At 46.3% G+C, this 141,196-nt stretch overlaps 5 protein-coding genes and 2 pseudogenes across 13 annotated transcripts; 4 read left to right on the top strand and 3 right to left on the bottom strand.

Annotated features, from left to right (window-relative positions):
• The first annotated feature begins 9,412 nt into the window (after positions 1-9,412).
• On the top strand, positions 9,413-55,510 carry WDR62 (WD repeat domain 62). 6 transcript variants are annotated; one of them, XM_036440314.1, is made up of 32 exons: positions 9,413-9,834; positions 11,839-11,930; positions 12,834-12,896; positions 17,266-17,323; positions 17,558-17,728; positions 18,743-18,880; positions 19,274-19,456; positions 21,453-21,613; positions 23,189-23,378; positions 31,808-31,945; positions 33,895-34,073; positions 35,196-35,287; positions 37,450-37,575; positions 41,311-41,378; positions 41,461-41,582; positions 42,400-42,475; positions 43,127-43,238; positions 43,328-43,391; positions 44,112-44,240; positions 45,282-45,415; positions 47,156-47,208; positions 48,935-49,153; positions 50,951-51,021; positions 51,362-51,465; positions 51,824-51,934; positions 52,208-52,342; positions 52,610-52,721; positions 52,831-52,963; positions 53,044-53,104; positions 53,290-53,958; positions 54,930-55,087; positions 55,182-55,510. In XM_036440314.1, the coding sequence occupies exons 1-32, from the start codon at positions 9,697-9,699 to the stop codon at positions 55,443-55,445; spliced, it is 4,524 nt and encodes a 1,507-aa protein (XP_036296207.1). In that variant the 5' UTR covers positions 9,413-9,696; the 3' UTR covers positions 55,446-55,510. The 6 variants fall into 6 exon arrangements, with proteins under 6 accessions (XP_036296207.1, XP_036296208.1, XP_036296206.1 ...); XM_036440315.1 differs by having other exon boundaries at positions 50,897-51,021; positions 53,419-53,958; XM_036440313.1 differs by having other exon boundaries at positions 50,897-51,021; positions 53,335-53,958.
• Positions 55,511-74,015: 18,505 nt separating this feature from the next.
• On the top strand, positions 74,016-77,070 carry LOC118720850 (annotated as a pseudogene).
• Positions 77,071-89,173: 12,103 nt separating this feature from the next.
• Positions 89,174-90,656, bottom strand: POLR2I (RNA polymerase II subunit I). 2 transcript variants are annotated; one of them, XM_045582500.1, is made up of 7 exons: positions 90,511-90,656; positions 90,288-90,427; positions 90,158-90,212; positions 89,820-89,893; positions 89,665-89,739; positions 89,505-89,556; positions 89,174-89,277 (listed from the first exon to the last, which is right to left on the bottom strand). In XM_045582500.1, exons 2-7 carry the CDS (start codon positions 90,344-90,346, stop codon positions 89,215-89,217), a joined length of 378 nt encoding a protein of 125 aa, XP_045438456.1. In that variant the 5' UTR covers positions 90,347-90,427; positions 90,511-90,656; the 3' UTR covers positions 89,174-89,214. The 2 variants fall into 2 exon arrangements, with proteins under 2 accessions (XP_045438456.1, XP_036296256.1); XM_036440363.2 differs by lacking the exon at positions 90,511-90,656 and having other exon boundaries at positions 90,288-90,498.
• Positions 90,657-90,866: 210 nt separating this feature from the next.
• TBCB (tubulin folding cofactor B) lies at positions 90,867-106,795 on the top strand. 3 transcript variants are annotated; one of them, XM_036440356.2, is made up of 7 exons: positions 90,867-91,097; positions 91,474-91,617; positions 95,768-95,864; positions 96,478-96,669; positions 100,862-100,934; positions 105,237-105,253; positions 106,677-106,783. In XM_036440356.2, exons 1-7 carry the CDS (start codon positions 90,984-90,986, stop codon positions 106,748-106,750), a joined length of 711 nt encoding a protein of 236 aa, XP_036296249.1. In that variant the 5' UTR covers positions 90,867-90,983; the 3' UTR covers positions 106,751-106,783. The 3 variants fall into 3 exon arrangements, with proteins under 3 accessions (XP_036296249.1, XP_036296250.1, XP_036296248.1); XM_036440357.2 differs by lacking the exon at positions 100,862-100,934 and having other exon boundaries at positions 106,677-106,795; XM_036440355.2 differs by lacking the exons at positions 105,237-105,253; positions 106,677-106,783 and adding an exon at positions 101,106-101,386.
• A 1,165-nt stretch (positions 106,796-107,960) lies between these two features.
• LOC118720451 lies at positions 107,961-108,436 on the bottom strand (annotated as a pseudogene).
• A 14,569-nt stretch (positions 108,437-123,005) lies between these two features.
• On the top strand, positions 123,006-132,492 carry CAPNS1 (calpain small subunit 1). The gene is made up of 11 exons (XM_036440354.2): positions 123,006-123,248; positions 123,792-124,006; positions 124,908-124,941; positions 125,207-125,296; positions 125,448-125,505; positions 125,589-125,653; positions 129,656-129,724; positions 129,824-129,902; positions 130,040-130,156; positions 131,759-131,817; positions 131,975-132,492. Exons 2-11 carry the CDS (start codon positions 123,810-123,812, stop codon positions 131,999-132,001), a joined length of 795 nt encoding a protein of 264 aa, XP_036296247.1. The 5' UTR covers positions 123,006-123,248; positions 123,792-123,809; the 3' UTR covers positions 132,002-132,492.
• Positions 132,493-133,150: 658 nt separating this feature from the next.
• Positions 133,151-134,671, bottom strand: LOC118720453 (cytochrome c oxidase subunit 7A1, mitochondrial). The gene is made up of 4 exons (XM_036440364.2): positions 134,565-134,671; positions 133,859-133,945; positions 133,677-133,761; positions 133,151-133,274 (listed from the first exon to the last, which is right to left on the bottom strand). The coding sequence occupies exons 1-4, from the start codon at positions 134,577-134,579 to the stop codon at positions 133,219-133,221; spliced, it is 243 nt and encodes an 80-aa protein (XP_036296257.1). The 5' UTR covers positions 134,580-134,671; the 3' UTR covers positions 133,151-133,218.
• Positions 134,672-141,196: the final 6,525 nt, after the last annotated feature.

Genomic DNA, 141,196 nt, shown 5'->3' with positions numbered 1-141,196 from the left:
TACTGCCAAACTGGTCATTAAAAAATTGAACAGCTTTCTTACACCTTATACCAAATAGCTGTTGCCCTTAAAACCCTTCCTCAGCCCTCACCTTAGGTCTGCCTTCACAGTTCACCCAGTTTAGGTTCTGATTGGTCAGTTTCTATGCCAGTCAGTATCAAAAGTTCTGCTTCCTAGGCAGCCTTTGACTCCTCGCAGTTCACCCAGATTTGGTTCTGATTGGTTGGTTTCTATGCCAGTCAGCATCTCCAGGCCTAATCAGAGAGGCGGGGCTGATCAGCAGCCCCTGCGGAGGTCCGGAGAGAAACAGAGGTGTTGCTGCTGGCGAAGCCTGGAGAGAAAGAGAGAAGCAAGGCCTGATCAACAGGGGCTGCCACAGAGGCTGTGGCTCAGACCCTGCCTTATCTACAACCCCCTCAGCAGTCAGGTAGCCACAGCAATCCAGTACTGACTGTAGGACTGACTTCCAGTGTTCAGTTGAACCTTCGGTCATTACAGACCCTGGGTTTTTACATATTAGATTTTAGTCTTGTTGGTCATCTTATCTAGAGCATGGAATAGCACACACTATAGAAACTCTTCTTTTCTTCCTTACTAACTCATAATTTCTTCAGGGCTATTAAATGTCCAACTAAAAGACTACATTTTCCAGCCTCCTCTGCAGTTGGGGGCAACAAATGATAAAGAACCCAACACTGGGGAGGCTTCTGTGAAGATTTTGTAAAGGGGGCTCTCAGTTTAAAGTTGAGTCCTTTTTGCTTGACCTCCCTTCCTTTTTTTCCTACTAGGAATGGTAGAGAATGATGGCTGGGGCACTGCAGCCATCTTGGATGGAAGTTATGTGCTAAGGATGGCAGAAAGGCCCTTCATTCATAATGAATGTGGAAGCATCCACACCAGTATGCCAATCTCTGTACTTGTTTTATATGAGAGAGAAATAAATCCTGAGGTAGACTGTATTATTGTTTAAAAGTATTTGCTGCCCTTCCCTACATGATTTCCACTCCATTCACCTGAGGCTTGCCATAAACTTGTTTTGACCAAAGGAGTGAAGTGGCATGGGCCACTTCTAAATATACAATTTAACAGGAGCCACTGGGTGGTTCTCCCCACTTTCCTTTTCCCCTCCCAGAAGACCAGCAATATTCTACATAGGGGTAGTTTCTTTAATACCCTTGTAATTAGCTAGTTACTAATAATAGAAAAGAAGAAGGGTAACCTGGTGAGGTTTCGGCTTTGCACTTCCTGGAAACACTGGAGGACGGAGATGGGTCAGAGGAAAGATAGACACATGCCCAGTAAAGTTGGGGTGACAGAGGGAAGGTACTTGCCTATCAATCACACCTAACAGAGATCACTGGCCAGAATGGGTGTGGCCACTGCAAGTGTGCGAAAATTTGGGAATACATAATCTCCTAAACAAAGGTGTCTTGACTCTTGGTTCCTCTTTGCTTGTGGGGCTCTTTTGTTTTGCTCCTGCCCATATTTCCTCCACAGCATTGGGGCCCTGCAGACCCTACATGCAATGGAATAATTAACTGCAGCAGGAAAACACAAGCTAATGTTAGCCTGATGCTGGTTTGGACCCAGCTTCAACAAGGAAAGAAAACTGGGCACTGGCCCTGATTTTAGCTCTGCTGAAGCCCCACCTATACTTCTATGACTGGACTAAGGGAAATGGGACTTTGGAAATCTAGGAGTGTAATTCCATGGAAATAAAGCTTTCTACCATATTTCATCCTCCTATGTGGCCTCTAGAAATACTTATTCCAGCAGTATCCCAAAAACACCATTTCCACTGCAACCAGGGAAGACCAGGCCCTCTTCTGTCCTATAACACCTTTATCCTGAGTCCCCAATTAAGATAGTTTGGAGTAGCGTCCTGACTGGTAAGGTTCAGTCGGTTGGGCATAGTCCTATGCATGGAAAGGCTGCTGGTGATTCCTGGTCAGGGCACAGGCCAGGTTGCAGATTCGATCTGTGGTACAGGAGGCAGGCGATTGATGTTTTACTCTCATCTCTCTCCCCCTCCATCTTCAGAGATTCTTCTCTCTAAAAATTAATAATATAAAAAATAAATAAATAAAAGCATAATATATATGCTGTATCGGTTGTCCATTCAACCAATTAAAACGTAATATACTAGTGATATACTAGTATATCACTAGCATATGACCTGTAAAAGACATAGTGTGAGCAAGAGATAAACCTCTGGCCTGGTCTGTGTGGCTCAGTGGTTGAGCATCAACCTATGAACCAGGAGGTCACTGTTTGATTTCTAATCAGGGCTCATGCCCAGGTTGTGGGCTCGATCCCCACTGGGGCGTGCAGAAGGCAGCCAATCAATTATTCTCTCCCTTGCCCTTCCTCTCTGAAATCAATTTAAAAAAATATATTAAAAAAAGAAACTGATTCTCACCCAACTCTTAGCTATATGGCTTCTGCAAGACTGACTCAGGGTTGGGCTTTGAGGTAGAAATGGACTGGTCTGTGAGAGGAATGGCGTAGCAGCCATAACGGCCTGTGGGACTTAAACAACACAGACATAAACTGATTTTTATAGTCACTTGGCTGCTGGGTACAGTTGCCATATTCTCCTCACGGTTATATGTGAAACATTTAGAACAGTGTCTGGCATATAGCTAGTGCTAAGTAAGTCATTATTGTTGCTGCTGTAAGGGGAAGCAACAGTGGAAGCAGGGAGACCAGCAAGTAGCTACCGCAGCATTTCCTTAAGAGATGATGGTAGCCTGGATTAAACTGTGACAGAAATGATCAGACTGAGAACACGGTGTTTTGTTTTTTTGTTATTCCTACTATTTTAGTTAGGATTTCTCCATTTGCATTTATAACAAAATTAGAGGTCCGGTGCACTGAAGGGGGGTCCCTCAGCCCGGTCTGTGCCCTCTCACCAGGAGCCCTCAGCGGATATCCAACTGTCTTAGAGGTGGGAGAGGCTTCTGCCACTGCTGCCGCACTCTACAGCCGTGAGCCAGACTTCTGGCTGAGCAGCATTCCCTGAGTGTACTGACCACCAGGGGGCAGCTCCTGCATTGAGTATCTGCTCCCTGGTGGTCAGAGCGCATCCTAGTAATCGGTCATTCCGCTGCAGGCTAAAACCAACTCTTTGACATTCCTCATGGTGTCCCGGATTGTAAGAGGGTGCAGGCCAAGCTGAGGGTCCCCACTGGTGCATCATCGGGGCCAGGGAAGGACGTAGGAGGGTGGCCAGCAGAGGAGGGACCGCAGGAGGGCTCCAGGGCCCATCTCGCTCAGTCTCAATCGGCAGGACCTCAGCAGCAAACTAACCTACCAGTTGGAGTGTCTGCCCCCTGGTGGTCAATGCACATATACTAGGGGCCCAACTGGTTAATCAGTTGACTGTCTGCCCTGTGGTGGTCAGTGCACATCATAGTGAGCGGCTGAGTGGCCTTAGCATATCACTAGTATATTACGTTTTAATTGGTTGAATGGACAACCGATACAGCATATACAATATATTATGTTTTTATTATATAGGATTATTTAGGATTAGATACCCAGTGCATGAAATTCATGCATGGGGGATCCCCACAGCCCAGCCTGTACCATCTCCAATCCGGAACCCATTGGGGGATGTCCGACTGCAGTTTAGGCCCGATTCCTGGGATCAGGCCTAAATCGGCAGTTGGACATCCCCCTCACAACCTGGAACTGCTGGTTCCTAACTGCTTACCTGCCTGCCTGCCTAATCGCCCTAACTGTCCCTCCCTACCAGCCTGGTCGCCCCTAAATGTCCCACCCTTGCTGTCCTGGTCACCCCCAACTGCCCTCCCCCCTGCCAGCCTGGCGGCCTCCAACTGCCCCCCTGCCAGCATGGTCACACCTAACTGCCTCCCCTGCTGGCCTGGTCACCCCTCACTGCCCCCCCCACCAGCCTCATTGCTGCCAACTGCCTCCCTGCCAGCCTCGTTGCTGCCAACTACCCCCCCCCCTTGCTGGCCAGATCTCCCTCACTGCTCCCCTTTGCCAGCCTAGTTACCCCTCAATGTTCCCCCTGCTGGCCTGGTCACCCCTCTCTGCCCCCCAACAACCTTGTCACCCCACACAGCCTGTCCAGCTTTTGGTCGTCCCTCACTAACCCCCCTGCCAGCCTTGTCTCCCCATGCAGCCTGCTATTTGGTCATTACTGTGAGGGCATCCTGACCAATTTGCATATTCCCCCTTTATTAGTATAGATTGTCAATGTGTTAGGGATTTGATTGTGATTGTTGCAGGATGGGAATGTGTTCAGGAGAGGTGAGTCAAAGAATGGCTTAGTGGACTAGGTTGGGGGCAATGGTACTAAAGAGAAGAAAGGATTATGTATGATGCCCAGGTTATATATTTAGTTCTTCAATTTTGAGGACTTGTGTGTCCATGAGCTCTGCCCAGACAGCAACAAGATCTGTCAGGGCCCTTTATGTTCAGCAGGAGCTTACTTCAGAAGACATTTAGAATTGTTGAATTAACAAATGGTACCAGAGTGATTATATAGGACCACCAGGGGACAGCTCCTGCATTGAGTATCTGCTCCCTGGTGGTCAGAGCGCATCCTAGTAATCGGTCATTCCGCTGCAGGCTAAAACCAACTCTTTGACATTCCTCATGGTGTCCCGGTCACCTCCAACTGCCTCCCCTGCTGGCCTGGTCATACACACACACACACACACACACACACACACACACTAGTGGCCCAGTGCACAAAATTCATGCACATTAAAAGGAATTAATTAGAGAAAATAATTTAAGATTGTTATTTGCCCTTTTACTATAACAGAAGTGTCAGAGATGAAAGAAAATTAGTAAAATTTATATGAAAACCTTCTTCCTGTCAGAATCTGGGGTACACCACAGGACCCAAGTCAAGTCCCTGCCCACCCACATGCACCTCAAAATCGCGTGAGACCCAGACCTGGCTGCCCACCCCCACCCCATTAGGCTAGATCCAGATCCAGCCAGTCCCACCCCTGTCTAGCCCCGCTGGGCAGGGGGCATACCCTCAGGTCCCCTGGCCTGGCGCCAGGATGGGGGCTTGGCCTGAGGTCCCTCAGCCCAGACTGGGCTGGGGAAGAGGGGCGTGCCTTGAGGTCCTCCATCAAGCCTCACCAAGTGGAGGACACAGCCTGAGGTCCCATCCCCTGGGAGGGAGCATGGCCTGAGGTCCCCCATCAAGTCCTGCCAAGGGGGGCGCAGCCTCAGGTCCCGTGGCCCAGCACCAGGAGGGGGGGCCTGAGAGCCCGTGTTAAGCCCCACTGGCAGGGGGCACAGCCTCAGGTCCCCTGTCAAGCCCTTTGGGTAGGGGACATGTCCTGCGGTCCCCTGTGAAGCCCTGCCAGGCAGAGGGGGCGCAGCTTCAAGTCCCCTGGCCCAGTGCTGGGTGGAGGGCACAGCCTGAGGACCCCTGTCAAGCCCCGCCAGGCAGAGGGTGCAGTCTGAAGTCCCGCGGCATGGTACCGGGATGGGGGGGGGGGGTGCCTCAAGTTCCCTGTCAAACCCCACCTGGTGAGGGGCGTGGCCTGAGGTTCCCCAGGCCTGGTGCTGAGGCTGGGGAGCAGCCTGAGGTCCCCTTGCCCAGCAACAGGATGGGAAGCACACCTTGAGGTACCTCGTTAAGTCCCGCCAGGCGGAGGGCGTGGTCTCAGGACCCAGGGGGCCTGGAGCTGGGGCAGGGGATGTGACCTGAGATGCCCTGTCAAGTCCTACGGGGGACGGGTGAGGGCATAGCCGCAGGTCCCTGCTGATTGCTCGTTAAGGCTCCTTATAGGAACTTGGCTTCAGCTGTGAATGCAGCCATCTTTGTGACAGAATGATGGTCAACTTGCATATTCTCTCTTTATTAGACAGGATACTAAAGGCCCAATGCACAAAATTCATGTAAGGGGCTCAACCCTCGCAGCCTCAGCTTTGTCTGGAACATCGTCCGAAAAGATGTCCAGAGGGACGTTCAGCTGTTCGGTCTAATTAGCATATTAGCTCTTTATTATATAGGACACACACACACACACACACATAACCTTATTTTATTTTTTTAAGCCTCACCTGAGGATTTTTCCCCCCGTTAATTTTTAGAGAGATAATGGAAGGGAGGGAGATAAGGGAGAGAAACATTAATGTGAAAGAGACATATCAATTGGTTGCTTCTCACACGTACCCTGATCGGGGCTGGGTAACAAACCCATACATAACTAAAGTACGTCCCCTTGACTGGGAATTGAACCTGACCCTTTGGTCCATGAGCCAACGCTCTAACCACTGAGATAAACCAGTCAGGGCAGAGTGATATATTTTAAAAAGCAAGTCTGAAGACACTGATTTAGGCTTAAAGACTCTTCTGCATCCACTCTACCCTGTAGAGTCCCTCAAAGAATTTGAACTGCTGTTTCCTGGGGAGCCCATATGAAATATTCATTGAATTTATCCAACAAATATTTACTAAGCATTATCACTATTCTAGGTAGAGAGTACACAAGAGAGAATAAGATAGATAAAAATCCCTACCTTCATGGAGCTGACATTTTAGTGAGGGACACAATAAATGAATATATCAAATATGTGGCGTGACAGTGTTAAGTATTCAAGGGGAAAATAAAAACAGAAGGAAGACAGAAGAATATGTATGTATCTGGGAGAGGGCTATCATTTTACAGAGTGACAATCATAAAGGGAAGAATTTTCCAGGCAGAGCAAACAACACAGGCAAAAGACATGGGGCAACAATGTGCCTGACAGGTTAGAGTAGGGGTGTCGAACTCAATCAGAGAAGGGGCCAAAATCTAAAATCCAGCCTAAATCGCGGGCCGAATGGTTTACTGAACAGTCATAAACTGTCATTGTGATGGAAACGCAGCGGAGTGCAGTGATGACAGCGCGGTGCGGGCCACATTGCCAGGCCTGGCGGGACGGATTTGGCCCGCGGGCCTTGTGTTTGACACATGTGGGTTAGAGGAACATCAAGTAGGCCAATGACACTGGAGCAGAGTGAGAGGGACAGAACGGAGATGAGATCACACAGGGATTGTTTCTGTAGGGTTTTATAGGCCTGCTTTTGCCTGTTCAGCCTCACCATCTTGTCTTTTATACAGTGAACAGAGGGGGGCCCTGATATGGCTCAGGTGTTCACAAGTTCCCTGTGACTACAGGAGGGGAACAGCATATGGAAATAGATTGACCAGTGAAGCTACTAAAATAGTGAGGTACAGCAGTGATACTGGCTAGTACCAGGGAGAGGAAGCAAATGAGGTAAGAATTAGTCAATTCTGGATAGATTTTATTTTATTAATTTATTTTATTGATTTTTTTTTTTTTACAGAAATTAAAAGAGAGGGATAGAGAGAAACATCAGTGAGAGAGAAACATTGAACAGCTGCCTCCTGCACACCCCCTCCTGGGGATGTGCCTGCAACCAAGGTACATGTCCTTGACTGGAAGTGAACCTGGGACCCTTCAGTCCCCAGGCTGGATAGATTTTAAAGGAAGTGCTAACAGCATTTGCCGATGGACCGGACAAGGAATATGTTCTGGCCCAGTTCGAATAACAAACCTGTAGTCCAACAACATCAGGTTTATTTACCACAGCAATGAGGAAGACTCCACACGAGCGATATTGCTGGGAGTCTCACCAAAGGAAAAGATAGTTATTTTGGGTCTGGGGGAATGGTGACATTTAGGTGAGATGTAAATGAAAGTGGATAGGCTCAATGCAAAGTATAACTGTATATAAAGGGATCAATATCAAGTCTTGATTTTGAATGGGCCTAGGGTCCTGTCCCCTTGGAAACAATAGAGGTTTAGAGGTGAAATATTGTGTCCAGAATCACCTTAGCTGAAGCTCTGCACCGCCATTGTGAATTGAGGCTGCTTCTGTGCCAAAGTGACTTATAATTCCTCTGGCCCTATAAGTAAGATGTTCCATTCTTACTGATATAACTTGAAACAAAAAAGTTTGTGATAGTCTATGATTTTAGAGAACAAAGTTTCCTAGTCGGTAAGAAAGTAGTAGTCTCTCCAAGAAAGGGAGTTGTGTTCTTTTACATCTGCAGCATATCCCTGAAAAAATATAGAAATATTTTTCCCTTTTAACTCATCTGGCTTTTTGTGTGTCTGTTATTCCAGCCAAATAAATGGGAAGGCAGATTTTTGTTTTTTTACAGTTCAAGTGAATTTTACTCTCTCAAGTGTGAGGAAAAAGAGGTAAGAAAGGACAGAAAGGATGGAGTAAGCTATTAACTGAGGTTGTGGAAGGTTTGGGGGAGACAAGGTCAGGAGCTCGATTTCGGATGTTTTGAGTTTGAGCTGTCTCAAATTCGTGGAGATGGTTCGTGGTTCCTTACAGAACCCACTTCTCCCTACAGAGCGCGCCCCCCCGCCCCTGCCCTTCTTCCGCCTGCTCCCTTCACTCACTACCTGTAATTGTCTAGCCCTGTTTTTTAATATGTATTTTTTGTAGAGAGGGAGAGGAATAGAGTTAGAAACATCGATGAGAGAGAAACATCGATCACCTGCTTCCTACACGCCTCCCAACGTGCCCGTAAACAAGGCACAAGCCAGGACCCTTGAGTCAGCAGGTCGACGCTCTATCCACTGAGCCAAACCGGCCAGGGCTGTCTAACCCTGTATAATGTATATTGTTATGTGCGGTGTTTGCTGGTGAAACGCTGAGAATACCGTCTCTCTCTTCACCTGCCGACCCTGCTTCTACACTGCAAGCTGGACCAGGCGCTCGCATGAGGATCTACCTTCGCCCACTCCTCCTGCAGGCCCCGCTCCACTTCTGCGCTCACTAGAAGCTCACAGCAGGCCGGCAGTTCTGGAGCACTTCGGAGCCCAGCAGCATTGGGCATGGCTGTTAGCCCGTCGTTTTCGCGGTCTGCAGCAGCACTGCGGTGGTCGCCCGGAGCCCACCCTGCTTACGCTCCGACTTCTGGGGTCATTTCAGAGCACGGGGCCTCCTCACGTGCCTCGGGAGGAAGGACTGCGCCTGCGAACTACACGCCCTTCCGGTTACCTCACCTGCACCTGGTCACGTGGTGAATGAGGAAAAGGAGTCTCTTCCCCTCACCCGGACCTGATCGCCAGTTCGGGGAGAGGTGGCGTCACGGCGCTTCTGAGCCTGCGCCAACTCGTCACTCCGCTTCGGCTCCGGGAGACGCCGCTGCCAGGCTGGCTGCCCTGCGGCGGCAGCAAAAAGCGAGATGTGTTGGCTTTGGTCTTGGCCACGGAAAAGTTAAAACCAGCCAAGGGCATGTACCTTGGTTGCGGGCACATCCCCAGTAGGGGGTGTGCAAGAGGCAGCTGGTCGATGTTTCTCTCTCATCGATGTTTCTAGCTCTCTATCCCTCTCCCTTCCTCTCTGTAAAAAAATAAATAAAGTATATATATTTTTTAAAAAAGTTAAAACCAGTTTGTGTTAGTGAGTGATGCAATCGCGGACTAGATAAGAGTCACCATCCTTGAACCTAGCTGTGGCTCCACCCCGCCAAACACTCCACTCCGCCTCTTACTCCTCATTGGTCAAAAGCACCGCCCGGCAGTTCTACGATTGGCCAAACCGGCGACTACCGCATCCAATGGGCGGCGGCACTGGCTTTCCCGCCGCCGTTCGTTATTTGAGAGGGTCGTGGAGGCGGCGGCGGCGGCGGCAGTTGAGTGTAACGGCCACCCGGCTCCAGTTCGACCATGGCGGCCTTGGGGCCCGGAGGCTACGCGCGGAACGATGCGCGGAGAGGCCAGTCCTCCCCGCCTCCCTCTCCAGCGCTCTGTCTCCGCCGGCGGACGCGACTCCCCGCGGCGCCCGAGGACACAGTGCAGAACCGGGTGAGGAGCGCCGGCCTTCCCCTCCCCAGGCCCTTCCCTTAGGTATTTGGCCCCGCCCATCGGCTCCGGCTTTTGGCTCTCCGCCCGTCCCGTTCTAAGCCCCGCCCCTTTAGTCAAGGCCCCTCCGTTTCCCCATCTCCTCCCGGGTACTGCCTAGCCCCACCTCTCTTACCCTGGCCCCACCCTCAGCCCTTGGAGCTTACCTGGGTTCCTCCTTTGTCTTTACCTTCCTGCGTGCATATTCCTTCAGGCTTTAGGAGTCTCTCTGGGCCCTTTCACTTGTTGACCTCGCCCGCCCCGTAGAGTCTTACCTGCCCCAACTCTTCCTCAGCTCTTCCCCACCTTCCCTCACCCCTCTGCCTTCTCTTCCATTCTCCCTACCAAGGTGGGATTCTTATTCTATATAACCACCCAAAATTATGATGAGGATGTGAGTAATTGTAATATCTCATTAGTGCTACAATACTTGGAGGGAGGCTTGCAGAAGTCCTAAGGCACACAAACAAATGAGATGATTTTAGAGTAGGTAGAGGGAATTCCATTAGCACAGCAGCAATTTTAAAAATTGTTTTTCAACTTTCTGAGCCATAAAGTATGTTTTTATAAAATGAGATATCAGTAACCATACCACGGAGTTACAGGGAAATGAAATAAAATTGTAACTATGACCTGCTTGGCACAGTCCAGATAAAGGATGGATACATCCTGTGCTCTGTGATATCACCCACTCCTGGCTGCAAGGCCCTGGGCAGGTGGCCCTTATCCACCTCTCTGGTGGTACCTCCATCCTCCCTCATAAAAAAGTTTAATCTCACTCTCCTGCTGTCTGTTTTCCTGAGGCACCAAGCTCTTTCCCACTTCCTAGCCTTTGTGTTTGGTGAGTCTGAGCTGTTTGCCATAGTCTACCTAGTATGGTTCCTCATCCCTCAAGTCTCAGCCAGAATAAAGGCCTCCTGAACTCCAGCCTAAAGCAAGTACCCACCTTAATCTTTCATCCAGCTTCCTATACTTCATAGCCTTTACCTTACATGTTTCTGAAAGTGTCTTGTCAGCTCTAAACTTTCTATAATGTAGAGGAATAATGATGGCAAGGTGGTTAAGAACACAGTTTCTGGATCCACAATGCCTGGATGTAAACCTTAAACTCTTCTTCCGTGTGTCCCTCAATTTCCCCCTCTGTAAAATGAGGCTAATAGTATAGATATAACATTAGATAATATTTGTGAGGATTAAGTGAGCTCATATATCTTAAGCACTTAAAACAACACCTGGTACATTGCAAAAACTCTGTTAGTGTTAGCTACTATTGTTATGATTGTGCATTTTGGGTAATGTCATTTATTTATTTTCTTTGTTTGGTTATTGTTCACTTGTTTCTTTACCTGTGGAACCTCTACACTATAAATTTGATGAGGGGAAGGATAGTGTGCATGTCTGCTCACTGCTGAGTCTGCCTGCATGGCCTAAAGTGCTGACCTTAGAGCCAGACTACTCTGCTGGTGTGGGACCTTGAACCTCAGTGTCCTGATCGTAAAAACAGTGCTGATAATAGTGCCTTCTTCCTTGAGTTTCAGTTCTTGCATCGACATGAAATACTTAAAAATTTATCCAAAGGTCATCTTCATAGTGAGGCCTTCTTCCCTACCCCTGTGCTCCCAGTTTCCTTTCCTGCTTTGTTTTTCTTTATTGATCTTATCATCCCCTGATACCTATTTTGCATGTTTTTTCTATTCATTTTCTTGGTATATCTCATCACCACCAGAATGTGAGCTCCAGAAGGGCAGGGATTTTTGTGTGTTTTCCTCACCATGCTAGGCCTTTAACATGGCCCTGTGTATTTGTCAAAGGAATGTTGAGGAGAACAAGTGTTAGTTGCTAGTAGATAATGATAGAAGCTCAGTGAGTGTATTGAATATAACAAGAACAGAATGGGTGGCTAAGGGGGCTGTGTCACATGGGACCTGTTGAGGGTAGGTGCTTTTGACTTGGACTTTTCCCCTGCAGGTGTCACTGGAGAAGGTGCTTGGCATCACAGCCCAGAACAGCAGTGGCCTAACTTGTGACCCCAGCACAGGCCACGTGGCCTACCTAGCAGGGTGAGTGGATGGGCCTTGATTTTTCCATCTGTAGAATGCAGAAAATGCTGCCTACCTCTGAGGGCTGTGGAGAAGATTCCATCTGTATCTACAGCAGTACTTGGCATGTGAGCAATATAAAAGCCTTATTATGACTGCAGGTAGGAGATGGTAGTGATTATAGGAAAGACAAGTGGTTAAAACTTAAGCCATATCAGACAACCTGGATTTGTGTCTCAGGTCCATCATGTTCCCCTCTCTGAGCCTCTGCTTCTATGGATATAAAACAGAAATAGTGATACCCTCCTCTTGGATTGTTGAGAGTACTGAAGGACATTCTACAACTGTATATTGCACAAATACTGATAAAGTCTGCCACTGTTCTGGGCACCAAAGGGACTCCCCCTTCAACCCTTGTAGGGCAGGGCAGACCCATGATCATTACTGATAAACATGAATCTGTTAGTCTTGGGGAAGTAAGCAACCCAAGATAAAGAACAAGGGTGGGCTTTTGAATTTTGACAGGTATAGATTCACATCCCCACTCTGTCCCAGACCTACTGGGTAGTCCTGGACAAAGGACTTCCTCTCTCTGAGCTTCAGTTTCCTCTGCTATAAAATGGGATGAAGATTCCTGATCTTTTCTGGCAGTTGTAAGGATTTAAAGAGATCATGCACACAAGTCAGGCCTGAAAGGATAATTACCACAGAGGAAGTGTTGGTTTCTATTTAAGAATGTTTTAAAGATAAATATGAAGTGCTCTAGAATTCTCAGCATAGACATCTGGAAGAGTGATGTCTTACACAGAATTTTCTGTTCAGAGGGAGCCTTTTTTATGTGTGAGCTCTCTTCTGTAGGAGACAGAATATACCTGGATTCCAATACTCCCCTCAGTTTGGGCACATTTTCTTTTTTCTCCCCAGCTGTGTGGTGGTGATTTTGGACCCCAAGGAGAACAAGCAGCAGCACATTTTTAACACTGCCAGGTAGGCTGGGGCCTGGGCATGGGCAGGGGTGGAACCCTGGAAGTGCTCATGGTTAGATGACTCACTCATTCACCCACCCATCAGTTCAGCAACATTAACCAAGTCTCTGTGTTAGGTATTATCCCAGGTGCTGAGGTCACAACAGTGAACAAAAGAGATGAGAATCTTTGCCCTCAGTAGAGCTGACAACTCAGAAAGGGAGACAGACTAAAGCCAATTCACTAGCAAGCCCGCTGTGACCTTTGCTATGAGGAAATAACAAGGGATGTGTTAGGGCAGGTTTATAGGCAGAAAGTAGAGGATAGCCATATCAGAGCACTCTGGAAAGGCATTCTTGAGGCTGAGACCTGGAGGAAGTGAGGGGTAACCCACGTGAAGGTGAGGGAAAAGCATTTCAGGCAGACGGCAAAGGCTAAGAACCTTGGGTTGTTTGAGGAACAGCCAAGGATCCACATGCTTGGAATAGATGTGTGGGTGGGGGGAGATGAGGCAGAAACAGGCAGAAGCCACATCACCTGGGCCTTAGGGAGGGGCTTGGATACTGACTGCACAGAGAAGCCACTGGAGGGCATTTATAGGTTAAAGATATGCTTTTTACACCCTAACCTTCCAGTACCCTCAGTCCCCCTTCCCTGTTTTATTTTTCTTCACAAAAGGACTTCTTTCTCATAATGCAACAAAATTTCCTCACTAATGATATTTACTGTCTCTCTTCCATAGTGTGAACTCTCTGAGGGCAGAGACTTTCTTTTCTCTTAGTGAATTTCTATGTTCCTTTCACCTAGAGCAGTAGGTAGCACATTGATGACACTATTTCAGGAATGAATGAATGAATGTGATTTAGAAAGCTCCCTTTAACTTCCCCTTATTGGGAAGGCCCTTGGCCCTGAGTAGCCCAAGTTGGTGTCCAGGGGTCTGCCTTCAGGTTGATTGATCACTGTGCCATCCAAAAAATGGCATGGAAAGGGTCCACTTTCAATCACCAATGGGTCTGTCTTAGGAGGTGGTGTGGCCAGAGTGGCGGTTTTCACTCAGCTGCATTTCAGAGTCACCTGACCCCTGGGCCTCACTCTCAGAGAAGGCCTAATCATTGGCCTGGAGTAAGGCATGGGTATTTGGAAATTTAAAGTCTTTATATTAAAATTATTTCATTTTATGATTTTATTTTATTTATTTATTTTTTTTGTTAATCCTCACTTGAGGATATTGTTTCCATTGATTTTTAGAAAGATTGGAAAGGAGGAAGGATATTGAAGTGGGGGAGAAATGTCAGTGTGAGAGAGATACATCGATTGGTTGTCTCCCGCACATGCTTCCACCAGGGCCAGGGATTGAACAGAAACTCAGGTATGCACCCTATACTGGGAATTGAACCCTCCACCCTTTGGTGCACAGATAGATTCTCTAACCACTATCAACACTGGCCGGACTAAAATAATTATAGACTTAACAAGAATAGTACAAAGAGTGTGTGTATACTTTTTACCCATGTTCCCCAAATGTTAACATTTTATCACATTTGCTTTATCATTCTCTGTCTATATACTACATATTAATTTTTCTCTGAGTCATTTTAGAGTAAACTGCAAGCATGATGTTCCTGTATCTCTAAAAACTTCAGCTTGTATTCCTGGGGGGAAGGGAGATGATGTCCTTTAAAACTGCAATACATTCAACAATATTGGGAAATTAAAATTGATACTTCACTACCATCTATTCTCATTCAGGTTTCACCATTTGTCCCAAGAATGTCCTTTATAGCAAAAGTATTCTGTCCAGAACCATGCATTGCTTATCATTGTCTCTTTCAGTCTAAAGCAGTTCCTCCATCTTTTCTTGACTTTTATGACCTTGACACTTTTGAGGATTACAAGCCAAGTAATTTGTAGAATATGCCAACTTTGAGTTAATCTGATGTTTCCTCATACATAGATTCACGTCTACATCTTTGGCAGGAACACCTCAGAAGGAATGCTGTGTTCTCAGTACATTCTATCAGGAAGTTCATGATGTTGATCTCTCACATGACTGGTGGTGTTCACTTTGAGCTCTTGATTAAGGTGGTGTCTGCCAGACTTCTCCATTATGAAGCCTCTATTTTCCCCTTAGCGGAGCTCCTCTGAAGCTTTGCAGATATTACCCTGTTTCTCACAAAACTTTTACTCACTAGTCTTAGCATGGCTTTAACACTTTTTAAAAGCTCCCTAGGGAATTCTAACATGCAGCCAAGACTGAGAACCTCTGGCCTATAGTCCAAGGTTCTGCCCTGTATGGTTAGGTATCTTTGGGCAGGGGACTTCCCTTTGTTGGAATTTCCTCATCTCAAAACTGGCTAATGAGTGTCCTGACTTCATGGAATCTGTGTGAGGAATCAGCGTACTGATGCCCATATAGCATTTGACAGAGGGCTGGGCACAAAGTCGGGGCACATGACAGTCATGACACAAGGGCATGTTCTTCCTGCACATAAGTCTGGTGGTGGACACCCAGGGGGCTGGTGTCTCTGTGAGCATTAGGGCCCCCACTTCTGACTTTCTTTCTTTCTTTGTTTCTTTCGTTCTTTCTTTCTTTCTTAATATATTTTATTGATTTTTTACAGAGAGGAAGGGAGAGGGATAGAGAGCTAGAAACATCGATGAGAGAGGAACATCGACCAATTGCCTCCTGCACACCCCCTACTGAGGATGTGCCTGCAACCAATGTATATGCCCTTGACCAGAATCGAATCTGGGACCTCTCAGTCCACAGCCGCCGCTCTGTCCACTGAGCAAACCAGTTTGGCCCCACTTCTGTCTTTCTGTTCCACCATGCTTATTGTGAGGCTTCTGTTCTTGAAGTCACCACTTGACCTAAGATGGAGTTCTGGTTGTCATGTACTTTCTTCAGAAGGGGAACAAGTAAGGAACAGGACAGAATTCCCTTCGAGAAGCTTTTCTTTTTTTTTCTCTCTTTTTTTTAATATATTTTATTTATTTTTTACAGAGAGGAAGAGAGAGGAACAGAGTTAGAGACATCTATGAGAGAGAATCATCGATCAGCTGCCTCCTGCACATTCCCCACTGGGGACATGCCCGCAACCAATGCACATGCCCTTGACCGAATCGAACCCTGGACCCCTCAGTCCGCAGGCCGACTATCCACCGAGCCAAACCGGTTTTGGCATCGAGAAGCTTTTCTTGAAACCTGCAACAGCACCTCTCATTGGCCAGACTAAGTGTGTAGCTGTACCTGTGTAGCTATAAGAGAGATGAGGAAATGGACTCTAGCTGGAGACATTGCCATCCCAATTAAAACTGATACTCTGTGAGTGGGGAAGGAGAGGTGAGTTATTAGGTAGGCAGCTCACCTTTGCTGCTGTAGAGCAATGGGAAGCCATTAGAGGGTTGAATGGATGATAAATATTCTATAAGATTATCAAAGACTTATTGAAAGACTTAGTTAACTGCACACCAGTTTACTCATGTAGGGAGACAACTATACTAGACCAGTGGTTGGCAAACTCATTAGTCAGCAGAGCCAAATATCAACAGTACAATGATTGAAATTTCTTTTGAGAGCCAAATTTTTTAAACTTAAACTTCTAACACCACTTTTTCAAAATAGACTCGCCCAGGCCGTGGTATTTTATGGAAGAGCCACACTCAAGGGGCCAAAGAGCTGCATGTGGCTCACTAGCTGCAGTTTGCTGACCACAGTTCTAGACTAAGGAAGAGATGTAAAAACAGCATTAAAAAAAAAAAAAAAGGAGGAGGAGAGAGAAAAAAACAATGCAGTCTTGGAGCAGTGAAACTTGCTACCAAAAATGTGCAAACTAATCTTATTCAGTCATTGTGCTGGCTATCTGGGAGTATCGGAGAGAAACATGTTGATTGGCAACAGGTTTCCAGAACACCTTAAGCAATTAGCAGTGGAGCATATGCTGTGGCTGTTTCAGTGTGATTGCCTGCCTCCTTTCAGCACCACCTCCATAGTTAGGCCAGATCTGTACCATTTCCTGCATCTGAATTTCTCAGGATTATAAGGCTGGTGGGGTCTTAGGAAGCCTACTGTTGTAGAGGGAGAGGAAGAAAGGTTCCCCATTCAGTGTCCATCCCATCTGGGTTTGGAGTTTAAGGGAGGAAGGGACCTTTGATTTTATAGAACCCCATTTCTCTGTGCTCCTAGCAGCAGGGAATGCAGGAATGCATCATGTGCTGTGCTGGGCACATAGGCAGCACTGGCTCTGTGGGAGCTGCTGGTGCTCACCTCTCCTGGCCTCTCCAGGTTTGGGAGTGAGGAGTGGGCAGTGTACTGTCAGCATAGCCAGGCTGGGGTCTGGCTTCCCACCCTCAGTGGAACCAGTGATATTAATCCTTTTCCTTGCTCTTAGGAAGTCTCTGAGCTCTCTGGCCTTCTCCCCTGATGGGAAGTACATAGTGACGGGGGAGGTGAGTTGTGATCATGATTGAGTAGGTGGGGAGGTATCTTGGGGCCATTCATTCTGTCTCCATAGGCCTGGGGAGTCCCTGGAATAGCTCCTTCCTGGGCCACAAAAGCCTCGTGGCAGATGGGGGAAATGGCTTTTGAGCATACCCTGGTACAATGCCATCTTCAGCCCTGCAGGCCCCTCTAGCCCTGTTTGGTATAGAAGCCAGCAGCAGTAACAGCCCCACCTTCCCTAGAACGGGCACAGGCCTACTGTGCGAATCTGGGATGTGGATGAGAAGAGTCAGGTGGCAGAGATGTTGGGCCACAAGTACGGCGTGGCCTGTGTGGCCTTCTCCCCAAATATGAAGCACATTGTGTCCATGGGCTACCAGCACGACATGGTACTCAACGTCTGGGACTGGAAGGTGAGCCAACTGGTGGGTGTGTGGGCAGGCAGGTGCTGGAGCATCCTGCGTATCAGGCTTTGGAAGAACTAAATGAGATAACTTGGTAAAGTACTTACTCATCCAGCAAATATTTATTGAGCACCTGATCCCTGTTTTAGGCACTTATTGAAGGGCATATGACAAGTTCTCAATTAGTGAGAAAATAATTATATTTATATTGACCAGCTGTGACCTTGATCAAGTGACTTAACTTAGAACTGTGGGTCTATTTCCTTGTGGATATTGATCAAGAGACTTAACTTCTCTGTAGGTCTGTTTTCTTAAATTGGTATTATAATATAATAATTGTGAGACCGGTTGAATTGTGAGACTTCAATGAGTTGATTTGAATTACTGGACTCTGGAATAGCTGGTTCTGGTCATAACCTGCTATGTGACTTTGAACACATGATATCTTCCCTTTAGTATGGCAGCGTGGGAGGAGAAGTACCTCCCTTATGGAGCCATTGAGAGGATCCCATGAGTTATCCATTGAAGTGCTCAGCAGGGCCCAGAATGGGCACTCTATTGATGACAGCCATGGTTGTTATACTTACATCCCAGCTATGGCTGTCCTCTACACTAGCAGTCTCCATCCGGTGGTCAGCAGACCACTGATAGTCCATGAGGTCCAAAAGGTTGGCAACCGCTGGTTTAAGGAAACCTTTGGAGTAGAGATCGCTAACTTGTGGTTTGCAGACCACTGGTGGTCCATGAAGTCCAAAAGGTTAGCGACTGCTGCTCTACACCATGTGGGCTGTAGAGCTTGGGCTCAGGGAGAGTTCTGGAACTTACTCCCATGTGGGTACCTTCCCAAGCTTCAGTCTCCTCTGTAGTGGTAATAAGAGTGTCACACAGGTTCTCCCATAGATTAGCTTACTGGAGGGTCCAAGGAAAACAGACTTGGAGCAGGGGAGACACAGGGCTAAGGCCAAAGGCTGAAGTCTAACGGGGTGGGTGCTAGCATGAACTTTTCTGTATTGATTCTTCCAGAAAGATATTTTGGTGGCCTCCAACAAGGTATCATGCAGGGTCATCGCCCTCTCTTTCTCAGAGGACAGCAGCTATTTTGTTACTGTTGGTAACCGGCATGTTAGGTTCTGGTTCTTAGAAGTCTCCACTGAAGCAAAGGTGAGTTTTGTCCCTGGCACCTCAGCGAGACCTGGGGAGTAACTGTCAGGGGCAGAATAGACTCCTTTTTCTCCCTGAGATAGCGGGCAGTGATCTCAGACTGTCTGGCCTCTCAAGCCTGTCTGCCTCTGGCTGCCCTCCAGTGCTGACTGGCAAACCTTGCTAGAAATCTCCCCACTGCACTCCCTTCTTTGCTAGCCCTGGGCCAGTCCCTTGTTCTGGGACTGCTGCCTTCCAGCCACTCTGCCTGGAAGTGTGTTCGATTTTTTTCTTTCCTTCTCCTCTTGGAGGAGTTCTTAGGGTTCTCCTGTGTAGTTGTGTTGTTCCTCTGGTCATGAGAGACCCATCATGCTTATGTGAACAATGTCTCACTGTGTTCTGCTATGCCTCCAGGTGACCGGGACAGTGCCCCTCGTAGGGCGCTCAGGCATCCTGGGTGAGCTGCACAACAATGTCTTCTGTGGTGTGGCTTGTGGCCGGGGCCAGATGGCAGGCAACACCTTCTGTGTGTCCTACTCGGGCCTTCTCTGCCAGTTCAATGAGAAGAGGGTGCTGGAGAAGTGGATCAATCTGAAGGTACCCCACCTCTCTTCTACAGTGGGGAGAACACTCTTTCCATGACATGATCTCCTGGGACACTCAGCAGTGTTTCTGCCTGATGGTTGATCACACTAGCTCTGGGTTTGTTAATCCTCACCCGAGGATATTTTTCCCATTGATTTTTTTAAAGAGAGCGGAGGAGAATGCGGGAGGAGGGGAGGGGAGAACATCAATGTAAAAGAGACACATCGATTGGTTGCCTCCCCAGCGCAGAGATGGAACTTGCAACCCAGGTATGTGCCCTTGACCAGGAATTAAACCCCTGACCCTTCAATCTGTGGACCAATGCTTTACGGAGCACACCAGCCAGGGTCCAGCTCTGGGTTTGACCTTAAGATCTGCTTGTATTATTCTGGTAAATGAGTTTCCCTACCTGAACCTTAGTTTCCTTATCTGTAAAATGGAAATACTGCTGTATATCTCACAGAGTTGATGAGATAATATAGGTAACGCATTCAATACAATGCTAGTCCCCTGAAACAAGGTCAGGTTACAATTGCTTTCCTCACCGTTTGATTCAGTTCATATTTCTATTCTTCATTGAGCACTCTTGGCTAGTAGGACAACTGCATTTTTTAAATTTTTAAAATAGATTTTTATTGATTTCAGAGAGAGGAAGGGAGAGAGAGATAGAAAGATCAATGATAAGAAAGAATTATTGATCAGCTGCCACCTGCATATCCTACACCAGGGATCAAGCCCACAACTTGGACATGTGCCCTCACCGGGAATCAACTATGACCTCCTGGTTCATGGATGATACTCAACTACAGAGCCACGTTGGCCAGGCCTGAATTTTAAAAAATTGTATACATTTTTTCCGGCGAATAAGACGGCCCCCTAATTTTACAGTTAAAACATAGGTTTAGGCCTATATTCGCTGTATACAAAGTACCATATTTTCCGGCGAATAAGACGGCCCCCTAATTTTACAGTTAAAACATAGGTTTAGGCCTATATTCGCTGTATATAGGCCTAACTCTGACTCTGGCCAATCTGAGCAGGCTTTTTACTAGAACATAGTGTAGCTTCGGGTACAGAACATGTATAATTTGCATGCATAAAAAGCCTGCTTGGATTGGCTGAGTTAGAGAGGCAGTCTATTAAAAAAAAGAACTGGTGTTGCCTGGGAAGTGGGGGGTAGTTTTATACAGCGAATATAGGCCTAAACCTATGTGGGGTTTTTTTGTTTTTGTTTTTTGTTTGTTTTTTAAACGTATGTTTTAACTGTAAAATTAGGGGGTCGTCTTATATACCCGGTCGTCTTATACACCGGAAAATACGGTATTATTGACTTAATCATTTTCAGTCAAAAAAGACTATACCAAAAACATTTTAAACCAAATAAACATTTTAAACTAAATGATAAATTGCAAAACCACTTTTCATTTGAATCCTCATTTTAGAACACTTGCAAGTCAGAAGCTTTTGACAGATAGATGTGTAGCCCCTGAGCAGTTGTAATAAGTGACTCATAAATTAAGTCCCTGTGAATTTTTAGAAACTCCTCTAATCTGTGTCCAGAGTTCTGGCATTTCCTGGCTCTTTCTATATGTCCTGGCAGGATAGATAGTCCTTCCTGTATTCAGTAACTTTTTACTATGCTATTTTGGAGTATAATCTCTATGAAGTTGTTTTTAAATAATAGGAAATAAAATTTAAGCCTAAAACTCAACCCAGTTACTGCAACTGACCTTTAGTCACAGTCTGCTGAATAGATGTTTCCCACCCACAGCTGAGTTCTATAGGTAGCAATGATAACTCTATCCCAGTCTTCCTGCTGGCACATTTCCTTCAATAGTGATCTTATGCAATATCCTGAGTTCAAAAACCTTAAAATTTACTAAGATGGGCTTCGTAGACCCAGGAAACTCTAAGGCTTCTCTGGAGGCCCATGTCCTGTCAGTCCCCTTGTCCCTGAACTGGGCCACATAAAGCACAAAGTTCACTTGCGTCTCCTTTCCCCCCACAGGTCTCCCTGTCTTCCTGCCTTTCTGTCAGCCAGGAGCTGATCTTCTGCGGTTGCACAGATGGGATAGTTCGCATCTTCCAGGCCCACAACCTACATTACCTTGCCAACCTGCCCAAGCCACACTACCTTGGGGTGGATGTGGCCCAGGGGCTGGAGCCCAGGTACTACCTGAGAGGAGGGAAAGGGGCCCACCCAGAGTCTGTCTATTGGTATACATTTGTGCTTTTAGATCCATCCCCATACTGGCCAGCCCTAGGCAGGAAGCAGGATACAGCTATAATGAGGCAGCAAAATCCCTGCCACTACGAAGTCTAGTCTAGTGAGAGAGCTTTATGGTAAACAATTACACAAATAAGATCATTTCAGTTAGTCACAAATACTTTGGTGAAATAAAATAGAGACTCATATTTGGGTGGCCAGTGTAAGCTTCTAGAGAGAAGGAACCAGCTGTGTGGAGAACTGGGTCCTGACAGCAAGTGGAAAGGCCTTAAGGGGATAGCACACTGAGCCTGGTGTATTGCAGGAATACCGAGTGGCTGTGTGGCTGGAGCCCAGTGTGCCCAGGGGAGGAGAATAATAGGAGATAGCTCTGGGAATGGATGGAAGTTGGTAGGAGCTTATAGTTTTTTTTTTTGTTTTGTTTTGTTTTTAAACATATTTTATTGATTTTGTACAGAGAGGAAGGGAGAGAGAGATATAGTTAGAAACATCGATGAGAGTCATCGATCAGCTGCCTCTTGCACACCCCCTACTGGGGATATGCCCGCAACCAAGGTACATGCCCTTGACCGGAATCGAACCCGGGACCTTTCAGTCCCCAAGCCGACGCTCTATCCATTGAGCCAAACCGGTTTTGGCAAGGAGCTTATAGTCTTATTATGAAGTCCATGGCAGCCACTTGGGATTTCAGGTATTAGCATTATGTGATCAGGCTTTGAGCATTAGATCACTGGCTGCCATGTGGAGAATGGGTAGAAGAGTTGAGCTATGACATATTTTCCCTTTGTTGTAAGTCATTTGGGGAACAGGGGGGCAGAGGAGCTGCATAACCAGGAGTACTGGGTGCCTGGGGTGACCTTTCTGTAGATTGCTGGACACTGTCTCTGGAGTGCCTTTTCTATAATAGCCTCGAGGGGGGCTATTGGGTGTCTCAAAGGATAGAGGGTGGGTCAGCAACTCACAGACTATGTTGTAGTAGCCAGGCTGCCTAGCTCTGCCAGCTTCTGCTTTGTGCTGTGTGGCCTATATCAACTTGTGCTTCAGTTTCTTTATCTATAAAATATAGTACCTACCTTTCATTGTGGGGATTTGGTGCAGCTAAAGCTTTGGCACACAGCAGATGCTCAATAAACTGTAGGGAGGCCCCAGGTTAGGGGACAACAACTCTATTCCCTTGTACAGAGATGTTTGGTCATGTGTTGGTAGAGCTCACAAGAGAGAAGGCCTGAGGTCTGTGCCCATTATCTTTCCATGAGACTGGACAGAGCATGGGTTGGGTGAAATGAGGGGAGAAAATGTTAACAGGAGTTGAAATTCAAATGTTCTCAAGTGGAAGCTTTCACTTTACAACCTCTGTGTTAGAAACAGAGCAGGAGGGAGAAGTGGATTTGGAGTGGGAGAGGTGGACCACTGTGGCATTGACATGAGATAACTCAAGTGTCACCGTGTCCCCACAGGCAGCTGTCACTACCCACAGTGACACTGATGGTAATTGATGACCCATGTTGCCTTGTTAGCTTGCTCCTCAGCAGGAAGGCAGAAGCAATCTATCCGGATACAGTGGCACTGACCTTTGACCCCATCCACCAATGGCTATCCTGCGTGTATAAGGACCACAGCATCTATATCTGGGATGTCAAAGATATCAACAAAGTAGGCAAGGTGTGGTCAGAGCTCTTCCACAGTTCATACGTCTGGAATGTGGAGGTGAGTCCGTTTCCCCTCCCCAGACTTTGCTTAGCCCCCATTTGAAGAAAACTGCAGAGTTTGGTGATCCCATTTAGCCATTCCTTCGAAGGATACCCTATTCCTTCAAATGAACTCCAGCTATGTGCCAGGTACTATTCTAGGTGCTGGGGACACAACTAGGAAGGAAACTGACAAGGGTCATGCCTTATGGAACTTACATTTGGGTGGGAAAGTAAACCCATAAACATCAGTATAAAACATGCCACATAGCAGTACCTCTCAGAAGAAAAATGAAGCGGAGTAGGTGAAAAGGAGATCAAGGCTGATTGCTGTTCTAGAGAGGAGAGTGGTCAAGGAAGGCCTCTTTGAGGACTTGACTTTCAAGCAGAGAACTGCAGGAAGTGAGGGGATGAGAGGCATGGGACCACTTGGGAGAACAACAGTCCTGTAGCAGTAGCCTGTGTACCTCAGAGAGCCTTCTGTGGAAGCTGTTTGTGTCATTTAGTTGTTTTTTTTTTAAATTTGTGTTAAAGATGTTTTTATTTTCTAAGAATCTGTGGGGAGTTTTTCATTCTCTAAAGCTGTTCTAAGTACTCCTTGCAAATTAGACAACTGGTGGAGAAAGAATTGTACTCTACATTTTTTTTTTTATCCATTGCATGGATTTTTTTTTTAAATATATTTTTATGTTAATCAGCTTAACAATAACCCACAACCTTCGGACCAACTTTTAATATATTTTTATTGATTTTTTATAGAGAGGAAGGGAGAGAGAGAGGGAGAGCTAGAAACGTCGATGACAGAGAAACATCGACCAGCTGCCTCTTGCACACCCCCTACTGGGGATGTGCCCACAACTCGGGTACATGCCCTTGACCGGAATGGAACCTGGGACCTTTCAGTCCGCAGACCGACGCTCTACCACTGAGCCAAACCGGTTTCGGCTGTACTCTACATTTTTGTCCCTCCTGAAAATATCTTACTACTAGGAATGTCTGTCCTAGAGAACTTGCGTTTTCAGTGGCCCAATTCAGAATCGGAAAAAAATAACTTAATCCTTTGGAGTAAGTGTTGATTTAGCCTATTGGCTGTTTGAATCCATCTGCTTTCCTGTATCTGCTGCTTCTATTACTAGCACTTTTCTCACTTAACAAGAATTTTTTAAATAACTTTAAAGTTTTATATATAAACTAGAGGCCTATTGCAGGATTCCTGCAATAGGGCCCCGCCTGCTTCCCTCCCTTCTCCCCCAGACCGCCTGCTTTCCTCCCTTCTCCCCGCCCCGCTGCTTGCTTCTCTAAAGCTTCACTCCCTTCTGCAGTACTTGGCTTCTTTCTATGCTGTCTTTTAGTTTTGCTCTGGCCTGGGTATGTAAATTAACCGCCATATTGGTTGGGTTGATTTGCATACTCACCCTGATTGGCTGGTGGGCATGGCTTGTGGGCATAGTGAAGGTGTGGTCAATTTGCATGTTTCTTTTTTATTAGGTAGGGCTAGTGACCCAGTGCATGAAATTTATGCTTCCCTTCTGCTTTCCTCCCCTCCCCTCCCTTCTTCCCCAAGGATATTTTTCCATTGATTGTTAGGGAGAGTAAAGGAGAGAGGGAAAGACACAGAGAAAAGTCATTGTGAGAGAAACACATTGATTAGTTGCCTCCTGTATAAGTCCTGACCAGGGCCTTGACCAGAGAGGAGCCTGCAACCAAGGTATGTGCCCTTGACTAGAATTGAACCCAGAATCCTTTGGTCCATAGGCCGATGCTCTATCTACTGAGCCAAACCATCTAGGTCAGTGGTTCTCAACCTTCTTAATGCCGTGAACCTTTAATACAGTTCCTCATGTTGTGGTGACCCCAACCATAAAACTATTTTCGTTGCTACTTCATTTTGCTACTGTTATGAATTGTAATGTAAATATTTGTGTTTTCCAATGGCGTTAGGTGACCCTGCTAGTGGTTCTCAACCTGTAGGTCTCAACCCCTTTCATAGGGGTCACCTAGGACCATTAGAAAACACAGATATTTATTTATTTACTTAAATATATTTTATTGATTTTTGTACAGAAAGGAAGGGAGAGAGATAGTTAGAAACATCAATGAGAGAGAGTCATCGATCAGCTGCCTCTTGCACACCCCCTACTGGGGATGTGCCCGCAACCAAGGTACATGCCCTTGACCGGAATCGAACCCAGGGCCCTTCAGTCCCCAAGCCAACGCTCTGTCCATTGAGCCAAACCGGTCCCGGCAGAAAACACAGATATTTACATTATGATTCATAATAGAGGCAAAATTACAGTTATGAAGTAGCAACAAAAATAGTTTTATGGTTGGGGGTCACCACAACATGAGGAACTACTGTATTAAAGGGTTGCGGCTTTAGGAAGGTTGAGAACCACTGATCTAGGGCATCCTTAATTTTTAAAGATAAAATAGAGATCTTAAAAAACCACATAGGCCCTAACTGGTTTGGCTCAGTGGATAGAGTGTCAGCCTGCGGACTGAAAGGTCCCAGGTTTGATTCTGGTCAAGGGCATGTACCTTGGTTGCGGGCACATCCCTAGTAGGAGGTATCCAGGAGGCAGCTGATTGATGTTTCTCTCTCATCGATGTTTCTAACTTAATCCCTCTCTGTTTAAAAAAAAACAAAATCAATAAAATATGTTTTTTTAAAAAACACAAAACCACATAGCCCAGGATGATAGCTCAGTTGGTTGGAACATCATCCTATACAACAGAAGGTTGTGGATTTGATTTTTAGTCAGGGCACATACCGTATTTTTCGGACCATAAGACGCTCCGGACCATAAGACCAGTTTTTAGAGAAGGGAAATGAAGAAAAAAAGATTCTGAAACAAATAGTGTCCTAAAATATTTTATGTGCATTAAAACCCAACATCACAGTCATAAACACATGTAATCAACCCCGTAAAGTAAACAGCAGCATTTAGAACTATTTTAGAGCCAGGCAAGCACACAGAGACCACACAGAGCCGGGCAAGTAAAAAAACTTTTTTTTAAAAGTATATGTGTAGGCTATATTTGGACCATAAGACACAGGGACTGTTTCCCCCCACTTCTGGGGGGGAAAAAGTGCGTCTTATGGTCCGAAAAATACGGTACCTAGGTTGCAGGTTCTATTCTCAGTTGGGGCATGTATGAGAGGCAACCAATCGATGTCTCTCTTTCTCTGTCTCTCCCCTTTCCTCTCTCTAAAAATCAATTAAAATATTTTTGTGAGAATGAACCTACACACACGCATATATAAATAAAAATACAATTCATTGACTGTCATTAGCAGCTGTTGATGTTAAATGTCAGATCCATTTATTTACTGGGAATTGCAATATGGTAATATTCCAATTCTATCATATATATATATATATTAGTGCCCAGTGTACAGATTCATGCACATTGAATGGAAATTAATTAGAAGGTAGCTGGCAGGGCAGGACTGGGTGAGAAGGGCTGGACACACCTTGACCAACCTCCAGTAGTCCCTCCCCAGCCAGCTGTACCTGGGGCAGTGCATTGGCTTGAAAAATGTCTGCAGAGTGAATGGGGTCCCTCTAGCAGGTTGGGTCCCTCAGCCTGGCCTGTGAGGATCAGGTGGAAACCATCTCTGACATCCCCCAAGAGGTCCTGGATTGCAAGAGGTCGATTCTCAGGGACACACCCTGGAATTAGGCTCTTTTTCTGGTCCAGGTGCTTCACCTAAGAACCACAGCTACCAAGTCACTACAGCTCAGCAGCTTCGCTTTGAGCATCTGCCCCCTGGTGGTCAGTGCATATCACAGCTACCAGTTGGAGCATCTGCCCCCTGGTGGTCATTGTGCATCATTGCTACCAGTCAAATGGTCACTTAGGGTTTTACACATGTAGACTAGAGGCCTGCTGCATGAAGATTCATGTAAGAATGGGCCTTCTTTCCCCTGGCTGCCAACACCACCTTCACTCTGGCCCGGAGCTGCCTTTCCGCCTTCCCACACTGCCTAGAGTAGGGGTGTCGAACTCAATCAGAGAAGGGGCCAAAATCTAAAATCCAGCCTAAATCGCGGGCCAAATGGTTTACTGAACAGTCATAAACTGTCATTGTGATGGAAACGCAGCGGAGTGCAGTGATGACAGCGCGGTGCGGGCCACATTGCAAGGCCTGGCGGGACGGATTTGGCCCGCGGGCCTTGTGTTTGACACATGTGGCCTAGAGGCCCGAAGCGGCTGTGGTGTCCCACCCTGCCTGCATATGCAAATTAACCCAGCATCTTTGTTGGTGGGTGTCAAGAGGGTACATCAATTTGCATCTTTCTCTTTTATTAATGTAGATATGTTTTTATTGATTTCAGAGAGAGGAAAGGAGAAGGAGCGAGAGAGAGAAACATTAATGATGAGAAAGGCCCCACCAGTGTGGCTCAGTGGTAGAGTGTTGATCCTATGTCCTCTTTGGAAAAGTGTCTAATTAGGTCTTTTGCCCATTTTTAATTGGGTTGTTTGTCCTCCTTTTGTTAGGTGAATGAACTCCTTATTTATTTTGGATTAACCCTTTATGAGATGTATCATTGCCAAATATGTTCTCCCATACAGAGCTTCCTTTTCATTTTGTTAATGGTTTCTTTTGCTATGCAGAAGCTTTTTATTTTGATGTAGTCCCATTTATTTATTTTCTCCTTAGCTTCCTTTGCCCTAGGAGATGTATCCGTAAACATATTGCTATGAGAGATGTCTGAGATTTTGTTGCCTGTGGTTCCTTCTAGGATGTTTGTGGTTTCACAATTTACATTTAAACATTTTATCTATTTTGAGTTAATTATGTATGGTGTAAGTGTGTGGTCTAGTTTCTTTTCTTTTTTCTTTTTTTTTCTTTTTTTTTTATGTATTGGTCCAATTTTCCCAACACCATTTATTTTATTTTTTTTTAATATATTTTATTGATTCTTTTACAGAGAGGAAGAGAGAGATAGAGAGTTAGAAACATCAATGAGAGAGAAACATCAATCAGCTGCCTCCTACACACACCCCACTGAGGATGTGTCCACAACCAAGGTACATGCCCTTGACCGGAATTGAACCTGGGACCTTTCAGTCTGGAGGCCGACGCTCTATCCACTTAGCCAAACTGGTTGCAGCCCAACACTATTTATTGATGAGACTGTCTTGACTATTGTTGCCTCCTTCGTCAAATATTAATTGAGCCTAAAGGCGTGGGTCAATTTCTGAGGTTTATTCTGTTCCATTGATCTGTACACCTGTTCTTGTGCCAATGCCAGGCTGTTTTGATTACTGTGGCTTTGTAGTATAGTATAACTTGATAGCTGGTATTGTGATCCCTCCAATTTTGTTCTTTCTTCTCAAGATTATTGTGTGGCTTTTAGAGGTCTTTTTTGGTTCTATATAAATTTTTGGCCCTGGACGGTTTGGCTCAATGGTTAGAGCATTGGCCTGTGGACTGAAGGGTCCCAGGTCAAAGGCACATGCCCCAGTTGCAGGCTCGATCCCCTGTGGGGGGCATGCAGAAGGCAGCCAATCAATGATTCTCTCTCAACATTGATGTCTCTATCTCTCCCACTTCCTTCCTCTCTGAAATCAATAAAAAAATATTTTTAAAATAAATAAATAAATTTTTGGAGTACTTGTTCTAGATCTGTGAAATATGCAGCTGGTATTTTAATAGGGATGGCATTGAATCTATAGATTGTCTTGAGTACTATGTACATTTTTTAAAATATATTTTATTGATTTTTCACAGGGAGGAAGAGAGAGGGATAGAGAGCTAGAAACATCGATGAGAGAGAATCATCGATCAGCTGCCTCTTGCACACCCGCTGCTGGGGATGTGCGCCTAATCAAGGTACATGCCCTTGCCCGGAATCAAACCTGGGACCTTTCAGTCCGCAGGCCGACGCTCTATCCACTGAGCCAAACCGGTTTTGGCAGTATGGACATTTTAATGATGTTAATTCTACCAATCCATGAACATAGGTATATTCTTCCACTTGTTTATATCTTTATCTCTTTTTTTAATGTCCTATAGTTTTCCAAGTGCAAGTCTTTTACCTCCTTGGTTAAGTTTATTCCTAAGTATCTTAATTTTTTTGTTACAATGATAAATTTGATTGTTTATTTAGTTTCTCTTTCTGATAATTCATTATTGGTGTATTAAAAAGTCATCGAGCTGCCGAAACCGGTTTGGCTCAGCGGTAGAGCGTCGGTCTGCGGACTGAAGGGTCCCGGGTTCGATTCTGGTCAAGGGCATGTACATTGGCTGCGGGCACATCCCCAGTATGTGCAGGAGGCAGCTGGTCAATGTTTCTCTCATCGACGTTTCTGGCTCTCTATCTCTCTCCCTCCCTCTCTGTAAAAAATCAATAAAATATATATTAAAAAAAAAGTCATCGAGCCTACTGGAGCAGCGGCTGCCAGGCTGGGAGCGGCCAGTCCCAGAGCAGCGGCTGCCAGGCTGGGAGTGGCCAGGCCCGGAGCAGCCGGGTCGGATGCGGCCAGGCCCAGAGCAGCCAGGCTGGGAGCAGCCAGGCTGGGAGCAGCCAGGCCCAGAGCGGCCGGGCCCTGAGCAGCCGGGTCGGGTGCGGCCAGGCCCGGAGCAAAATCAGCCAAGTCAAGAGCAACTAGGTCGGGAGCGGCAGTGACCAGACCCGGAGCAGCTGGTTGTGGAAAGAACCAGAGCAACAGAGGCCAGGCCCGGAGCAGCCAGGCCTGGAACAGCTTGCTTCTCGCCTGCCCCTGCCCACAGCTACCTCTTAGACATGGCTGGAAACTTTTGCGGGAACTTGAGGGTCTGCTGAATCAAGTGATGAAGGCTTAGATCTGGATGTGTTGAGTTAGTATAGCGCTGGGGTGTTGATCTATGAGTGCCTTGGGTGGGGCCTGGATGAGGCTGGTTGAAATGTCTTTTGTGTGAAGTGTATCATTGGGCATGTGGAGGTATTATTGATATGAGAAAATGCTAAGTAACAGATTTACTATCTGAAAAGGGATTTACTATCGGGGAAAGGGAGGGAGGAAGAGACTGAACATAAACTGTGCACCTATGGATGAGGACAATGGGGGATGGGAAGGGGACGGAGGTTGGGGTGGGAACCTGGTGGAGGGGGGAAGAAATGAGGAACCTTTGTAATAATATGAACAATAAAGATTGATTTAAAATAAATAAATAAATAAATAAAAATAAAAAGTCATCGAGCCTAAACTGGTTTGTCTCAGTGGATAGTGTGTCGGCCTGCAGACTGAAAGGTCCCAGGTTCGATTCCGGTCAAGGGCATGTACTTTGGTTGTGGGCACATCCCCAGTAAGGGGTGTGCAAAAGGCAGCTGATCGATGATTCTCTCATCCATGTTTCTAACTCCCTATCCCTTTCTCTCTTCCTCACTGTAAAAAATCAATTAAAAAAAATTTTTTTTTAAATTAAGTCATCGATTTTTGGGTGTTGATTTTGAGGTGTTCATTCTTTTGTTTCCCTTGCCTATTTTTTGCTTCTAGAAACAATTTTATTTTGTTCTTTTTTGGCCCTGCTTAGTTATTCTTTATAGTTTTTGGTTGGCTATTCATACTTTTAATCTTGTCCGAGTTCTTCTATTTCTTTAAAAATATTAAGCATAGTTACTTTTTATTCTGTCTGATGTTTCTGTTGCTGCTTGCTCATGGTACCTTGTTTCCTTTTGTGTTTTGTGAGCTGCCCATTTTTTCTTGAAAATTTATCTGTGGGGATATTTTATGGCCTGGGCTGAAGATAGGGCATGGATGATATATGGTAGCATTTTGTGTTCCTTTTCTCTTGCTTATTTTTAACATAGAAAGCATTAAATTATGCTTATTTATCTGCAACTTTTTTGTTGTTGTTAATCCTCACCTGAGGATATTTTTTTTCTTTTTTTAATTTATTTTTAAAAATATATATTTTATTGATTTTTTACAGAGAGGAGGGGAGAGGGACAGAGAGTCAGAAACATCAATGAGAGAGAAACATTGATCAGCCGCCTCCCGCACACTCCCCACTGGGTATGTGCCTGCAACCAAGGCATATGACCTTGACCAGAATTGAACCCAGGACCCTTGAGTCCACAGGCCAACACTATCCACTGAGCCAAACTGATTAGGTTGTGAGGATATTTTTCTCATTGCTTTTGAGAGAGGGAGGGTGGGAAAGAGGGAGGAGAAAGAAGGAAAGAAAAAAACATCAATGTGTATCAACTGGTTGCCTCCCAAAGATACCCTGAACAGGAGTGGGGAGTGAGCCTGCAACCCAGATACGACGTGCCCTTGATCTGGAATCAAACTTGTAGCCCTTTGGTGCGCGGGCCAATGCCCCAGCCATGGAGCCATGCTAGCTATGGCTCTGCAATTTACTTTTTTCCCACCAAAATACAACAGTATATCATAGTGTTATCATTGAAGTGGTTGTAATGAATTGCCCTTTGCCTTGTTATTTGGAAACTGTAGGTGTATCCTGAGTTTGAAGATCAGAGAGCTTGTCTGCCAACTGGATCTTTTCTGACTTGTTCCTCAGATAACACCATTCGCTTCTGGAACATAAATAACAGCCCTGACTCTCCCTGGCAGAAAAACATCTTCAGTAATGTGAGTGACTTCAAGGTGAACCATCTTTTAGGAAGAACTAGGACATTGAGGCAGGAGGACGTTTTATAGGATCTTACTATTAGACTGCACTTTGGGCAGGAACCAGAAACCAAGACAGGTTACTTTTTTGTTTCTCTCTCTCTCTTTCTTTCTGAGTAGCATAGCTCTCTTTCTGCCAGTGAGCAGCTACTGTCCAGGTGTGTCTACACAGCCATTCCAGGCAACCTGACATATCCAACAGAAGAGAAATTGCTCCCTAAGTCTTCAGTTGAGCTCCTTAGGAAAGCTCTTAGGTCCACCAACCAAGCCAGGCAGGGGCTTCCCCTGTCAACTAGCTGCCATGCAGTAAGGCCATGGGTAGGGGTGCTGGCAGGACACTACAGAGAGCCATGAGGTGAGGCTGGGGAGAAAACACTTTGCTGAAGAAATGTTTGGTATTGCTAGGTCACTAAGAGTGCTTCTCTGAGGAACTGAGACCTGAATCATGCGTTTGTTTATTCTGCAGATACTAATTAAGGTCTGTGCATGCTAACTGCTGGAGACACATCAGTCACTAAGATAAACCCTTCTGTACTCATGGCACCCACAGTCTAGTGGGGGGAGGCAAAGAGTGAACTAATAATTGTACAAATTGTTATATAATTATAAGTGTGGTAAGCACCATGAAAGAAAATTACATAGTGCTAGTAGGATATATAACAGTCATCTGATCTTATTTGTGACATCAGGGGCAGCTTCCTGGAGGAAAAGATAACTACACTCAGATATGGAGGATTGGGAAGAGTGAAGAGGGGAGGGGAAAGTGTCTCATCCCAAAGGAACAGCTTGTGCAAAGGCCCTGAAGTGGGAAAGAGATTGGTGAGAAGTTAGTGGGACTGGGACAAAAAAAGGCCATTAATGCCCTAACCAGTTTGGCTCAGTAAATAGAGCATCAGCCTGCAGACTGAAAGGTCCCAGGTTCGATTCTGGTCAAGGGCATGTACCTTGATTGTGGGCATATCCTAGTAGGAGGTGTGCAGGAGACAGCTGATCGATGTTTCTCTCTCTCATCAATGTTCCTAACTCTCTATCCCTCTCTCTTCCTCTGTGTTAAAAAAAAAATAAAAATAAATTTAAAAAATAGCCAAACTGGTTTGGCTCAATGGATAGAGCATCGGCTTGGGGACTGAAAGGTCCCGGGTTCGATTCCGGTCAAGGGCATATCCCCAGTAGGGGGTGTGCAAGAGGCAGCTGATAGATGACTCTCTCATCGATGTTTCTAACTCTCTATCTCTCTCCCTTTCTCTCTGTACAAAAATCATTAAAATATATTAAAAAAAAGAGAGAAAAAAAGCTCTTCTCTGTGGGGGGGGAAAAAAAAGAATGTTTAAATATATATATATATATATATAGCCATTAATGTAGGGAATGTATAGCAGGTATTCCTTTACTACTCCCTTCACTCTCCACCCCAATGCTATACTGTCTTTTCTTCTGCATCTGTGATATTCATATTATATTTGGCTGTATACAATAGGAAATCCCAAAACAAGAGGTAAATTTTTTGTTTTCTGACTCATAAAAATAGTCTAGAGGTAATCATAGTCTGTTATGGCAGCTGTAGGAAGCCCTCAGTGATCCAAGAGCCTTCTAGTTCTTACTCTGCTCTTTATCATCCAAAATGGCTGCTAGAGTTCCAGTCATTATATCAGTGAGTTTCAGGCAGCAAGAAGGAAGCAGAAGGGTTCTCACTTGCTTTACATCTTATTGACCAGAATTTATTCACAGAGCCTCAACTAGCTGCAAGGGAGGCTGGGAAACATAGTTATTATTCTGAGTAGTGAACCTCCCATGTCAAAATTAGAGTTTCATTTACAGTGAGGAATGGGAGACTAGCTCTTGGGATACAAAATTTCAGAGGTGCTTCAGACCATCTCACAGTACTGACTTCAGCCCTCTCCTTTCTGCAGACCCTACTAAAGGTAGTATATGTAGAGAATGACATTCAGCACCTTCAGGACATGTCACACTTCCCAGACCGGGGCAGTGAGAATGGGACACCTATGGACGTGAAAGCTGGGGTACGAGTCATGCAAGTCAGTCCTGATGGCCAACACTTGGCTTCAGGTGACCGAAGTGGAAATCTGAGGCAAGTGGACTCTTGTGGTTGTCCAGTGTACACTTCCCAGTTCAGGCTCAGGTACTCAGGGTGGTGGGGAGGAACCCTGACCTTTGTACCTCCAGCTACTCATTGGGAATGGGGGGCTTTGAGTAGCCATTCTGTTACCAGCCACCCCTTGGAACTTATGCCAAGAAGTGTCTTCCAAAAGGGCTGAGGTTAAAGTAGCTACTGGGACCTCACTGCAGAGTTTTTTCAAGATGTTACTGGTTCAACAGGTGCTGATGGCTTATGAGCCCTGTTAAAGGGACCAGGTTTAAATTGATGAATGACAGCTGTGACCATATGGGTCCTGGGACTGTTGAGCGATGGAAGGGACCAAGGGAACTGGAGACATGTCCTCTAAGCTGTCGCGTTCTCATTATCCAAGAAGAACAGAAAGTGCAGGATTTTTTTTCTGTGAGAATTATTTCTTTAAATGCTGGCAACTGTTTTGATATCAATCACCACATGAGGCAAACGGAATATATAGGGCTGCTGCCTGCCATGAATGACAAAAATAGTAACAAGAGCTACGTGGGCATAGCACTCTTCCCCCTGGGGCTGGCCACTGGCCTGTTACTGTGTGTAACGACCAATTTAGTATTCTCATTGACCCTTGATGTAAGTGCTGCTATCAACACCATTTTCAGATAGGTTTACTGAGTTAAGAGAGGCCAAGTGACTAGGCTAAGATTACATAGGTAGAGAGAGAGAAATTGGGATGATTGTCTCTTATTTCAATTTTGGATGACCTCTTGATTGTTTTATTTCACTTGGAGAGAATGAAAAAAGTTTAGATTTAAGACTTTAAGAATGACAGATTGGAATCAAATGCCCTTGAATATGACCTCTGACCTCTGACCTCTGCTCCCCCTTTCCCCTGGGATCACCTCTGATACCGTTCTGCCCTAGGGCTGGGTGCTCACTGTGATACTCCCACATTTGGCATTGCTTCCTTTAAGATGGCATGTTTCTAGATGATAACAGTGGTTGGGTATCTCTAAACTAGTTCTCCATGTCACCTGCCTGGCAATGGCAGAGTGCCTGGGGTGGGAGCAGGGGTGGGAGGGCCCTCCAAGAAGGGTATAGCAGTCAGTGCATGTCTCCCAGGATCCATGAGCTGCATTTCATGGATGAGCTGGTCAAGATGGAAGCCCATGATGCTGAGGTGCTATGCCTGGAATACTCCAAGCCTGAGACTGGTGAGCCCATGGCAGGGTGGCAGGGGGAAGGCAGGGGAGTGGCCCCCTGGCAGAACCACATAGAGGGGTACTTGATATCTATTAGGACTCTGAATGACAGCTGGAAGTGCTGTGTTTAATAAGGGCCCAGTCCTAAGCCCTGGAACCAAAGTGTCTAGGACTCCAGAAAACAAGACACTGGCAGGCAGGATTGGACTTGACTAGCTTACCCTGGTGCCCAGTTCCCCAATCAGTACTCAGGCTGAAGAGGTGAATGCTGAATGTATGAATAAGTTCATCCTCTGCTAATGAAGATAGATTGATAGTTAAACATGCTATTTTGAAAAAGCGTAATGCCTATAAGAATATTATAATGAATACCTACATACTCTTTACTCAGATTCTCCACGTTTTTTCTTTTTCTTTTTTTAAATATATTTTTATTGATTTTTTTACAGAGAGGAAGGGAGAGAGATAGAGAGCTAGAAACATCGATGAGAGAGAAAAATCGACCAGCTGCCTCTTGCATACCCCTACCGGGAATGTGCCCGCAATCAATGTACATGCCCTTGCCCGGAATTGAACCTGGGAGCTTTCAGTCCGCAGACCGATGCTCTACCACTGAGCCAAACCGGTTTTGGCTTCCACATTTTTTCTTTTACATTCTGTTGACCCTGTGACTTTATCTGCTTCCCCTTTCTCCATTTCTCTCTGTGTTTGTATGTGTATATAAACACACGTAATAAAGTAATAGCATATACATTCTCTTTTTTTCTTTTATTAAACTATTTGAGTAAATGTAGGTATGATGCCCATTCACCTTTAAATGCTTCTGTATTTCCTAGGAATGAGGACATCCATTTATATGACCACAGGGCTTATCAAATATGGGAGTTTCGTTTTTATGCTATATTGTCATCTGTCTTATGGTCCTTATTCACATTTTGCCAGGTGTCCCAATATTTTGTCGTTTTAGCACTTTTGTTTTTCCAGTCCAGATTCACATGAGAGAAAAAGGGGAGGGAGAGAGAAAAAAAGAGAGAGGGGAGAGAAACGTTGATATAAAAGAGACACATCGGTTGGTTGCCAGGATTGAACCTGCAATCTAGGTGTGTGCCCTTGACCGGGAATTGATTCCGTGACTCTTCGGTGTGTGGGCCAGCACTCTAGCCACTGAGAAACACAGGCAGAGCTAAGCCAGTCATTTTGTAGAATTTCCTTCAATTTGGGTATGTCTGTTTTCCTCATAATTTGATTTTGATGATACATTCTTAACTTAGGCAGAGGTATATCCTCATATGTTAATGATTTTTTCCATGCTCTTCTTTCCTTCTTCCTTCCCTGGCACCCTCTATTCCACTTAACTTTCTCTGAATCTCTGTTTATTCAGTTTACCTTTCCTGAGTTCCCTTCCACCTCTAGTCATATGTTACACCTCAGATGTACCAGGTGACCAGTGTAGGCACTGTCTAAAGGGGCCAGGAGAGCCTGGCTGGCGTGGCTCAGTGGTTGAGCGTCGACCTACGAACCAAGAGGTCATGGTTCGATTTCTAGTCAGGGCACATGCCCGAGTTACAGGCTCAATCCCCAGTGTGGGGTATGCAGGAAGCAGCTGACCAATGACTCATCATTGATGTTTCTATTTCTGTCTCCCTTCCTCTCTGAAATCAATAAAACTATATTTATAAATAAATAAATAATAAATAAATAAATAAACAGATGGGCCAGCAGGAAAGGCCTAATGATAGAAGGAAGTGTGGCAGTGGATAGGTAGTCAGTAGGGCCTGGACAAAGCCCATGTAGTCAGAGCTCAGAGAGTGCAGGGGAAGTGTTTTGGGGAAGCTGAGAAGTTAATAGGGCTTCACCTGGCATGCCAAGGAGTTGGAGGGAGTGCTGGACTCTACTAGAATGTCTGTTGTGGCACAAGTGAAGGAGCATCCATGTTTACATGAAGATTAATCCTCCCTGGATTAACGCCTGGATTAATGGGATGTGAAATGCCTGGATTTGGGAGGACCAGGGAAAGATTGCACGGAGCTGAGGAAGTGTTCCCTTTCTGGGTTTAGAGCAAGTTAGCAGCAATTATGGAACCAAAGACCTGGAAAGTTCGCCATGCTGCTCTTTAGGAGGCAAAGGCATTAAGTAGTCTCCGGGGAACCCCGGGCCACCCTCTCCACTCACAGGGCTGACCTTGCTTGCCTCGGCCAGTCGGGACCGACTGATCCACGTGCTGAACGTGGAGAAGAACTACAAGCTGGAGCAGACCCTGGATGACCACTCCTCCTCCATCACAGCCATCAAATTTGCAGGTGAGTCCCTTCCCTCCCACTTCCACAATCTCATTTAATGGATTCCTTTGGCTGCAAGTAACAGCAAAAACTCTTTTCAGCTTAGACCCCCCCCCAAAAGGGGAGAAACAAGCTCTAGACTCAGGCACAGCTGGATCCAAAGGTTGAATTTTTTAAAATTAAATTATTTATTAGGACTCTCTTCCTCTGATAGCTATGCCTTTCTCTGGAGGGCAGGATCTTGGTTGTCACTGGGCCACTGGAGAGAGATCTGCCACCTTCCTATCCATTTTGGCAGAAATTGGAACTGACTTCCCTTTTGCTGGTTTGAGGCCCCTGCCCTTTACAGAATAGCTATTGGTGCCAGGGCTTTAGAGGTTTCTCTTTGGCCAGGTCGTGCTCGTGTGCCCAGCCACCACCTACCTCCGCTCCTGATCCTGGAGGACTGGTATTAGATGAGGGCTGGTCTCCAAAGAGAAATCAGGGTGCCAGTCCTCTGAGAGGTCAGGTTGAGCACTGATGACATTAACCGGGGGGAAAAAAGTAACAGTGACAATTGCTGGAGGCTAATTCTTTGCTGGGGATTATCCTTGTGCCATCTAGTCGTATCCCATTCCTTAACCCATTTTATAGCCAGAGTCACACAGTTAGTAGGTGCAGGCATAGGATCTTGCCTTCTCCAAAGCCCATGCTCAACAAGGAAATCAAAGGGATTCTTCCAACACTGAAAAGATTCAGTATAGAAATCCCTGTCCCTCAGGAGTTCCAAGGGGAGGGGAGGCAGGCCTTGTGGGGTGTAAGTGATCAGAACCTAAGAACATGTTTAAAGCTCTATTTAAGAAGTATATATTCGCCGAAACCGGTTTGGCTCAGTGGATAAAGCGTTGGCCTGCCGTCTGAAGGGTCCCAGGTTCGATTCCTGTCAGGGGCATGTACCTTGGTTTCGGGCACATCCCCGGTAGGGGGTATGAAGGAGGCAGCTGATCGATGTTTCTCTCTCATTGTTGTTTCTAGCTCTCTATCCTTCTCTCCCTTCCTCTCTGTAAAAAATCAATAAAATATGTATTTTTTTAAATATATATATTCATGGGAGAATGCATTCATCTAGTCTAGTTCTTGACTATGAAATGTTATTTACAGTATAATTTTGTGACTGAGAATGTATTAATGTCCCTTGGTCCTCTCCACTTCTTGCCCTACCTCTCTCTAGCAAAGGTGATAGGATGCTGAACAAAAACAAGTTAACTATGTTTTATTTGTCTTGATGAAGACCTCACTAAAACTTCTCAGACATCCTTCTCAGACACCCTGCTCTTTCCATTGACTAGAAGTAGTTAGAATAAAGCAGCAAATCTGGCAGTTTGGCCCCTTGCCTTTTAAAAATTAATTTATTGATTGATTTGAGAGAGAGGAGAGGGAGGGAGCAAAGGAAAAAGAGAGGGAGGAAGAGAAAGAGAGAAATCTATAGAGAGAGATCTGCTGTCCCACTTACCTATACATTCATTGGTTCATTCCTGTATGTGCCCTGAAGGGGAATAAACCCACAACCCTGTTAGATGACTCTCCAACAACTGAGCTACCCAGCCAGGGCACTGACCTCTTCTTTAATGAATGGTCTAAATCCAAGAAAGACGATAATTGGGCCAGGAGTTGGTCCTTTAGGCCATCTTCTGAAAGGGGGGCCTTCATTAGAGCCCCAGCCAGTCTGAGAGGATGAAGCTCCAAGTGCCCCACTCTGCCAGGCTGGCTCACTTGGTTATGCCCAAAACATTGATGATAGTCAAGATAAACGGCACCAGTCAGTCTGAATCTATCTGAAACTACCCTGCTAAAGAAAGACTCAGTCTTCTAATTCTTTCCTGTGAAGCATGTCCATACAAGTAGAAGACAGTACATGTAGTTTACAGAATATAATATGTGCCACATGACAACATTTCAATCAATATCAGGCTGCCTATTTGAAGATGGTTCCATAACATAATGAACTAAAAAATTTCTATAGCCTAGTGACATTGTAGCCACTGTAATATCACAATGCAACACACATCATAGTACTCACGTGTTTGTGGTGATGCTGATGTAAACAATTCTTAGCTGCCTGTCATATAAAAGTATAGCACATACAATTACATGTAGTACATAATAATCAATAATAATAATAAACACCTAAGTTACTGGTTTGTGTATTTACTATAAGTTATTTTAGCATATACTCTTTATACTTACAAAACAAAGTTTGCTATAAAACAGTATGCCATGTTACACTGGCAGCAGCCTTATACATCTTGTCTAACTGACTCTTGATCTTATCATTTTTTCTAATGCTTGATTTAATTTTGTGTTGTTTTGTGCAATAACATGCTGTGCAGGCTTATAGTCTGGAAGCAATGGACTATCCCATACAGTCTAGCCATGTAATAGGCTATATCATTTAGGGGCTCTCTGTGATGGTATCACAATGACAAAGTCACCTGACAACACATTTCACAGAATATATCCCTATCATTAAGTGGCACATGACTGTAATACAGTGAATATCCACATCAAGATTCATTGTCAGTAGGTATGCACTAGAATACATACATCAATTTTCTATAGCCAGCGATTGTTCTGATTGTTCTTGGTCCTAACATTACTAAATGTTTGGATCTACCATCCCAGATTAAAAAGCAGAACATTAACAGTAATGTTAAAGCCCTCTCTGGGTCTTTCCCATGTCATACTCCCTCCTACAAACGGCTCACTCGCTTCTATGAGCCAGTGACTCCTGCTAGAGTAACATCTTAACTTGTATGTCAGTCCTGGGCTCTCTCAAATGTCTTGTCATGAAGGAGCAGCATCTGTTGTACCAAGCTTCTAAGTATTTATTTTGTCTTTTCATTTTCACCACAACTCTGTGAAGTATTTGTGCTGTTATTCTATAAAGAAAGGCAGTATGGCACAGTGGTTGAGCGTCAACCTATGAATCAGGAGGTCATGTTTCAATTCCCAGATGGGTTACATGTCCGGGTTGCAAGCTTGATCCCCAGTAGGAGACATGCAGGAGCAGCTGATCAGTAATTCTCTCTCACCACATTTCTATTTCTCCCTTCTCTGAAATCAATACAAATAAAAATATTTTTTTTAATAAAGGAAGAACAATAATGAAAGTGCTTACCAGCCACTGTTCCCAAAGGTTTCACACAATTTCTTAGGGCAGGGGCCATTGTAGGCTTATTATACAGATAGGAAGCTGAGGTTTGGAGAGGAAGCAGGGTTCAGAACACAGCATTTAACCAGAGAATGCCAGGCTTCAGTCCTGGTCCTGTCCTGACACTGTGCACCCTGAGTCAAGGACCATGTGACTCAGGCCCTGGGTCCCATTTGTATATGAGTGGCTAGTGAGCCGTCAGGAAGAGGGAAGCCAACGTGGCATGGGGCCTGGCCTGAAGTATGTGGGGGTGTTCTGATAGTTCTTGATGGCATGAGCCTCCAGTAGTCTACCTGTCTTAGACATGGTGCCCCTTCTGTGTCCCTGGCTTTTGTTTCCCTAGGTGTCCTTGTTCAACAGAGGCCTCCCTTGCAACTGTTCCATCTGTACCCCCTCACACACACTGCTCACATCTTATAGACTCCTATCTGCACCTAGCACCCACCTAACCACTGGAAAGTCGCTCTGACTCCTAGCAGAATTTTCTTGCAGTGGAGTTCTGTAGCTAGGATCCTAGCCCCAGTGAGGCACAGGGTGTCCTAATACACCACTTCCTCCTCTTACAGGCAACAGAGACATCCAAATGATCAGCTGTGGGGCCGACAAGAGCATCTACTTTCGCAGTGCCCAGCGGGTAGAGTGAGGTGGCCTTCTTGGGGGCTGGGGTTTGGGGGCTTGTCAGAGTTGTCCTTTGAAGGCCCTGCCTGCCCTGCCAGGGCTCCGATGGGCTCCACTTTGTCCGTACCCACCATGTGGCAGAAAAGACTACCTTGTATGACATGGATATTGACATCACCCAGAAGTACGTGGCTGTGGCCTGCCAGGACCGCAATGTGAGGTAAGGAACTGCCTGGGCTCTTACTCAGCCTGGCCTTGGCTGCTTGATAAGTGGGGCCTGAATGGGACCTAGTTAAGTCTGTTTTCTCATGAGCTATCTGCTCTCCTTCACCCTGCTCACCAAGCTGAGTGGGTAGAGGGACCCAGCAGGTGTTTCTTAGGAGGTGGGTTCACCTAGGCATAGCCTCCAGATTAGCAGAGGGTTCCTTCAGGCTCTCCAGAAGCCTATGTGGGGTGACTGAGATGACTTATAAACTTATTCTTTCTCCTATATTCCCTGAGCACTTGCCTGGGATAGTCAGTAGCAGCAGTGAGCAGGGCAGCTCCAGGCCCTGCCTTCACAAAACTCACAGTCCTGTGGAGGGGAAGTGGACACTTCACGAGGCAGCGACACATGGAGTGGTCAGGACTGGGGTAGGGGAAACCAAGGGGTTGGGCTCTGGAGAGATATCTGAACCCACCTGGGAATCAAACAGGGCCTGATGGAAGGAATGTCTGAACAGACTGTGAAGGACCTTTAGGATTGAGCCAAGGAGGGGAGAAGAGAGTGTGCGGAGGACATAGCATGCACAAAGAGGTTCTCACCTCCTTCATTTGCTCATTCAAATTGGGTGTTAGACACTCAAGCTTGCTCTATGGCAGGGAGACAGGCATTAATTCAACAGACACCCTAATAAGTAATTTCTATGACTTTAGCCTGAGATGGAATTTCAGTCCAGGCATTGAATGGGGGATAAGCAGTGGCAGTGGGCTTCCAGAGAAAGGAGGGGGCGGGTAGACAGGTCCGTGTTGGCCATATTCTGCAACCACCTCCCCAGAGTCTACAACACCATGAATGGAAAGCAGAAGAAATGCTACAAGGGCTCCCAGGGTGATGAAGGGTCTCTGCTGAAGGTGAGGAGCCACAGCCCCCAGGGTGAAAACTATAACACACCTCACACACAAGGTTCCCCTTTGTATCTGCTATTCTGGTCAAAGGATCACTTGCTGGCCAACTACCCACTCTGGTCTGGCTGAGAGCCAAGGGGTAGCTCACACTATTTCACCTTTACTTACTGAGCCATTTCCCAAGTGGAGCCATTTTAACTGGTTTCCGTTTTGAGGGCAACAGAATGTGCTGTGAAGAGGCCTGGGCTCTCTTGCCAGGCTTATCCCCTGCCTGTGTTACCCAGGCCAAGGCAAGGACCTTCTCAGAGCCTCTGGACTAGGTAAGAGTTCAGGCTGATTGTAACCTTGGGCAAGCGTTATCTTTCCAGTCTGGCTCATCATCTGTAAAATACAAATATAGAGAGCTTCTGTCACAGGGTTCTGTGGAGGAAATAATTCACACAGGTATAGTGCTAAGCACAGGGCCTGGCTGCCATCAGTACCATTGTTGTGGTTGTTAATTTCTTTACCTGTGAAATGGGAACAGGAGTTCTTACCGAACCAGGGTGTGTGTCGTGAGGGCTCTGGGATGAGTTCAGCAGGCGGGTGGTCCTCAATCAATGGGGGCTGAGGGTGAGAAGCAGGCAGCATGAAACATCATTTGCATCCTCTTGGCAGGTCCACGTGGACCCCTCTGGCACCTTCCTGGCCACAAGCTGCTCTGACAAAAGCATCTCGGTGATAGACTTTTACTCGGGCGAGTGCATTGCCAAGATGTTTGGCCATTCTGGTGGGTGTGCCTAACAATACTTGAGACATCTCCCCACCCCACATAGCCTTCTGACTCAGGTCAATGCAGCTTCTCTGCTTTGTTTCTAGAAATTGTCACTGGCATGAAGTTCACCTATGACTGTCGTCACTTGATTACAGTATCTGGAGACAGGTGGGAAAGGCCTCGAGGTTGCCCAGGCTGGCCTCCCTTTAGGAACAGGTGGGACCTACACTGTGGGGAGAGCAGGGGCTCAGAGACCGGAAACACCAGGCTCACAACCTGCCTGTGCAGAGAACTCTTCTGAAAATTCCAGCTTTCTCTCTCCTTGATCAGCATGCACCTTGGTGTCACACCCAGTCCTGAGTTCAAATCCCATATCTGCTACTTATTTGCTTGTGACCTTGAGCAGGTCATTTCCCTCTTTCAGCCTCAGTTTGCTCCTTTGTAAGAGAGCTGATACCATCTACCTTGAAAATTATATGGTGAAAATCAAATGCGATGATCATATATGTCATTCTGATATATTTCCTTATATAAATGATATATATGCTAATTTATAGTAAATATAATAAATAAAAATGAATTTCTTATCACAATGTTGTTACTCAAGCAAGTCCTTTTTGCCACTCCCTTCAATTTGCTACAATGCTTTCTCACAGCCCCCTTCGTTGGTCTGGAAGATTTCAGAACAGGCCCTGGTTAGCTGCCCTGGAGCCTATCCAGGATGTGGACCTGGCATGGCTGCAGCCCCTGCACTAAGCTGATGGACTGTGTCTTCTGGGAGGTGCCAGGAAATTCAGTCTTGGCCGTGATGACTCAGGTGGCTTCAGAGTTAGATTGCATCCATAGTCATTGTTCCTCTTCCTCCACATCTCTCTTTGGCCTCTACAGCTGTGTGTTCATCTGGCACCTGGGCCCAGAGATTACCAATTGCATGAAGCAGCACTTGCTGGAAATTGACCATCTGGAGCAGCAGCAGCAGCAGAATACAAAGGATGGGAAATGGAGAAGCCATCCCAGGTCCTAGCAGCCACCTGTACATATTCAATCTCTCCTCCCTCAGAGGAATATGTTCCTGCCCTTGGCCCCAAGATGACGATGCTGAGGACATAGTCACAGCCAAGACAGCCCTGGGCCCTGCCTTCTGCACTCTCACAGTTGAGCGTGGAAGACGGGCTTTGAATACAAAGTTGTGATAATATATATGAGAAGGGTTTTGGAGTGGAAAAGCAAAGTACCTGGAGAGCCTGAGAGCACTGTGATATTCCCCTATCACAGTGCTCTCAGGCTCTCCAGATAGGAAGCCCAGGAGGCTCCAGGAGTAGGGAAGAAGGTCAGGAAGGGGTCCAGTGGTGTTGAGATATCTTCTATTCTTTGAAATTTTTATGCTGAAAGACCACTTTTATTTGGAGTGAATTCATGATCTAGTTTTTTATTTAGGATTTTGGTTTGGAGGTCTCGGTTTTATTGCAAGATTGTGGGAATTTTTTTTTTTTTTTTCTTTCTCCTGCTGGAGCTGTCCCCATCTCTGTTTTGAGGCTTTGTCATTGCCTCCCTGTGGGGACCAGCCCTTGATGTGTGCAGTGGTTTTGGAAATATTGTAGATATAGGCACTTAGGGAGAGAGCAGCTACCTTTGGCTCCTGGTTTTGAGCCTCGCACCCTACTCGGGCTGGAGCAGGTCCTGGCACCAGTGCTCACCTCGTGTCAATCATGTTTTAGTCTCCTGTATTTCAAAGGAGCTAAAAATCTCAATGCCACCCTTTACTTCTCAAAACAGAACCAGCAGCTCAATACTTAAGCCCCACTATCTGCTTTACTGTTCAAAGGTCCCATTGCTGTGGGTGGCCCTTGGAGCATTTGTCTTATTTTCTGAACCCAGACTCTCAAATCTCATTTATTATGGTGACATGTTTCTAGCAGAGTAGTGAGACCTCCCAGTACCATTTTGAAGTTAGTAATATGTTCATTTGGAATCTAGCACAGGGTCCTGGCCCTAGGCAGGTTCCTCTAGCACCCTACTTACCAATTTTTTCCTTGCCCTCCTCATTCCTGGTTTCAGGCAGGAGACATATGCATCCATGCCCAACGAGATTTGCTCTCTAAGATCTGGAGAGCAGACGGAGGATGAGCTGGAGGGAGAGTGTGAACCTGAAGAATTACTGAAGACACCATCCAAAGAGAGCTTGGATCCAGGTTGGGAAGGGGGCCCATCCAAAGGAGCCCTCTGTTGACCTCTATCAGTCTATGGGGTCATTGCTAGGTTTCACACACTGCTTTGCTTTCATGCCTGGCACATATTAAAGTTCAATAATCATATTTTAGTCAGGACTCTCAGTGTAATAGCACCAGACTCTCATTGTCTTAAGCTGGGAAAAGAATTTAATGGTTCATGTGCCTGAAAATGTAAGAGGATTGGCTTCAGCATAGCTGGATCCAAATAGTCAGGTGGCCGAAACCGGTTTGGCTCAATGGATAGAGCGTCGGCTTGGGGACTTAAGGGACCCAGGTTTGATTCCGGTCAAGGGCATGTACCTTGGTTGCGGGCATATCCCCAGTAGCGGGTGTGCAAGAGGCAGCTGATCGATGACTCTCTCTCATCGATGTTTCTAGCTCTCTATCTCTATCCCTTCCTCTCTGTACAAAATAAATAAAATATATTAAAAAAAAAAAAAGACACACAAATAGTCAGGTGATGTTAAAGGAATGTATTTTTCTCTGTCTCTGGGATCTACTTTTCTCTATATTGGTAGACTCTTTCTTTCCTGGGAGGACTGTAAAGATGATGTCCCAGAAGAAACAGAGCACATTCACCAGAAGACAGAACAGATTTTGTAGTTCAGGCAAAAGGGAGAGCAATAGCTTAATGTCTTTACAAAAGGTCAGGCCCTTTATAAATTTCTGCTCCTCTGTATATTGCCTTGATGTAGGCCTCATAGTTGTAAGATGGTTGCTTAAGTTTAAGGCATCAGAATCACATTTGAATAGAGCATTTCCTCCCAGAATCTTTTAGAAAGGAACCTTTTCCCAAAAGCCCTGACAGATTTATCTTAGGTCCCTCAGGCATGGTGGCTCCAGCTATGAGAGAGGCTGGGAATAGTGATTAGCACTAGATGCTTTTAATGTGGGTGGTGGGCTCCAGCAACAAGGGGCCAACAGGCATAGGCCAACTGATGGCTGATTGGCAGGCAACAGCATCATGAGAATTCAGCTTTGGGGGAAAATCAGGATAAGTTAATTTTCTTCATCACCCACCCTCACTCCCAATCTAGTGTCCTCTCCAGGTGTGACTCCTTATAGGCCTTTTCATGAACATTAATATACATATCCATAGCAAACATATATGTGCCCACAAATTTTATTATACTGTAATATTGTTCTGTATCTTTTTCCTCTCAAAAGTATCTTATCTACCTGTATGTTAGTGGATATGAAGCAGAGACTTCCCTCCTTTAACCAGCACCAAAGCAGGGTATTTTAAGTTACTCCCTCTGGATAGGCATTTAGGTTTTTCTAACTTTATACTGTTGTGAAGGAGACTATGCTGACCACTGCTAGTCCTCCTCAGGCATGTGTGAGAGTGTTTCTCCAGGACAAAGGCTGAGGACTGACAATGCTAGCCCCGGGGTTAGTATATTTTTTCTCTTAAAAGAGAACAGGGCCCTCCAAATCCACTTACTGCCTCATCCGTGTTCCCTCTTCCTTCCCCCATGTTTTTGCCACCATTTGATAGTATGCAGCATTTTAATTTTGGTCAAATCTTATGGGTAAAACATTATATCCCATTGTGTCATTGTGCATTTCCCTGACAGTTAGTGAGGTTAAGCATCTTTTGATATGTCTGTGGGTTCTAGATTGTCTGCTTGGAGAATTGCCTGTTTATGTATGGTTGTTGGGTTATTTATTCTCTTTTCATGATTCTGTGTGTCTCTTCAGATCCTCAGTGCCTACTGACCAATGGTAAGCTGCCACTCTGGGCAAAGCGGCTGGTAAGTCTGCTTGGAAACTGTGATACCTGGCCAAGTAGGGGTACCCTCCTCCATGTTCTTATTTTCCCTCTCCATATTTCTCTTCCCTGGAGAATCCCATCACCCTTCTAGTCTCAGCTTAGATAGCCCTTCATTCATGCAACATGTATCTACTGATAAATCTCTGCCTTCACAAGTTTATTTTCTTACATAGGAGATGGACAATATCCACAATAAACTATTTTTGGAGCCTATAAGTGCTATGAAGGGAAAAAATTTGAGAAAGGAAATAATATTAGGATTGAATGGATGATTGTTATCTTGGAGGAAGAGCAGGCTAGCAGAATCCTAAACCCTAGTTTGGAGAGTTTATTTTAGGAACAATATCAGGCCTCAGATAAAAGCCTTGCAGGGAAATACCTCCTGTAATCCCCTTCCCTGCAGACCAGGTCAGGGCATCTGGCCATGCTCTCTCAGGCCCCCAAGCTTCCCCTTATTAGTGTATACTAGAGGCCCAGCACACAAAATTCGTGTGTGGGTATGGTCCCTAGGCCTGTCCTATGATCAGGGCCATCTTCCCTGGCTGCCTGCAACTGGCCCTGGGCCCCTCCCACCCCCCGCCACCACTCACCCCACCCCCCCCCATTCCCCATTTGCCATCAGATGATCAGAGCCTGTTGGCCAGGTGAAGGGGCCATTACTGCTCACTTGCCGGCCCCACCCCCACCGCAGGTCATCCTCACGTCTCCCACTACCCACTCCCAGTTCCCCTTTCGCCATTTGGCAATCAGAGTCTGCCTGACAGGGAAAGAGACAAAGATGTGGTCAGTGTGCCTGCCTCATTGCGACTGGTCAAGTGGTCGTTCTGGTCATTCTGCCATTAGGGTAAATTTGCATATTACCTTTTATTATATAAGATAGAGGCTGGCCTGCCCTAGTGGGCATAGGGTGGGGATCCCTATGGTGGGGCGGGGCTCACTGGGGCGAGGGGCCGCAGTCATTCTGGTCTCTGGTTTAGGTCGCTCAGTTTTTATTATATAGGATTACAATTGGAATTACATGCAACAAATAATCACTGTACATTTGCTTTGTGCAAGATTTGTTCTAAGTCTTTTACATGTGAAACCTTATTTAATTCTCATTGAGATGAGGGCTTTTCATATCCCATTTCACAGTAGGGAAATTGAGGCCCAAAGAGGTTAAGTAACTTGTCCAAGGTCACCCTGCTAGGAATTAGAGGACCTGGAATCGATGCTAGGTGGCCTGAATTCTCAAACACCCACCCTCCACTGTCTCAAGCAACAGTCTTGGTAGTAGGCATCAGTTGGCAGGACCAGGGTAGAAGGGGAAGTAGCTGTATCTTGGATGTGTTTGAATGACAAAGCTGACAGATTTTGCTGAGGAAATACAATGTGGAGTATGAGGGACAAAATAAGAGAGAGGAATGAAGGATGGCCTTCAATGTTTGGGGCCTGAGCAACCGGAAAGAATAGCCAAGATGGGGAAGACTTTAGGAAAGAGGTTTGGGGAGATCGGTTTTCAATGTGTTTGCTAAATTGGAGCTGTAGGGCAGTTGCATGGATACTTCTGAAGTTTAAGAGCAAGGTTCAGGCTGGAGACAGGTGTCTGGAAGTTATTTCTGAGTAGTGTTTAAAGCCAAGAGACTGGATGAGGTTTGTGTAGTCCCTGGTCCTTATTGGAGTTTGTGATCATTTGGCTGACTGCCTGACCATCTCATCATCCTCAGCTTGGAGATGATGATATGGTGGATGGCTCAGCCTTCTACACCAAGCACAGCTACCAGCCACATGGCCGCTGGGCAGAGCGGGCTGACCAGGAGCCCCTCAAGACCATCCTGGATGTCCGTGACCTGGATTGCTGCTTTACTCCCTTAAAGTCCGACAGTCTGGAGGACTCCATTCTGGACATAGTGAAGCCACAGCACCTGGCAGGCCTGCTGAATGAGGTAAGGACTGCCCCAGCTCCACAACTGTCAATGCTCTCATTTTGAAAACACGACTAACTGTACCACTTCAGGGGCACGAGAGGTTTGCCTAAAATGGTAGAGGGCAGAAGGGTGAGCCTAGGCCTGGTACACAGTGAGAATTCTTAGGGCAGACCAGGAATGTAGAAGGTGAGTCCCTTTGAGGATTAAGAGTTTGGGCCCAGCCAAAACTGGTTTGGCTCAGTGGTAGAGCGTCGGTCTATGGACTGAAAGGTCCCAGGTTCGATTCCGGTCAAGGGCATGTATATTGGTTGCGGGCACATCCCCGGTAGGGGGTGTGCAAGAGGCAGCTGGTCGATGTTTCTCTCTCATCGACATTTCTAGCTCTCTAGCTCTCTCCCTTCCTCTCTGTAAAAAATCAATTAAATATATTTTTTAAAAAGAAAAGAAAAAAAAAGAGTTTGGGCCCAAGAGCAGGCCTGGGCCTGAGTAGGGGGACATTTGAACAAGTGGAACTCAGCTCTGCCTCTTTTCTGCTGTGTGAATTAAAGCAAGGCCTGCCTCTCTGGGCTTCAGTTTTCAAAAATATAGACATTGAAAAAAAAAAAAAAAAAGATGACTAAAAATATTTCTTAAAATGGTTATTGAAATATAGCCCTCAGAGGCCTGGCTGGGGTGATTGGCTCAATTGGTTGTGCATCATCCTGTGCTTGAAACGTTGCCTGTTCTATTCCTGGTCAGGACACACACCTGGATTGTAGGTTTGATCCCCAGTAGCAAAGCATACAGAAGGCATCCGATTGATGTTACTCTCTCACATCAATGTTTCTCTCTATATCTATATATCTACACCTATCTTTCCCTCCCTGTCTCCCTCTCCCTTCCTCTTTCTAAGCATGTCCTCGGGTGAGAATTAAAAAAAAAAAAAAATAGCCCTCAAAGGACTTTTATAGAAATCTAATGCTAAGAACAGAGCCTGGGTCCCCTTAGAGGTGCTGAAGCAATTTTAGCTCTTATTTTATTATTTTCCAAATAAAATTCTTCTTTATCCTATTATATGTTTTCTTTTTTATTGTGGTATAATATATACAGGCAGTTATGCACAAATCTTAAGTAAATAGCTTGATGAATTATTTCCTGTGTATATGCACCACCAAGGTAAATATAAAGCATATCTATCTCCAGGAAGACTCTGTGCCCCTCCCAGTCAGTACTTCCACCCAGGGTGACCAGCATTCTGACCTCTCTCACCATGGACTGGTTTATCTGTTGTTTTGTTTTGTTTTTTACATATATTTTTATTGATTTTAGAGAGGAAGGGAGAGGGAGAAAGAAAAAAACATCAAGGATGAAAGAGAATTTTAGGTTGGCTGCCTCCTGCATGCCCCCTACTGGAAGTCGAGCCTGCAACCCAGGCATGTGCTCTTGACCAGAATTGAACACAAGACCCTTCAGTCCTCAGGCTCTATCCACTGAGCCAAACCACCTAGGGCCGGTTTGCCTGTTTTTGAACTTCATATAAACAAACACTTAGAGAGTCAGAGCCATATTTATTCCTTATTTGTAAAGGGGCTTATGATAATGCAGTTGGATACATAGTGAGTTCTTGGTGAACAAAAGGCTTGGTCTAGGCCCTGGTGCACAGTGAGCATCCAACAGTGGGGGCTGCCATTATCCCCGACTTCTTTACTGTAACACTTAGAAACTTGGAAGGGCCCTGGTTGCCACAGCTGCCTCAGATGGCTGTGCCTCTTCACCCCACAGTCAGAGAGTCCCCAGGAAGATGGCTGTAGGAATCCTTCCTGCCTGCCTCCACAGAAGGAGTGCTCTGAAGCCAGAGATGTCATCAGCTCCCTGGAGGTAGAGGTGACTGTCCCAGGGACAGACAGGTGGGTGTCTTTCACACACAATGGGAGCCTTAGTTGGAGAGAGGAAGCCTCAGCTGATAGGCGTATTCTGGAAGAACTGCTCTTGCAGTAGGCTATGGGAGTGGGGAGGAAGGGGTGTGGCCCAGATGGAGTAGAAGCCCAGCCCTGCAGCATGTGTCCATGGTTCTAGGTGGAGGTGCAAGGCACTCTGGGGGGAAGGGAGCCTTTGGAGGAAGGAGGAGAGGCAAAGTAGTGCTCCCAAAGGGAGCAAGGTACAGATGTTTCGGGGTTCTGAGTAGGGACCAGTTGTTTACTAAGTAGTATGTTATCATTTCCTCCTCCTCCCCTATTGGCTCTGCAGCAAGTACGTCTCAGAAGAAGTGGAGAGTGAGCCTGGAGACCAGCAAGGTGACTCCTATCTCAGGGTCTCCTCTATGGGCTCGAAGGATCAGAGCAAACTTGAGGGTGAGTCTGGACCTGGCAAGGACCCTGCTGTAGTCTCCTCCCGCTAGGCCTCATTCTGGGCACTGATGATGACCTTAGCCCAGTCTTCCTGAAATTCAAGAATCTATTGTAGAAGACAGACTTGGTCCTTGGTGTTACCAGAGGATTCTGGAGACAAACTGCCCACTGACGGCAGCTTAGCTCTGCCACCTCCTCCAAGTGTAACCTTGTTGGTCCATAAAAGTAGGGGGCGAGTATTATCCCCATTCTCCAAATGGGGAAACTAAAATCTAGAAAACTGAACCACTTACCCGACTCACCCAAAAAGGGCGTGGCTTTGGGCTCCTGACTCTCCCATTTCCCCTCCCTGCTTCTTTAGATTCAGGGGATTCAGAAGCCTACTTGGAGTGTACCTTCACCACCATCCATTCCTCCCCTCTACAGCTGGACTCAGACCCTCGGTTTGACGCGACCGTGACCCCTATACCAGGTAAATAGGCCAGACATGAGGAAGGGCAGTACATGGGTCTTGCTTAGGGGGTGGTCTTGATACATAAACTCTGGCCCCACATCAGCCCTACACTTGGTGCCCACTGAGCCTCACCTAAGAAGACAGAGACATCAGTCTTTCCTTCTAAGCCTGGTGGCACCAGGGTGTGTGCTGGGCAAGTTCAGCTTTCTCCATTGTTAAGTGTCTGTCGGGGTGTCTGCCATGACTAAGTGTTGAAGGTTCTCTCCCGCTTGCTCCATTTGCCTCTCACAGAATGCCCAGGAACTGCAGAAGAGTTGTCTCGGCCTGAGCTGACAAGCATATCCAATGGCTCCCTGCCCCAGACCCCTGAGCAAGAGAGGTTTCTCCGCCACCACTTTGAGACGCTTACTGACACCCACCCTGAGGGTAGGGCCCTGCTCCTCAGCCCTGCCTAGGCACTGTGTGTGCATCTCTGGTTTAGGCTTTCCCTAGCAGGGGAACATGAAAATAGTGGGAGGGCACATGTTTTATCTTAAGCACTGAGTTGCACAGTTTCTTCTTCCTGCTCCAGTCGCTTTGTGTGGTCTATTGACTGGAGTTTTGAAGGATTTGCCTGGTGCTTTGTGGGTCTGCCTGGACCTAGGACTAGTTGGCTATAGGGGTTCTGTGGTCACCCTTGGCATCTTCCCCTAGAGCTATTTCACAGATCCCTAAGAGATGTGACGGCCTCTGCAGATGAGGACTTTTTTAATCCCCGGCTGAGCATCTCAGCCCAGTTCCTCTCACGTCTCCAGAAGACATCCAGGTAGGAGCTGGTGAACTGCTGAACGTTCCAGCTTTCTGAATTCCAGGATGGGGCTATGTCCTCGGGAGCATCCCAGGGCAGGCACAACTGCCTGGTTTCCTCCCCACAGGCTCAACCACACCTTTCCTTCCCCGCTGCACCTGCACCTTGTGAAGTCCCCGGAGGTCAAACTCAGAGACCTCCAGGGAAACCAGGTCAGAGCAGAACCAGGTACTGGCTACACCTTCTCAGGGAGGACCAACGTGAGTACTTGGGCCACCTCCTCAGGACATAGGGCTGGGAGCTGGGAAGCCTTGTCCTCACCTCATGGTTGTGTTTGCAGGTCCTCTCTGGAAGGAAAGCTAAGGAGTCCCTTGACAATCTGGAGGCCTGGTGCCCACTGAGTGAGTGTCACCATTCCTAATAGACATCCCTGGGCTTCTCAGCAAATGGCCCTGGATGCCCAGCTGAACCATGAGTGGGATGGGGAAAGTCTGCTCAGACCCTGCAGCTATCCTGGGGTGGGGCCCTGTCTATCAGTTTTTTGGCTTGGATGTAAAAGTGACCTGGATGTTTGCTTCCTTTACAGCCCCCTGCCTCACAGGGCCAGCTTCCTGTGTCCCCTCCTCCTCAGTGCTGCCTACAGACAGGAAGCCTCTGGCACCCACAACCCTACCTACTCCAGGCCTCCACACCCCCTCTACCTGTTCCTATATAGAGGCTACTGCCAGTTCCTGTGTCAAGATGTCACCCAGCATTACCCTTGAAGACAGTGAGGACCCTGTCTTGGTTGACAAAGAGGGAGGGAGACCCCTCTGCAGGCCCTCATCCCTGGGGAAGCTGGCCACCCTGGACCAGGAGCTTCAGGCCATCACCACCACGGCAGCAACCAGTTCTGACAGTGAGGGCCAAGAGCCTGTCCTTCCCTCCCAGGGCAGCCATGAAGCCCGGGCCAGCTTCAAGCAGACCCTGTCAAGCGTCTGTGACAGGCTTTTACTGCCCTCACCCCCACTGGAGCCACCCACTACTTGTGTCTGGTCCCAGGAACATGTAGCCACCCAGTCCGATGTCACAGTCACAACAGCTAGCTTCCCAGCTTCCAGCCCTATAGATATGAGCTCCTTGAGGCTCCACAACTCCGCCTTTATTCCAAGGCTTCTGGCCCCTGAGCCCCTCAACACCCCTGCCCACCCCAACAGCCCCCCACTCCCAGAGGCCATGCCTGGCAGCATCACCTCTCTCCTGGAGCTCACTCCTGGTGAGTATCACCCTTGGGATAAGGGGTTGTCTCCCAAACTCATCTCATTTAACAGCTCCAAAGGTAGACACTTGGCCTGGTCATAGGGGCTTTGACATTCGTTTATTCTTTACTGAACTATTTAGTGAGCACTTTGTATGTGTTGGGCTTTTTGTTCTAGGCCCTGAGGACATGGATGGGATGAGGTGTTAAACAAGACTACAAAGAATCTACACCTTAATTGGGAAAGATGCCCAAATTAAATCTATGAGGAAAGTGTTAAATGTATCACAAAGTGATGTGCTAAGGAGGGAAATAAAGAAAAAGGGTTTAGTACCAGAACCAGTTTGGCTCAGTGGATAGAGTATCGGACTGTGGACTGAGGGGTCCTGGGTTCGATTTCAGTCAAGGGCATGTGCCTTGATTGTGAGCACATCCCGGTGGGGGGTGTGCATGTCTTTCTCATCGATGTTTCTTACTCTCTATCTCTCTTCCTCTCTGTGAAAAATCAATAAAATATATTTTTAAAAGAAAAAGGGTTTAGAGAGTGAGAAGTGGGGGCAGTTGTTACAGTTTTAAAACATATACATATTTTTTAATTGATTTTAAAGAGAGAGGGAGAGAGAGATAGAAACATCAATGATGAGAGAATCATTGACCAGCTGATTCCTGTAAGTCCCCCACTGGGATCGAGATCGCAACCCAGGCATGTGTCCTGACAGGAGCTCCTTGTTCGTAGGTCGACTCTCTACCACTGAGCCACATCTGCCAGGCTGTTGTTATAGTTTTAAACAGAATGATGAAAACAGGCTTCAGAGAGAAAGTGGCATTTGAGACCTACAGGAGGGAAGGGAGGGGAGCCTGGGGGACTGAGGAAAGTACATTTTGCAGGCAGTGGGACAGTAATAGGGATCATTCCAGTCACCATGGCCTCTCTCAGAACAGCTGTAAAGTTAGAGGTGTCTTTTTCATTCCCTGCCCTCTATCCCCAGATGCACTCAGTGTACTCAGGGACAGCCCTGGACACTGGGGGGAGCCTGGAGTGCCAGCCAGAGTCCTGTCCCCAGCTTCCCTTGAGGTGAGCAGTGTGGGGAACATTGTGCAGAAACTACAGACTGCCTTCCAAGAAGCCCTGGACCTTTATCACCTGGTGAGCCAAACCCAGAGTCAGGGGAAAGGGCTGAGGGAATGCCTTGGGGCTGCCTGGCCTCGGTGGTTCTTAACAAGGTTGGCACCCTTTGCAGATGGTCTCCAGTGACAAGTTGAGTACCAAGCAACGGCAGGCACGGACTGAGCTGGCCTCCACCTTCCTTTGGATCCACAGCCAGTTAGAGACCAACGACTGGCTGGTTGGGAATGATGTGGCCCCAACCCAGGCCCTTCCCAGCCCAGATCCTCCCTCCCCACCTACATTGTGCCCCCTGGCCAGCCCAGATTTGCATGCCCTGCTGGAACACTACTCAGAGCTGCTGGTGCAGGCTGTGCGGAGGAAGGCACAGGGGGACTGAGGGTCGGCAGCCCTGCTACTTTCTGATGAAATAGTTATTTTTAAGCAAATAAACGGACAGTTTGGGAGAATGTTTGCTGGTGCCTATGTTGGCACATCTACAAAGCCCCTTCAGGTGGATGCAGGGCGGGAGGGTGGGGGGCAGTGCTCTGGTGGACCATCCCAAAGAACTCTCATAAGCCCTGATGCTAGGTCCTGTTCTCGGAACCTGTCATTGGGAACACAGGACCACCACCATTCCAAGAAGTTTTGGAACTGCAGTAATAATGATCCCAGCACCTGGTTTTCGTATTGCTTATCCCCAGCCCACTGAGCTGCTGAGGGATCATATGTGGTCCTTGCCCACTGAGCTCCACCTATACCCCAGAGAGGGGCCAGTCCTTCTTTTCTACCCCCTGCTGATGCCCAAGAACCCACTGGAGCTGCTGCGATCACCATGTGTTAGACCCTGACTACCAGTGCACATATTACCATTGGCCCCTGGGTCAGGCCCATGCTGGATCCTCGGAGAACCAGGCTTTTGTTCCCATCTGCAGCAGGGAAAAAAGAGGAAAGATGAACAGGTTTACCCATTGGACAATCTGGACAGCATTCCCAGGCTACCCAGCAGCTGGGACAGTAATTTTTTCCCCAGCAGGAAGACGGTACTCAACTACAACATCCCATGAGCTCCCAGTACCAACTTTCCTAGGCAGCAGGCATCTAGCCATGTGCATATCTGCTGAGAGGGCCACTCTTGCCACAAAAGCCCCCTCTGTCCCAAGTGTATAAAAAGGAAGCCAGCAGGGGTGGGGCCCTCTCCTAAAGCACAGTCCTCCTGTGCAGACTGCTATGGCCTAAACTCTCACTTGCCTGAGTTCCTCCCTGTTCTGTTTGATGTTCGTGACTCATGAGAAACAGGTTGAGAGAGATCCAGTGTCTTGTCCAGGGTCCCATAGAACTGAAACTAATTTGGGCTTGCCTGGTGGCAGAGCCAGAGCCAGACCCTTCAACAGGAGGACATGGCCTACTGCTGCCTCCATAAATATTGATATACATCAGAACCAATCAGGCAGTTCTTTAAAAAAAAAAAAAAAATCCTGCTGGCTGGTGCCCAGGTGCCTATCATTATTCTACATGTTAGGGGTAGAGTGAGAAACAGGAGAGAAACAAAACATCTGTCCTTGTGGCATTCACCTAGAGAGCAAAACACAAGAACTAAAACAATAACCATGTAACTAGATAAGCTGAGGGCATTCACTGTGCTGGCTGGAGTGTCAGGGAAGGCCTTACTGAGGTAACTAGGCTTGATAGAGGGCCCAGGCCATGTGGACATTTCAGGGAACTATCCAGCAGAAGAGCCAGTGCAGAGACCCCATGGGAGGATCAAATGTACATGTGAGGAATAGCTCACTCTATTCCAGGACAGCTGGAATAGAGCAAGCGAGGGGACAGGCAGTGAGAGGAGGAGGAGGTCGCACCAGCAAGGTCTTACTGCTTCATGACATTTAAATCCAAGAAACAATATAAAGGCCCTGATATTTGTTTGGGGAGATGCTCAATCTTATTTTTCAAAGCTCCCTCTTTCTGCCTTAATGAGCCCAGGTGGTCCAGGGCTGGTAGTAGGACTGCATCTCTTAACAGGCCACCCCCAAAAGACAGGAGACCCATTTTCCTTGCTCCTGCCTAGCTTGGTCACAGTCACCTAAGAGCCCAGAGGTAAGGTTTGGCATCCAGGACCCTGGACACCCAGGAGACCAACTTGTGACTCTGTCCCTTGAGAAAATTGCTCCTCCCATCCTGTATTATAGTTAAGCTTTCAACTCCAAGTAGCAAACACCTGCTTATGGGGGTGCACGCTATAGGGACATTTGTTACTATTGATAGTTTCTGCTCTATCACCTTCTATGGCATTTGAGTTTCACCCTCCAGCTTAGGCCTTCACAACTGCAACATGCACTCAGCAGCACACCCCTACCCAACTAGTAGCAAAAGCATGAAGCAAAACAGCCTTCAGGGTGGGGGAAAGAGGAGGCTGGGGGGTTGCAAAGCCTTTCTAGACACCTTCCCCTTCAGAGCAGTCATAGGCAATGGAAATGGAGATTCCTTTGATTTGATTTGCTTGGACTGACCATCTCGCCTGTGCTGAACATGCTTAACCAAAATTGGGTTCTCAGCGCAAAGGAGGTGGGCTAGTAATTCAAAAGAATCCAGTATGTCTGCCTGTGGTGTTTCTCCTTTTTCCATGTCCCGCACAGAAAAAACGACAGGTTCCTGAGGGGAGGAGCTAGGGATTAAGAAATTAGAGAAAGAAAGAGACAAGGATTCATAAAGCTGAGAGCTAGGTGGGTGCCATCTCTGTGATGGAGAGACAGTCACACTCACCACAGACAACAGAATATTTATTGGCTTCCAAAGGGGAGTTTAAGGTCAAGGAGTTTTGGGTGTGCCCAGATCCTATTCATCAAAATCTGGGTAAGCTTATTTTTTGGTACAAGATTTAGCATATCAAGACCTGGGTGAATCAAGATCCTATTTGTTCCTCATTTCAAGCACAGGGATTAAGAAATCAGTACTGATAACTGGATTCTCCCAGTGCCCTTGGGCTCAGCTGATAAGAATTAAAAGAATGTCCATGTGCCTTCTCAGGTGGCTCTCTACATATCATCCTTTTTTACTAATTAAAATAAAATTTAAACAATAGCCGAAACCGGTTTGGCTCAGTGGTAGTGCGTCAGTCTGCGGACTGAAAGGTCCCGGGTTCGATTCCGGTCAAGGGCATGTACCTTAGTTGTGGGCACATCCCCGATAGGGGGTGTGCAAGAGGCAACTGGTTGACGTTTCTAGCTCTCTATCTCTCTCCCTTCCTCTCTGTAAAAAATCAATAAAATATATATATTTTTTAAAGAATAAAATTTAAACAATAACAGGGCTCTAAAATTAAAAGCAATTGCAAACAATGCCAATGCAAAAACTAAATAACATACAATACATGTTATTTTCAAAACTTGAATGTCAAGAGCAAAACTGGCTATTAATAACAATGCCAATGCAAAACAACAATATGAGAAATCAGAACTATGGACAAATTAACATTTTTAACTACTAAATGAGTCTCTTTTGTTGCTGGTGTAGATTTACTCAGTCTTTGGACTTGCTGCACAAGACTGCAGAAGACTGGATGCTAACAGATGCTAGCATGAGCAGGAACATGGTTAAAGAAGTAGCTTCTACTTCAGTCTTTAACTTCTTCAGATGACTCCATGTTGGCATCACAGTCCCTTGCATAGCTTTCAGGTTTTTTTTCTCCCACTCTGGGCAACTCTCAGTCCTTTTGGGTAAGGGACACAGGAGCTTCTCTGAGTCCATTGTGCTGAGGGATGTAACACTGGCACCCGAATAGGCTGCATTGCTCCTTCTGGAAAGATATAAAATACAACCTCTTCCCCACATTATTGTTGAATCTGATAAAACTTTTGTGTGGTTTATACTCCTTTCCACCTAGCTGACTCAGTGGAGGCTATCGTACAGGAGGCCTGATGCCTTTTACCTGCTGTACAATCAATCCTCTGCATAACAATTTAAAAATTTTTTAAAGTATAAAAGCATTAATAAATGATTTTAAGAGTATGATTGGTTTTTCCACTATTGAGTGATATATTTTACCAGATTTGATTAAGTTTAAGTCCTTGGGGATTTACCCCTAAAGTTGGCACAGAGAGGTGGATAACACACTGAGGACATTGCTTCCAATAAAACGTGAACATTGTCCTCTAACATTTTAAAGGCTGAAAATTAAATGAAAAGGTCTTCTAAATTAGCGTGCCTTATAGTAGCTGTTTCAATAATTTTTGCTTATACTTACCACAAAAGCACTATTACTATAGGTTGATGGGCTCTGAGGTAAAATATGTTAAGGTATCAATAAGAGCTTGTATTTCTACTGAAATATAAGAGGTTTGAAGGACATTTGTCCTCAAAACTGCAGAAGATCCAGCCTTTTTAGAACTGGATCCATTCATAAAATTGAGATATAATACCTCCTTTAATGTGGAGGTTAATATCCTTCCCTGTGTTAGAAATAAAGCAAGACCCTAAGTCAGGGTCTTAGTAAAAACATTAAACATTTTGATTTCTATGCAGAAGGGTGTGCATACATGGTCTAGAAGTGCATGCACATGGACTTTCCTTGCCCTTGGTCCTGGGCCACCTGCAGCAATGCACAGGTGCTGACTGCTATCATGGCAAGGCATCTTCACTATCTTTATTTATGGACTGTTTTTCCTCTGTTCTTGTGGGCCACTGCTTATTCTGTGGCTGGAACAATTCTATCAGGTCCTCCCTGGGATCTGTTGTTGCAAGGATCCATACAGTCTTGGAGTTTTCTGGAAATATAAACATATTCTTGACCAAAGGTTAATAAAGAAATCATTTCTATAAATTAGACTTGGGATCCTTTTGATTTTATCCAAATGATTTTCTAATGGCTTATTTTGATATCATGTGTCTTGCTGTTAGCATTATAAATGGAAATTATTTTTTGAGTAAGATTTTTTAAAGCAAAGATTTTTAAATTAATTAAGGCCTGATATATTTACTTATAGGATATTTCTTACAGGATATTATTTTACTGTCCTCCTTTTTTATTTTATTTATTAGAGGTTTTAAGAAAATTTTTATAACGCAGTTTTGATAACTTTACATTTTAATTTTTGCACAAAAATATGATTGCTTTAGGGTTAATTGCATGTTAAGCAATTTAGCATGAAATGAACTACCAATAGAAATTTTGGTTAATGCTTTAGGAACAGCTTTTTGTACAATTAGATTTTCTTGAATGTTCACTTATTTCATTTAGCCAATTTAAATTAATCTGAAAACTTGCCGAAACCGGTTTGGCTCAGTGGATAGAGGGTTAGCCTACGAACTGAAAGGTCCCGGGTTCGATTCCAGTCAAGGGCATGTACCTGGGTTGTGGGCACATCTCCAGTAGGGGGTGTGCAAGAGGCAGCTGATCGATAATCTTCTCTCATGGATGTTTCTAACTCTCTATCCCTCTCACTTCCTCTCTGTAAAAAATCAATAAAATATATTTAAAAAAAAAAGAAGTGGCTGTCCAGGAGCCAAATGCTGCCAGCAGATGTGTTGTATAGGACTATCCCAGTGCTCTTTAGAATTTAAAAAAAAAAAAAAAATCTGAAAACTTGACTATTTTACTGTCAAATTTAATATTTTAATGACAATCTTAATTTACCCTGTAAATATTAATGGAAAGGATTATTTGCATCCTTGAGAAAGCCCTGAGTACTGGATTGAGGCTAGATTTAGATATAGGGCAGCTGCCATCAACCACTTCTCTGTTGCCTGGGTCTCAATATGAGGTGGGTGGGCCAAGTCTGTGTTTGTAGCTGGGTCTCAATCTGAGCTGGGCCAAATGTGTTTGTTGCCTGGGTCCTGATTTGAGCTGGGCATGGGAAGCGTGAAGCAGCCGTGGGGCAGGAGACCTTCCTCAGAAGGGGCGAGTGTTCAAGCCCCTGTAACGTTGGGAGAGTCGGGATCTGTGCCACACCTCTGTTGACTCCCAAGTTCTTTCCTGATAGCCCCCTGCGGCTGTGCCTGGCTTGGGTTGCCCTTCCCTTGAGGAGTCTTACCCGTCATTGACTAACCAGCCATCCTCTGGGGCCAAGCAGGGTGATGTGAGGTTCAGTTCGGTCTCCTTGGCAGCCTTTGCCCCTATGGCCTCCATGCCCAGTACCTGCCTTGGGATCCCCTCACCTGCTGGCAGGGCCCCAGCGTTGATCACATATCTTGGGGTACCCAGGTTTCTTCTCCATGGAGGGCCCAGCTCACATCATTGTGAGACAGACTCATGGTACCATCCACCATGAGGCTTCAACCTCAGCATAAACTGAAAACTCAAGCAACAGTTGTGGGTAATTGAATTGTGAGAAGACGATCCGATCCCTCTTTGCAAATAAGGCAAGAAGGGCCAACATAGAATGCTTAAGTGACTTCCCAAGGGGCCTTCCACACACTGGAAGGGATTAAATCCTTTCATGTGCATTTTAAATTATTGCCAAACATCTGAAAGTTTAATTTTTAAGTTTGAGATAATTGTACAATATGCTATAGTAAAATATCAAAATTTATAATGACACTGTAGAATAATACCATGCAGGAATATTCTTTGAATTGTCAGGCTATAAAGTCTCATTTAAAAATCTTTGTCTTTCTTTTCTCAACAAGCAAGCTGTAAAGCTGCAGCTTAAAAAGTAACACTATAGCAAATTAGCTAGTTATATTACAAATCCTCTTACAGTAAGGCTATTAATTTACTTTCAGATTTAACATTTTAACAGCAATCTTGGTTTAAGCTGTAAATATTAGTGAAAGAGAATTCCAAAATTTTAAAATTTCTCTTTTTATTAAAATTATAATTATATTTTTAAAGTATCCTCTTAGGCTTATTTGCATATACAGAGAGATCATGGGAAGTCTTAACTAACTTTCCTAGAAAACTTATTTAAATTGCTTATAAAGACATTGGCTTAAAAAAAAAAAAAAAAATATATATATATATATATATATATAAAAAAATAAAGACATTGGCTTATTCAAAGGAAGAGGTTGGCCTTTGTTATTTCAAGATGGCAGCCACAGGCCATGTGGGCGGTAAGTTATGTGGCTATCATGGCAGCTGCTCAATTTGTTCTTTTAAAAGAAAGTCAAGCCGAAACCGGTTTGGCTCAATGGATAGAGCCTTGGCTTGGGGACTGAAGGGTCCCAGGTTCGATTCCGGTCAAGGGCATGTACCTTGGTTGCGGGCACATCTCCAGTAGGAGATGTGCAAGAGGCAGCTGATTGATGACTCTCTCTCATCGATGATTCTAACTCGCTATCTCTCTCCCTTCCTCTCTGTACAAAATCAATAAAATATTTAAATAAATAAAAAAATAAAAAATAAAAGAAAGTCAAACCGGGACCAATTTGGCTCAGTGGAGAGAGCATCTGCCTGCGGACTGAAAGGTCCCAGGTTCGATTCCAGTCAAGGGCATGTACCTTGGTTGCGGGCACATCCCCGGTGGAGGGTGTGCAGGAGGCAGCTGGTCGATGTTTCTAGCTCTCTATTTCTCTCCCTTCCTCTCTGTAAAAAATCAATAAAATATATTTAAAATATATTAAAAAAAACAACAACAAATTTAAAGGTTTGATACTTTATTGGTCTGATCTAAAAGGATAAAGTGTCACACCTCCAGCAGATTAAAAAATGCAGGCTCCTTGAGGCTTTTCTTTCTTGAAATTCTATTGCTTTTGAGAATTTGGCTATATTTAAGAAATATATTGTTTTTGCTTTTCTTACAGATGAAAACTTTTATAACATTTAATATATATGTATATAAGTAAAATATATTAATTAATTTTTTGATACAGCTTTCTATGTGATTATCAATTTGTTTAATTAAAAAAAATATTTCTTTTAAGAGAACAGACTTTTTAACATTTCAGGGCCCTTGAAATGTCTAAAAGTCATTCTCAGAATCTTGAAATATACTTGGAAAGATCAAAATATACAATATATATTTATATTTATGATTTAAAGATTATATACTTAAATTACTTTAAAGAAATATCAATTACATTCAAACTGGATCAATGAATTAATCCTCTTTCTTTTAAATCAGACCAAGAAGTAAAATATTTTGAATTCCTAATTGTTGTGGGGTCGAACCCTGGGTTCAGAATAAGACCACCAGAGGCTGATGATTAATTAAAAAAAGCAGGCAAAAATTTATTGAATATCTGCCCAGGACAGCCGCAAGAGCACCACACGCAGGTGGTCTCCACATGACTTCACCGTTTCAGGGGTAGGAAGTCCCTTTTAAAGGTTCAGACCACAGGAATTTTCCTTTTTTCTAAATTCTCAATCTTAAAGACTACACTCTAAAGACTGGGGTGAGCCCGCTAGTCACACCCTGCTGGACACTGGAATGTGGCCCTATCTTGGGATAGCCAATAACACAGAAGCAGAGCTCAGAGGTTATCTACAGTTTCTATCTCTGAAGGTTGCTGAGCTAATGGGAATTAATCTCCTGTGGTCCTAGTCCCAGGCAAGAGAAAATTGCCTTAGCCTCCAGCTAAAAGCTAAGGTAAATAGCCCCCCACCGGGTGTTTAATCAGGTGCAAGAGCCAAACTAGAAGGGTTAAAATTCAAACAGCAGTTTTTACCAAAGTATGGTTGCCACTATATTTCACTAATTAAAAGAAAGCACAATTTATTTTCTCAAAAACAAGTTATATTTTAGGCATTTAGTTATCACAATTATTTAACTTCTCTCAATTCAATCTGAACCTTAAACTTTCAGAGCTCGCAAGTCAAATATTTAGCAGTTCTTTATTAATAAACTTTTATATTTTTAAGAATAAATTTTAAAATCTAATAATCAATTTTAAACCATGTTTTATTTTGTTTTTTGTTTGTTTGTGGGGTTTTTTTTGATTGTTTGTTTGTTTTTGCCCAGGGAACTGAGAAGCAAACTTGTTCACATGTAAACTTGTCCTTGGGCTATCAAAAGGCGTAGCCATTCAAAAGCAAATGAACACATTTGCTAGCTGCTGGCTGGAATTGGATTACCTGTTCTTGGTGGGAAAGGCATGTCCTCCCCTTCCTCCCCTAAAAATAAGGTGTAGCTTTAAAACCTCTTTATGACAAGAGACCTTAAACTTTCAGAACTTTAAAATTTTTCAGGTAGCAAATCAAATACTTAGCATTTTCTCAAATCAATAATACTTTTACATTGTTAAGGATACATTTCAAATAAAAGACATATCCAATTAATAGATTAACCTCATCTAGACGTCATACAAGGCATACACAGATCAACATTTCAGTGCTACAACAACTCAATACATTTATTTATTTATTTATTTATTTTAATATATTTTATTGATTTTTTACAGAGAGGAAGGGAAAGAGATAGAGAGCTAGAAACGTCAATGAGAGAGAAACATCGACCAGCTGCCTCCTGCACACCCTCACTGGGAATGTGCCCACAACCAATGTACATGCCCTTGACTGGAATCGAACCTGGGACCCTTCAGTCCGCAGACCGACACTCTACCACTGAGCCAAACCGGTTTCGGCCAACTCAATACATTTAGATTTAAGTTTTTATCACTTGATTTAGTAGACTTCCAAGTTCTTTTAATGTTTCCAGCCAATAGGCCTGGCACAGCTGCTTTTAAAAAGGTCACAAATTTTCTGTTGGATGTTTCTCATTGATGTGTTTTGTTTCTAAAAAAATATACTTTATTGATTTTTCACAGAGATGGAGAGAGATAGAGAGCTAAAAACATCGATGAAAGAGAAACACCGACCACCTGCCTCCTGCACATCCCCTACTGGAGATGTGCCCACAACCAATGTACTTGCCCTTGACCAGAATTGAACCTGGAACCTTTCAGTTCCAGACCGATGCTCTATCCACTGAGCCAGACCAATTTAGGCTCTCATCGATGTTTCTAACTATATCCCTCTCCCTTTCTCTGTAAAAAATAAATAAAATAATAGAACCAGAGACATGGCTGACAGATCTCAAAAGGGATAGTGTTGGTGGGGAGGGACTGGATATCAGCTGCCTCCTCCACACCTCCTATTGGGGATGTGCCCACAACCAAGGCACATGCCCTTGACTGGATTCGAACCTGGGACCCTTGAGTCCACAGGCCAATGCTCTATCCACTGAGCCAAACCGGTTAGGGCATGTCAGCAGTTTTTAAAAACCCATTTTATAGGTGTGCTGTGTTAGCACAGCCATAAGTGAACCTGAGAGGGGGTGGTGAAGGATGGACAAGACAAGACAATAAAGCTGAGGCCAGGTGGGAACCTGCTTCTTGGTGGAGAGACAGTACCACAGCCTGCCTGGGAGCCAAGTATTATATAGCCGGATTCCATGAGGCAAAATAAGGACGTGGTCAAAATGTTTACAAAGGTCTTCGTGGGTTTCAAATCTACTCAATTACATGCACCTGATCAAGTTTTGTTTCCTTGCTGCACCTCTGGCAGCCTATATCACTTAGCCACGTGGGACCATAGGTTTGGACCATAAGGTCAAGCTTACATCTATAGCCTTTAGCTATAATTGTGCTGGGAGGGCTTTGCCCTCCAAGCAAACTTTGCCACGGAAGGACTCGGCCCTCTCATTAGTCTGAAGTTTGAATCTGTCCAAACACTGTAGCTGCTCTCCACATACAAGCAGCTCAATTGAAACTCAGATGCTTGCCTAGCTACCCACTCTCAAGACTTCCTAATAACCCTTCTGTTTATATGTCTGCCACATGCCAGATCCCATGGCCAGCATTCTCCCCACATGATCTGCATGGGTCTTCAAACCAGAGGTAGAGACTCACTAGTCCAAGATCCTGCAGAAACACAGTGGAAAACTCTGGGCTAGCAGACTCTCAGCATTGCCTCACTTGCTTCCCCAAATGAATCAGCAAGACTGACTATAAGGAGTGTGAATAAATGAATAAATGTTGCTTCTTTCACCACCAAGCCTTTATATACACTGTTTTATCTGCCTGGAACACTCCCCTTCCACCCCAATCTTCATTCCCTCAGGATTCATACCCAGGAAGTTGTTCCTCAACCCTTAGGCTGAATCAGGAGTGCCATCCTCCAGATTCTCCCCATTACAGTTTAGATCACTCTGCCTATGCTTTGCCCATCACATCATTCTGGGCAGTCATTGGTGTGTCTCCCTCAAATACTAAGCTATGTGTTTGTTTACAGTTCTGAGTTAGACATGGTCTATAATTACTTTCATGGAATTGTTGGTAACAACAGCATGAGGAATGTTCAAAATCCTTAACCCCTGGTTAAGAGGCCAATGACCAATCTACAACACAGCCTCGCCAGAGTGCTGAGGTAAGGTCCTTGGCAATGTTTTTGAAATGTGGGGAGAGTGAAGGAGAGCTGTCCCAGGCAGGCACTAGGAGCTGGGCTATTAACAAACCAATATTTTAATGTCTGCTATATTTAATAGTGTGTTCCTGGTTGAACATCAGTTTTAGGCATCTGAGGATCAAAAAGTTGGAGTTCCTGCTTGAAAATGCATAGCCTGGATTCTCACTCTGTCCTTACTTATTAGATCCTGCTGTCCCTCTATCCTCTGGAGCAAGCAATCAGTCACCCCCACCCCCCCTTCTTCCTCAGACAGCTACTGTGATTTGAATAACTAAGCAAGATGTTGGATGCCCAGGAATGACTGATTTGCCTGGCAAACAGACTCTTATGTTTTTGGCCCTGTTGGTACTATGGGAAGATACTCAAAATCCCTGGGGCCTCTGTTTCCTTTTCCTATCCCCAAGAGCTTCCTAGGCTACAGTCTTGCCCTTGCTTGACCTCCTTGGGGGGGTCCTAGAGCTTGTCTGCCCCTGGAGAGTGCCTTCAGGAATCTGTTATTAGAAGGGAAGGCCCCAAGACAGAGGTAACTGGAAGTCTGCTCCCTGGGCCTGTTGTGAAATTTGCATTGAGAGAATGAAGCTCCTTAATGGCTGACCCTTCCCTTTCCACCTGGGATAATCATGTTGGTGAGATCTGACAGCAGATGAAAGAGGCAGCCCCAGTGTGTGTGTATGTATGTGTGTAACCAACCATCTTACCATTCCCGGAGATGATGCCCCCTGCCTTCCTGGTCAGGAGTAGGCATCTACACCCAATTGGGACCAGCTGCCTGACCAACACTGGGGAGATGCCTATGTCCTAGGTAGGCCCCTTACTAATGTTGTATTGAAAACGAGCTGGACAAGATGCCTTAATGAGCCAATTAGGAGACATCTTTATTGTGCTCAGGTTCAGAGCAGAATACCTGTCAAATTCTGAACCCCAAAAGAAGGAAGCATTCTCTTTTTATATCTTTTCAGGTCCTTGTGTAAGTTATCTATACAGACAACTTGTAACCTTGAGTACATATCATATCTACCAAACACCTGTAACCTATCTAATAAAAGAGTAACATGCAAATTAAACGTCACTTCGTGATAAAAATGGCCATGTCCACAGTCAATAACGAGGGAATATGCAAATTGACAGGCCAAAATGGTGGCACCAGCTGGAGCCATGGAACCTGTGGGGAAGACTTGGAGTCCTGGGTCACCCCAGCAATCCAGAATGCCAAGCCTGATGGGAAAGCAGAGAGGAAGATGGGGGGAAGACTTGGCATCTTGGATTGTCCCAGTGATGTAGGATATCAAGCCTGATGGGAGAGCTGAGCCGAAGATGGGCGGAATGGCTTGGCATCCTGGGTTGCTGGGGAAGACAGTTGGGAGGACCAGGCCTGCAGGGAGGCAGTTAGGGGTGACAAGGTCAGTAAGGGAGGGCAGTTGGGAAGAACCAGGCCTGTAGGGTTGGGCAATTAGGCCAGCAAAGGAGCAGTTAGGTGTCAATCAGGTTGGCAGGGAAGTGGTTAGGGATGATCAGGCAGGCAGGCGGATGAGAGCCAGCAGTCCTGGATTGTGAGAAGGATGTCTGACTGCCCATTTTGGCCCAATCCTGGTGGGCAGTCAGACATCTCTTGAGGGGTCCCAGATTGGAGAGGGTGCAGGCTGGGCTGAGAGACACCCCTCCACACACACATTCCCTGTGAACGAATTTTGTGCACTGAGCCTTTAGTTATATCTATACAGACACCTTGGCATGGGAGTATTATCAGTATCAGCATATCAGCTGATATGTTAGATGGCTAGCTTGCAAGATCAGACAGTTTATCTTTTCTATTATTCAAGCTAAAAATCAAAGTTATATTGTATTTTACAGAATAAGAGATTATCTAAAAATAACAGAGTTGCCCTACAGAATAAGAGACTAAGAATAAAAGAGTAGTTCAAACAGCAGTTTCAGACAGCAGTTTTCCAAAGGAGGGACCACCATGCTTCAGGAAGCCTGAAGGGCCACCAGCATAACAATTTTCCAACCTTGGGGATTCTTGGGCAGCAGTGAGTCTGCAGGGAGGGTCCCACAGAATGGACTTCCACATGGGGAGGGGGAAAGGGTCCTACCAACTTCCTGTTTCTATGGTTTATAAAGGCTGAAGTTCTTGTGTCCTGACATCCTCTCTGATTGGTTAATATTCCCTTTCAGATTGGTTACTATAGTGACTTCTGAGGCTCTCCTCCCTCATTTTTCTCCTTTTCCTTCTGGATTTTCTTCCTTTTTCTTTATTTTGTAAATGCAGACCTTTCTGGGCTATTTCCAGTTCCCTTGTCTTATGTAAAAACAATTGTTGCTGCTACCTTGTCTTATGGAAATGTACCTTCTTCCTCTCTGTAGCCCTCTGAAGCCTCTTTGTCCATGGCAAAAATTATCTAGATCTTGGAGGATATTGGAATCGAAAGTGCCATTTTCAGGCCACAGGCAAATTGTGGCCAGGTAGAGCTTTTTTGGTTTGATGTAGCCAGAAAGACCAAGGGTCAAGAGATTGGCGAGAGACACCCTAAAGTTGTATAGAGGGGGGTTTGAAATGAGAGGTTCCCATAACCCGAGGGAAGGGCCACCGAGAAGTTGGGGAAGGAACAGAAGCATCCTTCTTTTCCCTCAGCCAACCTGTAGAGAGAGACGAGAAAAGGTTCCAAGGTCATCATCCCAAGACCTTTCCCATGGAGTAGAGCAGTTTTCCAGGCCAGGTACCTGGGCTTTCGTAGAACATAGAATATGTAGCCGAGTAGATAGGAAAACTCTGTTTTTTTTATGGACCCCAATTCTAAAAACCTGCCTATGTTCCCCTAAAATTCCTAGTTCAGTTTCACCCCTGCCCACTTAACCTCAACAGAACCTGACTACTCCTTATTCCCCAAGCCCATTGCATATGTCCTTCCAGCCTCTGGACCTTTCCATCCATTGTTCTCTCTGCTGGGAATGCCTTTCCTTTCATTATTTATTTATTTATTTATTTATTTATTTAACCTTTGCAAGGTAGCCTGGCAGGGTTCTTCTCCTCTAATAAAGCCTGTGTCCTGGTCTCCGGCCCACTGTCTCATCTTTCAACTGATGCCGAAAACCTGGGTGAGTGTGGACAATCCTTGGACCTAGCCCCAAACTTCTGACTCCTGATCTGGCTCTGCTTGGTGGTATGATTCTGAGTTGATTGGCCCGCTCAGAACACTTCTTGAACCCTGCCGTACCAGGACATGTGGGAATCTTGTCGCTTCCTTCTAATTGGTAGGCTTCAGGGACTTTGCTGACCACACACACACACACACACACACACACACACACACACACCCCACACACACACCGGTTCCCTTGACCTGGAAGGGCCTCAAAGTTTTCCCATCTACTCGGCTACATATTCTATGTTCTACGAAAGCCCAGGTACCTGGCCTGGAAAACTGCTCTACTCCATGGGAAAGGTCTTGGGATGATGACCTTGGAACCTTTTCTCGTCTCTCTCTACAGGTTGGCTGAGGGAAAAGAAGGATGCTTCTGTTCCTTCCCCAACTTCTCGGTGGCCCTTCCCTCGGGTTATGGGAACCTCTCATTTCAAACCCCCCTCTATACAACTTTAGGGTGTCTCTCGCCAATCTCTTGACCCTTGGTCTTTCTGGCTACATCAAACCAAAAAAGCTCTACCTGGCCACAATTTGCCTGTGGCCTGAAAATGGCACTTTCGATTCCAATATCTAGATAATTTTTGCCATGGACAAAGAGGCTTCAGAGATCCCTACCAACAGATTTCCCCCCTCCACCCCTTTTTCTCCCTCCCGCTCTCCCCTCCTCAGTTTACTCCTCATGTTCCACCCTTCAGATCCTTCTCATAAAGTCCTCTTTGCCCTCTCAAACCCCTTTTTTTGTCTTCTGACTCTTTCGACCCAATGGATCATTTCTCTCCATGTGTCTCACTCCTGCCACCTCCTTACAACCCTAAACCTAGCCCTCCCTGACTAAGCACTTTTTTTCCGCAGGTCAAAGCCAGAGTGCAGGAATCCTTGGCGAACTCCGGGAGTAGTTTTACTGTTTTTTTCCTTCACACACACTGGTCCTGCCCACTGACCTGTGGTGGTGGCTGCAGCAGTGCTTGCAAGCCCCTCCCTGTGCAGCCCCTCCAGGTCCCGCCCTTGTAGGGTGGGGCATTTCTACCTCTGGGAATTCTAACTGCCAGCCTTCCCCTGTGCTCTCTGCCTAATCTCCACCCCCATGACCACCAGCAACCGAGTTCTCAGGTGGCTGGCCAGTTACCCTTGCACGAGGTTGCAGGGATGGAGGGCATAATCCAGGTAGCCATTTCCTTCTCGCCTTCTGATCTTCCTAAGAGCCCAAATCCTGAGAATCTGAGCTTCAAAACAGCCTTTCCCTTCTAACAATCATTCTCAGGCCCACAGACTGCCTTCCTCAACAACTTCTTCTATTCCCACGTCCATTCTACCCCTGAAGGAGGCAACAGGAACTGAGGGCGTACTCTGAGTCCATGTCCTTTCTCTATGTCCAGCCTCACAGATTGAGAAGCATCTCAGGTTTCTTTTTCCACTGACCTGACCACCTTTACTCCCCGACATACGCCACAACTTCAGGTCCCCCAAACCCCTCAAAAAGACCTCATTGGCAGAATCCCAGGGGAGCAGCGAAAAGCAGAGCCCCCGGAGTCGCGCGCACATTGCGTGCAGAGAACTGAATGTTGACTCTGATGCTGGATTACCCTAGCTGGAAGAAACAAAGCCTCCGGCGGTGCTGAGCCTCAGTCCGGACTGCTCTGAACCCCAGTTCTAGGCCAATCCCTGGGGACCTAAGCTCAAGCAGAGGGAGACGGGGCTGTGAGGTGGAGTCCTGGGAGAGTGGCGAAAGGCCGAGCCCCTGGAGTCACGCACATTGCTTGCAAGGGAACAAATGTTGACTCTCATGCGGATTGCCCTGGAGAGAAGGAAACAGGAGCCCCGGCCGGCTCAGGCAGGGGGAGACGGGGCTATGAGGCGAAAAGCGGAGCCCAGGGGAGCGGCGAAAAGCGGAGCCCCCAGAGATGCACACACTGCGCGCAGACGCGCACAATGCATGCAGAGGACAGAATGTTGACTGAGGCTGTATTGCCCTGGTGGGAAGAAACAAAATCTCCGGCGGTGCTGAGCCCCACTCCCGACTGCCCTGAACTCCAGTTCTAGGCCAATCCCTGGGGACCCAGGCTCAAGCAGAGGGAGACAGAGCTGTGAGGTGGAGTCCTGGGGGAGCAGCGAAAAGCGGAGCCCCCAGAGTCGCGCACACTGTGCGCAGAGGACAGTCTGTTGACTCTGATCCTAGACTCCCCTAGCGGGAAGGAGAAAAAAAAGCTCCAGACTGGAGGAACGTGACAAGGAGCAGGAGCCCCTGCCGGACACCGGCCAGCCGGGCACCAGCAAGGAGCTGGGCGACGGGGTCCCTGGGGGAGGGGGTGCCCCTGAGACTTCGACCGCTGAGCGCGGGCAACAGAGCCAAGGCCGAGGGCTGCTTCCTGGGCGGCGCTGACCCCGGCAACAGGCTGAAGCAGCACAGGAGCCCGCAGAGAACAAAGGGGTGCCACAGGCCAACCTGCTGAGCTCCCAGGACAAGGAGGAAGAAACCAAAGAAGTTCTCAATGTGAAGAAATCAAGTGAGAGCAAAAGATAGTAAAATTACTTAAGAAAGAATACAAAGAAGATCTTGAAAAATCAAAGACTAAGTCAGAACTCAACTCACCAGCCAACATTGCAACATAAATGCGTTTAAAAAAAAAAAAGAAAAAAGGACAGAATGTTGGAACAGTGGCGGCCAGGCCTAGAGTGGCCAGGCACAAGGCAGTGGCGGCCGGGCCTGGAGCAGCAGCGGCCAGGCCCCAGAGCAGCAGCAGCCAGAACCAGAGCATCAACAGCCAGCATGGGAGCAGCCAGACCTGGGGCAGTGGCAGCCAGGCCTGAGGCGGAGGCGGCCAAGCCCAGGGTGGCCAATCCAGGAACACCCAGCCCTGGAGTGGCCGGGCCCGGAGAAGCCAGGCCCAGAGCAGCCAGGTTGGGAGCAGCCAGGCCCAGAACAGCAGTCGCCAAGCCCGGAGCATCCAGGCTGGGAGCGGCCAGGCTCGGAGCGGCCGGGCCCGGGGCAGCGGTTGCCAGCCTGGGAGCAGCCAGGCCCGGAGCAGCCGGGTCTGGTGCGGCCAGGCCTGGAGAAGAGGCTGCCAGGCTGGGAGTGGCTAGGTCCAGAGCAGCGGCTGCCAGGCTGGGAGTGGCCAGGCCCGGAGCAGCTGGGTCGGGTGCAGCCAGGCCCGGAGCAGTGGCTGCCAGGCTCGGAGCAGTGGCTGCCAGGCTGGGAGCGGCCAGGCCCGGAGCAGCCGGGTCGGGTGCGGCCAGGCCCGGAGCAGCAGCAGCCAAGTCCAGAGCAACTAGGTCGGGAGCGGCAGTGGCCAGACCCGGAGCAGCTGGTTGTGGAAAGAACCAGAGCAACAGAGGCCAGGCCCGGAGCAGCCAGGCCTGGAACAGTTCGCTCCTCGCCTGCCCCTGCCCCACGGCTGCCTCTCAGACATGGCTGGAAACTTTTGCGGGAACTTGAGGGTCTGCTGAATCAAGTGATGAAGGCTTAGATCTGGATGTGTTGAGTTAGTATAGCGCTGGGGTGTTGATCTGTGAGTGCCTTGTGTGGGGCCTGGATGAGGCTGGTTGACCTATTTGGAAATGTCTTTTGTGTGAAGTGTATCATTGGGCATGTGGAGGTATTATTGATATGAGAAAAAAAAGAAAAAAAAAGACCTCATTAACCTGACCTTTAAAGTCTTTATTCATGGAGACCAGGAGACCCAAATCCAAAATCAAAGGCGATATCAGGCCAAGACTGAGGCCCAGTAGGTGGCCTCCCAGCTCCTAGCCACTGCTTTCAAAGCCCAAACGAAGTGCCGGTCCTCTAACCTCGGGTAAGTCAGGTATGGGAGCCCCTTTCACATCCCTTGTGATTCAGGGTTCCATTTCTGGAGAGGCCACACAGAAATGAAAGACACTAGAAAAGAGTTAATTTGGGAAATGGGGGGCCAGACGGGACTCCACCTCTAGGGGTAGGACTACCACTGCTCTGGCCTTGCTATCCCTTTTATTGAGGCTATGAGAAACACTCATATCCTTTAGGCAGGAAATTCCAATAATAGACAATCAGCAAAAATTTACATATGATTAACAGGTGGAGGTTGCTTTAACTACCAATGTCTCAACTAAACAATGAGTGATTAGCTCTGACCATTCAGAGCCATTAAGGTTGACCAGCCTTCCCGATTCCCTTTACACATTTCTCTATTAGTGACAATATTCGGTTTCCGACACTCAGGGGCTAAGTCTCCCCCGGGCCCATGCTTCAAATGCAGCAAGGAAAGACACTAAGCCAAGTCCTGCTCAAACCTGAGACCTCCACCTGGGCCCAGCCCAAGCTGTGGAAGGGAAGGCCACTGGAAACCAGACTGTAGTCTAGCCCCTCTGGGTCTGGTCTCAGCCAGTCCAGCATGGCCGCCCTCTGGATCTGGTTTGGAGCTCCCAGACCTCTTGGGACTGGCCACCAAAGAAGCTATCAGGCCCTGACAGGGCCCCACAGACTTACATCACCAGGGCAGAGCCTCGGGTAATGACTGTGATGGCTGGTAAGCAGATCACCTTCTTAATTGATACTAGGGCCACTTATTCTGCCCTCTCTGAATTCCCTGGGACCCTTTTCCCCTCCTCAGTCTCTATTATGGGGGTTGACAGGTTAATCTCACAGCCATTAGCCACCTCAATTCTACACTGCATCTTACTATAATAAATACCTCCATTCACTCTTTCCTCATTCTACCTTGGTGCCCAGCCAGGGCTACCAGGCATCTCTCATAAAACCCAGTTGTCCCAAACCACAGTCACCTACCTCAGTTTCACTCTCTTACCCCACAAGGCAGAGCCATTCCTTGAACTGTAAATGCCTCATCTCCTTATTTCCTCTATGATCATTATGTATAGGAAAAATGTGGCAGTTTGGGATTGAAGCTGCTAGAGGCCTGGATAGCCTGGGCATGGGCTGAAGAGCCTGTCTACTGCCCCCTGACCTTTAGAAATACTTAATAGAAGGTCTGAGGCATGGTTATGCATTTTTGAAGGACATAGAAGGAAAGTTTGAAGGCTAATTTGAAATTGTGAAGGTTTTGCATATGATGAGATGGAACAGAGAAAGGTAAAAAGAAAAAGAGAGGAGAGAAAGAGAGAGAGAGAAGGAAGGAAGGAAGAAGGGAAATGTATAAAGAAAGAAGTTATTCTGAGCAAGAAAGTGAGGCTTCAGTCTCCAAGCCTGGCAGCACAAGGTTGCTGGATACTTCTTCAGCTAAACCAGAATATTCAGTGTCTAACCTCTTATCCAACCATCCAGGTCCCTGGATTTTACTACTCCTATCCTTCTTTTTCCCACCCACTTTCACTGTAATACAATCTCAATTACTCATCTGTCTCCCCTTATTGGTAGCACCATGACAACTACCCTCTCAGCTTGGAGTGTGAAACTAGAAAAAGGAATCTCATACCCTTTAGTCACCTCTTCTAATATCTATCAGCTTGTCTCTGTGATCAGGGATTTTTCTTCCTCTGTGGGAAAACACATACATATGTCTCCCCATCAGTTGGACAGGAATCTGTACTCTTATCTATCTCTCACCCAATGTAGATGCAGCCCCAATAATTGATCTTTACCTGTCCCTGTAACCCATCATATCTGACACAAAAGGGCAGTCCAGATCATCCCTCTCCTCCTAACCCTCTGCATCACAGCATGTGCTGGAACTGCCACAGAGAGCTTAACCACTGCTCTACCTATTTTGAAACCCTGTCTTAGGACCTCACCCCCAGGGTAACCTATTCTCCCCTTTCATATCACTAATGAGGCAACTGAGACCGCTACTCTTTTATTCCCTAAAAATAACATCTGGTCTCAGTTGTCTTTCAGCTCCAGGCCCAGAAAAGCAGCAAACCCAGACAAGTGACACTGTGGCAGTCTCAGAACCAGCTTTTACCTCCCAAGTGACTCAACAGGATCATTCTCAAGACTTCACCAAGCAGAGAGGAGACAAAATGGCGGCCGAACAGATGGACCTGTTCTGAGCCTAGTCCCAGAGCAGATAGAAGGAGCATCTGAGTCACTCAGTGAGTATTATTTGGCAAGCTAAGGGGTAGCAGGACTCTAAGAGAAGATAAGGGTCTGCTGGACAGGATTTCCCGACCAAGCAGCCAGCACTGCAGTGGAGACCTCTCCCGGAGCTACAGGCTCAGAGGGAAAGCTACGCCATCTTACAAAGAATAGAGGATCTTATCTGAGGCCTGAAAAACCCACAACAAAGGAGACCACCAAACAGCTGTGATGCCCCAATCGGCACAAACACATGGATTCAAGGGAGTTCTTCAATCACCCAAGGAAAGGAGAAAGAGAACTATATAACCAGACATCCTGAAAAGAGAGACCATGGGGAGACAAAGAAATATCCCACACATGAAATAAAAGCAGGCATCACCAGAAAAGGAAGCAAACAAGTTAGAGGCAAGCAACCTACCAGAGCAAGAATTCAGAGTAATGATCATAAGATGGCTAAAAAGAATAGAAGAGAAATTTGACAATATGAGTAAGAAATGAAGAAGAATCAAGAGGAATTGAAGAAGAACCAAGAGGAAATGAAGATGAACCAAGAAGAAATGAAAAATGACATCGCTACTATGAAGAACTCAATAGAAAGCATCAAGTGTAGACTAAAAGAAGCAGAGGACCGCATCAGTGAGCTAGAAGACAAGATGGAAAAAAGAGAAGCACTACCTCGAGGCTGCGGTGCGCAAACTGCAGGATCATTGCCCGGGCCAGGCCCGCTATCTCCTCTGGGGCTTCAGTTTGTCACAAGATGCTAAAAGCACTTTTGAAGGAACATGCCCATACTGTTTCCAGTTGCTGATTCTGGATAATTCTCGAGTACACCTCAAACCCAAGTCCAAACTGACACAAAGAATACAGAAACTTCTTAATTGAAGCAAGAAATTGTACACTCAGTTTTAAAGAAGCAAAGTTGTGAAAAAGTACCAAGACTCTAAAAGTGTACTGTTGGTTACTTGTAAAACATGCAACAAAACAGTTAAACATCATGGTAAGAGTAGAAGCTTTCTGTTAGCCCTGAGGAGCAATCCTGCCACGCCTGCGAAGAAGCTCAGCCTGAAGACCCCCAAGAGAAAGACTCTCAGCTCTGCAAACCTTAATCTCAGGCTGTCTGTTTCCAAAGGCAAGAGCCCGACATGGACTTTCAGAACACCTGCATCTGGACAGTCTATACCCACCTGCTCCTCAAAAAATGTAAACAGAACAAAGAAACACTTCTCTCAACTGAAAATGTTACTTAGCCAGAGTGAATCCAAAAAGAATTCAAAGGTGGACTTCAGAAATTTCTTATCTTCTTTGTAAAGGATGGACTTATGAAAATAAAAAATGTTTAAATACAATTTCTGAAAGCAAACTTACCAGAAAAACAGCTTTTTAAAAACTAGGATCCAAAAGCAAACTTTTCTTGGCAGTCTTCTGTGTTTATGGAGGAAAATACCTCATTAGAATGAATAACTAAAGCCTGCTTATCTCCCAGGATGATTCTGAGAATCAAAAACATTTGAAAGGTCCTTGTAGGTAGTTTTTTTTAAAAAAATAATATGTTTATTAATTTTAGAGAGGAAGGGAGAAAGAGAGAAACACCGATTGGTTGTCTGCTATAAGCATCCCAACTAGGGATCAAACAACCTGGGGCTATACCCTGACCAGGAATCCACTGACCTTTTGGTATACAGGAAAATGTTCAACCAACTGAGCCACCAGCTGGGCTCAACATGTTTTTGTTTGTTTGTTTGTTTGCTTGCTTGCTTTTTAAAAACCTATAAGTAAAGAATGTAGATACTTTAAACTATAAAAAAAGATGAAAAAAAAATACCCAATTAGAGCAGCTTCTAGAAAAAACAACATTAAAAAGCAGGAGGAGAGCCTATGGAAGCTTTGGGACAATCAAAACAAAACAATATTCGAATAATAAGGGTTCCAGAAGGAAAGGAAACTGAGGAAGACATGGAAAACGTATTTCAAGAAATAATGACAGAAAACTTTCATGAGATAGAGAAGAAAAAACACACATAAATCCAAGATGCTCGCAGAGTCCCAAGCAAAATGAATACCAAAAGACCGATGCCAAGGCACATTATAATTAAATTGGCAAACATCAACAACAAAGTAAGAATCTTAAAAGCAGCCAGAGAGAGACAGAATGTTACATATAAAGGAACCCCCATCAGATCAGCAACTGATTTCTCCACAGAAACTCAGCAGGCCAGAAAGGAATGGTATGAAATATACAAAGTCATGCAAAGGAAGGGTCTGACTCCAAGAATACTGTACCCAGCAAGGCTATCAATCAAAATTGAAGGTGAAATCAGGAGCTTCACAGACAAAAAAAGACTAAAGGAATTTATCTCCACCAAACCAGCAATGCAAGAAATGCTAAAGGGTCTACTGTAAAAATAAAGAAATATGAAGCAAAGAAGGAACACAGGGGTATAGAATAAAAATGGTGTCAAATAAGTACCTATCAGTAATAACTTTAAATGTAAATGGATTAAATGCTCCAATCAAAAGACATAGGGTAACAGATTGGGTAAGAAAACAAGACCCATATATCTGCTGTCTACAAGAAACCCATTTCAGAAAAAAAGACACACACAGACTGAGGGAGAAGGGATGGAAAAGGTTTTACAGGAGAATGGAAATGAAAAAAAAAAAAAAAGCTGGGGTAGCAATACTAATATCTGACAAATTAGATCTCAAAGTGAAGGACATAACAAGAGATAATGAAGGCCACTTCATTATACTAAAGGGAGCAATCCAACAAGAAGAAATAACCCTGGTAAACATATATGCACCCAATACAGGAGCACCCAAATACATAAAATAAAAAAATAAAAAAATAAAAACTGCTGGAGGACATTAAAGGAGAGATAAATAGCAATACAATCATAGTAGGAGATTTTAATACCCCACAGTCACCTTTGGACAAATCATCTAAACAAAAAATCAGCAAAGAAACATCAATCCTAAATGATGTACTAGACCAGATGGAATTAATCAACATCTTCAGAACATTTCACCCCAAAGCCACAGAATATACATTCTTCTCAAGTGCATATGGGTCATTTTCAAAGACAGACCACATGTTGGGACATAGGCAAAGTCTCTTCAAATTCAAGAAGATAGAAATCATATCAAGCATCTTCTCAGATCATAGTGGCTTAAAATTGGAAATCAACTACAATAAAAATAATCCAAAGAAATCAAACACATGGAGACTAAATAGCATGCTATTGAACAAGGACTGGGTTACCAGAGAAATCAAGGAAGAAATTAAAAACATCCTGGAAACAAATGACAATGAAAACACAACTATCCAAAATCTATGGGACACAGCAAAAGCAGTTTTGAGAGGGAAGTTCATATCTCTACAAGCCTATTGCAAAAAAAAAAAAAAAAAAAAAAAAAAAAAAAAAAAACAAGAAAAAATGGTAACAAATTATCTAATTCTACAACTCAAAGAGTTAGAAAAAGAGCAACAAGAAAAGCCCAGTGTAAGCAGAAGGAAGAAAATAACAAAAATCAGAGCGGAGATAAATGACATAGAGACCAAAGAAACATTACATAAGATCAACAAAACCAAGAGCTGATTCTTTGAAAGGATAAACAAGATTGATGAACCTCTAGTCAGACTAACCAAGAAACAAAAACAGAGGACCCAAATAAACAAAATCAGAAATGAAAGAGGTGAAATAACAACAGACCCCACCAAAATACAAAGGATTGTTATAAAATACTATCAACAACTCTATTCCAACAAACTGAACAACCTGGAGGAAATGGACATATTTTTTAGAAAAATACAGCCTTCCAAAACTCAACCAGGAAGAATCTAAAAATCTCAATAGACCAGTGACTTTGGAAGAAATTGAAACAGTCATCAAAAAGCTTCCAGCAAACAAAAGCCTGGGGACAGATGGCTTCACAGGAGAGTTTTACCAAACATTCAAGGAACCTATCCTCCTCAGACTATTCCAAAAAATTCAAGAGGAAGGAACACTTCCAAACTCCTTTTATGAAGCCAGCATCACCCTAATACCAAAACCAGATAAAGACAACACAATGAAAGAGAATTATAGGCCAATATCTCTCATGAACATAGATTCCAATATTCTCAACAAAATTCTAGCAAATCGGCTCCAGCAGTACATCAGAAAGATCATACACCATGGCCAAGTAGGATTTATTCCGGGAATACAATGATGGTACAATATCTGCAAATCAGTAAAGGCGATACATCACATAAACAAACAGAAATAAAAATCATATAGTCATATCAGTTGATGCAGAAAAAGCATTTGATAAAATCCAACACCCTTTCCTGATGAAAACTCTCAACAAGGTGGGAATAGAAGGATCAGACCTCAACATAATAAAAGCTATATATGATAAACCCACAGCCAACATCATACTCAATGGGCAAAAACTAAAACCATTTCCTCTAAGAACAGGAACAAGACAGGGATGCCCACTCTCACCACTCCTGTTTGACATAGAACTGGAAGTACTAGCCATTGCAATTAGACAAGAAGAAGAAATAAAAGGCATTCAAATTGGAAAAGAAGAAGTAAAATTATCCTTATTTGCAGATGACATGATATTGTACATCCAAAACCCAAAAGACATTTAATAAATGAATTTGGCAATATAGCAGAATACAAAATTAACACCAAGAAATCTATGGCATTTCTATACACCAACAGTGAACTTACAGAAACAGAGACTACAAAAGCAATTCCATTTACCATTGCACCAAAAATACTAAGATACCTAGGAATAAACTTAACTAAGGAGATAAAAGACCTATATGAGGAAAACTTCATGGCACTGAAAAAAAGAGATAGAGGAAGATGTAAACAGATAAAAGAACATACCATGTTCATGGATTGGTAGAATTAACATCATCAAAATTTCCATACTTCCCAAAGCAATTCATAAGTTCAATGCACTCCCCATTAAAATACCAATGGCATACTTCACAGACCTAGAAAGAACTCTCCAAAAATTCATCTGGAACAAGAAAAGACCCCAAATAGCCACAGAAATTCTGATAAAGAAGAATAAAGTAGGAGGAATCTCAATACCAGATTTCAAGCTGTATTACAAAGACACTGTTCTCAAAGCAGCCTGGTATTGGCACAAGAATAGACATATTTCGTTTCCCCCAAAATAAGACAGTGTCTTATATTAATTTTTGCTCCCAAAGATGCGCTAGATCTTATTTTCAGGGGATGTCTTATTTTTCTATGCATTAGGTCTTATTTTTGGAGGATGTCTTATTTTCGGGGAAACACGGTAGATCAATGGAATAGAATAGAGAATCCGGATATCGACCCAAACCTCTATACTCAATATTTGACAAAGGAGGTATGAACATACAATGGAGTCAAGATAGTCTCTTCAATAAATGGTGTTGGGAAAATTGGACAGTCACTTGCAAAAAAATGAAACTAGATTACCAACTTACACCATACACAAAAATATACTCAAAATGGATACAGGACTTAAACATAAGACGGGAAACCATAAAAATACTAGAGACATCCACAGGTAGCAAAATCTCTGACATATGCCAAAAGAACTTCTTCACTGATACTGCCCCTAACAGGCGTCTTCAAACTACGGCCCGTGGGCCACATGTGGCCCACAGAGAAGTCTGATCCGGCCCGCCAGGTTTTTTGGGCAGTGAGCGCAGCCGAGGTGTTACAGTAGGAATTAGTAGTTCATATAGTCCGGCCCTCCAGCTCTCTGAGGGACCGTGATCTGGCCCCCACTTTAAAAAGTTTGAGGACCCCTGCGCCTAGAGCAATGAAAGGTAAAGAGAAAATAACCAAATGGGACTACATCAAAATAAAAAGCTTTTTCACAGCAAAAGAAACCATCAACAAAACAACAAGAAAGCCCACTGTATTGGAAAACATATTTGCAAATGTTATCACTGATAAAGGTTTAATCTTCAACATCTACAAACAGCTTATACAACTAAATAAAAGGAAGATGAATGACCCAATTAAAAAATGGGCAATGGACCTAAATAGAATATTTTCAAAAGAAGACAGAAGGAAGGCCAAAAGGCACTTGAAAACAGGCTCAAAGTCACTATCCAAGAGACGCAAATCAAAACAACAATGTGGAATCATCTCACACCTGTCAGAATGGCTAACATCAACAAATCAACAAATGACGAGTGTTGGCGAGGTTGTGGAGAAAAAGGAACCCTCGTGCACTGCTGGTGGGAATGCAGACTGGTGCAAACACTGTGGAGAACAGTGTGGAGCTTCCTCAAAAAACTGAAAATGGAACTCCCATTTGACCCAGTAATCCCACTCCTAGCAATATAGCCCAAGAAACTAGAAACACCAATCAGAAAGGATATATGCACCCCTATGTTCATAGCAGCACAATCTACAATAGCTAGAATCTGGAAACAGCCTAGGTGCCCATCAGCAGATGATTGGATCAAAAAACCATGGTACATCTACACAATGGAATATTATGCTGCCATAAAAAAGAAGGAATTCTCATCATTTGCAGCAACCTGGATGGAATTGGAGAACATCATGCTGAGTGAAATAAGCCAGTCAATGAAAGAGAAATACCACATGATCTCACTCATTTATGGACAATAAAGAACACTATAAACTGATGAACCAAAAGATAGATATAGAGACAGTAAAGCAATAAGCAGACTGTCAAATTACAGCAGGGAGGGGAGGGAGATCTGGGGAAGATAATAGATCAACTGAAGGACTTGTATACATGCATATAAGTATAAATACAACCAATGGACACAAAACTCTGGGGAGGGAGGGCATGTATGCGGGGGGGGGGGCAATGGTATATGTACACAGATAATAATTTAATAATTTTTAAAAAAAAAAAAAAAAAAAAAAAAGACTTCACCAACCAGTCTCTTGGGAAAATCATACAGCTGCACCCCTCGACCAGCATGGAAAACACTACCCATTTTTCACTCATTTACCCCAATGGCTCCTCCCATTATTAAGACCACTGGTATTTATTCTTTTAATTTTGCTCTTTAGCCCCTGCCTCATGTGTTGTTTCACTAGTTTCTTACAGAACAGAATGCAGGTGTTCACCAACCAGAATGTGGGAGAGATCTTTCTGGCCCTGAATTCAGAACCTAACACAAGAATCCTTCAGACCTTGGGTAGATGCCCCTAACAACACCCCCTCTCAGCTAGAAGAAGCTGCGAAAGATGGACCTTCACTCCCTGACCTTGCCTGGACTCTCAATTAAAAAAAAATATTACCAGAAGGCCTGAAATGATAGATCCTCCCTTCCCCCAACTGATGGATGGAGAATCATATAAACTCTATCTGCAGCTCGAACATTCCTGAGCACCTAACCAGGCACCTTATATGGACTGTATAATGAACCACCAATCAGCACCTGCCAAATACACTAAGCCCCCAATTCCTAAGTCCCTAATCATGTGCCTTATATGAAACCACCAATCAGTGTGTGCAGAGTACCTAATCCCCATCCCTTCCCTTTCCTCCCTTCAAAAGGCACCTTCACCCCTGCACATGTGCTCTCTTCCTTTGGGAGGCAGCCCAGCAGGGTTCCTTCTCCTCTAATAAAGCCCGTAGTCCTGGTCTCAGGCCTTCTCTCTCATCTTTCATTTACTAATAAATCTTTATTGTTCAGATTATTACAGTCATTCCTCTTGTTTCCCCCCCAGCTCCCCTCCAACTGGTTCCAATCCCACACTCAGCTCTTATACCCCTCACACACTGTCATTATCCATAGGTGTACGATTTTTGTCCAGTCTCTTCCCACACTCCCCACACCCCTTTCCCCCAAGAATTGTCAGTCCACACCCTTTCTATGCCCTTGATCCTATTATATTCACCAGTTTATTCTATTTATCAGACTTTTTATTCACTTGATTTTTAGGTTTACTTGTTGATAGATATGTAATTGTTGTCACTTTGTTGTTCATAATTATTATCTTTATCTTTTTATTCTTCCTCTTCTTAAAGACTATCCTTCAGCATTTCATATAATATGAATGATTTGGCGGTGATGAATTCCTTTAGCTTTTTCCTATCTGCAAAGCTCTTTATCTGACCTTCAATTCTAAATAATAGCTTTGTTGGGTAGAGTAATCTTGGTTGTAGGTTCTTGCTCTTCATCACTTTGAATATTTCTTGCTACTCCCTTCTGTCCTGCATAGTTTCTGTTGTGAAATCAGCTTACAGTCATATAGGTATACCCTTGTAGGTAACTATTTTTCTCTTGCTGCTTTTATTTATTTATTTTTTAAATCAATCTTTATTGTTCATATTATTACAAAGGTTCCTCATTTCTTCCCCCCTCCACCAGGTTCCCACCCCACCTTCCGCCCCCTCCCCATCCCCCATTATCCTCATCCATAGGTGCACAGTTTATGTTCAGTCTCTTCCTCCCTCCCTTTCCCCGATAGTAAATCCCTTTTCAGATAGTAAATCTGTTACTTAGCATTTTCTCATATCAATAATACCTCCACATACACTTCACACAAAAGACATTTCCAAATAGGTCAACCAGCCTCATCCAGGCCCCACACAAGGCACTCACAGATCAACACCCCAGCGCTATACTAACTCAACACATCCAGATCTAAGCCTTCATCACTTGATTCAGCAGACCCTCAAGTTCCCGCAAAAGTTTCCAGCCATGTCTGAGAGGCAGCCGTGGGGCAGGGGCAGGCGAGAAGCAAGCTGTCCCAGGCCTGGCTGCTCCGGGCCTGGCCTCTGTTGCTCTGGTTCTTTCCACAACCAGCTGCTCCGGGTCTGGTCACTGCCGCTCCCGGCCTAGTTGCTCTGGACTTGGCTGTTGCTGCTCCAGGCCTGGCCGTACCCGACCCGGCTGCTCTGGGCCCGGTTGCTCCAGGCTCGGCTGCTCCCAGCCTGGCAGCTGCTGCTCCAGGCCTGGCTGCTCCCAGCCTGGCAGTTGCTGCTCCGGGCCTGGCCGCAACTGACCCGGCTGCTCTGGTCCTGGCCGCTCCCAGCCTGGCAGCCGCTGCTCCAGGCCTGGCCGCTCCCAGCCTGGCAACCACTGCTCCGGGCCTGGCTGCACCAGATCCGGCCGCTCCCGGCCTGGTCACTCCCAGCCTGGCAGCCGCTGCTCTGGGCCTGGCCACACCAGACCCGGCTGCTCTGGGCCCAGCTGCTCCGGGCCCGGCCACTCCGGGCCTGGCCGCTCCCAGCCTGCCAGCCGCTGCTCCGGGCCTGGCCGCTCCCAGCCTGGCAGCTGCTGCTCCGGGCCTGGCCGCACCCGACCCGGCTGCTCTGGGCCCGGCTGCCCTGGGCCCGGCCACTTCGAGCCTGGCCGCTCCCGGCCTGGATGCTCTGGGCTTGGCAACTGCTGTTCTGGGCCTGGCTGCTCCCAACCTGGCTGCTCTGGGCCTGGCTTCTCTGGGCCCGGCCACTCCGGGTCTGGGTGTTCCTGGACTGGCCACCCTGGGCTTGGCCGCCTCCGTCTCAGGCCTGGCTGCCACTGCCCCAGGTCTGGCTGCTTCAGTGCTGGCTGTTGATGCTCTGGTTCTGGCCGCTGCTTTTCTGGGGCCTGGCTGATGCTGCTCCGGGCCCAGCCGCCACTGCCTTGTGCCTGGCCACTCTAGGCCTGGTCGCCGCTGTTCCAACATTCTGTCCCTTTTTCTTTTTTTTCTTTTTTTTTTAAAAACACATTTATGTTGCAATGTTGGCTGGTGAGTTGAGTTCTGACTTAGTCTTTGATTTTTCAAGATCTTCTTTGTATTCTTTCTTAAGTAATTTTACTATCTTTTGCTCTCACTTGATTTCTTCACATTGAGAACTTCTTTGGTTTCTTCCTCCTTGTCCTGGGAACTCAGCAGGTTGGCCTGTGGCACCCCTTTGTTCTCCGCGGACTCCTGTGCTGCTTCAGCCTGTTGCTGGGGTCGGCGCTGCCCAGGAAGCAGCCCTCGGCCTTGGCTCTGTTGCCCGCGCTCAGTGGTCGAAGGCTCAGGGGCAACCCCCCCCCCCCTGGGGGCCCCGTCGCCTGACTCCCTGCCGGCGCCCGGCTGGCTGGTGTCCGGCAGGGGCTCCTGCTCCCTGTCACGTTCCTCCAGTCTGGAGCTTTCTTTCTCCCTCCCGCTAGGGGAGTCCAGGATCAGAGTCAACAGACTGTCCTCTGCGCACAGTGTGCGTGACTCCGGGGGCTCGGCCTTTTGCCGCTCTCCCAGGACTCCACCTCACAATCCCGTCTCCCTCTGCTTGAGCTTGGGTCCCCAGGGACTGGCCCAGACTTGGAGTTCGGGGCGGTCCGGATTGAGGCTCAGTGCCATCGGAGCCCCTGTTCCTTCTGGCTAGGGTAATCCAGCATCAGAGTCAACATTCAGTCCTCTGCGCACAAGCCTTTCACTGCTTCCCCCGGATTCCGCCTCGCAGCCCCGTCTCCCCCTACCGGAGACTGGGTCCCCAGTGTCTGGCCCATAACTGGGGCTCAGCGCTGCCGGTTCGGGGGTTCAGCTCAGGCTGGGGGTTCTATTTCCTTCCTGCTAGGGAACGCCAGGTAGCACCCAGCCCTCTCCTCCTCTCTGGCTGCAACCTGTCCGCGCGTGCCGGCGCACAGCATGTCTCCGTACCTTAGGTTTTTTTTCAGCTCCTCTGATTTTCCTTCTGGTTTTCTCCCTCCTTCCTATTGTAGAGTTTTCAGTCAGTCGACTACCTGTAGCTCTGGGCAATGTCCACTCTACATTTTAGTTGTATTCCATTGAAATTGTTGCGTGTTGCTGCGGTTAGATGTCTACCGGAGCAGCCATCTTGGATCCTCCCTCTCTTGCTGCTTTTAATATTGTCTTTTGCCGTTGGCATTTTAATTATGATGTGCCTTTGTGTGGTCCTCTTTGGATTCCTTTTGTTTGGAGTTCTCTATGCTTACTGAACTTGTAAGTCTATCTCTTTTACCAGGGGAAGTTTTCTGTCATTATTTCTTCAAGTAGGTTTTCAATATCTTGCTCTCTTCTTCTGGCATACCCATAATTTGGATGTTGGTATCCTTGAAGTTGTCCAGAGGTTTCTTACACTATTTTATATTTTTGGATTCTTTTTTCTTTTTGCTTTTCCAGTTGGGTTTCTTTTATTTATTTTTTTCTCTTCTTCTTTGTATTTCAAATCTTTGACTTGATTCTTGTGATCCTCTAGTCTGCTATTAGATCTCTGTATATTATTTTTTTTATTTCAGTCAGTGTATACTTAATTTCTAGTTGGTCCTTTTTCATTTCCTTGAGGGTCTCACTAAATTTACTGGCAGTTTCTAGAATTTTCTTGAGTAACCTTATAACCGTGGTTTTGAGCTCTATATCCAGTAGTTTGCTTTCCTCCATTTATTTCATTTGTGACCTGTGTCTTTGTCTCTGCATTTTTAAAAAAATATATATTTTATTAATTTTGTACAGAGAGGAAGAGAGGGATAGAGAGTTATTATAGAATCATTGATGAGAGAGAGTCATCGATCAGCTGCCTCTTGCACACCCCCTACTGGGGATATGCCCGCAACCAAAGTACATGCCCTTGACAGGAATCGAACCCGGGACTTTTTAGTCCCCAAGCCGAAGCTCTATCCATTGAGCCAAACTGGTTTCGGCTGTCTCCGCATTTTGGCTGCTTCCCTGTGTTGATAGGGTGGCTTTGTGTGTGTGCTAGGTGTTCTATAGGGCCCAGTGGCTGAGTCTCTCCAGTTACCTGAGGTGGACACTCTTGGTGCACCCCTTTGTGGGCTGCGTGCATAGTCTAGTATACTTAAGCCTTGATTGTTATAGATATCACTTTGAGGAATTTACCTCCAGGCCAATTGTGTCTATGATGGGGAAACTTCTGTGCTGGAGACACATTATGGGACAAGACTTGCTTCAGTGGGGCTTTGGCACTCACTGAGTCTGCCCCCTGAGTGTGTCTCTTAATGATCTGAAAAGTTGTAGTCTGAATCTCTCTCTCTGACCATTGGGCACACTGGCTCTTGGTTCTCTAAGGAGAGAGGCCACCCAGCAGGAGCTTCAGAGAGATCTGCAGATTTCTCCTCTCTGTTTGGGTTTGGAGGTGCCCAGATGAGGCCCAGCTGTGAAGCAATGCAAGCTGCTGTGGAGCCTTGGGTCTTCTTTTGGAGGCTCTGGGGCTCTTTGACCCAGTTGCAGTAAGTTAGGTTTCAGATTGCAAAGGAGCACGCCATTCATATGCAAAAGCCTCTATGGACAGCTTGGGTGGGGTTGTAAATTGGGTAGGGTGGGTCTCAGGGAATCACCAGGGTGGAGCAAACAGCAATGGCTGACCATCAGCCCTGCCTGGAAGAGATCCTGTGTCTCTGTGTCCCACAGTACTGTGTAGGAACAATGATCACTGCAAGCACCTCTGAGAGAAAGCCACCCTCAAGTTCTGCCCCATGCCACACAGGCCAGTTTCTTCCCATATGAGTCTGGGTCCCCAGAGTCTTGCCTAGAACTGGAGTTCAGAGCAGTCAAAGCTTTTATCTCCCTCTCAATTGAAAAAAACAACAGCATACTCAGTTGCCAGCCCCTTTTGAGTGTGCCTCAGTACCTCTGCATTTCACTTCTGCATCTCTGTACCTCCTCTGTGTCTTAGTGTTTTTCTCTTTCCTTCTAGTTGTATAATTTCCACTCAGCCAGCCTTCCTGTGGTTCTAGATACCTATTTTGTCTTTTAGTTGTAGTTTTGAAGTGGTTGTGTGAGGCAGCAAGTTCAGGTGCTTACCTGTGCCGCCATCTTGGTTTCTGGCCTTTCCTTTCTTAGTAGTGAGCTGTTAGGCTTCATCTCAAGCACAATTTCCCCAGGGTGTGCAGTGCCTTAGGGATCTCTCTGTCCTGTGGGGCAGAATTCCAGCCAACAAGTGTATAGTGATTTGTTGTGGTAAGGGCTTTCACAAGACTTTGACCTCAAGTGCCACTTGAGGATTCACACCAGTGAGCAGCAACAAGGTCATAGAGGGGCTACTGGATCCTGGGTGGGGGTGAAATAAATGGAGGGAGGTGCCTGGATGTAGAGTTTTTTTTGTTTGTGTTTGTGGAGGAGAGACTCAGCTTGGAATACCACATACTTAATCAGATGGGTGTAAAGATAGTACCAGAGTAGAGGTCTGCTGTGGGTTGTAAAGTGAAGACAGGTACTGGTTACAGGATACCAAATTGAAGTGTGCAAAGAGAAGCCTCCCTACACCCTCCTAGCTGCAGAACATCCTGGTGCCTAGCCCGTGTTTGTACTGAGGCTGCAGATGGTGGGGTAGAGGCTGTACTTAGAATAGAAATGGGGAAACATTCAGGGGGTAAGGTGGGTTGGCTTTGGTCAAGAGGTCACTGCCCTGTCTGTCCTATCCACCCAGGGATCCATCTTTCCCACTGTAGGGCTTGCTGGAAAGCCATTTACACAATAATACTTGCTTGAAACACATCTTGCGAAGATGCACGGTCAGCCAGCCAGCTACACTTACTGCTTACTGTGAGCTCCGTAAAAGTTACATGTGTGCAGGGACTGTGGCTTCACTAGCTCGAACCCAAAGCTTTCACGCAACACCAGGCCCTGCACTGCGCAGCTTGAGACTGTACACCCGGTGTCCAACCCATGAGAGGCGAATAAAACACAGGCTATGCATTCACAGAACGGAGTATTTATTACACATGGGGAAGAGTGGTTCACTCCGTCCAGCGGTGGCCGCAGTGAGGGGCAGTGCACACATAGTACAAGCGCATAGCGTCCTGGCAAAAAAGGATGCAAGGTTAGGAAGGTTCTGGACCCAGGGGAGGGCACAACATAGAACGTCCATTCAGCAGAGCCTCACCCCCAAAAAAAAGACAAGGGGCTTTTCTACTAGTAAGAGCCCAGCTCAGACGCCAGGAAGGGCAGGCTCCCCTCAGTATTGGTATTCCCGCTCCCAGGAAGGACCAAGGACACAGGATATCCAGAAAGCCTTCATGCCACTCACCTCCGCACGGGCACTGTGGGACTGGAAAAATACCGCCTCCTTGTGGCCGCACCTGAGGGGATAATTAGCCACTCAGTTACCAAACCCTTCCTTCCTCCTCCCCTTTCCCTCGAGTGAGGCCGAGCCCCTCTCCCTCTGGAATAGACAGCTGCGCGCTCACTTCTGGCACGGGTGGTCCTCGGTTCGCGGCAATGTGGGGTCCTGGGACACGTCAGCGATGATCTGGGTCAGTTCGCTGAGGGAGAAGAGGGTGGATAATTATGCTCTGACAGTGGCTCTAAGAACCCCGTCCCTAAAGTCCAGTCCTGCACTCACTCCACTTCGTGCGTGATTTTGTTGACGTAGATGCAGCTGTTGTCGGCTTCCTGCTGGTAATCACAATTCCGGCACTGCGGGAGGGCGAGAGTGGCCGGAAAAAGGCAATTGAAAGGGAGGGCAGAGTCTTCCCCGGAGAGGATGATTAGGGGTCTCAAGGTTGGGATAATGGGGTGTATCGAGAATCACCTCGAGATAGGGAAAGGCGGGGATTCGGATTCATTTTGGGACAGAAGAAACCAGGACAGTCGGGCGGCAGAGAGTAGCGGTCATGGGGAGTGGGGCGAGGCCACGATGGGAACGGGTGGACCCGGGGAAGACCGCGGACTCGTGCTCACCGCGTACAGCAAAATGCGGTTCTCCTTGTCCTCCTTGGGGTAAAGCATGTTGTTACTGTGGGGACGGGAGACCAGAAGTCAGTCTGGGGCCATTACTTGCTCCCCTTCCACACTTGTTGCCCCGACTCACCATTCCTGGCAGAATCGAATACCCACGAAACCCGGCTCGTAGGTCCCGTCCGGGTCCATCGCGCAGCACTGCCTGCCAAACCTTCCGCGCTCGCTCCGCCTCACGACCGGTCGCGGGAAGGGTCAGTCTTACTGGCTTCGCCGAGAGAGGGGCGGAGCTGCACACAAGCACTGGCTGCTAGCGGCTTTGTGCTCGGCTCTCTGCGTTTAGATTTGATTAATTACCTGCTTCAGTCTTTTGATATCCTAAAGTAATTGGTTCTGAATGTGGGCCTCGCTTCCCCAGTTTATAGAGTAGTATGGGACGAGAGCCCGGAATACGACGCGTCACGTAACGCGAAAAGCACTTAGCAATACTTCCAGAAGCCACTGCTCTCGGGGAGCCGAGAGCACATGCGCGAGTTACCCTCGGGGCGGGGTGGGGAAACGCCTGCCAGTCCTTCTCCCGGCTTCACCCGCGCCGCCCGGCCGTTTCCCGGGCTGCTATTGGAAGACCTGCACCCAGCCCGGCCTCTCAGGATTGGCTGTACCTGCTAGGAAAACGGGAGCGCTTCCGGGGCTGAGGAGACAGCGCGATTGGCGGACCTCCCTGCAGGAGAGCGGGGAGAGGTTGATATCCCCGTAGTGGCCTCGGTGGAGCTGGCGTGCGGCGGCTGACGGGGCTGCAAACTCCCCATCACCACCCCCAGAGCGCAAGATGGAGGTGACGGGGTTATCGGCGCCCACCGTGACCGTTTTCATCAGCAGCTCTCTCAACAGCTTTCGCTCCGAGAAGCGGTACAGTCGCAGCCTCACGATAGCTGAATTCAAGGTGTGGCCGAGGGGCGGGGTCCGGAGGGGATGGGCACAGGAAAAATGGATGGGCTTCCCGATCGCAGGGAGGGGCCAGAAATAAACCGAGGTTGCTAGGATTCGGGACCGGGCCTCAGTGGGGCGAGGCCAGAAGGAACCGGAGGTGCCAGAGAAGTGGGCAGGGCCTGGGAAAATCAGAGGTTTCAGGGGGCGGGGACAAGAGCAGAGCGGGCAGGGCCAGTGATAACCACTTGGGTCCTAAAATGATGGGTCTCTTGGAGGAGTAAGGATGGGGAGATGGTTATTGATACAAGGGGCAGAGAGTCTGGGTAGAGGGTCGAGCCACTGACAGACTTCCTCCTCTCCAACTTCTCCACATCCCTTACTCCTCGCAGTGTAAACTAGAGCTGGTGGTGGGCAGCCCTGCGTCTTGCATGGAACTGGAACTTTACGGAGCTGACGAGAAGTTCTGCTGCAAGCTGGATCAGGACGATGCGCTACTGGGCTCCTACCCCGTAGATGACGGCTGCCGTATCCATGTGAGTCCTCCCTACCTGGGATTCCTCTTCTCCAATTATTTATTTATTTATTTTTAATATGCTTGTATTGATTTTAGAGAGAGGGGAAAGGAGAGGGATAGAAAGATAGAAACATTAATGAGAGAGAAACATCGATGGATTGCCTCCTGCACGCCCCCTACTGGGGCCCAGCCTGCAAGCAGGCCTGTGCCCTGGGAATCAAACCCAGATCTCTTGGTTTATGAGTCGTTGGCTGGGCTCCATTCATTATTCATTTATTTATTTTCCATTCATTTATTTAACAAATGCTTTGTCCTGTGTGATAACCAAGATAGGCCCCCATGAAGCCTGTAGTCCAGTATGGAGAGAGTGGTTTGGGTTGGGGGCAAGCCCAGGTAACGGGACACACAGAAGAGGTGCTTGACTCCATCTGGGATTATCAGAAGGGGATTTCTGAAGAAAGAGATGCCTAAGCTGAGACTTGAAGAATGAGGAAAGGACGGTTTAGGAGAAGAGCTGGGAAGGGATGCCAGCTGGAAGAAGCAGTATACAGAGGCCTATAGTGTGAGGTGGGTCAGGGTGAGCAATGAGATGTGTTGGGAGAAGCTGGAACACAAAGGACCTCTGCATGCATCAGCTCATATAATCTTCTCTATCCTCACACCCACCCCGACCCTCTGCCATATTCTTCAGGCATCTCAGCATCCCAGGTGAGGTTACCTTCAAATATGCTACACATTGAATGTAACCTGTGCCTGAATGGCTCTTTTTCTATGCTCACATGACTTACTCTTTCCTTCCAGTCTTTAATTAAATGTTAACTTTTGAGTGTGAGGCCTTCATTGGCTTCAGTGTAAAACTTAAACTTCCTTTATTTGATTTTTGTCCATGGCTCTTATCTTCCTGTGACATACTGTGCATTTTTCCTTAGCACCTGGAACAATTCCTGGCACAGAGAGGATGCTCAGTGAATCATTGTCGGATGAGAGTTGAGTTCATAAAATAAGACTTGGAAGATGGCATAATTAACCTTATTTTGCAGAAGAGAAAACTTAGCTTTACCCAGCCAGTGTAGCTCAGTGGTTGAGCATTGACTTAAGAACCAGGAAATCACAGTTCAATTCTGGGTTAGGGCACATGCCCAGGTTGTGGGTTTGATCCCCATTGGGGGTGTGTAGAAAGCAGCTAATCAATGATTCTCTCTCATCATTGATGTTTCTATCACTTTCTCCTCCCTTCCTTTCAAAAATCAATAGAAATATATTAAAAAATAAAAACAAAGAACAACTTAGTTTTAAGATGGAAAATACTGTCGTAAAGGTGAACTATAGCTACATGTTTTACTCAGTCTGCATGACTCTAGAAGTCAGTGTGCCCAGAGAACTGGTCCTTTTATTTTTTTTTAAACATTTTAATATCAGCCGAAACCGGTTTGGCTCAGTGGTAGAGCGTCGGTCTGCAGACTGAAGAGTCCCGGGTTCGATTCCGGTCAAGGGCATGTACGTTGGTTGCGGGCACATCCCCGATAGGGGGTGTGCAAGAGGCAGCTGGTCGATGTTTCTCATTGATGTTTCTATCTCTCTATCCCTCTCTCCTCCTCTCTGTAAGAAATCAATAAAATATATTTAAAAAAAAAGTGTTTTGTTTTGTTTTTTTTAATATATTTTATTGATTTCTTACAGAGAGGAAGGGAGAGAGATAGAGAGCTAAAAACATCGATGAGAGAGAAACATCGACCAGCTGCCTCTTGCACACCCCCTATCGGGGATGTGCCCGCAACCAACGTACATGCCCTTGACCGGAATCGAACCTGGGACTCTTCAGTCTGCAGACCGACGCTCTACCACTGAGCCAAATCGGTTTCGGCAAAAAACAAACAAAAAAACAACAACTTTTTAATATCATTTTATTTAGTGACTGTTCATTGAGCATTTGTGTTATACCAGAAGTATAGCTATGAACCAAATCTGAGAAGGTTTCTGTTTATCTCTGTCCAATCTGAGATAGATGTTAGCTAAATATTCACAAGAACAAATATGAAGGGTCAGTGTGGTGAAGACCACGCAGAAGGAGATAAAGAGCTGGAAATCCTATATCAAGGGACATGACTCATTAATGAGAACTTCCGAGAGGGGGTGCTGCCTTAGCAGAGACCTGAATAGGAAGAGTTAACTAAAGAAGGAAAAAAAGTGCCCCAGGAGAAGGGTACAGCATGTGCAAATACTCTGAGATGGGAGGTACAAGTGGGTACAAGAGACTGAATAGTGTCCACTCCTATGGCAGAGGGAAGTGGGAGCCAAGGGAAGACTCTGAGTTAGGAGAGCCTGGTCTGACTGAGGGTTCACAGGCCCTCTCTGATTCTATGTAGGGAGCAGAGTGGAGGATAGAAGGAATGGGAAGACAAGTGAGGAGGCAACTTGCATAGTCCAGATGATGTGGTAGGGTGGGAGGAGCCAGGACTGGGTCAGCATTGTATGGAAAGACCACAGAACAGATTGGGCTGCCCTGAGCAGCCTCAGCTTAGGGATGCTGGTAGGCCAGGCATGGCCAGTGGCATCCTCTAACAGGAGGTTTTCACACATGAATTTGGGTATAGAAACAGACTGACTTCTGAGGCCATTCAAGGAAGATCCCTGGGGAATTTTTATTATTTCTAAAACTTTTTCTGTTTATAAATATTACCTGTAAAATATTTAAAGTAACAGCAACCTCAAACTTACAAAAATCCCTAATATAGAAGTAGAAATTCTTAGCGACCCTTGACCAGAGGTAAGAGCTTTTTTTTTTTTTTTTGTATGTTAGCCCTGTGGTTCAGGACAAATACCTCAGAGTGTTTCCTGAGCCCTCTATTTTCCTCACACCCATATCCAGTCTGTCCCCAAACCCTGCGGGCTCCACCTACAAAATCTGTTCAGAATCTAAACTCTTCTCCCCCTCCAGTGCTCCTCCCTGGCCCAGCCTCCATCCTCTCCCTCCTGGACACCAGCCACCTCTATCTCCTGCTCCCATCACCCCTCTTGCCCCCAGATGTGTTCTCCACACACAGTCAGAGGGAACCTGTGAGCTCTCCTGGCTCATAGCCTTCCTGGCTGCACCTCATTCCAGGTAAAAGCAAAGTCTGTTGTGTCTCCCACGTCCCTGGCTTATTCACACAAGCCATGCTGGTCTCCCTGATGTTCCTCAAAAGGACTAAGGACAGTTCTGCAGCTGGGACTTTGTGCCTGCTCCTTTTCATCCTTCAGGTTTTGGGTCAGACATTCCCTCCATTTAGAAGCCTTCCCTGACTATATTCCCAGGCTCCTTAAGCTTCTTTGCAGTTGTTTTTTTTTTTTTTTTTTTTTTTACATCAAACTTTGTTATCTTTTGGTGTTTATTTTATTTTATTATTTTTTTAAATATATTTTATTGATTTTTTACAGAAAGGAAGGGAGAGGGATAGAGAGCTAGAAACATCGATGAGAGAGAAACACCGACCAACTGCCTCCTGCAGATCCCCTACCGGGGATGTGCCCACAACCAATGTATAATACATGCCCTTGACCGGAATTGAACCTGGGACCCTTCAGTCCGCAGGCCGACGCTCTATCCACTGAGCCAAACCAGTTTTGGCTCTTTTGGTGTTTAATACGTACACCTGCATATTTGTATATGGTCGGTCTTCCAGCAGGCATTTATCTGTTTTTGCACTGCATCCCTAGCACCCAGCACAGGGTCCAGCTGGGCGCTTTGGAAGAGCTCAGCAAGCAGTGAGTTAATGAACCTTGAGGGTGATACAGGAAGAGATGCCACAGGGTAGGGATGTTGAGGCTTCGTAAGAGGCTCTCAGAAGCCCAGAGAGTAGAGAGGACAGATGTGCTGCCTAGAGGGTTCATGTGTAAGACCTGAGCTACACCCTTTGGTTCTTGTGACTTGGGGGCCAGCAGTGATGTTGACACCAGCATTCAGGGTTCATATAGGGGTGAGGAAAGGGAGATGACTAGTGCAGACACTTGGTCTCATCCTTCTGTTCGGCTCAGGAGATGAGATAAAGTGAGGGTAGAATATAGTTTTTCTTAGACAGGAGAGACTTAAGTCTATGAAATGCTCCACTGTGCAACTGTACCACTCCTCCCAGCACCCCAAGCCTCCCTGACCAGACCCTGATCCCCTCTGACCCCTCCTGTTACTGTAGGTCATTGACCACAGCGGTGCCAGCCTTGGGGAATATGAGGATGTGTCCAAGGTGGAGAAATACAAGATCTCACAGGAAGCCTACGACCAGAGGCAAGGTATGGGGCACTTGGGGATAAATGGGGTGTGTAGGGGCCAGGAGTGTGTGTAGGTAGGTGGTGGTGTTGGGGGACAGGCAACAGACAAGGACATTGAGGGGAAACTGGTGGTGAAGGGGCAGATGGCTGGGAGGTGTGAGGGACTGCGGGAGGCAGATAGGAACATGGGAAAGCAGAGGGGGCGTGAGAGGGATCGGATGTTGAGGAGTCAGGTGTGGTGAGCGTGGTCAGGATCACATGAGGGCAGAGCATGGTAGAATGTGGAGTGGACAGGGCAGTGTGGTGATCAGTGCACTGTGGGGAAGATGAGGGGTTCAGGGGACAGATGGAGGTGAATGTGATGCTGAAAGGATGTGGGAAGATGGGGTGATGTGAAAGACTGGAGACAGGAATCTGTCCTTTAGTTTCTGGATTGTGGGGAGGCCCCAGAAAGCCTGGGGAGAGGCCAGGGCTGTGGTGAGAGACTTGGGGACTTGAATGATAGCCCTTTGACAACTAGAACAGAAGAGTTTCTCTGTGAATGTTAGCCCTGGGTGAGTGGAAGGTTATCTCATTAGACCAGAGCCCCAATAGGTAGACTGCTTCTGACCCCCATCTTCTACCCCACCCACAGACTCAGTTCGCTCCTTCCTGAAGCGCAGCAAGTTAGGGCGATACAATGAAGAGGAGCGAGCACAACAAGAAGCTGAGACCACCCAGCGCCTCACGGAGGAGAAGGCCCAGGCCAGTGCCATCCTTGTGGGTAGTCGCTGTGAGGTGCGGGCACCTGGGCAGCCTCCTCGCCGGGGCACCATCATGTATGTAGGTATGTGGCCACTGAGGCCTTATGCCCTGCCCTGCCTGATGTGGGCAGTGCAGGGGACCCAGCCCTCAAGGAGATCCCAATTTAGTAGGAGAGACAGACAAAGCAGCTAACAGGGACAACCCAGAATGTTCAGGGAAGGGAACTGGGAAGCAGAGGCAGAATGTCTGGGTTGTGATAGAAGAAGTGGAGACCAGAGTGGTTAGTTTTGAGGCAAAAGTGGTTAGAGCTAAGATGGGGAAACAGGCAGAACTTTTAGAGCTGTGATGGGGAAAGCACAGGCTGAATTGATAGGGCAGTGATGAGGAAAGCGTAGGAAGCTGTGTGAGCTGAGAGGAATCCAGAGTGCTTCCTTGGGGCAAGAACTATTTGAAGGAAAGGGAAAAGTGAGCCAGGTGCAAAGAGGGCTGAGTGTTCCAGCCAGAGGGAGTAATGAGTGCAAGGGCTGTGAGCAGGAACAAACTTGACGAGTTGGAGGCAGAGAAAGGAAGTCAGCATGGCTAGTGGGGAGTGAGTGAAGGGGAGCATGGGCAGGGCTGAACCATGCATGACTTTGGAGATAGTAGAGAGGAGTGTGGGTTTTATTTTTTATAACAACTTTATTGAGATACTAGAGACTGGTTCATAAAATTTGTGCATGGGTATGGTCTCTAGGCTTGGCTGGCAATCAGGGCCAATCTGGGCCTTCCTTCTGCCAGCCCTGGCCTTCCTTTGTTCCATGCTGCCCCCTGGTGGTCAGCACACATCATAGGGAGCAATCGAACTCCTGGTTGAACTCCTGAGGGGACACTTTGCATATTAGTCTTTTATTTTTATATATGCACACACACACATATACATACACACACTAGAGGCCCATATACTACCCTGTTTCCCCGAAAATAAGACAGTGTCTTATATTAATTTTTTCTCCCAAAGTTGCTATAGGTCTTATTTTCAGGGAATGTCTTATCTTTCCATGCGCTAGGCCTTATTTTCAGAGGATGTCTTATTTTCGGGGAAACACGGTAGAGGTCCAGTATACAAAATTCGTGCACGGAGGGAGGGAGAGGTGTCCCTCAGCCCAGCCTGCACCCTCTCCAATCTGGGATCCCTCTCACAATGCAGGACTTCTGGCTCTGAACTGCTCACTTGTTGCCTTCCTGATTGCCCCTAACTGCTTCTGTCTGCCAGCCTGATCACCCCTAACCACTCCCCTGCCAGCCTGATTGATGTCTAACTGCTCCTCTGCCAGCCTGTTTGCCACAATTGCCTTCCCTTGCAGGCCTGGTCCCTCCCAACTCCCCTCCCTTGCAGGCCTAGTCCTTTTCAACTGCCCTCCCCTTCTGGCCATCTGTGGTGGCCATCTTGTGTCCATATGGGGGCAGGGTCTTTGACCACATGGGGGCATCCATCTTGTGTGTTGGAGTGATGGTCAATCTGCATATTACTCTTTTATTAGATAGGATAGAGGCCTGGTAATGGGTGGGGGCCAACTGGTTTGCCCTGAAGGATTAGGGTGGGGGTTCCCTTGGGTTTGGGGTGGCCTGGGTGAGGGGCCTGTGGTGGTTTGCAGGCTGGCCACCCCTCTGGTGACCCAAGCAAAGGCCCTGGTATCTGGGATTTATTTATCTTCTACAATTGAAACTTTGTAGCCTGGAGCAGAACCAAGCCTTCTGCTTGCTTCATGGTGGCAGCCATTTCTGTTGGGATTTATGTATCTTCTATAATTGAAACTTTGTAGCCTTAAGTGGAGGCCTGGGCCAGCCAGGGTGGGTGGAAAGCTTGGCTTCCTCCAACACTGGGAAAACCCAAGCCTCCCTCCTGCTTTCCTCTCTGGCCACAGCCATCTTGGTTGGGTTAATTTGCATACTCACTCCTGATTGGCTGATGGGCATGGTTTGTAGGTGTAGCAGGGTGATAGTTAATTTGCATATCACTCTTTTATTAGATAGGATGGATATATATATATATATATATATATATATATATAATTAATATATCATAAAACTAAAACTCACCGATTTAAAGTGTACATTATTCATTCATTGGTTTTTAGTATGTTCACAGACTTGTGCAACCAACATCACAATCAATTTTAGAACATTTTTATCACCCCAAAAAGAAACCCCATAATCACTAGCTGTCACTCCTCATTTCTGAAACCCTGTCTTTCCTAGTCCTAGGAAGTCATACAGATTTATCTGTTCTGGATGTTTTATATAAATAGAATAATGCTATAGTATGTGGTCTTTAGTGACTGCCTTCTTTCACTTAGCGTATTTTCAAGTTTCATTCATGCAGCATGTATTAAAATAACGTTGCTATGTACATTCTTATATAAGTTTTTGTGAGGGTATATATTTTCCTTTATACCTAATAATAGGATTGCTGGGTTATATGGTAACTCTATATTTAACCTTTTGAGGAACTGCCGATTATTTCCTAGAGTAGCTGCAATTTCTCCACATGATAGTTATTCTAATGGGTGTGAAGTGGAAAAGCATATAGGTTTGATTTGCAGTTCTTTGATGGCCAATGATATTGAGCATCTTTTCATGTACTTAATGGCAATCTATATATTTTCTTTAGAGAAATGTCTATTCAGATCCTTTTGCCTATTTTTAAATTGAATTTTTTGTCTTTTTGTTGTTGAGTTGTGTATTCGTTTGCTAGAACTGCTATAACAAAATATCACACACTGGATGGCTTAAACAACAGAAACTTATTTCTCATAGTACTGGAGGCTAGAAGTCCAAGATCAAGGCCTTGGCATGTTTGGTTTCTTCTGCCTATCGTTGGTTTGTAGAAGGCCACCTCTTCTCTGTATCTTAACATGGTCTTTCCCTCTTTGTGCATCGGCTCATTACTGGTATCTCCAAATTTCTTCCCATGAAGGACACGAGTCAGTTTTAATCACACATTAACTTAATCAAAAGCTCTTTATGTGTTCTAGATACAATTCCCTTATTAAATATATGATTTGCAAATATTTTCTCCTATTCTGTGGGTTGGTTTTTGTTTGTTTGTTAATTATTTATTTAATCTTTATTGTTGAAAATATTGCTTATGTTTTCTTTCCCTCCTCCCCCGCTCTGGGTTGGTTGCTTTTACTTTCCTGATAGTGTCCTTTGTCTTTTGAAGCACAAAGGTGTTTTTTTTTTTATTTTTATGAAGTTCAGTTTTTTGTTTTTTTTTCTTTTGTTGCTTGTGCTTTAGATATAATAACTAAGAAACCAGTGCCTAATACAAGGTCACAAAGAGTTATGTCTGTATTTTTTTCTAAGAAGTTTTATATATATTAGAGGCCTGATGCACGAAATTCATGGATGGGGCTTGGCCCTCACAGCCCCAGCTATGTCTGGAAGGTTGTCCAGCTATCCGGTTTAATTAGCATACTACACTTTATTATACTAGATATATATATTTCAAATCTCAGCTGACTTTTTTCCCCCTCTTTTCCCCATCACCATTTATTCCCCCCTACCTTCATCTACCTTCACCCACCCCCCTCTCCTCTTTCTAAGACTTTTATAGTCTTACATCTTACATTAGGGCTTTGATAACCCTATTTTGTGTTATTTTTTGTGTATAGTATGAGGTATGAGTCCAGCTTCATTCTCTTGCATGCATATATATATCTTGTTGTCCCAGATATTATTATTATTTTTTATTATTGATTTCAGAGAGATTCAGGGAGAGGGAGAGATAGAATCATTGATTGGATACCTCCTGCACATCCCCTACTGGGGATGGACCCCGAAACCTGGGGTTGTGCCCTTGACCAGTATCGAACCTAGGACCTTTCAGTCCGTAGGCCGACGCTCTCTCCACTGAGCCAAACCGGCTAGGGTGTCCCAGCATTATTTGTTGGAAAGACTATTATTTTCTCATTGAATTGTCTTGCTACCTTGTCAGAAATCATTTGACTATAAGCAGCGTGAACTTTATGCTGAGTGGGATTGGCAGCATTTGAGGAATTTGGATCAAGATAGTGGTGCTATTTCTCTTTGATTTTTACAAAGACCCCTCTGGTTGGGAATGTCAAATGAGTAGGGAGTAAGGAGTAGGAGCAGAGCAACCAGTGCAAGGGGCTACCACATTAGTCTGGGCAGGAGATGGTGGTGTTCCCAGTAAGGATAGTTTTTCTCTGTGGGCAGGTACAGATCTGGGATGCGCTGTGTCTGGAGTTTATTGGGATTTTTCCTCTGGGCAGGACTCACAGATTTCAAGCCTGGCTACTGGGTTGGCGTACGCTTCGATGAGCCACTAGGGAAAAACGATGGCAGGTAATAAGTATTCCCACTCAGGCGTCTGTGTGTGTGTCTGTGCTTGCCTATGTGAGCATATATGTGTAAGTGCATGCATATACTCCTGGGCGAGCCTATCTATCCTAGCATCTGGGGAGGGAACCATGTTGGGAGCTGCCTGACCACCAACTTTTCCATCATGCCCGGCAGTGTGAACGGGAAACGCTACTTTGAATGCCAGGCCAAGTACGGTGCCTTCTTCAAGCCATCCGTTGTGACCGTGGGGGATTTCCCTGAGGAGGACTACGGGTTGGATGAGATGTAATGCCCAAGGAAGGGCATCCTCTTCTCTAGCTACCTTGCCCACTTACTGCCCTTCCTTATGTGTGCCCATGACTCTTCCCCTGACCCTGTTTTTATTTTATTCACTTTGTTCTTGCCTTTGACTTTTGAGACTTGTGTATTAAATTTGCTGGACCTAGCCCTGGCCATTTAGCTCAGTTGGCTAGAGTGTCGTTCCTATATGCCAAGGTTGTGGGTTCAAATCCCATACAAGGGTCAACCAATGAATGCATAAGGAAATGGAACAACAAATCAATGTCTCTCTCTCTCTCTTTCTCTCTCTCTCTCTCTCTCTCTCTCTCTCTCTCTCTCTCTCTTTCCCTCTCTCTCTCAAATTAATAAATTAAAATTATTATTTTTAATTGCCAGACATGGGAAGCTTTAGAAGACTTGGTGATATCGGAAGGGCTGGGAAGCTGGGTAGGTAAGGGTGAAATAGGAGGCTGAGCAAAGTAGATGTAGGACAAGGTGAGGCTTTATCCCCTTGCCAGTAACTGGAAGCTCATGAGACTCTTTTGTGTACTTTATTGGTTATTATAATATTCTGCTGCTATGACAGATAGACCCACAATAATAGTAGTTTTTGCAAGATTGAAGTTCATTTCTCTCCATGTAAAGACTTATGCAATCATAAGAACTAATGTGCCCCCTCCATGTCAGATGCCAGTCTTCATCTCCATATATCTTATTGCTCTCCCATCTCCTCCTCCTGATTCCTACCTTATCTGTTCCAGGCACCCGGAGCAGGGAGGAGGGTATACCCCTTGTCTTTAGGAATATATAACTCAAAACTTGATCTTGTTAGGTCTGATCAAATAATTTTGTCCAGCAGTTGCCAATTGGTGGTCCTCGGACCACTGGTGGTTCATGAGGTCTGAAAGGTTGGCGGACGCTGCTTTAGATCACTTCACAACTGACATACCCTTTTGCTTAGACCACATTCCATTTGCTAAGACCATTAACCTTCTCCTCCTGATCTTCCCAGAGAATTCTCCACCCAGAAAAAGCCCACTTAGAGTCCTTTAAAACCTCTTATTCCCCATCCTGGCTGCTGGTGCCATTTGGGGGCTCAGCTCATCTGGACTTCCAGATGACCTAATAAATTCATAATTCTTTACCACTTTCAGCCTTGTATGTACCTTTTTCAGTAGCCCCAATAGTTCTTATTTTGTTGGCTAGAATTCTGTCTTGTGGCCATTTATAACTGCAAAGGGGTTGAGAAATTCTTTCTTTTTTTAACTTTTTCTTTTTTCCTCCGCCCTAATATATATTATAGTAATTACCCTACACACAATTTCTTCACTGTCTCTCCTCCTATCACACCTTTCCTGGCCCAAGTCTGGATCAGCACATTTTTAAAGAAGTCTGTTTATTGAAAGAATCTGAAAATAGTAATAAGGCTTTCAACAACATTTAATAAAATTTCAGGATATTAACAATATGAAACATTATGAATTTACTTAAAAAATGCATAGCTTTCTAGACCATCCCAACATCATGCTGCTTCAGGGCGGGGGTAGTGCTGGCATTTTATCTACACAAATGAAGAAATTTCATTTTTATTTGGGCTGCTATAAGAAACACACACACACACACACACACACACACACGCACCCCAGTCTGAAATAGGGATTCTACGTAATTGGCAGCAACCTCCATGTGGTGATTCATATACCCAGTCTCCATCTTGTGGCTCCATCATTTCTATGGGCTCAAAATTATATGCTGCCAGCTAGCAAATAGGAGAACACAGTGTGGAGGAAGTTCACCATATTCTTTAATAACCTGTTGTACACATTTCACTTCTCATATTAAAAAAAAAACAACAACAAAAAAAACAACCACAAATATTTATTGATTTCAGGGAGGGAGAGAGAGATAGGAACATCAACAATGTTCCTGCCTCCTGCATGCCCCACACTGGAGATCGAGCCCTCAACCTGGGCATGTGCCCTGACTGGGAATTGATCTGTGACCTCTTGGTTCATAGGTCGATGCTCAATCACTGAGCCAAACCGGGTTTGACTCAGTGGATAGAGCGTCGGCCTGCGGACTGAATGGTCCCGGGTTCGATTCCGGTCAAGGGCATGTAACTTGATTGTGGGCATGTCCCCAGTGGGGGGGGGAGGGGGGGGGTGCCAGCTGATAGATGTTTCTTTCTCATCGACGTTTCTAACTCTCTGTCCCTCTCAATTCTTCTCTGTGTAAAATCAATAAAATATATAAAATAAAATAAAAACACTGAGCCATGCCAGCCAGTGCAGCGCCCCTAGATGCAAAGCGGGCTTTGGAACATACTCCTGTGCTGAGCAGCTCCCTCCTAGCCACTACTATGAAAAAGAAACATGGGGCCTTTACTGTTGCTTCAGTGGATAGAGCATCAGCCTGTGGACTGAAGGGTTCCAGGTTCAATTCCAGTCAAAGGCATGTGCCTGGGTTTTGGGCTCCATCCTCAGTGGGGGATGTGCAAGAGGCAGCTTATCAATGATTCTCTCATCATTGATTTTTCTCTTCCCCTCTCTTCCTCTCTGAAATCAATAAAAATATATTTTAAAAAAAGAAGAAGAAGAAGGAACCATGGATTTTGGTGGGCCCAGCACTGAAGCATTGACCACCCTCTGCCTATTACCACATCTGTAACTTCAGGGGAAGCAACAGGAACAGGAGGGATTTCCTTCCACCAGACCCATTAAAGCCTCCCGCCCCCTGACAACTGCCCTTGCCTAATTTGCGCCCTCCAGCACCCTCTTAGTCCTCGGGACAGTGGAGATAAAAGACAGTGAATGTCTAACTCTCCCTACAGTTTTTGAGCCCCTATTGTGTGGCAGGCCTGAAGCTGGGAACACATTCATGAATTGGACATAGAACTTGCTGGAGAGTTGAAGGCAGACAAACCTAATTACCAAACATTGCCTTTTATCTACTTTTGGCTGTTATATTTAATTATGAGTAAGTTTGCTGGTAGTGGGGGAGAGAGAACAAACCTCTAAATCTGCAGGGTGGTGCTGGTACTAAGGAAAGGATGAGAAACACTTGAGTAGGAGTCCCTGGAACAAAAGGGCTTTGTAGGTCTGAAGTAACCCCTTTGATTCCTGCTGATCAGAAACTTGATCCCCGAGCTAAACACAAACTTAGGCTGAATGCAACCTTTGCCCTGTAGCAGGGCTAAATCACCAACTCAGACAAGCTAAACGGTCCATGTAAGTTGATTCCTATACCAATTTACACACTTGGGTTAATTCACAAGGTTAAGAGGTGCTGTGGTCTTCGTGAAGAAGAGCACAGACTCTGAAACTGGACAGCTTACTTAGGTCAGACCCCAGCTCTCACGCACCAGCTGGCAGGCGGAATAGTAACTATTCCTTTTCTTCGGGTTTCAGCTTCATTCCTGTAAAGTGGGGCCGATAATAGTACCGACCACCAGTGATTGTTGTAAGCATTAAATGAGCTAATAAATGTAAAGTGCTTAAATTCAGAACCAGGCACATAGGTAAATGCTTCCTCAGATTAGCTGTATATAAACGACTACATAGCTCTAACCAGTTTTGCTCAGTGGATAGAGCGTCGGCCTGCAGACTGAAGGGTCCCAGGTTCCATTCTGATCAAGGGATGCAGGTCCGATCTCCAGTGGGGGATGTGCAGGAGGCAGCCAATCAATGATTCTCATCATTGATGTTTCTGTCTCCCTCTCCCAACCTTTCTGAAATCAATAAAAATGTTTAAATAAAAACAATATATATTACAATAAACAATCACCATGTTGGCTTTCATTTAATCCTCACAGTGAACTCTGCACCCAATTTCTTCACTGTTTCTCCTCCTATCACACCTTTCCTGGCCCAAGTCTGGATCACCCACTCAGAGAGGGATCCCCTTATTTTCATCTTTTTTGTAATCCTCCCCTGAGGATACTTTTTATTAGGCACATTCTTGCGCTCCATAATGCCCTGCTTGGGGCTCTTGCCCCTCCTGGCGATTTTCCTGTTGTCCTCATTATAGGTTTCATGATGAATGGCCTTTAGTTTCCAGTGAACCAGCTACACCTGGCTCCCACCTCCACCTGGTCCCTCTCCCTTCCTCTCTGTAAAAAAATCAATAAAATATATATTTTTAAAAAACTGAGGCAGCTGATTGATGTTTCTGACTCTATCCCTCCCCCTTTCTCTCTGTAAAAAAATCAATTAAAAATATATTTAAAAACTGAGTTATTTGTTTTTATGGGATGGCTTTCTTGCTTTTCTTCTGCTCTAAGGTGTTAAAAACACTGAAAGTTACCTCTGATAGTTGCTCAGTAGGGGTCTAAGGTCCTAAGGCTAATTTTGGTAATTTTTTTAATGCCTGAGGCTGTCTATTGGATAAAAAGTATCCCCAAAATTCTTGGCCCTTAACAGACCCAAATAATTTCTTTAATATGTATTTTATGTATGACTTCCCTTAGTGATAACATGCTAGGGTTTGGGTGATAATGAGTTCCGCTCCTGATAGTGGTAGGACTGTTAGGCAAGTTCCTGCAGTTCTTCAAACAAGTGTCTGAGTCTTTTTTTTTTTTTTTTTTTTCAAGAATAAACCTCAAGCTTCACTTCTGTTTCTTTTTTTAATATTTTTTTTTATTGATTTTTTACAGAGAGGAAGAGAGAGGGATAGAGAGTTAGAAATATCGATGAGAGAGAATCATCGACCAGCTGCCTCTTGCACACCTCCTACTGGGGATGTGCCCGCAACCAATGTACATGCCCTTGATTGGAATCGAACCCAGGACCTTTCAGTCTGCAGGCAGACGCTCTATCCACTGAGCTAAACCGGTTTTGGCAGTGTCTGAGTCTTGTAGCAAAGAAAGGGTTGAACAGCTGCCGCTTCCTGGGAAAGAGCCGAGTGGAGGATGGAGGAAAGCAGCTGTTCTGCCTTTGTGAGAGGTAGGCAGTTTGCTGGGGCTTCGAGAAAAGTTTTCCTTAAATCCCTTTCTTGGTAAAAGGGCTATAAGTATTAGTAAAACAAATTTAATTGGAGAACAGTGCTACAATTCATTTCCAGGATAGACTTCCTTGTCCCCGAGCTGATATTGGGGAAGAAAATAAATCTCTTTTTTAAGTTTGAGGCTTAGCCTTGCCTGGTACTGGGGTGGGGGTTGAGGCCTAAGGTCTCCCAGCCTGGTGCCAGGGTGGGGGGCACGGCCTGAAGTCCCCTGTCAAGCCCCACCTGGTGGGGAGTGTGGCCTGAGGTCCCCTAGCCCAGCACCAGGACAGGAAGCGCACCTTAAGATCCTCTGTCAATCCTTATGGGCACAGGGCAGGGCATAGCCTCAGGTTCCTGCTGATTGCTCCTTAAGGCTCCTTATGGGAACTTGGCCTCAACAGTGGGTGCAGCCATCTTTGTGATGGACTGATGGCCAATTAGCATATTCCCTCTTTATTAGATAGGATAAGTTTTATGATTAACAGACTTCAGTTTCCAGTAAACAGCCTCACTGTTTCCAGTGGACCGCTACACCTGGCTCCCACCTGCACCTGGTCTGACCAGTTACTCTGACTGACGTGTTTACAAGAGATATAAATACTGCTCCCCCTACTCTGCCCACTGGTGCCATTTTGGTCTCAGCCCTTCTGCTAGCAGATGTAAATTTATGGGTGGGGTGGGAACCGGATGGAAGGGAGCTAAGGGGGGAAAAAGGAGAAACAATTGTAATAATCTGAGCAATAAAGATTTATTAAATTAAAAAAGATGTAAATTTATAATTTTTTACCCTTTTCAGCATCATGTGTTCCTCCTTCAGCAGGCCTAAAACTTTTCCCATTGATTTTTTATTTTTATTTTTAGAGAGAGTGGAAGGGAGGGGGAGAGGCAGAGAGAAACATCGATGTACAAGAGACACATAGTTTGGTTGCCTCCCTCATGCGCCCTGACGGGAGTCATTGATAGAACCTGCAACTGAGGTACATGCCCTTGACCATAAACAAACCCGAGACCTTTCAATCCATGGGCTGGTGCTCTAACCACTGAACAAAGAGGCTAGAGCAGATTTCTATATTTTCCATGGGGGACACTAGCCTCCCAAGTCTCTGCAACCTCAGCATTCTTAGCCTTTGCAACAGTCTCAGTGGCCACATGAGGGCAACAGCACCCTACTTGGTTGCATTGTTTTGCATTGGGCTGTGGCTCCAGCTTGGCAGGGGAACAGTTTTCTAGGAAACTATGGAATACTCTCAGCCTCACCTGGTTCAAGTTTAGAAGCAGAGGTCTTGCTTCCCTCCCTGAGGCTCTGGAAATTGTGGGGTGAAGGGATTTGGTTTCCTCAGGTGAGAAAGGGAGGGGGGAGGGGGTCAATACAAGGTTGGTACTACTCAGATGCTGCCAGTCAGTGAATTAGTCAGAGAGGGGGAACCAATGTCCTGGCTGGGGAGCCAGGGTTGACTTTTCTGGCCAAAGTAGAAGCTGGCCTGCCTGCCCTCCTTCATGCTTTCCTGCATCTCAACTGTTCCCTCTGCTCGGGTCCTGGTCAGCTCTCAAGCAGGGTTGAAAAGCCCCCATCTTTTTTTTTCTTTCTTTTTTTTCTTTTACATTTTAAAAGATTGGTTTTAGAAACACACACACACACACACACACACACACACACACACCACAGACTGCACACAATTAAACACCCACTGATTGCTTCTTGTATGGCCCTGACCAGGAATCCAGGCCACAATCTTGATGCAACCAACTGAGCTACCTAGCCAAAGCAGCTTTTACTTTTTTTAGTATTTATTGTATTCTGAATTTACTTCCAGGCCATGCATTTTTGTGTCTTCAGTTTCTCCTGGGAAACTTTCTCTGTAGCCTTCTCTTCTGGTTTATGAACAATCTGCTCTTTTCCAGTAAAGATCATCTCCATGTGCCAGGGAGAGCTCATACCTTGGGAGCTGTGTTCACCTGGAAGTGGTCAATGACCAGAGGATATACATCCAGACCCCTGAGTTCAACATTGCTCTCTGCATTTTTAAGCATTGTAGCAAAAATTGAGCACTGTTTTTGGGCCATCGACCCCTGTGTCCATCGTCATTGTTTGGCCTGGACACACCTACCAACTCCACCATTGTAATGACAGAATGGCACACACTGCTTCTGTAAAGTGACATCCTTCAGATATTTAGTGGCTTTTTGAATATGCATACCCTTGATGGCCTGGGCAGTTTCATGAGTGGTTTTTTTTTTTTTTTTTTCTCTCCTTATGGGTGTTTTCAAAATGAATACTAAGATTTGAACCTCTTTTTTTTAAATAAATCTTTATTGTTCAGATTATTACAAATGTGATCCTCTTCCCCCCCTCAATTGCTCCCCTCCACCAGGTTCCCACCCCACCCTCTGTCCTTTCCCCATCACCCATTGTCCTCATCCATAGGTGCACAGTTTTTGTTCAGTCTCTTCCCGCACCCCCACTCCCCTTTTCCCTGAGAATCGTCAGTCCACTCCCCTTCCATACCTCTGATTCTATTATATTCACCAGTTAATATTGTTCATCAGATTTTTTTAATTCCCTTGGTTTTTAGATTCACTTGTTGATAGTTACGTATTTGTTGTTCATAGTTTTTATCTTTATTTACTTTCTCTTCCAAAAGAACCCCCTTCAGCAATTCATATAATTCTGGTTTGGCAGTGATGAACTCCTTTAGCTTTTTTTTTATTAGTGAAGCTCTTTATCTGGCCTTCAATTCTGAGCGATAGCTTTGCTGGGTAGAGTATTTTTGGCTGTAGGTTCTTGCTATTCATCACCTTGAATATTTCTTGCCATTCCCGTCTGGCCTGCATGGGTTTTGTTGAGAATTCAGCTGACAATCATATGGGTGTTCTTTATAGGTAACTACCTGCTTTGCTCTTGCTGCTTGTAAGATTCTCTCTTTATCTTTTGCTCTTGGAATTTTAATTATGATGTGTCTTGGTGTGGTCCTCCTTGGATCCCTTTTGTTTGGGGTTCTGCGGGCTTCCTGGACTTGTAAGTCTATTTCTTTCCCCAGGTGGGGGAAGTTTTCTGTCACTATTTCTTCCAGTATTCTTTCGGTATCTTGCTCTCTCTCTTCTTCTGGAATCCCCATAATTCTGATGTTGGTTTGCTTGAAATTATCCCAGAGGTTTCTTACACTATCTTCAACTTTCTGGATTCTCTTATCTTCTCCCTTCTGCAGAGGAGTGTCCTCTGGCTCTTCATGTTCTAAATCTTTGTCTTGATTCTTGTGATCTTCCAGTCTGTTTTTAGGACTTTGTATAATATTTTTTATTTCAGACAATGTTTTCTTCATTTCTTGTTGATCCCTTATTATTTCTAGTTGCTCCCTTTTCATATACTCATAGGTCTCATTTATTTTATCGACCTTTTTTAGTATATTGTTGAATAACCTTATAACTGTAGTTTCGAACTCAATGTCCAATCTTTTCTTTTCCTCCATCTCCTTCGTCTCCTTCCTCTTGTCTGCATTTTAGTTGTTTCCCTGATTTGATGGAATAGCTTTGTGTTCTAGGTGTTCTGGTAGAGCCCAGTAGCACAGCCTTCCCAGTTACCTGCGGTGGACAGTCTTGGTGTAGCCCTTTGTGGGCTGTGTGTGCAGTCTTGTTGTTAAGCCTTGCTTATTGTTGGTATCACTGGGAAGCGTTGATCTCCAAGCCAATTGACTGTGAGGATCAGCAGTGTCTCAGCTAGGAGGGCTTCTGTACTTCGCTTGGATAGGGGGGGGTCTCGGGGTGGCGCAGACAATCTTTGGTTCCCTGTCAGTCTCGCCTTAGAAAAGACCTGTTCTCAGAGAGTTTCAGAAGATTGGTTGCAGGCGCGCGCACCTCTTTGGTAAAGGCACAGACATTCCTGCCAGTCCCTCCTTAGAGAAAGCCAGCCTCTGGGAGAGCTTCTGTGCTCAGCCAGAGATGGGGCCGAGTCTCGGGTTGGTGCAGACAAACTTTGTTTTCCCTTGGGCTCCTCCCTAAATCCCGCAGTAATGGCCTCTGGCTTCACACACCTTGGAGAGATCTCTGCCCACTGCCTGACAGTCTGGCCTCTCCCTGTCTGGGGCCATCTATCAGAGCAATAGGGTGATTCTGTTTTCCTCTCGAACAAGAAAGCCAGTTGCGCATTAGCTGTCCGCCCTCTCTGTGAGCCAGGAGTAAGCCAGTAGGGAACTCAGCCCGGCCCGCCCTCTCCGCACACCGGGAGTAAGCCAGCAGCAATTTCGGTCTGGCCCTTTCTCTTCACGCGTCGGGAGTAAGCCAGTGCTTTTTCACGCACACAGTTCTCCATACCTTCACAGTTCCTGAGGTTCAGCATGCCTTCTCTCTCCTTCCCAGATGGCAGAGCCTCCTCTCAGCTAGCCGTCCGGCACTTCAGGGCAATGCCTCCCCTGTTTTTCAGTTCTAAATTCAAATTTGTTGTGGTAGGCTTCATTTGGGTGTCTACCCTATGCCGCCATCTTGATTTTCCATGTGATTTGAACCTCTTAATTGGCATGATTTTGTGGAATTTTTGGGGTCCAGTGAACCATTCTCAGAGGTCATGACCTCTGGCCACTTTCCAAGAGATCAAAGCACTCCCATCTTTTTTTTTTTTTTTTTTTTTTAATATTTTTATTGATTTTTCACAGAGAGGAAGGTAGAGGGATAGAGAGCTAGAAACATCGATGAGAGAGAATCATCGATCAGCTGCCTCTTACACACCCCCTACTGGGGTTGTGCCCGCAACCAAGGTACATGCCTTTGACTGGAATCGAACCTGGGACCTTTCAGTCTGCAGGCCGACGCTCTATCCATTGAGCCAAACTGGTTTTGGCTCATTTTTTTTTTTTTTTTAATATATTTTATTGCTTTTTAACAGAGAGAAAGGGAGAGAGCTAGAGAGCTAGAAACGTCGATGAGAGAGAAACATTGACCAGCCACCTCCTGCACACCCCCCACCAGGGATGTGCCCGCAACCAATGTACATGCCCTTGACCAGAATCGAACCTGGGACCTTTCAGTCCGCAGACCGATGCTCTACCACTGAGCCAAACCGGCTTTGGCAGCACTCCCATCTTAAAGGAGAAAATGTCCCTTTTTTCTCTCTTCTTAACTATATATATATATATATATAATTTTTTTAAAATTTATTGATTTTTTTGGTATGGGGCATTGATTTGTTGTTCCACTTATTTATGCATTACTTGGTTGCTTCTTAAATTGTTTTTCTTTCATTTTTTTTATCAGGCCATCTTCTTATTGATTCATGGGGAGTTTTTTTTTTGTTTGTTTGTTTGTTTTTTAATATATTTTATTGATTTTTTACAGAGAGGAAGGGAGAGAGGTAGAGAGCTAGAAACGTCAATGAGAGAGAAACATTGACCAGCTGCCTCCTGCACACCCCCTATTGGGGATGTGCCCACAACCAATGTACATGCCCCTGCCCAGAATCGAACCTGGGACCTTTCAGTCTGCAGACCGATGCTCTACCACTGAGCCAAACCGGTTTCGGCTCATGGGGAGTTTTTGTTGTTTTAAATATATTTATATTGATTTCAGAGAAGAAGAGAGAGCGAAAGAGAGATAGAAGCATCGATAATGAGAGAGAATCATTGATCAGTTTTCTCCTGCATGCCTCCCACTGGGGATCTAGCATACAACCGTGGCATGTGCTCCTGACCAGAATCAAACCCAGGACCCTTCAGTCCACATGCTGACGCTCTATCCACTGAGCCAAACTGGCGAGGACACTTGGTTGCTTCTTGTATGTGCCCTGAATAAAGATGGAATCTTGAAGTATGGAGACAACACTCTAACCAAAGAACATACCCAGCCAGGGCTACAATTTTTAAAAAATTAACATATTGACAGAATTTAAAAGTAAAATTGTTACAGGAACCTCTGATAGACTCCAGAAAGGTGTTATTGGACAGCCCCCTGAGTCAGTGGGAGAGGGCTGTTCCATCTCTATTCTCATAGGAACAAATTCAAAGGAGTGACTCTGATTGCATTGGGATAAAGCCAATTTATTAAAGACTAGAGGCCTGGTGCATGAAATTCTCACACAGGGACGGGGGGGGGGGGCCCTCCCCTCAGCCCAGCCTGCACTCTCTCCAATATGGGACCCCTTGAGGGATATCCAACTGCCAGTTTAGGCCCAATGCTGGGATTTGGCCTAAATTGGAAGTCAGACATCCCTCTTACAATCCTGGACTGCTGATGCCTAATTGTTCACCTGCCCACCTGACTGGTCACCCCCAACTGCTCCCCTGCCAGCCTAGTCACCCCTCACTGCCCCTCTGCCAGCCTAATTGCCCACAACTGTCCCCCCCAGCCTGTCACCCCCCAACTATACTCCCCCACCGGCCTGGTCACCCCTAACTGCCCCCCACCAGCCTGGTTGCCTCTTATTCCCCCCCCCCCCCCGCCGGCCTGATAACTCCCAACTGTCCCCCCCTGCCGCCTGATCACCTCCAACTGTCCCCCCTGCTGGCCTGGTGGCCCCCAACTGGCTTGGTTGCCCCTCATGACCCGCTCCGCTCCGCCAGTCTGGTCACACTATGCAGCCTGCTGTTTAGTTGTTTGGTCATCCCTCACTAACCCCCTGTGAGTCCTCCCCTCCCCCCACATCCCACATGGGGTTCAGGCTCAGGGTTCAGGCTCTGGAGGAGGCTGAACACAAATGAAAGAGACTAGAAAATATTAATTTGGAAATATTGGGGGCCAGGTGGGAGCCCAATTCAAGAGGAAGAACTCCGCTTTGCCTTGCCATCTTTTTTATTCCGGTTTTGGGATACACCCATAGTCCTTAGGCAGGCAATTCCAATAATAGCCAATCAGCAAGGATTTTCATAAGACTAAAAGGTGGAAGTTGCTTCAGCCTCCACTGTCTCAACTAAACAGTGGGTGCTTGGCTCTGACCTTTCAGAGCTTCAAAGTTGACCAGCCTTCTAGGTTCCTTGTCTACTTCTGTTAGTGAAGTCAATGGTTGGCTTCCAACAACCCCCCTACCGGTCTGGTCACCCCATGCAGCCTGCTTGTTCAGTCATTTGGTTGTCCCTCACTAACCCCCCTGCCAGCCTGGTCATAGGCAGCCATCTTGTGAGGGCATGAGGGTCAATTTGCATATCACCTTTTTATTATATAGGATTTAAAAAAATATCTATTTTATTGATTTTTTTTACAGAGAGGAAGGAAGAGGGATAGAGAGCTAGAAACATCAATGAGAGAGAGAGAAACATTGACCAGCTGCCTCCCACACACTCCCCACCGGGGATGTGCCTGCAACCAATGTACATGCCCTTGACCAGAATTGAACCTGGGACCTTTCAGTCCACAAACCAACACTCTATCCACTGAGCCAAACAGGTTTTGGCTTTTATATAGGATATTAAAGCAAACAAATTTATTAAAGAAGCAAGGCAAGCAAATCTGCATCTGAGCCAGAGATCATATGGGCTTTCCTAATTAGCCTGGAAAAGCCAGTTCAGTGGGGATTTGAGGATTTATATCTGTAAGTTTAAAAAAAATTTCTCTGCTATTATAGATACCCTGGTAAAGCCGAACTCTCCCCTTTTCCTTGTTATGGGTCTCCCATAATTTATGAGAACCATAAATTCTGGTAACTTTATGTTGACAAACCCAAGACTGCTGGCTTCACTGTTTAAATAATAAGATGAAATAAAACTGTCTCCCCTTTTTTTCCTTCCCCCTTCCTTCCTGCTGTATTAGTTTCCAGGGTGACTTATACTAAACTAGGCCAGCAGGGAGGGCAGTTGGGGGCAACCATGCCAGCAGAGGAGGGCAGTTGGGAGTGACCAGGCCAGCGGAAGGGGGATAGTTAGGAGCAACCAGGCAGGCAGGCAGGTGAGCGATTAGGAGCCAACAGTCCTGGATTGTGAGAGGGATGTCCAACTGCTGGTTTAGGCTCAATCCTGCCTGCCAGCCTGATCACCCTAACCACCCTTCTGGCCTGATTGACACCTAACTGTTCCCCTGTCAGCCGTATGGCCTCCAATTGCCCTCCCTGCCAGCCTAATTGCTCCCAACTGCACTCCCCTGCAAGGCCTGGTCACACCTATATATACATTCTATATAATAAGAGAGAAATATGCTAATTAGCTGGGACACCCTCATGGGTAACGTCCTGCAGGAGCGGGTGGGGGTGGTTGCATGCCGCACGAGGCCTGGCACGTGAGGCTGTGCCAAATAAAATAAAATGCGTTCACATGCCCCAAAACGACAGGGTTCAAGGAGGAAGGGCTCCAGTTTCATTTCTCACACCCAGCTAGGAGGACTCCCTGGGGCAGCTCTCCCCTCTGAACCCTGAGCAGGACAGGCACTCCCCTCAGCCCGGGAGCCCTGAAGGGAGGTGGAGCGAAGTAGGTGCCCTGACAGAATGGAACGCAAACCTTTGCTGTGGCAGAGGAGCTCCGGCCCACAGAGGGACCAGGGCACCCGGAGAAGTTTTGTTGAGAGGCCCTGATAGGCAGCCTGCAGCACAGTGGGTTAGAACCTCTCCTGGTACAGCAAGACTGCGGGTTGGATCCCTGATCAGTGCACAGACAAGAAGCACCAAAGAGAGCATAAGTGGAACAACATACTGGTGTTTCTCTCGCTCCCTTCCTCTCTCTAAAATAATCAATCAATAAAAATTAAAATAAAAAATAAACCCTCTGGCCCTGACCGGTTTGGCTCAGTGGATAGAGCGTTGGCCTTGTGTACTAAGGGGTTCTAGGTTCAATTCCAGGCAAGGGCATGTACCTTGATTGCGGGCACATCCCCAATAGGGGGTATGCAGGAGGCAGCTGATCGATGTTTCTAATTCTCTATCCCTCTCTCTTCTCTGTAAAAAAAAATCAATAAAATATATTTAAAAAAAATAAAAGCAAACCCTCTCTCTTGCAGAGTTGTTAAAAACAGAAAGCAAAGTCCCATCCCTCCATTCATTCAACAAATACTTCATATGCTCCTTCAATAATTACACTGGGAATGGGTGTTTGTTTTGGATAATCTTCACCTGAGGATGTTTTTGCATTGATTTTTTTTTTTTTTTTTTTTTTTTTTTTTTACAGAGTGGAAGGGAGGGAGAAAGACAGAAACTAATGTGAGAGACATCAATTGGTTGCCTCTTGCTGAATCCCCAACCAGGGCCCCAGTTTGAGCCTGCAACCCAGGTATGTGTCCTTGATCAGAATCCAACCCAGAATACTTCAGTCTGCCTGCAGAAGCACTATCTATTGAACCAAACCAATATATATTTTTTAAGTCCTCCTCTAAGGATGTGGCCCTCCCACCCCCCATTCATTCTAGAGAGAGAGGAAGGGAGAAGGAAAGGGAAACATCGATCAATTGCCTAAGCAATCTGACAGGAATGGAACCCACAACTTCTGTATGTGCCCTCACCTGGAATTGAATCCTTGACCCTTTAGTGTGTGGGTGGACACTCTAACTACTGATCCACATCGACCAGTAGTACATTAAAAATTTTTTTTCAGATTTTCCCTGGCCAGGTGGCTCAATTGGTTGGAGTCTCAACCTGTACACCAAAGGATTTCCTGTTGGATTCTAGGTTAGTGCACATACTAGGTATAGGTTAGATCCCGCTGGGTCAGCAGGTGCAGAGGCAGCCTGCTGGTATTTCTCTATCACATGGATATTTCTCTCTCTAAAAATCAATTTTAAAAACATCTTCAGGTGAGAATTAAAAAAAAAAAAATATATATATATATATATATTAAACATTTTTCAGATCTAAAATTTTATTTGGTTCTTTTTTAAATTTTATTTTTCATTTATAGTTCACATTCAATATCTTGTCCTATCAATATATAATAAAACCTTAATATGCAAATTGACAGAATGGTGGAATGACTAGTTGCTATGAACTGACCACCATGGGCATCTGCCCCTGGTGGTCAGTGCGCTCCCACAGGGGGAGTGCCTCTCAGCGAGAAGCCAGACTCACAGCTGGCGAGTGCAGCAGAGGTGGCGGGAACCTCTGCAGCAGCACTAAGGAGCAATGAGCTAAGCGGTAGGGAGCAGCAAGCAGACAGGTGGTAAGGAGCAAGGGGTCCCGGAGACTGTGAGAGGGCATAGGCCAGGCTGAAGGACCACCCCCCACCGACTCCTAATATATATATATTAAGGTGACCAGACGTCCCGCTTTTTAACAATTTGTCCCATGTCCCGCGGCGTTTTAAAAAAAAGTCCCGATATTTGGAAAGATTTTTGGGACATGGGACAAATTGTTAAAAATTGGGACTGTCCCAACAAAAGTGGGACGTCTGGTCACCTTAAAATATATATATATATATATATATATATATATATATATATATATATATATATATATATATATGTATGTATATGTATATATGTGTATGTATATGTATATATATATATGTATATATATATTCATGCACTGGTGGGGGAGTGGGTTCCCTCAGCCCAGTCTGCACCCTTTCCAATCTGGGACCCCTCAAAGGATGCCCAACTGCCCAGGATTGGGCCTAAATGGGAAGTTGGACATCCCTCTCACAATTCAGGACTGCTTGCTCCCAACAGTTCACCTGCCTGATTGTTCCTAATCGCTTCTGCCTGCCAGCTTGATCACCCCCTAACCACTCCTTTTCCAGCATGATCAACACCTAACTGCTCCCCTGCCAGCCTGATTGCCCCTAACTGCCCTCCCCTGTTGGGCTGGTCACCCTCAATTGCCCTCCCATACCAGTCTGATTGCCCCTAACTGCCCTCCCCTGATGGCCTGGTCATCCTTAACTGCCCTCCCATGCTGGCCCAGTCACCCCTAACTACCCTCCCCTACAGGCCTGATCGCCCCCAACTGCCCTCCCCTGCTGGCCATCTCATGATTGTCCATCTTGTGTCCACATGGGGCCAGCCATCTTTGACCACATGGGGGCAGCCATCTTGTGTGTTGGAGTGATGATCAATTTGCATCTCTTTATTATATAGGATATATATATATATATGTGTGTGTGTGTGTGTGTGTGTGTGTGTGTGTAAATGAAAAGAAAAATAACATAAAATGCAGAAAAACTATCCTGAGAAATGAACAGAAGACTAGCTGGAGAGAACCCTTGCACCCTGATAACCAAGGATGGAAAGTGGAGACCACTAGAGACTGGTAGGTGGTGGCCAAGCTCCCACAGACAGCAGCTGAAAGTCTGGAAGGATATCTCAGCTGTGGAGGGTTCCCACTGATAACTCTGGGGAGTCTAATATCCAAGCTTGGCCTCCTAGCCCAGAGCACTAGAACTGAGAAAGGTGCCCATATAATACCTGGCTGTGAAAAGCAGCAGGGTTGCTGTCTGCCAGGGAGAGACTAGAAATGCAGGCATCCTCTTAAAGGACTAACCCAAAATTTCCTGTGCAGCCACCTACCTTAGTCTTCAGTAGAGGGAGGGCAGAGTGTACTGAAGCTGTGTGAGGAGAGTCCATAGTTGGAGACTCTAGGATTAGAGCTTGGAAGGCAGCCACCCCAGTTTCCTGTGCTGAGTCATTCCCTCACACTGCAGAGGACACCTTTCTCCTACAGCCCTTATTTATCCTGGTGGTTTTGACCTGATGCAAAGGCAGTCACCACACCCTGTTGGAAGAAACCTCACCCCATTCTGTGATCCAATCAAGGCTGATAATAATCTGACTGCTAGCAGAGGCGGATCTCTGGAGGCTTTGAGACTGTTTGATCTCCTTCTGGGCCTGGGGGTAGGAAAAGCAGACCCTGGTGTATATCTTGGTCTTCTCCAAAAGTATCCGGCCCCAGCAGAGGGAGGGAGCCACAAGCTGTGGATTGCTGATAGACCTAAACAGCATACTCGGGGCCAATCAGAAATAGGGTCTGATATGGTCCTGCACTAGAGATTGGGAGGTGTAGCAGATCTACCTAATCCGTACACACAACCTCAAATAAGCAGCCAAAATAGGGAGACAACCCCCAAATGAAAGAACAAGAGAATTCTCCAGAAGAGAGAAAACGGAGATAAGAAATTTATCTGATATAGAGTTCAGAATAATAATGGTAAAGATGCCCAACAGCATGAGAAAAGATATAGTAACTAAAAAAAAAAAAAAATAACAGTCAGAAATAAAGTGACATAGCACTAATAAAGAACACACTAGCACTTGCCGGTTTGGCTCAGTAGATAGAGTGTTGGCCTGTGGACTGAATGGTCCCAGGTTCGATTCCAATCAAGGGCATGTACCTTGGTTGCAGGCACGTACCCGGTAGGGAGTGTGCAGGAGGCAGGTGATCGACGTTTCTCTCTCATCAATGTTTCTAACTCTCTATCCCTCTCCTTTCCTCTCTGTAAAAAATAAAAAAATAAAAAAATAAAAAAAAAATTAAAGAAAGAAAAAAAAAAGAAAAAAGAACACACTGGCCCTAGCTGGTTTATCTCAGTGGATAGAGTGTCAGCTTGCAGACTGAAGGGTTCCGGTTCGATTCCAGTTAAGGGCACATGCTGGGGTTGCAGGCTCAATCCCCAGGAGGGGGCATTCAGGATTAACCTATCAATGACTCTCTCTCATCATTGATGTTTCTATCGCTCTCTCCATCTCCCTTTCTCTCTAAAATCAATAAAAACTTAAAAAAAAAAAAAAAGAGAGAGAGAGAACACCCTGGGGGGGGGGGGTAGGGATAATGGGGAAATAAGGACACATATGTAATACTTTAATCAATAAAGAAATTTAAAAAAATAAAGAGAACACACTGATAGAAAAATCAATCAGGGAACCAAAACAAACAAACAAAAAACAATAAAAAAACAACAACAGGAGGACAGCTTAAGGGATCCCCTATGGAAATGGTGAATAGGATGCAGGATCCTGGAAATAACTGGACTGAAGAGAGAAATTTGGGTATTGATAACCTAGAAATTGAATTTAAGCAATGCATGTGAAAGAAATCTCAAGGTTAAGGTCAGGCAGACAGACCTGGATAACAATAAGATTGTAATTGGCAGTGAGTGCTGGAGAAAATGCAAGTTACAAGCATGTTAACTGTAAACTGCACCTAGTCTCAGATGAGGTGCAGACAGGAAGGGCTTCCCTGAAGAAGTGATTCCTGACACCCAAAGCCTGAGTAACTACAAAACCGGGAAAGCAAAAACAAGCAAGCAAATCAGCAAGCAAATGAACAAGAAGAGATGACGTATTCTAGGTAGAGGGCACAGCCCATGTGAAGACCTGGCAGCAAGTGAACCCTGGAGAGGGCAGAAAACAAACTGCTCAGTCTGGCGTGGGGGGTGTTGAAAAGGGAATCTGAATTAGTCATCACCAAAAGTTTTGGGATAGCCAAACCCAGGCTCTGATTTGGTCCTGACACCATCCGTGACCTCAGGTAAGTGACCCTGCCTTTAGAGCCTCCATTTTCTCTGTTAGTTCCTGTTCCACAGACAAGGCTTGGGAAGCAGTTCCTTGCCCTGGCCCCAAAAAGCTTTGAGGTAGCATTAGCCTTGACTATGGGTTTCATCTGTTTTGATCTTTTTTTAAAAAAAAAATATATTTTTATTGATTTTTTATAGAGAGGACGAGAGAGAGATAGTTAGAAACATTGATGAGAGAGAATCATCGATCAGCTGCCTCTTGCACATACTGGGGATGTGCCCGCAAACAGGGTATATGCCCTAGACTGGAATCGAACCCGGGATCTTTCAGTCCACAGGCCGATGCTCTATCAACTGAGCCAAACCGGTTTTGGCTGTTTTGATCTTTTTATGTGAAGTATTATCATATTATATTATTTAAGAACTAGAGGCCTGGTGCACAACATTCATGCACAGGAGGGGAGGGGATAGGATGTCCCTCAGCCCACCCTGCACCCTCTCCAATATGCGACATCCCTCTCACAATGCAGGACTGCTGGCTCCCAACTGCTTACCTTCCTGCCTTCATGATTGCCCCTAACTGCTTCTGCCTGCCAGCCTGATCACCCTCTAACCACTCCCCAGCCAGCCTGATTGATGCCTAACTACTCCCCTGCCAGCTGTTTGCCCCTAACTGCTCTCCCCTGCAGGTCTAGTTCCCCATAAATGCCCTCCCCTGCTGACGTCTTGTGGTGGCCATCTTGTGTCCACATAGGGGCATCCATCTTTTACTACATGGGGACAGCCATCTTGTGTGTTGGAGTGGTAGTCAAATTGCATATTATTCTTTTTTTAAAAATTTTTTATTTTATTGATTTTTCACAGAGAGGAAGACAGAGGGATAGAGAGTTAGAAACATCAATGAGAGAGAATCATTGATCAGCTGCCTCTTGCACATCCCCTACTGGGGACATGCCCGCAACCAAGGTACATGCCCTTGACCGGAATCAAACCCGGGACCTTTCAGTCTGCAGGCCAACGCTCTATCCACTGAGCCAAACTGGTCCCAGCTATTATTCCTTTATTAGATAAGATAGAGGCCTGGTTCACAGGGGGCCAGCTGGCTTGCCCTAAAGGGTGTCCCGGATCAGGGTGGGGGTTCCCTTGGGATGTGGGGTGGCCTGGACGAGGGGCCTGTGGTGGTTTGCAGGCTGGCCATGTCCCCTAGTGACTCAAGCAGAGGCCCTGGTATCTGGGACTTATTTATCTTCTATAATTGAAACTTTGTAGCCTTGAGCAAGGCCAAGGCAGGCCAGGGCTGTGGAAGCTTGGTTTTCTCCATAGCCAGAGGCAACTCAAGCCTCTTGCTCTCTCCAGCTCTGTGGCTGCTGCCATTTTTGTTGAGATTTATCTATCTTCTATAACTAAAATTTGTAGCCTTGAGTGGAGGCCTGGGCTGGCCAGGGTGGGTGGAAAGCTTGGCTTCCTCCATTGCCAAGCTTTCTTGGGGGAAACCCAAGACTCCTGCTCTCTCCATGGCTGTAGCCATCTTGGTTGGGATAATTTGCATACTTGTTCCTGATTGGCTGGTAGGCATGGCTTGTGGGTGTAGTAGAATGACAGAAAATTTTATTAGATACCATCAGTGGATCAGGTTAATGGTTAAGAGTATAAGCTAGAGAGCTTGACCTCATAGTCACTTTACTTATTTCTAAAATGGAGAGAAAGACTGTTATGAAGACTTATGAGCTGATATATGTCAAGTGTTTAGGAGTTGTTTTTATTAGTATTACCTAAGAATGGGCAAGAGTCAGCCACGTGAGGAATCTAGGTAGGCTCCAGGAGGAGGGAACAGCATGGGTACAGACACAGAATACTAGCTACTAAGCTCTAATCACTTATTCTTTTTTAAAAATATATTTTTTATTAATTTCAGAGAGCAAGGGAGAGGGAGAGAGAGAGAGACAGAAACATCAATGATGAGTGAGAGTTATCTTTGGCTGCCTCCTACCTGTCCCCCACTGGGACCCAGCTTGTGCCCCTACCAGGAATTGAACCACCTCCTGGTTCATAGGTTGATGTTCAACCACTCCACCATGCAGACTGGGCTAATGGTCCTATCAAATAAAAATATAATATGCAGTGAAAACCGGTTTGGCTCAGTGGATAGAGCGTTGGCCTGAGGACTGAAAGGTCCCAGGTTCGATCTGGTCAAGGGCATGCACCTTGGTTGCGGGCACATCCCCAATGGGGAGTGTGCAAGAGGCAGCTGATTGATGATTCTCTCTCATGGGTGTTTCTGACTATCCTTCTTTCTTCCTCTCTGTAAAATAATCAATAAAAATATATTTTAAAAAAATAATATGCAAATTAACCATCACTGTCACAAAATGGCGGCAACCAGTTCTCTCAGCCCCTCTAAGTACCCCAGTGGCAGGGGGTTTCTGAGAGCAGGCTCGGTGCCGGGCAGAGTGCTTGCTTCATCAGGCCTGGATGGGCCTCTGGGCCATGGAGAGCCTCTGGGCAGCAGGCAGGAGCAGAGAGCTACTGGCCCACAGATTCGAGCGCAGGGCTAGTAGCTTAATTATAATAGGGGCTTAGAGAGGGGGGCACAGAAGTCTTTGTGTCCATTTTACAAAGTAGATGATTGTCAGAGATTTCAAGTCCCTGTTTTTGGAATGTCACAGTTATTAAGGGGCAGAGCCCAGATTCAAACTCAAACCAAGCCAGCCTCCAGGGGAGAGGCTAAGGGCCAAACAAATCAAACAGCCTGGTAGCTAGGTAGATTCTGCTCCTTATAAAAAACCCGAAAAAGTGCTGGGTGTGCACAGGTTGGAGATTGGAAACAGAGAGCAAGGGAAAGGCCTCCGAAGGCAGCTGGAGTCGCCACTTTTTCTCCCAGTTTTGGCATTCCCCGCCCACCACCCAACCAGGCTTTGGCCAGTGGACTCTTCTGTGCTCAGGCCCCCTCTTTAGAGATGGGAAGTCTGAGATGACACTTTGGGCCCATCCTGGAAAAATGATGTTGGTGACCCTGACTGAGGGTAAAGGAATGCGGGTGGAGGACACGTCTGACAAGGCGGTTTTCGTAGGCGGCAAAATCCTACCCAGTTTGACCGCCATCCTGCTGCTGCAAGGTCCCAGGAAATCTAGACTAGCGCTAGTCCCCGCAAGGATGTGGGCGCTTGGGCCCCGATCGCGAGCTAAATAAAATTCGGGGTTCCCAGATGCTGTCGCGACAAGACCAGGATAGGAGCCGAAAGCCAAAAGTCCCGTTTCGGCGAAAACCATATCCGAGCCGGGTTGGAGGTGTTAGGAAGACCGCAGAGCTATGAAATCAGAGCGGGGATTCGGCCGAGTCCAGCTGCTACGACCGATTACCGAGGCCGGACGCGCGCAGGCGCAGTAGAGACGGCAGCGGCCGCGCGGAAGCGGGCGGGGCGCCCGGCGGGGCTCACCCGGAGGCGCCGCCTGAGTCACGCGCCCCGCCCTACAGAGCCGGCCTCCGCCCGAGGCCGGGGAGCAGCGCAGACGAGCGGACCCGCGGACCCGCGAGAGGCGGTGAGCACCCACTTCCCTTGTACTTCGTAATCCCGGCCCTTACGGCCGCAGACCCGACCAGATCCTAAAGTCCCGGCTGTAGAGGTCCCCAGGGCGATGATCTGAGACTCGAACCTGCAGACCCGCGTTATCTCGCCCCAGACACACTTCCATCTTCCGCCCTTGGATTTGAGAGGTACCCCGTAAATTATGCTCTCGTGCCCCCCATTCTAACGGGAACCTCGTTATCACTGGCCTGGTTCTAACCCCCACGATTTCACACCCGAGCCCACAGACCCAGTGGTGACACTGTGATCCCACATTCTGAATTTCCAAAACCCTGTCTCTGGGGCCTCCAGGCCGAGAACCTGATCCGCGTTCCTGACCCGCCCAAGACCTCTAGTCCAGTCTGGGGCTCTGACCGAGCTCCCAGGCACTTCCAGGATGCCTCACGCCAACTGGGCGCTCCCCGAACCCCACGCTTAGCGATGCCTCACGCGGGGTTATTCGGCTGACAAGACCCTTTGAATCCGGAAGGGGTTTCAAGTGTGACCATCCCTTCCGCACCCATCCGAGCACTGCCACCCCCAGCAGCCCGGACACCATTCTGAACAGTCTCTTCGAGCCCAGCCAGAGGCCTCATTCCCCCACGTCCAGCTGCCTGAATTTCTCCTTTTTACGGGTTGGGTGGGTTCGGGGCTCAGCGACCACCTAACCACTATTCCTAATTTCTCTTTAGGAATCTAGAGTCACAGCCATGTTCCTGGTTAACTCGTTCTTGAAGGGCGGCGGCGGCGGCGGCGGGGGAGGCGGGGGCCTGGGCGGGGGCCTGGGGAATGTGCTCGGAGGCCTAATCAGCGGAGCCGGCGGCGGCGGCGGAGGAGGAGGCGGCGGCGGCGGCGGAGGAGGCGGAACTGCCATGCGCATCCTGGGCGGGGTCATTAGCGCCATCAGGTAGGGCGGGGCTTGAGGGGGCGGGGCCTCACGTTGGCGACTGGTCCGGCCTGAATAGAATGGGGTAACCTGGAGATTGACCTGGAGCCTCCATTAGGGCTGGGAAGCCGTCCTTGAGGGGCGGGTCCTAAAGAGGCGACTGCAGCTCGTGGGGGCAAGGCCACACCTGGGGGGTTGCCCTCTGTTGGATCTTTGAAGGGGCCGGGCCGGGCCGGGTTTTGGGAGATGGGGCTTACCCGCCGGCTTCCGCTTACCTGAATATGAACGTTAAGGGGGCGGAGCCAGCGAGGCTGGGTGTCACTTCATGGGGCCAAGGCTTGTTTTATGCACCAGGCTCGCCGTCCTAGGTGTGTTCATGAGAAGGTTCTCCCAGAAGAGGCCAAACCTCCTGGAATAAGAGAAAGGGTCTTGAAGATGCCCAGCCTGGCTGGGTTAAAATAAAAAAATGTCCTGGTGGAGGTAGGGCAGATAGAATTTCTAGTTAGCCTAATTAGAGGCCTAATTAGCCTTGGCCATTGAGCAGTGATCCCTCCAAGGAGTTGGGGCAGAGTGCTGGGAAGACACAAGAGTTAAGGAAGCCCTAGCAATGAATTAAGTTTTTAGACAGATGAGATCAGAGTAGTTTTGGGCCCTGAGAATCAGGGGCAGAAATTTTACGAAATGAGTCCTGAGAGGGGCTGAGTCTATTGGAGCTGCCATTGGGCAGGTGTGCTCTGGTGAATGGAGCCTACCTTAAGGTCAGGCCTCTGAGTTTCCTTGCGGGTGCAAATAGGGCAGCAAGGATAGGGACATATGAGGACAAGGAGAGATGAGGCAGGCGGAGGGAGCAGGTAGGGAGAGTGGCAGTCTGGGTTTGGGAGGGTTGGGGTGTAGTAGCACTAACTCCCCTGTTTCCCTCCAGTGAGGCGGCTGCGCAGTATAACCCAGAGCCTCCGGTAAGCTGCCCTCCACAACCTGAGACCTTTTTTCCACTCCGAGGCCTTTTCCAGCACTTCTCCTTGTCCCTTTGGAGAAGCCCCACCCTTTCCACATCCCTCTCACAGTCTCTCCCAGCTGTTACCCAATCCTTATTCACTGACTACCTCTCATTTGATCACTCAACTACTCAGTCCACTCTGGGTGGCAACCTAGGGCTGTACTGGCCAGGGCTACCCTCCCCACCTCTCACTCTACCTTCTATGAGATCTTCTCCCTCTGCAGCCCCCACGCACCCATTACTCCAACATCGAGGCCAATGAGAGTGAGGAGGTCCGACAGTTCCGGAGGCTCTTTGCCCAGTTGGCTGGAGATGTAAGTAACCCTGTCCTAATTCTTCTATAATTTCCCTTGGGTGGCTCTTATACACACACTCAACCATGGCTATCCCAAAGTTCCTATCCTCCTTCATAACACGCCCAGATCCTTTTCAGTCACCCCTGATCCACCCTAAACTTCACTGTAGGACATGGAAGTCAGCGCAACAGAACTCATGAACATTCTCAACAAAGTGGTGACCCGACGTGAGTGACTGGGGTTCACACATTGGGCAGGTTTAAAGGTAGTAATGACCTCTGGCCTCTGACCTTCAACCTGTCCTCCACAGACCCTGATCTGAAGACTGATGGTTTTGGCATTGACACATGTCGCAGCATGGTGGCCGTGATGGATGTATCCTTGAGGGCACTCTGGAAGAGGCCTTGAGTGAAGAGGAATTTTCTGAGAGCATGGGTGGGAACCAGGGTATAACTTGCATACCCATAGATGTTGACAGGACATGTGGCAATCAATTATAATATCAGCTGTCATAGCTGGCACTTATATGTACATCAGAACCATTCTTTTAGACACATACAATTATTATATTCCATTCTATAGGTAAAGAAACAGACTTGGAGAGAGACAGTCATTTGTCTGAAGTTATAAAGAGTAAGTAGCAGGATAGGTATTTGGACTCCATGTCTTTTGGGCTTAAGAACCTAAGTTTATAATTGCCATATGTATGCCTACATGCACATATATACATGCACACATAAGGCACACCCATATACACTACGATATGTGATGGCATATGCACAGGAACACTTGTCTATTTGCATGTGGTCAGTCATTAGCTGATCTTGGATACATGTACACTCAGCACATAGATCAGTACAGACACATGTGTGATCACATGTGATTATATAAGAGTTACGTGCAAAAGGTTTAGTATAGTTTGTAATGATAAAGTGTGGTCTGAACATTTGGTGTTACTATGATCTTATGCAGGTAGATTTTGTTGTTATCCTCATCAGAGGATATTTTTCCATTGCTTTTCAGAGAGAGTAGAAGGGAGAGAGAGAGAGAGGGAGACAGACAGAGAGAGAGAGAGAGAGACATGTCAATATGAGAGAGACATATCATCAGATGGTTGTCTACTGCACGATTGGGAGATGGGGAGTGAATCTGCAACTCAGGTATGTGCCCTTGACTGGGAATTGAACCTACAACCCTTCAGTACAAGAGCTGATGCTCTGACCACTGAGCGTTGTCAGCCAGGGATACAGGTAGATTTTTCAGCTCTAAATCTATTTCCATCTCTGTGACTGGGGAATACTACATGTGGGGCTGGTGTCTTGAGGATTTAGTGAGCAAAGTTATGGTATAAGAAGCTTAAAACTGGTGTGTGAACTAGGTAATCTGGTAAGTCTTGGTTGTTATTGAGAATTTCTCAAGTGCCAGCACTGGAGCTAAGAGCTTTCTGCCAATATCTCATTCTGCTCTGATCACAAGCCCATCAGATATTCACTACTGTCCCTTCATTTTCTTAGAGCTCTAAGTTGCTCTTGTTTTATTACATGTTCTTTTTTTTTTTTTAATCTTTATTGTTCATATTACTACAAATGTTCCTCATTCCCCCCTTCCCCTCCATTGCTTCCCTCCACCAGGTTCCCAACCCATCTTCTGCCCTTTCTCCACCCCCCATTGTCCTCATCCATAGGTGCACAGTTTATGTTCAGTCTCTTCCCACACCCCCTCCTCCCCTTTTCCACAAGAATCATCAGTTCACTTCCCTTCCATAACTCTGATTCTATTATAGTCACCAGTTAATAGTGTTCCTCATATTTTTTTAATTCCCTTGGTTTTGCCGAAACCGGTTTGGCTCAATGGATAGAGCGTCGGTCTGCGGACTGAAAGGTCCCAGGTTTGATTCTGGTCAAGGGCATGTACCTTGGTTGCGGGCACATCACCAGTAGGGGGCGTGCAAGAGGCAGCTGATCAATGTTTCTAGCTCTCTATCTCTCTATATTACTCTGTAAAAAAAATCAATAAAATGTATATATATAATTCTCTTGGTTTTTAAATTCACTTGTTGATAGTTACGTATTTGTTGTTCATAATTTTTATCTTTATTTTCTGTCTCTTCCGAAAGAACCCTCTTCAGCAATTCATATAATTCTGGTTTGGCGGTGATGAACTCCTTTAGCTTTTTTTTTATTAGTGAAGCTCTTTATCTGGTCTTCGATTCTGAGTGATAGCTTTGCTGGGTAGAGTATTTTTGGCTGTAGGTTCTTGCTATTCATCACCTTGAATGTTTCTTGCCATTCCCTTCTGGCCCGCAAGGTTTCTATTGATAAATCAGCTGACAATCGTATGGGTGCTCCTTTATAGGTAACTAGCTGCTTTTCTCCTGCTGGTTTTAATATTCTTTCTTTGTTTTTTGCTCTTGGCATTTTAATTATGATGTGTCTTGGTGTGATCCTCTTTGGATTCCTTTTGTTTGTGGTTCTGTGCGCTTCCTGGACTTGTAGGTCTAATTCTTTCACCAGGTGGGGGAAGTTTTCTGTCACTATTTCTTTCAGTATGTTTTCAGTATCTTGTTCTCTCTCTTCTTCTGAGACCCCCATAATTCTGATGTTGGTTCGCTTGAAGTTGTCCCAGAGGTTTCTTACATTATCTTCAACTTTCTGGATTCTCTTGTCTTCTTGCTCCTGCAGAGGAGTGTCTTCTGGCTCTTTATGTTCCAAATCTTTGACTTGATTCTTGCGATCTTCCATTCTGTTTTTAGGACTCTGTATAATATTTTTTATTTTGGACAATGTATTCTTTATTTCTTGTTGATCCCTTTTCATATCCTCATATGTCTCATTTATTTTATCGGCCTTTTCTAGGAAGTTCTTGAAAAACCTTATAAGAGTGGTTTTGACTTCTATATCTAGTCTCTTTTTGTCCTCCATTTCTTTCGTTTGTGATCTATTTCCTTGTCTCAGCATTTTCACAGCTTCCCTGAGTTGGCAGCTTGGATGGGGCGGAGTTTCAGGGTGGAGCCTACAGCCTTGGCTTCCGTCAGCCCCGCCTTATGAGGCTCCTGAGTCTGAGAGAAAGGTGCCCTCGAGTTTCACGCACTACCAAACAGTCTAGGCTCTCCCCCAATGAGCCCGGAACTGGGGTTCAGTTCAGTTGGAAGTGAGGTTGGAAGTGGGTTCAGAGCAGTCTGGAGCTTTTGTCTTCTTCCCAATAGGGCAATTCAGCAGCAAATCAACCGTCCGTTCTCTGCGCACAATGTGTGTGCCCCTGGGACTTCCTTTCTCCGCTCCCCTGAGTTTCCACCTTAGAGCCCAGGCTCCCTCCGTATGAGCCTGGGTCCCCAGGGTCTGGCCTAGAACTGGGGTTCAGTGTAGTTGGAACTGGGGCTCAGCACAGTCCGGAGCTTTTGTCTTCTTTACGCTAGGACAATCTAGCAGCAGAGTCAACGGTCCGTCCTCTGCACATAATGTGTGTGCCTCTGGGACTGCTTTTCGCCGCTCCCCTGGGTTTCCGCCTTACAGCCCAGGCTTCCTCCTTATGTCTGGATCCCCAGGGTCTCGCCCAGAACTGGGGTTCAGCACAGTCCGGAGCTTTTATCTCCTTCCCGCTAGGGAACGCCAGCCAGGCACTCAGCCGCCCCTCCTCTCCGGCTCCGTCCTCTCCCCACGCGAGCACCTTGTCTCCGTACCGTAGGCTTTTACAGCTCTTTTGATTTTCCTTCTTGTTTTCTCTTTCCTTCTAGTTGTAAAATTTCCAGTCATTTGACTTTCCTGTAGTTCTGGGTAATGTCCATTTTGTATTTTAGTTGTATTTTATTGAAATTGTTGTGTGAGGCTGCAGTTAGGTGTTTACCTATGCCGCCATCTTGGTTTCTCCCCTACATGTTCTAACATTTAGGAAATCAAATTACTATCAAGGATTTAATAAATGAGGAATTAGCAACTATTCAGGTGAGAAATTTATAGTTTGGAAAAGTTCATTTTAATTCCACATGGTTATGTTTAAAGAGAGTCCTAACCATTTAGAAACATAAAGTGGCCCTGGCCAGGTAGCTCAGTTGATTAGAGCATCATCCTGATAGGCCAAGGTTGTGGGTTTGATCACATAAAGCAACCAATGAATAAATAAGTGGAACAACAAAATTGATGTTTCTCTCCTTTCCTCCTTTCCTCTTTCTCTAAAATCAATAAATAAAATGAAAAGAAACAAAGTAAAATTTGTATGGATAAAACAAAAAATAGCACAACATCCAAGGTAACATGACTAGGGTGAGATAGGAACTGGGGTTTTAGCCCCATGTTTCCCTGGTTGGCAGTTATATCATGATGTATAGAGGGTGTACAGTGCACACATTTGGTATAGCTATTCTTAACACCCTTCTGCCAGAGTGACACAACAGGCAAGCTGGGTTTCGAGGAATTCAAGTATCTGTGGACCAACATAAAAAAATGGCAGGTGTGTGTGACCTCTGAAACTTAGCATGAAGACTTCTAAGCCATGGAGATGCTGTGCCCCATGATGCTCATTTGGTCCCTGACCTCCCTGTCCACACAGGCCATATATAAACAGTTTGATGTTGACCGTTCAGGAACCATTGGCAGCAGTGAACTTCCGGGGGCCTTTGAGGCAGCAGGTATGGCTGGTGGGCACATAGTGGGGCTGGGGGTAGGATTGGTGAGACAGCCCCACTGAGCTGATCTGAGTCTGAATCGGGCTGGGAGTGGGTTGGGCTACATGACCCCCACACCTGAGAGACTAAATCATTGTCAGGGTTCCATCTAAACGAGCATCTCTACAACATGATCATCCGACGCTACTCAGATGAGGAAGGGAACATGGATTTTGACAACTTCATCAGCTGCCTGGTTAGGCTGGATGCTATGTTCCGTGAGTGACACTGCAGCTCTCTTGGGGGTGGGGGTGGGGTGGATTTTATTCAACATTCAAAAAATTAGCTAAGGCCTTTGAGCCTAACCTTGAGGTGGGCAATGGTAGGGGCACTGCAGTGATCAAAACAGCCCCAGATCCTGCCCTCACATCACTCACACTCCAGTGGAGGAAAGGCAAATCATCAGACAGTGACAGCTTAATGGTTGCTGCTGGGCTAGAGGAAGTCCAGGGTAGAGTGATGGGGGCTCTGAGGGGAAGCTCGGGGCAGAATGCATTTAGATTTGTGATTGTGGAAGCTCTGAGGGCTTCAAACTTAAGAGGCAGCTGGAGAAGTTAAGGAGGGCTTCCTAGAGGAAGGCACATGTGAGCTGAGACTGAGGGGTGAGGAGGAATGATCCCATGAGAGAGAGGGGATGATTATTGCAGTGGAAACAGCCAGTGTGAAGGCCAAAAAGGAGAGAGAAGATGGTAGTTTTGGTGTTTTTGTTGAACTTAGTTCAGCATGCTGAAGAGGCGGTGGGATGGTGAAACAAAAGGCTGCAAGGAGGGGATGGCAGGGACTGGATCATGAAGCTCTTTTGAACATGAATGCACTGAATCTTTAAGATCACCCTGAGAAGTGGGAATTATTGCCCCCATTTTATGGAGTAGGAGACTAGGGCTCAAGGAGACAAAATTGCTTGCTCACAGCCACTCAGCAAGGAAATTAATTCCAAAGCCAGAATTTGAACTTCGACCTGTTTGAGAGAGTTGAGTGAAAGGATGCAAGAACAATGGGCATGTAGGGCTGTGAATGCCAATTTTTCGGGGTATTTAGACAGTGGGCGCAATGGAGAACTATAATAGGTTCTAGGCAGGGGAGGGACAGTCAAATTTGGCTCCCAAGAGACCAGGGAGGACCATACATTAAGAGCCATGGGTAGAGGAAAAGGGACAGGTATGTCAGGGCTATGAAGGGAAAGCAGGAGTGGATAATAGGGCAGACAATGCCAAAAGCCACATGTGAGAAGGCCCAAGAAATGTCCACTGGATTTACCAGCAAGAGGGTCAGTAGTAACTGCTGTGAGTGCAGCGTCTAGGACACCAGGCAGTATGTGGACATCTGAGGGCGGTAACAATGTAGAATGAGAGAAGCGAAGGCCATGTGGGCACCTGTTTGCCCAGGTTTAGCTGTGGATGGAGAACATGGAGGGGAGTTTCAGGGCAGGAGTGGGAACCATACCAGACACTAAAGCAGGAAGTGAAGCCTGCAGTCTCTTTCAATAGTCTATTTAAGCTAGAGCTCAGAGGTCAGTGGGAAGCTTGGGCAGAGGATGATGGTATATGGAGGCCATTATTGAGGTGGGTGACAACCTGGGTTTCAATCCCAATTTCCTCACTTTCTCACTGAATGACCTGGAACAAATCACTTCTCTGTGCCAAATTTTAAAATGACACATCTCAGAATTGGATTAAATGAGTCAATACATGGAAAGCACTTTATATAGTGCTTGGCACAGGTGCTAAATCAAGTACTAGCTACTATTATCATCATCCCATATATCAGTATATTTTTATCCTAAAAGCCACCCCTCCTTCCCCAACCCTTCTCTTCTCTAGGTGCTTTCAAATCTCTTGATAAAGATGGCACTGGACAAATTCAGGTGAACATCCAGGAGGTAAGCACTCCCATCCTAGGGTGTAGGTTCTTGGGAGGGGACCCCTCCCCTTAGCTCTGAACTGGGTTCCCTCCCTCTTGTTTTCCCAGCAGTCCCTGGGTGAGGGCAGAGAAGGGCTCCTGGTATTCTCCTCCTCACTCTGCCTTTTTCTCCCCAGTGGCTGCAGCTGACTATGTATTCCTGAGTGGGAATCCCAGACCTCTCTCATCACCTCACATTAGGTGTCACCTTGGACATTTGGTCTCTTCCAGGGCTGATCCTGTCTGCAGTCATGTCTTTGTAGGTCCTGCTGATGCATCAACTTTTCCATTTTCCCAGCTGTTGGCAACTAGTGTCAGACAACAGCTAGGGCTCAACATGTTCCAACATGCCATGCCCCAAGTTACCTCTGGCTCTAGGACACTAACACACCCTGACCCATGGGCCACTCCACCCTCGGCACACCCACTCCACAACCCTTCTCATGCATCTATGCCAAGTTGTGTCACTTCCACACCCCAAGCGCCCTTCTCTAAGTTCTGGGAGAATCACCCTAGACCCTATGCACCCTGGCACACCTGTTCAGTTAACCACCCAGCCAGGTCATAACAGGCCCATATATGCCCCAGTGCCTTTTTATTCTGCCCCCACCCTGCTAGACCCTGGAGGGAATAAATGCACCCCAGTTGCTGCTCTGATATCTGCCTCCTGTTCTGAGAGTTGAGGCTCAGGCTCTGTCTGTGGCAGAGGGAGTCTTGGTGCTGGTGGTGGAGTGGGGGTGGTTTTGTGGGTCTTTGTGTCTATCCCAAAAGCTGGATCTGCATGTCTTTCTCACAGTGGATCCCAGTCGAGTTGTAGCCTCATTCTTGCTGATACTTCAGAGATTCTGTGCAAGTTGAAAGTGGAACACAGAGGCCTTGGCATTCCTGCTCCTGCTGAAAGAGCAGGGCTGGTGGGAAGGATCAGTGTCACCCCTGGTTCTGTCTCCCAAGGTCATGTTTGTCCCACTCTCATCTGTGCCTCTTAACTATTTCACCGTGACCACAGCATCTTCCTTCCCACCCCCCAGAGCCTCTGGAGGGAGAAAAGGGCTGCTATCCCAGGATACATATCCCTGTCCCAATCGAGGACACCACCTTTGATCACCAAAGCCTGAGGGGCAGGGATAGCCCAGGGGTACTCTTTGGGGCCCCCAAACCCTCTGGGAAGGCCAAGAGCCAGTGACATCCTAGGAACAGTCCCGGTCTAGAATGAGGGGACTCAAAGCTGGGGCAATGGGCTGTCCATAGGACAGAGATTACTTGCTACTGGGAGGATGGTCTGAGGGTGCACACAGAGGCCAGAGGGGGCTGGGTTCCCCAAGAAGCCAGCACATTTATTGATGCTTATTCAAGTTCTTCAGGTCCTGCAGGTTTCTTGGTCTCACTTCTGGTGGGGGAAGGAAGCCCAGCCAAGGCAATACAGACTGTAGACGGTACCTGGAAAGGGAGTATGGGGGATACAGAATGAGACTCTAATGGCTTCCCTGAACCCCATCTTGGGTTTTTAAGCCCCAATGCAGACTCTCTAATCACCGGTCTGGATCCCAGCCCCAGTTCATGGTTCAAACTCCCTCCTCAAACTGTACTTCAGGTGGCCTGGTCCTTGATCCAGACCAGGCCCTGAGCTTTCTACTCAGCTCCTACCAGGGCCCCAGACCCCCTTCTGGGACAGAAGCCCATATCCTAGGGAGCTCTCCTCAATATGCTTCCAGTACCATCCCCAAACCTGGCCAGCCTAGAACCGAATCCCTTCCCTAAATTCTAGCCCAAGAATCAGCCCCCTTCCTCACTCCAGCTTGAGTTCACCTGCAGTTCAGGCCGAACAGGCCCTGCACTCACCTCCCAGACACAGTCCCATGGTCAGTCGGTAAAGAATGTTGTCAGTTCCCCCGCCCTTCAAGTGCACCGGAAGGTCATTGTCCGCCTGATGTTGGGGGTATCCAATAAGAAAAGGGTGCTGGTGTTGCGAAGACTATCCCCCGCCTCCCTCTGGATCAGCTTGCAGCCCCCGCCCCGCCTACCTGGAAGAGTTTCTGTTTCTCCGCCACTCGGTTCTCCAAGCGGTTCCGAGCTGTTGAGCTGAAGGAGCGAATCAACACCTGGGAAGCCTGGGGGAAGGCGGTGGATGGGTCTTAGAGGCACCGGGAGGGGTGTCTCGAAGGAAGTGGGTCCAGCGGGGGTTACGGGGACGACCCTATGACTTGAAAGCTTCCCAAAGACAAGATCAGAGTTGCCAGCACGAGTGGGAGAGGGTGGACTGTCAAGAAAGACCCAGAAGGGACTCGCGCCTGAAGGGTCTGACTTGGAGGTTACGGTGACCTCACTGATGGTCCGTGAGGTCCAGAAGGTTGCGACCATTGTACGGTCCTGGAAGAGGAGCAGACCCATAAGGGAGGCACAGTCCCCTGAATTAATGGTAGAAGCCCAGGTCCCGGAAATATACCCAATGGAGTTTCCAGACAGCCTAAGAGGTCCGGGAAGGGAAGGGGTGTTCAGTTCCCAGTGCCGAGGTGTTAGGAGCTCTGGACAAAGGGAAAGTCAAACCGGGACTCTGGGCCATGTTAGTGTCCCTGACTATCTGAGAAGCTATTGGATTAGGAGGTGAGGGGTTGGGGTCCCAGGCTGTTAGACGGGAGACTCGAACCCTGAATGGGCTCACGTTCCAGCGCCCCAGATCCCGGGACGAAGGCTTCCGGGATGGGGGGCCCGGCCCGCGGGGGCCCTCACCCGCATGGCCCTCATTCTGCGTCCTCCTCTTCGGCTGGAGTCACCTCCCTTCTCCGGCAAGGACACAGTGCCTCCCCTCTTGATAGATCCCAGGCCACGCCCCCGCCTCTGCAAAGGGGTGGAGCCGGAAAGAGCCTGCGGCCAGATGCGGATTCGCCCAACAGGCCCTCGGGGGAAACACTGCAACCCCACCCCTGCGCGCCGAATGGTTGGGGCATCCATCTATTACTCATCTCGGAATTTCCATTGGTCCAAGGGGGAGGAAAGCGGTAGCAGGGAATACATATTTTGTTTGTTTCTGCTGAGGTAATGCGCCTGGGGTAAGTGCATTTTCTTCAGGTCTTCTCGATCTACCCTGACTGGTACTGCAGAGCGAGTGAGCCACACCGACCAGGGCGGGATGAATTAGAAATTGTGGATTAGGTAGTAACATATCAGTACCTTAATGTCCCTATTTTGATGATTGTATATGGTTATGTAATAATGTTTTTAATATTGGGGAGTAAAAGGGTATCGTATCTGTAACTTACTGTAAAATGATTAAGAAACAATCTTCTATTTATATTATAAGAAACAATCATATTCTGTTCGATTCTACTTTTCTCTGATTCTGATGTGTAGCCAGGGTTAAGCATAGTTTTATCAACCAGTAATAATCCTGGCCTAGTCTAAAATATTTTAACAAACTCTTAAAGAGGGCTTTTATAATAATTAAATTCCTTTAACACTTTCTGCCCTGGCCAGAAACTCAGTTGGTTAGAGCATTGTCCCAATACACCAAGGTTGTGGGTTCCATTGATGGCGCAGGCCCATGCAAGAATAGAGATGCAGTGTGTCTCCAGCGGTAAAGGCGTGGGCGAAATGTTGGACTCTGTTTAACTTTCTGTGACTGTTTAACTCTGTAGCTGCAGGTGTGGCCAACTACCCAGAAAGCCAGAATACCGCCTGAGGGTAAACATCAACGCTCCAAGAAGACGGTTAATGAATGTATAGGGTGTGGATAACTGCCTGATGTTATCTGTTAATTTAGACTTGCATTGTACTTTCTGTTGTCCCATGTGACTACCCACCACATGCTTTTAATATGAACCCTCCTATGAAACAGAGACCCTGTCCTGGGATGGTGTGGCTATATTACTGATTGGCCACTGCTGGAAGCAAGCAACTGCTTTGCCTGTTTATGTGTTTCTCCTTTTAAGCTGTAAGGAATTTGCATAAGGTTATATGTCAGTTCTTCTGAATCCATTCTGAATTTAGACTTTTGGGGCTTTCCTGCAACAAAGGCATAAATAAATGGAACAACAAATTGATGTTTTGTTTTGTTTTTCTCCCTTTCTCCTTTGCTTTCCCTCTAAAAGCAATCAATCAATAAAAATTAAAGGAAACAAAATCCCTTAAAACTTTCAAACTATGCTTGTAAATGGAATATGTTAGATTTTTTCCATTTATAAACTACTAGACGCCGGTTGCATAGATTTGTGCACTGAGGGGGTACCTCAGCCTGGCCTGCACCCTCTCGCAATCGGGGACCTCTCGGAGGATGTCAGAGAGCGGGTTTCAACCCAACCCTGCATGCCAGGCTAAGGGATCCCACCTGTGCATGAATCTGTGCACCAGGCCTGGGCCTCTGGTATGCATATAAGATATTTGGTGAATTTCTTCCCACTCTCACCTCCCTCCCCTCCCCTCAAATTCATCAGTCTGTTTTCCTTTTTCCATGCCTGTGGTTTCCACTCTTGTGTTGAGCGTCTGCCCCCCCCCCCCCCTCCGTGGTCAGTGTGCATCATAGCTACCTGCCTGGTGGCCCATCAGCCGGTTGCTTAGACTTTTATATATTAGTATATAGATGGTAGGCTTGGAACTGCACAACCAATGGGTCTGGGCTGCCTGTCACTACTTGAGCCGGTTAAGCAGACAGGGTTGAATTATATGAGCATTTATTCCCATACTGTCATGACAGTATGGGAGAGCAGCGGGTCATCCACAAAAATCTTCTCTCTACCCCCTACCCACATAAGCTTATATTGGTAGAGCAAACATTGCATGGGGGAGTAGGAATTATAGGCCTTGAGAAGGAGGCAATGAGGGCTGGAGTGGGACTCCATTGTTTGGGCAACAAGGTTGTCAATCTTTCCACCATATTAGCTAGTTCTTGAATGAGAATGGACCACATTCCAAGGTTAACTGCCAGGTCCAAGGTTGACTCCCAGGTTCCAGTGTCCCAGCTAAGTCAGAATGTCCTTTCTTTAATCAGAACAAGACAATCATGATTAACAGAGTGTGATTAATATTTCTTATAGCTAGTCCCCAATATTCTATTTTTGCCCCTAACATTTTCCCACTGTTATTTCTGTCAACTCATATCTATAAGATTAGTTTTAGATGAAAAGTTGCATCCTGCTGGACTGCATTTGCTTCTGCCTTGAAAGCAGTTTACACATGGAACACAGCGAATGCAGGATCTAAAAAAGAGGAAGACATTGAATACAGCAGCAAGTAATTAAGTCTATAAAATATAAACAGGAGAAAAATTTAAAAGAATTCCTGCAACCCAGACAGGTTGGGTAGCCAGGAAGTTAATGTGGGTAGGTCAAATACAACAAACAAAACCCTTTCTTGTGGTTTTAATATATTTTATTGATTTTTTTACAGGGAGGAAGGGAGAAGGATAGAGAGTTAGAAATATCGATCAGCTGCCTCTTGCACACCCCACACTGGGGATGTGCCCGCAACCAAGGTACATGCCCTTGACCGGAATCAAACCTGGGACCTTTCAGTCTGCAGGCCGATGCTCTAGCCACTGAGTCAAACTGGTTTCAGCCCTTTCTTGTTGTTTTATCTTGGAGATGTTTCCCTAATTTGTTGAATTTGTTTTCTATCAATTGAGAATTGTCAGAAAGATTAAAATAGCACATTCTTTTAAATTCCTCACAACCGTGGTTATGCCACAACAACAAATAATCTATTGCTGCCCGATTCTGTAGAACTGTCTCCCTGACCTGGCTCAGCTCTTTTTTTTTTAATATTTTATTGATTTTTTACAGAGAGGAAAGGAGAGAGATAGAGAGTTGGAAACATTGATGAGAGAGAATCATGGATCAGCTGCCTCTTGCACATCCTCTACTGGGGATGTGCCCACAACCAAGGTACATGCCCTTGACCAGAATTGAACCTGGGACCTTTCAGTCTGCAGGCCAATGCTCTATCCACTGAGCCAAACTGGTTTCGGCCTGGCTCCGCTCTTTATTTGTCCCCTGTGTAGCCCTGGAAGTGGCATTCTGGGCTTTTAGCATGCCACAAGCCAGCCAGGTCACTTCTACACTAAGGGAGCCTTCCATTACCAGCATAACAAAAATGGTTAAAGCAATATAGTCAGCAGGGCTCCACAGGAGTGAATTGTTGCTGTTTGGTGTCAGGGTCCTGAGAAGGTCTCTTTTGGTTCAGACCCTGTGATGTTTCTGAAGCATTAAAGACAGTCACCCGAAGGAACAGGGCCTCCTGGGGCTGTTAGCAGGAATATATGAACCCACATACCAGAAACCACCCACCCAGCAGCTTAGTATGTCGATTACCATAATGGAGGGTGAAATCATCAGAACAATTCATATTATAGTTACTAGAGGTCCAGTGCACAAAATTCATGCATGGAGGAGAGAGGTGTATGTGTCCCTCAGCCCAGCCTGCACCTTCTCCAATCCGGGACCCCTTAAAGCACATGTGTCAAACACAAGGCCCGCGGGCCAAATCCGTCCCGCCAGGCCTTGCAATGTGGCCCGCACCGCGCTGTCATCACTGCACTCCGCTGCGTTTCCATCACAATGACAGTTTATGACTGTTCAGTAAACCATTCGGCCTGCGATTTAGGCTGGATTTTAGATTTTGGCCCCTTCTCTGATTGAGTTCGACACCCCTACCTTAAAGGATGTCCGACTGCTCATTTAGTCCGGATCCCAGGGATTGGGCCTAACAGGCAATTGGACATCCCTCTCATAATCCAGGACTGCTGGCTCCCAATTGCTCCCCTGCCTGCTTGCCTGATTGCCCTTAACCACTTCTGCCTGCCAGCCTGACCGATGCCCAACTGCTCCCCTGCCAGCCCAATAGCCCCTAATTGCCCTCCTTTACTGGCATGGTTACCCCTAACTGCCCTCTCCTGCCAGCCTGGTCAGCCCTAACTGCCCTCCCTGGCTAGCCTAGACTCCTCTAATTGCCCTCCCCTGCTGATTTGGTCGCCCCCAACTGCCCTCCCCTGCAGGCCTGGTCTCCCCCAACTGCACCCCTGCAGGCCTGGGTCTCTTCCAATTGCCCTCACCTCAGGCCTGGTCTTCCTCAATTGCCCTTCCCTTCAGGCCTGGTCATCCCCAACTGCTTTCCCCTATAGGACTGGTCCCCCCCCAACTGCTCTCCCCTGGAGGACTGGTCCCCCCTAATTGCCCTCCCCTGTAGGCCTGGGTCCCTCCCAACTGCCCTACCCTACAAGCCTGGTCACCCCCAAATGCCCTCCCCTGCAGGACTGAACCCCCCTAACTGTCCTCCCCTTAAGGCCTGGTCCCTCCCAAATGCCATCCCCTGTAGGCCTGGGTCCCTCCCAACTATCCTTCCTTGCTGGCTAGATCGCCCAGAACTGCCCTTCCCTGCTGGCCATCTTGTGGTGGCCATCTTGTATCCACATGGGGGCAGCCATCTTTGACCACATGGGAATGATGTGGTCATCTTGTGTGTTGGAGTGATGGTCAATTTGCATATTACCCTTTTATTAGATAGGGTTACATACTGAAACAATAACTAGAACACTCAGTGAAAGTCACATTTGCCGCAGGGAACTCCTGTAGTAACCTTTAGAGAAAACATCCCTGCATCCTTTTCCCAGACAGTGGGTCCCCACATATAAAGGTCCCTGTATGTGACTTCCCAAAATGAATGGAATGATTCTATATATTATCAATAGGTGTTTCAACTCCTACTTGGCAAAATGTAAAGGTCCATTCTACAGAGGTTCCTCCATTGCCAGTTTCAGAGCAATTAGAGTGGTGAGACACACATCTCAGGGGCCTGTTCATTTCTCTTCCAGTTGGCCCATCATCCTTGCTCTGCTTATGTCTAACTGCCTACCAAATCCCCCCACTCAAGGATGTTGGCTCTGAATTCTTTCAGAGAAAAGGGCAACTGCTTGTGTAACTGCTTCATGCTGAGGAGAGAGCAAGTTTTCCTTCAGAGGCAAGAAATCCTTGCTCTCCCTAACCCTAACCCCTAACCCCTAACCCCTAACCCTTAACCCTAACCCCTAACCCTAACCCCTAACCCTAACCCTAACACCTAACCCTAACCCCTAACCCTAACCCCTAACCCCTAACCCTAACCCTAACCCCTAACCCTAACCCTAACCCTAACCCTAACCCTAACCCCTAACCCCTAACCCCTAACCCTAACCCTAACCCTAACCCTAACCCTAACCCTAACCCTAACCCTATCTACCCCCCCCCCCCCCACACACTGCCTTTCCTCTGAGGTTTGTTGATCTGTTTGATGATCCTATGTCTCTGAATTTTTTTTTTATTTGTTTGTTTGTTCTTTGTTCTTTTTTTTTAAAAAAATGTATTTTATTGATTTTTTACAGAAAGGAAGGGAGAGGGAGAGAGACTTAGAAACATCAATGAGAGAGAAACATCAATCAGCTGCCTCCTGCTCACCCTCCACCGGGGATGTGCCTGCAACCAAAGTGGATGCCCTTGACCAGAATCGAACCTGGGACCCTTGAATCCGCAGACCAACGCTCTATCCACTGAGCCAAACCGGTGGATAGGGCTGTTCTTCATTCTGATCTATTTTTCCTCACAGTTTATGTTGATCATTATATTCCACAAATGAATGAGATCGAGTTATATTTATCTTTCTCTGATGGCTTATTTCACTTAGCCTAATGCTCTCCTGGTCCATCCATGCTGTTGCAAATGGGAAGAATTCTTTCCCTTTTTGAAGGGGTGGGGGACTGACTGAAGAGGTGGGAGAGAGGAGGAAACCAGGGGGTAGGGGTAGGACAGGGCTGGAAGAGTTGGGCTGTTTTTATTTAATATTCATAAAGTAGTGTGGTACATGCACTGCAGCAAGTCAGAGAGGATTCCATAAGATTGCTAACTTGGATGTGAAGACCATCTAATGATACCACTGCATTTTGTGCCACCAAGAAATGCCTCAAAACTTTATATTTTAATTTCTTTACCAATTTATTAAACACCTACTTTGGTTAGCAAATAATTAACTTGCAAATCATTAACATGCAAATAATTGTGCCAGCAGCCAGGGAATGTGATTTGCATGTTAATGATTTGCATGTTAATTATTTGCTAAAATAATGTTTCCTAAAATTAGCTAAGTGTCTTTAGTCACAGGTGTGATATTTTGCAAACTATAATATTACACTGAAGTTAAAGTAGCAATCCATTTAATGTTTTACTTATTGTAATTTAATGTGTTAAATGAAAGTATTTTTTATTACTTAAAAAATCATTTATTTTATTCATTCATTTATTCAGTGAATATATATTGAGCACTTATTATACTTTAGGCTTGGTACCAGAGACCTGACTTTACCTTTATAATAATGTACTAGGGGCCCAGAGCATGGATCCGTG

Source organism: Pipistrellus kuhlii, unplaced genomic scaffold (genome assembly GCF_014108245.1).
Source record: "Pipistrellus kuhlii isolate mPipKuh1 unplaced genomic scaffold, mPipKuh1.p scaffold_m20_p_17, whole genome shotgun sequence".
In the NCBI taxonomy this organism is placed as follows: Eukaryota; Metazoa; Chordata; class Mammalia; order Chiroptera; family Vespertilionidae; genus Pipistrellus; species Pipistrellus kuhlii.
Note: the sequence above shows the minus strand (reverse complement) of the source record. Positions and strands in the feature narration are given on the sequence as shown.

Excerpts from the sequence above, each read along its gene's own strand:
- WDR62 (XM_036440312.1), top strand. The coding sequence starts at position 9,697 with ATGGCGGCCTTGGGGCCCGGAGGCTACGCGCGGAACGATGCGCGGAGA. Across the intron at positions 41,583-42,399 it reads TGCCAGGACCGCAATGTGAG|AGTCTACAACACCATGAATG; the intron begins GTAAGGAACTGC and ends CCACCTCCCCAG. Across the intron at positions 51,022-51,361 it reads ACTGTCCCAGGGACAGACAG|CAAGTACGTCTCAGAAGAAG; the intron begins GTGGGTGTCTTT and ends TTGGCTCTGCAG.
- POLR2I (XM_045582500.1), bottom strand. The coding sequence starts at position 90,346 with ATGGACCCGGACGGGACCTACGAGCCGGGTTTCGTGGGTATTCGATTC. Across the intron at positions 89,894-90,157 it reads ACCGCATTTTGCTGTACGCG|TGCCGGAATTGTGATTACCA; the intron begins GTGAGCACGAGT and ends GCCCTCCCGCAG. Across the intron at positions 89,740-89,819 it reads AAAATCACGCACGAAGTGGA|CGAACTGACCCAGATCATCG; the intron begins GTGAGTGCAGGA and ends CTTCTCCCTCAG.
- TBCB (XM_036440355.2), top strand. The coding sequence starts at position 90,984 with ATGGAGGTGACGGGGTTATCGGCGCCCACCGTGACCGTTTTCATCAGC. Across the intron at positions 91,618-95,767 it reads ATGACGGCTGCCGTATCCAT|GTCATTGACCACAGCGGTGC; the intron begins GTGAGTCCTCCC and ends CTGTTACTGTAG. Across the intron at positions 95,865-96,477 it reads AGCCTACGACCAGAGGCAAG|ACTCAGTTCGCTCCTTCCTG; the intron begins GTATGGGGCACT and ends CCCCACCCACAG.
- CAPNS1 (XM_036440354.2), top strand. The coding sequence starts at position 123,810 with ATGTTCCTGGTTAACTCGTTCTTGAAGGGCGGCGGCGGCGGCGGCGGG. Across the intron at positions 124,942-125,206 it reads AGTATAACCCAGAGCCTCCG|CCCCCACGCACCCATTACTC; the intron begins GTAAGCTGCCCT and ends CTCCCTCTGCAG. Across the intron at positions 129,725-129,823 it reads CCAACATAAAAAAATGGCAG|GCCATATATAAACAGTTTGA; the intron begins GTGTGTGTGACC and ends CTGTCCACACAG.
- LOC118720453 (XM_036440364.2), bottom strand. Across the intron at positions 133,762-133,858 it reads AGAAACAGAAACTCTTCCAG|GCGGACAATGACCTTCCGGT; the intron begins GTAGGCGGGGCG and ends CCCCAACATCAG. Across the intron at positions 133,275-133,676 it reads CATGGGACTGTGTCTGGGAG|GTACCGTCTACAGTCTGTAT; the intron begins GTGAGTGCAGGG and ends CTCCCTTTCCAG.